This window comes from Meriones unguiculatus (genome assembly GCF_030254825.1).
Source record: "Meriones unguiculatus strain TT.TT164.6M chromosome 13 unlocalized genomic scaffold, Bangor_MerUng_6.1 Chr13_unordered_Scaffold_37, whole genome shotgun sequence".
Taxonomy (NCBI): Eukaryota; Metazoa; Chordata; class Mammalia; order Rodentia; family Muridae; genus Meriones; species Meriones unguiculatus.
Window position 1 is genome coordinate 3,731,011 of NW_026843647.1, and position 144,179 is coordinate 3,875,189.

A 144,179-nucleotide genomic window follows, 5' to 3' on the forward strand; every position below is an offset into this window, starting at 1 on the left:
ACAAGAGAGGAATAATATAAAGAAATACTTCAGGATAAGTACAGAATGGCTAGTAACAGTAACATACATTGTTTACTTGAAAAGTATTCTGTGTATATTTTTAAAATCTCAATAACCAAATGTAGTTTATGTGAAAGTGACATTAATTTATTTATATATTATTTTATTCTTTTATCATTTTTCCTTCCATTTTCACTCTCCAGAGTTTTGAGTAAACACTCTTTGATCTTTTGAAAATTCAAGCCACTTTTTCATAAACTATTTTTACACACTTAACATGTCAAAATTTGATTTATAATACATTATACTGTGTTACAATGCCAGGAATATGTAACAAAACCCTGGATTTTATCAAGGATATTTATTATATATAGTATTACAGGAAAAAGAAAACTGTGTAGAGATGAAATACTATTCTTCCTAGTTGTTTTTAAGAGATAGTTGCCTGAGTCCAGCCATCTCAGGAAAAAAAAATCATTTTTTCTTTTTTATTGATTATTACAATTTATTCACTTTGTTTTCTGGCTGTAAGCCTCTCCCTCATCTTTCCCCAGTTACAACCTATCTTCCTCTTCTCCCGCTATGCCCCTTTCTTAGTCCACTGATAGGGGAAGTCCTCCTTCCCTACTATCTTAGCCTAACCTATCTTACCAAGTCTTACCAAGAATGGCTGCACCAACTTCCTCTGTGACCTGACAAGGCTGCACACTCCAGGAGTAGGTGATCAAGGAGCCTGCCACTGAGTTCATGTCAGAGACAGCCACTGTTACCCTTAATAGGGAACTCAAATGGAAACTGAGATGCTTATGAGCTACATCTGAGCAGGTGTTCTTTATGCATGGTCCTTGGTTGGAATAGGACCCTCAGAGCCCATATTTTTTTGGCTCAATTGGCCTCCTTGTGGAGGGCCTCTCCTGTCCAGGTCTATCTATCTCCTGAATCTTCCATATTATTCCATGCTCTCTGCCCAAAGTTTGTCTATGAGTCTAACCATCTGCTTCAATAACCTGCTATGTAGATTCTTTCAGAGGCCCTCTGTGGTAGGTTCCTGCCCTGTTCCCTGTCTTCTCCCATTGCTGACGTCTATCCCATTTGCCCTTCTAAATGAGGATTAAGCATCTTCCCTAGGGTTCTTCCTGTTGTTTAGATCCTTTAGGACTATAGATTTTAGTATTTTAATCTTATATAACTAATATGCACATATAAGTGAGTATATAACATGAGTGTCTTTCTGCTTCTGGATATCTCACTCAGAGTGATCTTTTTTAGTTGCATCCATTTGCCTGCTGATTTCTTTGTTTTTAATTGCTGAATAGTATTGCATTGTATAAATATGCCACAATTTCTGTGTTCATTCCTCGGTTTTGGGACATCTAGGTTGTTTCCAGATTCTGGCTATTATCGATAAATCTGTTATGAATAAAGTTGAGCAAATGCCCTTGTTGTATGGTTGATAATCTTCTGAATATATGCCCAGGGTTGGTATAACTGAATATTCTAGTAGAACTATTCATAATTTTCTGAGAAAACACCAGATTGATTTCCAAAGTGGTTGTACAATTTTACATTCCCACCAGAAATGGAGAAGGGTTCCCTTTTCTCCACATCCAGTCCAGCTTGTGTTGCAGATGATGTGATAGTATACATGAATAACCCTAAAAATTCAACCAGGGAACTCCTACAGCTGATAAACTCCTTCAGCAAATTTGTTGGATACAAAATTAAATTTAAAAAAATATGAAGCCTTCGTTTATACAAAAGACAAATGGTCTCAGAAAGAAATTAGGGAACCAAAACCCCTTCACAAAAGCCACAAATAACATAAAGTACATTGGTGTGACTTTAATCAAGTAGGTGAATGACTTGTATTAAAAAAAAAAAAAACTTAAAGGAAGATATCAGAAAATTGCCCATGCTCCAGGATTGGTAGGATTAACATAGTAAAAATGGCCACTCTACCACAAGAAATCTAAAGATTCAATGCAATTCCAATCAAAATACCAGCACAACTCATTGCAGATCTTGAAAGAACAATACTGTTTCATATGGAAAAACAAAAAAAAAACATAATTGATTAAAAAATGCCTGTACAATAAAAGATTTTCTGGAGGTATCTTTATCCGTGAGCTCAAGTAGTACTATAGCACAACAGTAATAATAATAATAATAATAATAATAATAATAATAATAATAATAATAATAAAACGGCATGGTACTGGAACCTGTACTTTAAATCTTAAAGGGGTGTGCATCTACTCATAAATCATTTTTATTAAATCATATCAAGAAGCTGAGGGGAAAAACAAATATAGGGGAATCAACTGCTGTCTCAGTTTTAGACCCAGTTTGAGGGTGCCCAGACAGCCAATGCTACCTTGGGCTGTTGTTTTAGCTCATCAACTTTAAAACATCCATGGCTTTACTATTACTAGTGTACTTTTCTTAACATTAAATTGTTCTCTAAGATTTTTTACATCAGAGCCATTAGCAAAAACATCTTCCCTGTCCTTGTTAAACAATCTATTTTTCCAAATTGTTTCTAAGTATAATGGTCATTGCTAACAATCTACATCTATGGCTCCTTTCAAGGGCACTGGTTAATTCATTAATCTGCTCCAGGAAACATGTGAAAAGAGATCAAGCATTGTTAATTTTAAATGTCAGTGATATTGCCCAGTGACAAACTAGAAGCCTTCTTAGAGTTTTCATACAACTGATGTTATAAGGATTATGGACATCATAAGGGCAACAAGAAGAGTTATGCTACATAAGAACACAAAGTCCTCTGGAAAATCAGTTCTTGGGATTATGCTTCTCCAAGACAAACTCACCGTGACTATGCTAACAGGGGTGCCACATTCCATGAGTTCTATAGCTGTTTTTCTGTTGCTCCTGCATGGCTCTTGACAGGGGCCAGGTAGCCAAAATAGTTTACCTATAGATGGGTAATGGGGGTTGAGGTTAGCTCAGGCCTTGGGAAGGAGAATTCAGGGTATTGCATGGGCTGTGCTAGCCTGGAGGATCAGATAACATGGAAGGACTGAAGGATTGCTGGGAGAAAATGGCAGGTAGTTTTTATTTGATATGTTAACTACGAACCTCTGCTATTAGTTCCAGGTTCGAATCCTACTTCTATGGTAACATAAACTTCAGAGAGAGAAGCATGGTCTCCATTGGATAATGATTATCAAGTGAGCCCACAGGGAAGAAAGGTGGCAAAGACAAAGATTCTGTTTTTTTTTTTCTTTCTATATATCTTCTTTCTTCTCTTTGAGGGAGGGCAGTTATCAAAACTAGACTCAAATTTTTGCTTTTTTTTCCTTTTCTTACTATATTTTATTTTATTAATTGTTTTTATTTTTCACAATTTATTCATTATATATGCTGATTGAAGGTCACTCCCTCAACTCTTACTGGTCCCACCCTCTCTCCATCTTCCCCCATCCCCTTTCCCTAGACCACTCAAAAGAGGAGTTTCTCTCCTCTGCCATCTACCCATACATTATCAGAACAGTACTCAGTTATTAAAAACAGAGAAATAAAATTTCTGCTCTTATTTCTTTTCCATGAGCCACTGTACTCACCTCAGAAGATTTCATACCATGAAGCTTACCTGCAACCTTACCGTGAACTAAACACTAAATATAATTCATTTTAAAGAGTCCCATCCCCAGGCACTGTTTGATTGACCATTTCACATCCAGAAACATGTGAAATTTGAAATGCTATGAAGTGTGAAACATTTTATCACAGGCATTTCAGAGAATGTGATTTTCTTGCTGCCTGGAGGGCTGTTTCCCACCAGCCCAGGAAGGCATGAGGGGCAGAAGATGAAAACAGAAAAGAGAGGTTTATATCCCTTGGGGAGTGCCTGCAATGCTCCAAGTATATGTGTAAATAATTGTTTAATACTAGGCAATTCAAGGATGCTCGATTTGCATTAAACAGCACATTCCTAGTATATGAATAAGAAGAACAAGAACACAGAACCAAATTATCCTATATTTGAAGGGAGGGGAGAGTTATCAGGGATCTGTGTCAAAGGCCATCTATCAAAATTGATTGGTGGTGTCGATTGTCTAAAGACACTCTCCAGATGAAGTCAGGCAGAGAAAACTCACCCTTGACATGGTTACACATCTAGGCCAGCAGCAGGGTCATACATGGAAAAGAAAGCCTCATCCCTCATATCTCAAAATTCAGTGTGGGTTGTGATGTTTTTCAATAGTACCTCTGGAACAATACGTATGTGTACACAAAGAAACTTCTACAGGCTACCACCATTGTGATACTCTCAGAGATCTTCCTGGCTGGTGTTAGTTGACCATTCCCTACATATCCATCCACTGGACTAAAAGTTTCTTGTGTAAAGTGAGGCAATTGAAAACAGTAAATGTTGAAAATCAGGATTATCAATAAGTCTTCCGTAAACAGTATTATTATATAATACTGCTGAATGTAATTGATATTCACCATTTATTGTATTCTTTTTAAAAAATAAGTTTATTTACTTTAAATTCCAATTGTAATCACCCTCCCTTCTCTGCCCCATGACTACCCTCCATTCCTATTGCCCCTATTCCCTTTCTCCTCCAGAAAGGGGAGGTCATTTCCATTGAGCTAGTTTTACAGTTCTGTTGGATCTCAGTGGACCAAAGTGCACAAAGGCCTTTCCACATTGCTTATACTCAAAGAATTCCTCTCCAGTAAGGATACTTTTATGATGATGATGACTCTAGATTTGTGCAAGGCCTCACCATTTTAACACATTCATAAGTTCTCTTCAATATGAATCCTTTCATGATGATGAAAATTATACAAATATGGAATGGTTTCACCATGTAAAAAGCAGTCATAGGCTTTATGTCAATTAGGATTTCTTTCATGAGTGTTTAGATGATTCTGAAGTGCAAAAGTTTATTCACATTGGTTGCAGTCAGACAACTTCTTTCCAGTAGGTGTTCTTTTATGTATTAGGAGATGTTACGTGCAAAGGCTTTGCCACATAGTTATATTCATATGGTTTCCCTCCAGAATGTGTTCTTGTCTTAGGAGATGACTATTACATGCAAAGGTTTTATCACACTAATTACCCTCACGAGGCTTCTCTCCACTGTGTGTTTTTTCATGTTTTCGGAGACTACTCTGCTGTGCAAATGCTTTACCACACTCATTACATTCATAAGGTTTCTCTCCAGTGTGTGTTCTTTTATGCCGTATGAGATTACTGTTTTCTGCAAAGGCTTTACCACACTCGTTACATTCATAAGGTTTCTCTCCAGTGTGTGTTCTTTTATGGCATAAGAGAGTATTGTTTTCTGCAAGGGCTTTACCACACTGGTTACATTCATAAGGCTTCTCTCCAGTGTGTGTTCTTTTATGGCTTAAGAGATGATTGTTTTGTGCAAAGGCTTTACCACACTGGTTACATTCATAAGGTTTCTCTCCAGTGTGTGTTCTTTTATGCCGTGTGAGATTATTCTTTTTTGCAAAGGCTTTGCCACACTGGTTACATTCATAAAGTTTCTCTCCAGTATGTGTTTACACCGCATGAGATGACTGTTTTTTGCAAAGGCTTTACCACATTGATTGCATTTGTAAGACTTCTCTCCTGTGTGTGTTCTTTTATGCTGTATGAGAACAGTGATATAGGGGAAGGCTTTACCACATTTAAAGGGTTTCTCTCCAGTATGACTGCTTTCATGCCTGCAAAGAAAATTGGCACATGTGAAAGATTTACCACAGTCATTTCAGTACACTAATAAATATGTTTATCTATATGAATTAATTTCATAATTTGGTCTAATGGTAAAGAAGAATCAAATTTTAAAGTTTTATCACTTTATTTACATTCATGGTATTCCCCTTCATTATGGGTATTTTTGAAGATCCCTGTGATGGTAAGAGCATTGGTTATGTGGTGCACTTTTAGAGCACCATTTTTCTATAAGAGGTTTTCTCCTATATATGAAGAGTATTTAAGAATTCAGAGTTTTACCACAGCAATTCCATTTTCAAATTTTTGTACTCTATGAATGATACTTCATTTACAATGTAAATGACCAGGACCAGCAGAAGTTCCAAATTCCTAGTATTCATAGGTATTTTCAGCAGTATGAGTTTGCTGATGAATTCTCAGTGAAGATGAAAAACTAATTAACAGTATCCATTTATCACATTCAGAAAATTTACTAAAAGTGGGTGTACTACAAAATCAATTTTTCTTGGAGAAAGACAGGGACACTATTTCTTTCAATATCCCTATGCTCATGTGTCTTAGGAACATTTTCACATATGATATACCAGTTTAATTTACAAGAATAATAAAAGATTCCCACATTGAATTAATACAGTTTGTTTTCTGTTCATCATAAACATGTCATATAGGGATTAAGGTTTCTCCACAACAATATTCTTGATTCTCATAAGCTGCTCCTTTCAAAAAACTTTACAATGTTACTGCATGAAAATGAGTAACATTGGTTGTACTATGAAATTTTTGCTTATTAGAAGGTTTTGGACACATACTGATCACCAATTCAATGTGTATACCTCTTACAATATCTGAGTAGATAGAATGATACTAAACAGATTGGCAGTTCAAGTCAGTAGCTGTAATGTCCATATGATTCAAATGGTATTTTCTGTTACAACATTATTTTATTTTCTTCTATCTTAGGGGAGTGCCTTGCAAACACAAATCAGATACATGTCATTGAAGTACATGGAATTGTGAGATTTTAATGATCATCAGTACACTTAAAGCAGTGCTGTTTTTATGCTGTTGATTTTCTTTAAAACTTCCAGGACACAGCCAGGTGTGCTGGTACATGTCTTTAATCCCAGCACTTGTGGAAGCAGAAGCAGGCAGATCTGTGTGATTTTGAGGTCAGGCTGACCTAAAAAGCAAGTCTAAGTCAAGCCACAGCTACACAGAAAACAAAAAAAAAATATTTAAAAAAATGAAAATAAAAAACAGCCAACAAACAAACAGGCAAACTAACTTCCAGGACACATTAAAATTTCTTAAGATTCATATCTGTATCAGCATGCAAATAAAGTTACCTTTTATTACTTGTAAAACTTTGAAAATGTTCTTCAATATTATGGTCTTCCCAATTGTAACCTAAAATATAGTACCAGAAAATATATATTATTGGAAATATATTATGATTAAGGCAAAACATAAATCACTATCTTCTGTGACCCTTAGAAGCATGCCTTATTTATTCACTTCATTCCTCCTCAGTCTCAATTGGAATTACAGAAGAGAATCAATAACAAAGTAAGAGTTGTCTCCTTATTTTAAAAGTGAAAGAAAATTTGCAGCCTTACCTATAGCAGTGAGGTTTTTACAGGTCTCTAGCATCACATCTTTGTAGAGTTGCTTCTGGGAAGGTTCAAGCAAAGCCCACTCTTCTTGGCTGAATTTCACATGCACATCATTGAAGGTCACTGAATTCTAAAATATGCCATACATTTGTATGGCAGAAACAGTGGCAACAATATAAATTTATATTTCATTGGCAATATAATCATATAATTCTAGTGCTTCTTCCATTTATATTCTGACACAGAAGTGCTAGTGTTATACAGTCGAGTGCTGTGCATCAGGTGAAGGAGGAGAGAAGAAATAGCCTAAAGGTTAGATTGTAAGGGAAACCAAAGGCATGCTTTGAAAACCTGTGTTAAAGGAGTTTCATTAGTTTGTAAGACATGAATATGAATTAGCCATGAGCTGGGTTCTTGAGTGATCTATGAATTGTCTTCAGTTACTTGGGCGAGTAGGTCAGGACCCTGTCATGAGACAGGTGGAAGGAAAAAACACAGTCATGATATTTTATCTAGCAACAAATGAGATGTGGCTATCAGGAGACAGTGAAGAGATGGGTGGCGTCAGTCAAAAGACAACATGGCACTGAATATCATGTTCTAACCATGCCTCAGTGAAGTGGCATATCAGTATGTGAAAAGGGGGGGCTCATATATTTGTGGAAGGGAAAGTGGAGTACAGTAAATACATGGATAAAAATAATGTGAGGTGGCAAACAACAACAATCATAGCTGATAAGATCATATTTGTGAGTGACCAGATAAAAGACATAGAACCCATGATTTTTATTTGAAAATTGTTTTGTATATTCTCCTTTCCAACTCATGTATAGTCTATAGTTGAAAAATAAAGATTAAAGCTTTTATATTAAAAAGGAAGTGCTAATGTTATCCATAAGTAATTCTTAGAAGAAAACTGAATAACTGTGTCATATCTGAACTTTTATAATAGGATATAGCCTTGGAATAGACATGCCAATTAATGTGGACAAAGACAAACAGAGAGAAGAGAGTAAAATAAAAAGAGAAAGATAGAGACAGAGACACAGAGAGAAATGAATAGATGGACAGTACTGAGTACATATCAGAGAAATTCATGAACATTTGTTAACTACAAAAAAATGATGGACTAGCTGAGTGTATTCAGTTATGTCTCTCATTCCATCACTCAGGAGGCAGAGGCAGGTGAATCTCATTGAGTTGGATGCCAGCATAATCTATGCAAAGAGTTTCAGGACAGCCAGACCTATATTGTAAATGTCAATCAAACAAATATAATAGTTAGAAAAAACTCAGAGATATTTACTGAAGCTCCTATAAGGAATTATACATTCAATCCAAATCTTTATTAATCTTCCAGAAACCAGCAGTGCCACAGCTTAAACTATAACATTAATAAGATCTTACTAAAAGGGAATGCATGTTTAAACAGGTAAAAATAGAAAGAGAAAAATATTAGCAACATAAATGCTGATGATAAATAAGCAACATAGGCAGGAGAGATGGCTCAGCAGTGAGGAGCTCTTGCTGCTCTTGCAAATAATTGGGCTCAATTGTCAGTGTTTACATGTAACCCACTACTATTCATTGTTCTAGGTTCATGAGTTCTGATGCGATCTTCTGAATACTGAGGAGCAGGCAAACAAGAGTTGCATAGTCATGCATACAAGCAAAATACTCATATTCAGTAAAAATTAAAAAAAAAACAGATCCCAGATGGCAGAGCTGATTGCACACTGTGTATGATCAGCAGGGTAACAGAGAATGCACAGTGACCAATAGTTGGAACAGTAGGCCACAAAACACCACTGACTGTGTTTCCCAGGTGAAAGGAAACCCACTGGTGAGGGAAAAATTGGTTCCAACCTCTGATCATTGAGCTAATCCCTGGAAAAAGTTCCTGGGCTGTTGAAGCAGGAATGTGGTTTTCAAGCAAATGGACACAAGAAACAAGCAGGAATAGCGATTCTAATATCTAATAAAACAGACATTCACCCAAAATTAAATGAAAGGGATGAGGAAGGATACTTCAAACTCATAAAAGGAAAATTCCACCAAGATGGTGTCTCAATTCAGGGCAACTATGCCTCAAATTCAAGGGTACCCACATTCGTAAAAGAAACATTAATTAAGTTTAAAGAACATTTCAGTCTCCACACATTAATAGTGAGAGACAACCACAACTTAATATCATCAAAGAATAGAGAAGTGAAACAGAACCTAAAATGAGATATAATGACACTATGGATATCATTAACTAAATGGACCTACCAGATATCTAGAGAAATGTTCACCCAAACAGAAAAGAATATATCTTCTTTTCAGCACCTCACGGACCCTTCTCTAAAAATGACCATACAATAGGTCACAAACCAGGCCTCAACAGATACAAGATTGAAGTAATATCTTGTATCCTATCAGACCATGATGGAGCAAAGATGGATCTCGACAATAACAGAAATAGCAAAAAGCCTACACATACATGGAAACTGAACAACTCCCTACTCAATGAAATCTGGGTCAGGGAAGAAATAAAGAAATTTCTATAGTTCAATGAAAATGAAGGCACATCATACCCAAACTTATGGGATGCAATGAAATCAGTCTTAAGAAGAGCTTTAATAGCACTAAGTGCCTTCATAAGCTATTGGAGACTTCCCATACAAGCAACTAAATGGCACACCTGAAAACGCTAGGAACAAAGAAACAGACACACCCAACAGAAGTAGACCAATAGAAATAACTAAAGTTAGGGCTGAAATCAACAAATTAGAAACAAAGAGAACAATTCAAAGAATCAACAAAACCAGGAGCTAGTTCTTTGAGAAAATAAAAAAAAAAACATAGACAAATTCTTAGCCAAACTAAGAAAATGGCAGAAAGACACTATCCAAATCAACCAAGTCTGATAAAAAGAGAGATATCACAGACAATTAGAAAATCCAAACAAACATTAGCTCTTATGTCAAAATCCTATATGCAACAAAATTTGAAAATCAAAATGAAATATACAATTTTTGATTGTTTCCACTTACCAAAGTTTAATCAAGATCAGGTAAAGAAATTTAATAGTCTTACATCCCCTCAGTGAATAGAAGCAAACATCAAAAGACTCCCAACCAAGGGCCAAATGATTTCAGGGAAGAATTCTACCAGAGCTTCAAAGAAGAGAGAATATCTATATTCTTATAACTATTTTATAAAATATAAATGGAAGCAACCTTGATAAATCCTCAAAACCCAAAAAGAAAGAGAACTTCAGACCAATCACTCTTATGAACAATGATGCAAAAATACTCAATAAAATACAAACCAAATACAAGAACATATTAAAGATATCATCCACCATGACCACTATCATATAAATAAATATAAAAAAACAAGAACAACAACCACACAATCATTTCCAGAGATGCTGCAAAAGCATTTGACAATATCCAACACTTATTCTTGTTTAAAGTCCCAAAGGGACCAAGGATATAAGGCACATACCTAAAAGCAGTGAAGGCAATACACAGCAATCCTATAACTAACATCAAACTAAATGGAAAGAAAGTTAAATCAATTCCACTGAACTCAGGGACAAGGCAAGGCTACCCACTCTCTCCAAATCTCTTCAATACAGTATCTGAAGTCCTATCTAGAGCAATAAGACAACAAAGGAGTTTAAGGGGATACAAATTGAAAAGGAAGAAGTCAAAGTATCACTATTCACAAATGAAATGACAGTATAGATAAGTGTCCCCAAAAGTTCTACCAGGGAATGCCTACAATCGAAAAAACACTTCAGTGAAGTGGTTGGATACAAAAAAATCAGTAACACACCTGTGTACAAAAGTCAAACTGCCTGAGAAAGAATTAGGGAAACAACACGCCTCACAATAGCTAGAAAAAAACCATAAATATCCTTATGCTCATGGATCAGTAGGATCAACATAGTAAAAATTGCCACATTACCAAAAACAATCTACAGATTCAATGATATCCCCATCAAAATATCAACACAATCCCTTACAGACCTTGAAAGAACAATTCTCAGCTTCATGTGGAAAAAAAAAAACAGAATTGCTAAAACAATCCTGTAAAATAACAGATCTTCAGGAAGTTTCTCCATCCCTTATCTCAAAATATACTATAAAGCAACAGTAATAAAAGCAGCATGGTACAATTACAGAAACAGAATGGTGAATCAATGGAACTGAAGCGAAGGCTCATAAATAAACCGACAAACCTATGGACACTTGATTTTTCACAAAGAAGCCAAAACCATGCAATGGAAAAATGGCAACATCTTCAACAAATGTGCTGGTCTAACTGGAAATATACTTGTGGAAAAATGAAAATAGATCCATATTTATATTCCTGCACTAAACTAAAGTCCAAGTTGATCAAAGACTTCCAACATAAAGCCAGACACACTAAATCAGTTAGAAGAAAAAGTGGGAAAAAGCCTTGATCACATTGGCATAGAAGATAAAACTTCCTGAAAAGAACACCAAGAGCACTGGCTCTAAGATCAACAATTAATAAATAGAATCTCATGAAACTAAAACCTTCTGTGAATCAAAGAACTCTGTCAATAGAACAAATCAACAGCCTACAGCCTGAGAAAAGCTTTTCACCAACCCTACATACAGCAGAGAGGGCTAATAAACAAAATATATAAAGAGCTCAAGAAATTAAACTCCAACAAACCAAATAATCCACTTTAAAACTGAGGCACATAACTAAACAGAGAATTCTCCACAGTGGTATATCAAATGGTGGAAAAACATTTAAATAAATGCTAAATGTCAATAGTCATCATAGCAATGCAAATCAAAATGACTTTGATATTCCATCAGAATGGCTAAGATCAAAACCTGAAGAGAAAGCACATGCTAGTGAGGATGTGGAGAAAGGAAAACACTCCTCCATTGCTGGTGAGAGTGCAAACTTATATGACCACATTAGAAATCATTCTGATGCTTTCTCAGACAATTGGAAATAGTGCTACTTCAAGTCTCAATATATCATTCCTGGGCATATTTCCAAAAGATGCTCCACCATTCAATAAATACATTTGCTCACTTATGTTCACAGCATCTATACTCATAATAGCCAGAATCTGGAAACAACCTACATGTCTCTCAATGGAACAACAGTTATAGAAATTGTGGTACATTTACACAGTGGAATGCTACTCACATATTAAAAACAGGGAAATCATGAAATTTTCAGGGAAATGGATGGAACTAGACAAGATCATCCTGAGTGAGGTATCCCAGAACCAGAAAGTCATGCATGGTATATACTCATTTATAAATGGATAATAGCCATAATACAGGACAAGCATACTACAATTCACATACCTAAAGAAGCTAAATAAGAAGGAGGACCCTATGGAGGATGCTCAATTCTCATTAAAAAGTGCAAATAGAATTGATACCAGACATGACTGAAGAGAGGGAACAGGATGAGAGCCTAACATACATGTCCTCTGAAAGACTCAACCCAGTAGGGGATTGAAGCAGATGCTAAGACTCACAACCAAACTTTGAGCAGAGCACAGCGAGTCATAGGAAAGAGTGGGGGAATATAAAGTCTCAGAGCTGACAGGAGCTCCAAAAGAAGACCAACAAGGCCAACAAATCTGGGACTGTGGGGACATGCAGAGACTGATGCACCCACCAAAGCCATTCATGAAGAGGACCCATACCCCTGCTCAGATGTAGCTGAGAGGCAGCTCAGTCTCCATGTTGGATCCATAGTAAGGATAGTAGGGGCTGGCTCTGACATGGACTCTGTTGCCTGCTCTTTGATAATTTCCCCATGGTGGAGGAGGCATTGGTATACCACAAAGGAAGAGGATGTAGGCAGTCCTAGTGAGATTTGATAAGTTGGAGTCAGCTGGTAGGAGAGGAGGGCTCCTCCTATCTGACAAAATTGGAAAAAGGGGAAAGAGGAATGGAGGATGAGACAAGGAAGAGACAAGGGAGGAAGATACAATTGAGATGTTAAATTATTTTTAAATTTTATTTATTACAATTTATTCACTTTGTATACCCACTATAGCCCCCTCCGTCATCTAGTCCAAATCCCACCAACCCTCTTTCTTTTCTCCTATGCCCTTTCCCTAATCTGATAGGGAGGAACTCCTCCCCTTCTATCTGACACTAGCTTATCAGGTCTCATCAAGGATGGCTGCATCATCATTCTCTGTGGCCTTGCAAGGCTGGACCCACCAAGAGGAGTGATTAAAGAGCCAAGTTCATGTCAGAGAATAAATTATAAAAAACAATTTTAAATAAAAAATAAATTAAATGTGAAAAAATGCATGAATAAAGTTTTAAAAAACAAACACTACACCCCTGCAATTCAATGACTCAGAAAGCTCAGACAGTGTTAATGTCATGAATACATGCCCCCTAAAAAGTTAAATATACTCTCTGCCAAATTTCAAATACATGATGTGGATGAAGATCACCACAGAATCCTATGCTTACATAGACAAAACTAAACTAAACTAAATAAAAACCCAAAACCCCTACATTCCAGACTCACCAGCCAGTGATGATGATGTTGATGCCAGGTGTCTTGGCCTAAATTTTACCCCAACACTCAACAGGAGTCAAACCTGTAAGTGTAAAACCTGCCTGGTGTACATACTAACTCTGAGGACAGCCTGGGATACACAGAATCTTTTTCATTCAACGTCAAAACCAAAAACATCATCTTCTCTGGGAGCTTTTTTGATTTAAATCAAATAATTTATGACCAAATTCACTACTGACTTATGGCCATCCCATGATGAAAATGTAGTCTAACTTCAATGATCCTAAAATTTGGCAATAACTCATACACTGTTTAATTGTCCAGTCTCTTCTGACATATAAGAAAAATCTCTTCACCGCCACATCAGAAGTAAGTTACATCATTCCAACATAGATGCACAGAATACCTCTTCCCATTCCAGTAGATAGGAATGTATACATAGTGAGGGAAGACTATACCAAGGAAAGAAGACCAGCAAGGAAAACAGCAAATCCTGTTGCTGTTTCAAAAGGCTTAGAGGGTCCTATCTATGTAACGTCTCATACATTTCTCATATTGGTTACTTCCAATCCCTATAGGCAGCTCTTTATGACAGGTGTCTCATAACTTAGGTATCTCAACATCTTGTAGTGTCAAGATGCAACTCAGGCTTCACCCTCATGGCGCCATGCAATGAACATTTACAGTATCTTCACTGGTGATCTGACTCTGCCAAACACAGAAGGCTGACACAGTGCTGATTAGAAACCACAAAGAATCTATTATGCTAAATTTTACATATTTCTTGTTTCCAGAAAAATCACAACAGGGTGAGCCTGTTAATTTGGATTCAAAATTTGGATGGACTGTGCCACACTTGGTCCATTTGGAGCAGGCTTTATATGAAGTTCATTCCTGGTGCTAGGAATCACTTTGAGTCCTCCTTCCATTAACAGAAGAATTAGCAGGAAGGAATTTTCTCTAGGAATATCATTTTAGGCTTCAAATCTAGAGCTAGGATCTTTTCTTTGATGGTGATAATCTCCTTGAAAAATTCTGTCTCTGTTTCATCACATGACTGCCATCTGAAACTACCTAGTACTGTTTTTCTATACAAACCAAAGACTTTACAATTATTTCTACTCCACTTGTCTGTCTTTCACTGTGGTCCTGAATGTCTCTCTAATAATAACCATTCAACAGATTCAATATTCCATCTAAGAAATCCCATCCATTATTTTTTAAATTCTGCCTTACTAAATTTCAAGGCATGAGCAGAATAAGTATGATGTGCAGCTAAAATATCACACAAATGACCTCTAGCTTAATTTTCCATGGAATCTATTTTCCACTGAAATCCTATGGCCTGGACTTTCTCTGTCTGCATTACTCTCAACACTCTTTATCTTCTAGGTCCTACCAGAATAGCTGATGAAGCTGTGTATACAGATTTTTAATGTTTTTGCCATCTGAAATCATGATGATTTCCACATACCTTAAAAAGAGAACATTCCAAGATTCTGTGCCACAGCTAAATCACTCTTTGCATATGATTTTTGTTCGAATTTGCTTCTTTGTTACTGTGACTAAATCCCCTAACAAAAGTGTCTCAGGTCATGAATGGGTTTACTTGTTTAGTTTGGTACTGTCAGATCACAGTCCACCATTTTGGGAGCTTAGCATAGAATGTCAAGCTTGAAGAAAATTAGGGCAAAAGCGATGGGCAAATGTTTCCTGGGTTGGTCTCTTCCTTCATCACTGTCTCATGCTCAGGTAGTTATCTTATGCAGCCCAGGCCCACTTACTTAGGGATATTGCATCTCTCAGTGGAAGAGCCTCCCCACATCAAACATCTATCAACACAATCTCTCACAGATATAGCAAGCAGCTTTTCTGATGAGGGCATGCCATTTCTTGAGGTTCCCTCAGATTACTGTAGGCTTTGAAATGTTGACAACTGAAGCTAATTAGGACACAGAGACAACAATATATGAGAAAGTCTTAAAAACTCAAAACCAATGTGTTAACTCTATGAATCACTTAAGCAGAAAAATTTGAGACATTGATGATTGCAACAATTTGAAAACACATATATACTAAGAAATAAGGAGAGACAAGCCTTTATGATCAAGAAAAGAACAGTAAAATTATTTCTGTAAATCAAGTCTACAAATCAACAAAAACTCAAGGAAATATACCATAAATTTTTAAAAGGCAAAAATAGGTGAAGGTCTATCACTTTCAAGAGACACAATAGAGTTATGACTAATCAAACCACACAATATACATACACCCCTGTCAAAAGGAAATACAAAGACATGCCTATAAATATAACACAGTCCTATAAGCAAATACAATAGGATTAGAGTCAAAGAATTCCCTGGCCAGCACTGAACTTGTACATTCTGGTTCTTTCCTTTGCCAACAATAAAAATGAATTAGAGGTGGAGGGCTATTCCAATTGAAGAGATTCCATTAAAGCATACAAGTGTTTCAATATTAGAAAATATGATTTTGTCTACTAAAATTATCTCATACTCTTACAATAAAGAAAAATATATGTTAGAATCACTTGGAAACCATATTATTTTCTATGACTGATGGTTGGATATAGGTCTGCATCAGTGTAAAATGCAAACTTCTCAAGCCAAGTGGAAGAAATCAGAATTTTAAAGAAGCAGTGTGTTTGTACTATACGCTTAAACATCTCCTTTTGCACTAATTGCTTTAATTACCAATATCATCTTTGTGTATTTTGTTTTAAGATCTTTTTCTTGTGCTTTCAGCTATGTTTATATATTCAGGATGTGCTGTGGTATGTGGTATGAATAAGTTCCATAAAGAAATCCAGGCAAATAATAATCAAACAATTGGAGGAAACCAATAAATTCCTTAAATAAAACCATGAAACAACAAACATTTGAGGGATGTGAGGCTTTGCTGGATTAGGGTGAAGTCTGACACCTCTGGATAGCCACTTATTTATATTCAGTCTTTGATGGTGAACTCTGTTTTCTCAGTGAAGGGCCTAAAAATCTGCTTCCTGATCTATATGACCCTGAGTCATATAAAGAGCCTCACATACCCCTAGGGTAGATTATTAGGCAAACCCTTTCCTGTGAAGAAAACTGCTAGAACAAGCATCTGGGAATTCCTAGAAATAGATCACCCTGCTAAGGATCTTAATCTTCAGCAGGGGCTTTCAACTGTACTCAGAGATTTTTTCCCCCACATCTATAAGATAATTGAGTACTGTGTTCTCCTTCTTGTGATAGGACCATGCTACTGCATGGAAAATGAGTCATGGTAGCACTATATGTGAGCCAATTATCCTTGACCCCTAGACCCCAGCAAATCAGACATTTATCCTCAAAATCCTTCCCTCTGGCCAAGGTTTATAAATTCTGACCTCAAACTAACATGCTGGGAGTGCATGCGTGCTGGCTGGATGTATGCCACCTGATACAATCAGCCTTCCATCATGGCCTCTGAGATTCATCATTTATCCCCCTCTGGGCTTGCTCACTGGCCCACTTGGCCTAGGCCTCACTGGGTCTGTGTCTCACTAGGCCTATGTCTTGGTTGCAAGCTAACCAGGCATGGACTTTTACTTGAACCTCTGAGGTGAAAGTCCTCAGAGCAAGGCATAGCAGCTTATCCGAGAATGGTAACACTTTGGTATTTCCATAGGCTCTGGAATACCAGAATTTCCACTACCACTCATGATTTCATTCTAAAAGAGCTAGCTACCTGTAACAGTCAATAGAAAATTATTTCCATACCCCCACCTAGTGAACATGGGTGTTGCCCTAAAGTGTTTTAGCTGCCCCTGAGAGATATGGAACCACTGTTCTCCATCTGGAAGCTGAGCTCCAGGCCTCTGCTGAATGGAGAATGACAGAATGAAACACATTCTGGAAATATGTAAATATAATCAATAAAGAAAGCAAAAACAAGCTGACCATGGTGGTGCACACCTGTGATCTCAGCACTTGGGTAGGAAGAGGCAGAGTGGTGGAGACAAGCCCCGAGAAACTTCCGACCTTTTCTCACTCCCTCCCACCCTGCTGCACCTGGTTGCTTGACAGTTACAGAGATGTGTTAACTGTGCCTTGACTTCCTATAATAACTGCAAAGTGTTCCAGGACCCGGGGCAAGAAGATTCTGTAACTTCCACCCTGCCCCTTCCTGAGCTGAGAGGTTCTAAAGTAGGCCTTTCCAACCTGCCCTGAGTAAAAAGGATTCTGCACTACGCTCCTCCCTCGCCCCGCCCCTATCTAAGGTTGGCCTTAAAAGCCTACTTCGGTTCAATAAAATTTGACTCTTGACAAGTGTACATTTGCTTGAGTCCTTCCGTTCTCCCGCTCATCTTTTACAGGCTGCGACCCCCTTCGCCCCCACGAATAACTAGGTCCTGCGGGTCGGGGCAGCAGAGTGACTTTGAGGCTACCCTGGTCTACAAAGCAAGGCAAAGACAGCATATGCTACACAGAGAATCCCAGGCTCAAAAACCCAAAAGAGAGTTATTTTTTAAATGCAGAAATTCAGGGAATCCTGGAAATGAAAAATTTAAAGACTACAGCAAAGAAATACAGAGGCAAGGTTCACACAGAAAACAGAGATCAAGGAGATAAATTTATGCACTAAATACAAAATAGAGAAATTGAAGACAGGTGTGTTTACACATTACTTTAACACTAGAACTCAGGGAGGCAGAAATAGCTGGACTGTTGTGAGTTTGAGGCCAGCCTGGTCTACAAAGTTATTCCAGGACAGCAAAGGCTATAAAAAGCAATCCTGTCTGAAAATAAACAACAAAAACAACAACAACAACAAAAAACAGAAAAAAAAGCTGAACTAGATACACGTGTCAAAGAAAATGTTAAATCCAAAAGTTCCCTATCACAAAACATCCAAGAACTCTGAGACATTATGAAAAGACAAAACATGTTGATAATCAGATTAGCAGAAGGATGAGATCAAGGGTCCAGAAGATATTTTTAACAAAATCATACAAGAAAAATTTCTTCACCTAAAGAAGAAGATGTCTATCAAGGCACAAGAAGCATACAAAATACCAGAGACCAGACCAGAAAAGAAAGTCTTCTTAGCACGGAATAATCAAAACACTAAACAAGCAGAACAAAGAAAGAATATGAAAAGCTGCAACTGAAATCAATCAAACAAGCCAAACTAACCAACCAATCAGACAAACCCAAACAAAGAAAAACTAATCAAGAAACAAAAAAAGGCAGATCTATTGGAATTAATCCTGTACTCTCAATAAAAATGCTAGAAGTTGAAGGGCTTAGACAGTGTGCTTCTGACTCTAAAAATCTACAGAAGCCAACACAAATTACTAACTATGCCCAGAAACTTTCAATCACCAAATGGGGAAAATAAGATGTTCCATAAAAAGGTCAATTTTAAATAATATGTATCTATAAATACAGCTCCATTCAAGGTACTAAAACCACCACCACCACCAAAATAACAATCACTGTTCAATGATATCTCTTAATAACATTGACCCAAATTCACCAATAAAAAGACACAGACTCACAAAATGGATGATAAAATAGAATCCACCCTTCTTCTAAATACAACAAACACAGCTTCACATCAAGATACACATTATCTCAGGGTAAAGGTTTGGAAAAAGATATTCTAAATAAATGGACTAGAGTATCAAGCTTGTATAGCAATTTTAATATCTAATGAAACAGCTTTCAAAAAACTAATCAAAAGATGGCAAAGGACATGATGTATTAAAAAAATCCAGCAATAAAACATTTCAATACTTAACATCTATGCCCCCAACCTAAGAATACCCAAGTTATAAAAGAAACCCTTCTGCAGCTTGCATCACATCCTGGCCCTCATAAACTGATAGGGAAAGACTTCAATATATCACTCTCACCAATGGACAGGTCCTCCTGACCAAACTGAACAGAGAAATGCTCCAGCTAAGCTAACATCAAAAATCTAAATATACCCAAATAATATTTACAGAACATCCACCCAAGCACAAAAGATTGTTCCCTCTTCTCAGCAAATCATGTATTGCTCTACAAAATTGATGATATACTTGAACAGTGGAAGCCTCAAAAGTTATAAGAAATTTGCAATAACTACCTGCATCCTATCAGACCACTAAGGTTTAAAGCAGCACATCACCAATAACAAAAACAATAGAAAGCTTACAAACTCATAGAAATTCAATAACTCTCTACTGAATAAAAAATGGATCAAAACTGAAATAAAGAAATTAAAGACTTTCTAGAAGTCAATGAAATGAATACATAGCATATCAAAACTCATAGTACACAATGTAAATGTTGACCCAAAGACAGTTCATAGCACTAAGTACATTCAGAAAACATAATCAGAAAGATCTCTTAGTAGCAACTTAACATCACACCTAAATACTCTAGAACAAAAAGAAATAAACATAACTAAAAGGAGTAGACAGTGAGAAACTACTGAACTGTGTCTTCACTGGTAAAACCGAATGTTTCTACAGGAAAAGAAAGGTGGATCCTATCAAAATTGATAACGATTAGATTTGAATAGTAGAGATCTTCTGAATTAGCAGAGGTAACTGTTCATCAGAGAGCTTGGTCATTGAGTCCAAACAAACTTATAAAGACTAGTGATTTCTTCTTAAATAAAAAAGGATACTTTTGTTGTTTCATATTAAAAACAGTTAAGAGGTTTAAAATGTTTGAAGTAAATTCAAAGGTATAAACTTGTTTGAGTTGGAATAATTTGGAGTGAATATAACATACTTGAACAGTGTGGTGATAGACCATGCATTTAATCCCAGCAGAGACAAGCAGTTCTCTATTAATTAGTTGTTTTCTAAATTCAGGAGTTCCAATGGCAAGGTGTTGGTGGTTCATATCCCTAATCCCAGCATGTGGGAGGCACATGCCTTTTACATACCACCTGGGAGGCAGAGGCAGGCACATAGGATTTATAGTGATTTTATTTAAAAGCTGCTTGTAAAAGGCAGGCTGAAAATCAAAATGAATGCCCTTTATTATCTAGAAATAAATAGACTTTAAAGTATATTTGTAAACTTTCAAAGATTTTTTAACTTTAATTGAGATATTATACTTTTTCTATTTCCAAAAAAAAAAACAACTATTTTGCTCTATAAAAGATATAACATGCCCAAAATGGCACAACCCTCACCCCAGAATTAGGGATGGGCAAGGGTTTTAATTTAATCTTTTCAGGAGAATAAAATCATCCAACTAAAGAATATGGAGAACACTGGACACATGAAATTTCTGAAGAAAATGACAGATCACCAAAAGAAAATGTCAAAAGAGAAGGAATAAACTGGCCAACTGGTATCACTCACCTTCATGTTATCTCTTCCGCCTTCTACAGACATAAGTGCAAATTGTCTTTATGTGATTGCTAAAGAACAATTCAAAATCTCTATCTCATATAAGAAAAGCCACCTGGTAAGAAAAGGAGGAAAACAGAAAAATAAGGGATGATTCTATTGTCATGAATCTCATAATCTTCTGGCATGATGTGACTTCTGTACTTACCACAGACTTCAATAATCAAGAATGTGTACAGTGTTTGTAAAAGAAGGAGGGGGTGAGAGAAAAAGAAAAAAAATAAGCCTAAAATATAGCCAAGTTTACATGAAAAGATGTAAGTAAACTCTAGTATGAGAAATTTGCACTGGCCCTGAGATACCTTTGATTTTCTAATTAAAACAAATTAAATAAACACAGATTTCACAACTGCTACAAGACAAACACAAAGTGATACCTAAACTGTTATATTTCTGACCCTCCAGCTACTACTAACTTCCTTTACAGAGAGTCCTTTTGCTCTGGAAATCTCTTAGAAAATGGAGGTGATCATAAGCTGAGCTATGTCTTGCAGTCCCTCATGAACCCTCATGTGTGTTCAGGCACAGTCCAGCCCTTGCTGAAACTCACACACAAAAAATGTTGGAGAATAGTTTAGCATCTGTTCCCTGCTGCATGAATTATGTCACAAGATGTGGAATTTGCCCTATCCACTGATTTAAAACCAGGCACCCCTGACAAAATTCTGCATCTCAGAAATTTGTTTTGTACCCTGGAATTGAATTTCCCTAAACCACGCCATTGTGACTGGTGGAAGTTAAAAGGTTAAAAAAACGTACTCAAGTATTGCTGAAAGATGACGACCACCACCTCTTTTCTTCCAGTTTCAAAACTATTTGTAAAATTTGTTACACAAAGGTGTATGTGGAATACAACATTCATCATTTCTAGAAATGAGACCTTCAGTTTTCCAATCTGTCCACTGAAAAACCAATGCCTGATATTATAAGCACCACAAATTTCTACTGCCCAGGCCACAAAATCCTCACTTCTTTGGACAATCAACTCTCAGGAAGGGTCAGAGGCCATGGGTCTCTGACAAGATCACCACATGGAGACCAACAGAACTACAGCCTGAACCACAGTCCATCTCGTTCAAAGCAGATCAGGCTGTAATAGCTCAGCAGCCTGCTCTTCCTGGCCTGGGGACAATTGCCCCACACTCAGCATGACATGGTCTCGTCTCACTCACAGCTCTTTAGAGCTACATCAGAGGAAAATCCCAGAACAAACCCATAAATCAACTCCCACTATTGCTCCTGACTGCTAGGCCTGCCCAGAGTCCCTCATTAGCTTGAACAATAGATCTGAGTCTCAGGACAGTAGTAGCTCCTTTACCAGTGGATCAAAGATCAAATGATGCTAATAACAGAGGCATTCTAGCTTTGCCCTAACCCCTATGGGCACACAGAATCCTAGTGTTGTTATAAAAGAATGAAAATCCCAATTATACAATTTTAAAACGTGCTAGCTCAGAGAGGCAGAAAAAACACCCATCTGACCCTGCTACTCACCTCACCTCCAAGAGAAAAAAGCCCCAAAAGCTCACCAGCTCAGATGACAGCTCAGGGGGGTACCCAAGGCCAAAGACTTTCTAGCTCACAGCTCAAAAAGCCCCAAATCTACCAAGCTAAAACTTCCACTTTTACACTCTGTCTTAAATACATTTCAGCTGAAAGTTCCACTTACTCTTTAATCCCTGTCAGCTGGTTTCTTGCTTTGCCTCTTGACCTAGGGTTAACATTATTTAATCCTGTGCACAGAGAGCTTTTGAATTAAAGGCATGTTCTAGGGCTGGTGGATCCATACCGTAATCACCTGTTTACAATAAATTGTAAGTTCTTGGAATTAAGGTTTGTGTTAGGGCTCACCCACATCAAACAAAGCACGGGTCTTTACAGTTCACAATCTCGGGGATCACACTGGGATCAAATATCCTGCAACATCCTCATCTTGGAAATGTTTTAAAATAAAATCTTCCACTTTCACAGGGCACCTGCTCATCTTCCCAGATACAAGCCATTCATGTTGCACATTCCATTTCACACTCAGTGTCCAGTGCAGTCACCTCTACCTCATAGTTGGGAAGTCCTTCATTGAAACTTCAGTCAAAGTCAAAGAGTAATAACCATTAAAGAAACAAATGTCCATGAATTTGAAATAAAGGAGTAGTTAATGCGGGCTCAACAAAAATGAGATATAAACCAAAAAGGATATGGCTGTACCTAGGAATGTTGGGGTAGAAAGTTTATTATAGATAGATGAGAGAACATAGTCAGACACAGGGACATCTGGGACAGTCTAAAGTTGACCTGACCCTCAGCTATGTGAGATGAGAGGAGAGAGGAAAGTGGAGAGCCAGAACAAAAGGCCAGGAGGATAAATGATAAATGAAAAATACCAGGTAACCAAAATGTTTGGAATACATAAGGAAGGACAGCTGGGAGGAGGGCAGATCAACTCCTGGGCTAGAGAATTGTGATTGACACCCATACCTTGTAACAGGTAAGGACTGAGGGATGCTGGGAGAACCTGACAGCCAAATCTGCTGTGATTGTTAAGTAGCCACCTTAACAATTTATCCCATCATTTGAGACGTAAGAGTAGAGAGGAATGAGAAGGTTGAAATGATTTCATCATAATATTAAAAATTATTTTTAAAAGTTGAAAATGGCTTTATGGTCCAATATTCTTCAGGTACTTCAAGTATGTATTAGAGCACACAAAGTATTACTCACACCTTTTCTCTCAGGTTGTTCATTTTCAATGGGGGGGGGAGGAAACATGCCTGTTAGTCACTACCACAGCAGTTTATCCAGAACTTCTGTGTTGTTTGAACTCGTGCAACTATAGAAATTTGCTTCCCAAAAACAAGTTCAGCAACTAATCCATATTCTTGATTCCCTTTGTGTATGACTCCCCCCAAATGTACAGTTTTCACTTTTATTGACCATCTACCATTGATTACCTGACTCATTACTATCTTCCCTCCTCCCCTCCCTTTCTGTGTTGTGACTACACCAGCTTCAAAGTAGGTCAGTGAACTCAATTCTTACACAAGTCCCTCTTTATTTGTAATTGCTCACCTCCAAAAAAAAATATCAGAGTGCTCAGTGGACATTCATTCACTGGTCTCTTTTACTTCACACTCATCAGTCAGGGTCCACCTAAAAAGAGCTGCAGGACAATGTTCTAGGCACTGGGCACTAGGGATAGCATTCAGTGCTCAAAGAAAGTCTCAATTACATAAAATGTGAAAGGTTGATCTACAGGAGACATTGCTTTAAACAAAAACAAATATCAAACCACTAGAGACAAATGAATGAAATTCTTAATGACTGGGGATTATCAGAGAATATTAACTAATAAGAGACTAGAGCAGGGATGCATTAACAAAATAAATTTGAATAATACCAACAACTAACTTTCTAAAAAGTATATTTATTTATTATGTATACAATGTTCTGTGTGCATCTACACCTGCATTCCAGAAGAGGGCACCAGGTCTCATTATAGATGGTTGTGAGCCACCATGTGGTTGCTGGGAATTGAACTCTTGACACCTGGAAGTGTAGCCAGGGCTCTTAAACTCAGAGTTGAAAAAGCACATAGGCATATTTACTTTGAAAAATAATAGGCCATTCTGTGGTAGAGGGAAATCCATTAATAAGATACTGTTAGACCTTGTCCCTTTGTGCAATGTTAGCTGCTTAGACCTGTAACCTGACAGACACATATTTAGCTAATAGCCTTTGTCTCAATTTGAACTGACATAACAAAAGAGTGTCAATGAGGATTGTACATATGGGCATAGGACAGACTCTTAATTCGAAATTAAATATTCACTGGATCAAGCTACCTGACCCAAACTGTACACCCACCAATGTGGTCCATTTTCCTAAATACATGTTAGGAAATTACAGATAAAAAACCTCCCCCTGTCTCAATTTGGCCCTTCTTCATAATGCTTCCCCTTCCAGCTGACTCCCTTAAACTTTAGTTTGATCAAGCAGGGATTGGGGGTATGTACTTTAGTTCCAGCACTTTGGAGGCAAAAGTAGGTGGACTCCATGAGTTCCAGGCCAGTCTCGTCTACAAAGTGAATCCAGGATAGCCAGGACTACATAGAGAGATCCAGTGTCAAAAATAAATAAATAAATAAATAAATAAATAAATAAATAAATAAATAAATAAAACACCAACAACAAAACGCTTTAGTCTGTGATTTAGTCTATTGCCTATTCTGTTTCCCCCTGAAGTGTACATAATAGCTGTTCCTCCTATCTATTCTGGTCTGAACACAGAAGCCCCACTTGGAAATCCTTTTCCTGTTATGAAATGGAGAGTTCATTAAATGATCCATATGAGTAATTTAAAAATTGAGTTGTGGTACAGCCCTTTAACTAAAGACTTTAGAAAGTTTAATGATGAAGAAACATGGTCAATGCCTTGGGAAAAGACAAACTGGGATCAAGGTGACTTGAGTCAGCTTAGTTTGTCTCAGAAACATTTTTCTATGAGGCTGAAGATGCAGCTGTTCTATATGCTTTTCCAAGGAGAAATCATTGCACACACAATTAAAAGATTAAAAAAAATCCCTTTAATGACAGCTCACTTTCAGCTCTGGATAATGCTCAAACGGAGCCAGATGAGAACAGACTTTACATTCCACATATCCTGTTACCCTAAGTCACTTTCAGATTTAGGTCCCAGGTTGTGTTTTGAACAATTTAAATACGGCCTGGAGACTAAGTGGTCTCGCCACTAAGACAGTTGGGAGATTTGCACAGCAAAGATATTACCCCAAATTATTTCTTAAATAAAAACAACAGGTCACTCCTCAGTGAAAAGATCATAAATGGAATATCTCAGAGAATGAAAAAATTAGAAGGTCAAAAAGATAAAAGCTACAGTGGGAGGTCTGTTATTTTTTTTTTTTTTTACAACATCTCAAATCATTCAATTTTACCAATGAAGACCCTGGAGCCAGAGAGTGAGGTGAAAGCCTGCTAGCTCAGAGAGGCAGATAATCATGCCCTTGACATTCCCAGGCCTAGGTCCCAGAATTAATCCTGTTTCCCTAGGCCTTCTAAAATAACCTCCTCATTACTAAATTTTCTCCTAATTCCAGGGCCTCTCTCTATCCTTCCTCCCACTCCCACTTACTTTTTCTATTTTTCCTTAATAACCTATGTTCACTTCCTGTCACCTGGATTTTGCTCTGCAACTTGGCCTACCATTGACTTCATTTAATCCTGCTTACAATATTAAAACTGAAAGCTCTTGTATTAAGGTGTTTGCTATGGTTCAACCACACCACAACTTCCAGTAATTAACACAATCTTTGGGTTGAGAGTGTGAGCAAATATCCTGCATAGTCTTTTACAAGCTATGTCCCATGCCAAGTAATCTCATTAAGCAAAACAGCATATTGTATATTTTCAGGTGAAAAATACAACGGGGAAAAATGAATAAAATGGCTTCTATGAAGTCAACACAAACTATCACACAATGGGTTAAATTCAGGAGGCATCTAATAGAACAATGCTGTACAAAGGGAGCATAGGGCATCTCAATAAATTTATTGACCAAGCCTATAGTGGCCTTGGGACTGTCTACTATAGCTCTATGTGTTGGGAAGAGTGGGGTTGCCAGGTTCTAAAGCAATGCCTTCCCAAAGGCCTTGGACCCAGACCATTACCAGTTCTCAAAAGTAATACTTACTTTAGAGAAGGACCTCTGTTTTGCTCTCTATACATTGGGGCTAATGGAAAGCTCCCAAGTCCCTAGGCTGTTACTGGCTCTATCAAGCTTGTTGTTGGTTTTGGGAAGGAGCTATGCAATTCTCCATACATGAGAACCCCAGGAAAATCCTTGCTTGATCAGGCTAACCCTCAACAGAACAGAGTTTTTTCCTTTTCAAAGAATTGTCTCCCTGTGTATTCTTGCCCATGGGGCAGAACTATGTTTTTATCAAGTAGAAAATGGACCTTTATGACACACCAGGCCTTAATGTTGGTTGTGACCCTGTAATATCCCTTTGAGCAGATTGTTAGAGGCAAATCCTTTGATATGAATATGGACCTCATGGTTGGTTTTAAATCAGTTTCCCTTTTGCTTTTGTTTAGAGCCACGTTTCTGTATAATCCTGGTGAGGAAATGTGTATCCTGGAATCTTAATCACTAATAGGCCTGGTAGCATACTACTTATCTGTGAAGTGTTTTACAGGCAGTCTTCCCTCAGCTAAATTCTAACTGATGCCACTAGTTTTTCAGCAATGGTAAATCCTTTACATCATCAGTTCTACTCATCTATATCACAACTTAATACTGGAGTACTATCTGACACAGGACATACCATTTGCAACCCTCACAAAATCCAAATGGATCTTTTAAAATTGAGAGAACCAGACCTGACACCCCCAAAGGTCACCAGGAATTATGCCTAAAAAAGGTCACCTAAAGGTTACCCAGCTAGTGACTCTACCCCAAGGTCACCAGGAACTAGGCCATGGGTCAGCAATTCCAGAAACAAGGTTATAAGATTCCCTACCCAAGGAGCAGCTTGAGGATAACCACAAGAATGGGAAGGTATCTTATCTCAGGGTGGGGCATTTGTGCTGAGCAGCCCACTAACCTTGTAGTAGAACCATTTCATGACACAGAAATTACCCACCATTCTTGTGGCCTATATATAGCTCACTTTGAAGGGGTGTATCTGCAAAGGGAGTTTAACACCCAGTTTTCTGTGATCTCTTGATCTCAGAGGGGATGAATGTCCCCCTATCTGTAAAGGGCGGTAGAGAATCCAGTTTACTGTGATGTCTGGATCTTTGGATAAGGACAAGGCAGGTAGCTCCTGCTGCACAGATTCCCTGATGTCCAACTTACAGTTTTTTCACTGCATAAGTGGTGGGATCTGTTGTCTGGCTCTCTTTGTTTTTCTGCTGTGAAAGCAGTGGGATCTGGATGTTTGTGTATTTTTGTTTGACTGTCTTATCTGTTGCTGCCTGTTTTTTCTTACTGGGACTGACGAGGACATGGTACAGAATCCTTCTAACCTCCTACACTTGATTCTTTCCCATTTCAGTAAGGCTTGAGCCATGCTCCACAGGCTCTGTTGACAATGGCAAGGAGGTGCCAAAGGATGGATACAGTATGGGGAGCCCCATGCTTGGCACCTTTGTAACTGTTCTCTGGTCTCTCGGCTGGCATAGCTTAGCTGCTGCTCTGGCCTCTGGTCTGGTAGAGGTCATCAGGTATGTTGTTGCTCCAGTCTCTGGTCTAGTGGAACGAAAGGCTGACATTCAAATCTCTGGTGTAGTTGGGTGAAGACTGATTCTGGGGTAGGCCACCACTATTGGAACAGGATAGAGGGCCCATAGAGGGACACACAACTGTTCTGAGTTTTGGTATTTTTTTTCTTTTTCATTCTCTTTGTGCACATTGTGCCCAGTACCTTCTTTTATTGTGGTGTTCTTTTGTGGTTTTGTTTGCTTGTGATGGTCTCAGTGGGCCAGTGATCAAACAGCTTTGATCCATGGTGACTCCTCCTGCCCCATCCTCCCAGCACAACAATCTGGGACACCTCTGGTCACCAGTAGGAGCACACATTTCCACATGGTTGGCTGGGAAGGCTTGGTTAGAGAGGGGTCTGTGTGCAGAAAATCCTGCGGGGCTGGACCTCATTTTGCCTCCTTGCTTCCTCTCTGAGGAAAGTTGGTGACCTGAGGTTAGCTCTGGCTTGGAACAATGATCACCAAATATGCCCTTAGCCAAAATGTATTGTTGTTATTACTATTATTATTATTTGGTTAGGATCCCGTATAGCCCATCCTGGCCTGAAACTAAACAGCTATAGATGACCTTGAATTTCTGATCCTTCTGTTCCACCTCTTAACAACTGTGCTACACCCCCAATCCCTCAAACTCCTTGTTTTGATCCATAGGTGGTTTCAACAAGTAAGTGGACTGAACCCAAAAGGAGAAGGCTTGGCTCCACTGAGCTCCTGGGTCTGTCTAAGTGTACTAGCACCGTGCCAAGAATGCCCACCTGAGCACTTTGACACATGACTTAATAGCGTGAATGAACATATGAGATTGTTGCTTGAGAACAAAGCCAATTCTTCTTTAGGCGAAGTCTTAGACTAGCAAGTAGAAGAATTTTGTTAGAAAATCCTGGAGAGCACATGTATGATTATGGTTTGCATGGGTGGGGAACCTCTGTCAATGTGCTCTCCAAAATAAGCATGGGGGGATAGATGAGGAATTCATCATGTCTGGGCATCTTCACCTTCCCCCCAGAGAATACATTGCTTTACTTAATCACCACTGCATGAAAAAATAGCTAAAATGTATTTGTAGTTCAAGGTCTAGAAATGAGGCATCAGGGGTCCTTTAGGCAATGTTGTCACAGAATTATATCCAATCAAGTGCAATGTTTGTAAATTCACACTGACCAAGAAATAAAGGAAATGGAGGGAAGAGAAAGAAAGGACAGAGGGGGAGAGGTGGGGAGGGAGGGAAGGAAAATGTTCAAAATCTTCCTGGCAAGAAAAGAGAAAGGAAAAAAATCCTGCTTAATGAAGTTCCACATTTTGTGTGTGTGCCCAAAATTTCTTGCTGTGTTTATGTGGACATCCTTTCATCATATTTACATATATGTGTGTGTGTGTGTGTGTGTGTGTGTGTGTGTGTGTGTGTGTAAAGATATATATAAAAGCTTGCTGAATAATGGTGCTTCAATATCTTCCTCACATTTCAACTGAATTAATTTTGGGCCCTAAATCTAAAACTAATTCTTATCAATATTTGGAGGTTTTGCTTGTATTGAATGTGTGGTTTTATTTTCATAGTTAACAGTGTGTACACAGTCCCTTACACCAGAGTCATTATACTTGGGTCTCTAAAAAATGAATGAAAAACAATAAATAGTACTAATAATGTTAATTACTAAAATGAAAGTGAGTGCATTTTACAATGATCTCAGATGCTCACTTCAGACAGGACATTTTATGATGAAATATTTTTCATGAGGCACAAAATGCCTGTTAAGCTTAGGGCTTGTTTACAACATTCTCTTGAAAACAAGGCTCAAGATGCATCCTGAAGTCATAACATCAAATGATGTACAGAGAGGACACAATCAGCTTTGTTGAAATAATCTCCTTGGGATAAGTACGGCGGGATGCGAAGCCCAGGACATTTTCTGAGGATCTGATCTCTCATAAAACTTAACGAAAACATAGATGCTTTGCAGAAAATGAACATGTACATAAAACCAACTACATATAAAGCAGGTACAGATTGATTGTCAGAGAGGGACCAGGTTAAAAACTAACACCAAATAAGTAACACTATTGCTGTATCTGTAATTTCTATCTTATTTGGAAGGCAGAGACAGGATGACTGTTAACCCCTGTATTTAAGCAGAGCATCTGCATAAAGAAAAGTAATGCTTTGCTTCTCCTGTTCCTTTTCTTTCTTCTCCTCTTTCTCCTCCTTCTTTACCTTGTATATGTGAAGCAAATATTCTACCTCTGTGCTGTATTCCTAGCTCCTGTACAAAACAGGTAGATAGAGATAGTCTTTGCATATGATAAAGCCAGATGCTAAACCTCACTAAAGCTTAAAGGAAGTGATTTGCTCTTGGATAAATGCAAGAAAACACAGAGAAGGTAACAGGGATAGAGGAGGCTATCCTAGTAACAGCAGTAACAGAACAAGATAAAAAGACTTCAGGAGAAGTTTATTACAGATGGCACAATGGTTGGCCTTAACAAAATGCTACATATTCCCATGCTCTAGGTGGGAATTGTTTATTACTATCGGATTATGAAAACTTTCCTAAAGGCATTTACTGTTTAAAAGATTATTTGTCCTTCCACAGATAGTTCCTGTTTGTGAATTAGGTACCCAGTATTGTGCTAAGTCCTGAACACACAAAAAATGACTCATGCAAACACCATTCTTTCTCTACAAGCTTACAGTCTTGTGGGGTAATCCACCATAGACCATGCATAGAAATGTATACATCACTATAAAATCCACTATGAAACCTAAAGAAAAACAAGGGTGACCTAACACCCTAGAAGGGATAAAGAAAACATGTATTCAAGGGCCCAGAATTGAGAACATTTTAGTTCAGTAGGGGAAATGAAAGAAGGTGAATTTGTTTGGAATATAATAGGGAAGAAAATAATAATAATAATAATAATAATAATAATAATAATAATAATAATAATAATTAAAAAGGAAGCCAGAGGGGCTGAAGACATGGCTTAGTGATGAAAAATAATTTCTGTGGGGCTGGAGAGATGTCTCAGAGGTTAAGAGCACTGGCTGCTCTTCCAGAGGTCATGAGTTCAATTCCCAGGAACCACATGGTGGCTCACAACCGTCTATAATGTAATCTGGTACCCTCTTCTGTCATGCAGTTATACATGCAAACACAATATTGTATACATAATAAATAATAAATCTTAAAACAAAACATTCTCTCTTTTTTTCCTAGAGTTCCTAGCATGTACATGGTGGTTGACAATCTTCTGTAGCTCCTGTTTCAGGGAATTTGATGCCATATGACCTCCTGGGATATAAGCCACACATGTGGTACACTTACTTACATGCAAGTAAAATACTCTCATCACTCATCTACATAAAAGATAAAAATACCCCCTCAAAAAAAAAAAAAAAAAAACAGGTCAGTGGATGTAGTGGCACACAGTGGATCTCAGTGTGTTCAAGTCCATCCTGGTCAATAGAGTGAGTCCAGTCCAGGCAAAGCTATACAGGGAAACACTGTACTGAAAAACAAAACAACAGCAAAACAAAACAATATAAAAACAAACAAACCAAATCATAAAGCAAGTGTGGTGACACATGCCTGTAAATGGAGCATTAGGAAGTTCAGGAATGAAGGTTAATCTGGACTATATGAAACTCTGTCTCAAAAACAAAACAACAGCAACAACAACAAAACTGCACAAGAATCTGTGTGCCTGGGATGCTTTGGGACATTCAAGTTTTTATCTTAATTCTTGGCTCCATAGGAAGCTATTGAGGAGTGTAGTTGTTTGAATGAAAATGACCCCTATAGTCTCATATGTTTGAAAATATGGTACCCTGTTGTTGGAACTGTTTTGGAAAAATTAGGAACTGTGATCTTGTTGAAGAGGTGTTCCACTGTGGGTGGGCTTTGAAGTTTTAAAACCCCACACCATTCTCAGATAGCTCTTTCCGTCATACTTGTAGATCAGGATGTAGGCTCACAGCCACTGTTCTCTCTGGTTCTCTGCCTGCCATTCCTGTCTGCCACTATGCTCCCTGCCGTGATGCTCCTGGACTTACCCTCTGAAACTCTAGGTACCCAACCACCTCTTTCTTCTAAAAGCAGCCATGGTCATGGTATGTTAGCACAGTGATAGAAAAGTAACTAAGACAAGGGGTTTGAAAACAGGAGAGAAATGCTTGGATGTACACTTATCTCAAAGATCCCTTTGTCCTGTAAAATTAATAACAAGATTTCAGAAATTTCAGGCCGCACAGCGACCCGACCCAGAAATCCGAGCCCATTCGGGTGGGGCGGGGGAGTGGCTTGCGCGAGGCGGAGCGCAGGCACAGTGGGCGCAACCATTGTCAAGCATGACGTAAGCGCCGTTGCTATGGCTACAGACACTGAAGGGAAAACACAGAGCTCAACCCGGGCCTGGGGGGCTGCGGCGGCGAGGGTTGGCAACAGAAACCTCCTTCCTGGGCGTGGTGGCAGCAATCATGGCTCGGCTAGGTGAATATTTCGTCTTGGTAGACTAAGACCAAGAGAAGCCAGGTAAGGGTGTGGGGCGGGTGCCGCCACCGGGCTCTGCCTCCCTCTGCCCCCAGGCACCGCCTCCGACCCCGGGCTCCGCCTCTGCCCCACCAGGCTCCGCTTCCCTCTGACCCTGGGATCTGCCACCCCCCCTTTCCGGCTCCGGCTCCGCCCCCACTAGGCTCCGCCTCTGCTTCCCCAGACTCTGCCTCCCTCCTCCCCCGGGCTCCGCCTTCACCTCCCAGGGCTCCGCCTTCCTCCGCTTCCAGGCCCCTCCCCGTCCCCGCTCCGAGCTCTGCCCCCGCCTCCACTAGGCTCCGCCTCTGCTACTGCGGGCTCCACCTCCCTCCTCTTCCGGGCTCCTCCCTCTTCCCCGCCCCGGGCTCTGCCTCCGCCCCCTCGGGCTCTGTCCCTGCCCTGGGCTCCTCCCCCTCCTCCACCTCTGGGCTCTGCCTCCGCCCCTAGCAGCCATCCATTGGGCTAGGTGGTGCTTGGCCTGGCGTCCCGGCTGGGAGGCAGGAAGGAGAGAGGGTTGGGTCCCGTGGTGGAGGAGCAGCGGATCCACGGGTGTTGGCCTTCGCGGAGCGGCTGAACCTGGCTGGCTGTGGGCGTGTGTGAGGGACCCGCCGACTGCGGTCTCAGGGCAAGGCCGGGGCTGTGCAGCTGGGGGCTGGCGGGCTAGGCAGGTCGGGAGAGCCTGGCAGAATTCTGCCAAGAGCTTCTGTGGAGGCTGCTTGTACCCAGGACCGCGCCCTCGGGCGGCCGGGGTTGGGAGGGCGGGAGCACACTGTGCGGAGTTCCTAGGGATACACTTGTGTCCTGCATCCTGAGAAAGAGTGATGCTGGGGCCAGTCCCCCCGGAGAGGAAGTACAGAGAGTCCAGCGCTGCCTCCTGCCTGCCCTTGGGCTCGTGGGGTGGGGGAGTTTGGACATCTGGTTCGAAAGAAAGCAGGTACTTGGAAAGTCCACAGGATCCTTGAACATTTCTAGGAACATTGTATGAGGACCTATGTGCAGGCATTCCAGAATGAAGTGATTCTTCTTAAGTAAAGACAGCCACTGCAGGTGCTGCCTCTTACTTAGCTTTCACCTGATTTTATTGTTCTTTTTATTCATCTGAGAATTCTTCATAAGGAACAGTTTGGCAGATACATTGCTGTTTATGGACTTGCACAATCAGGAGTATGCAGGGTTCATGCAGGCTTATTTTTATTTCTTTGTGTTGTTATTTATAGATAAACAGGATGTAATAACAAGGTTACTGTAGAGCTGGGAAAGCTCTTTTATTTCGGGATAATTCCAGTTTTACACTTGCAAGGAATTTTAGCTACCAGCCCTCCAGCTCCTTGTCTCAGGAGGTACTGAGGTTATGTTTTGCTGATTGTTAGTTGTTGGTAGCACTAGGGTACCACTGTTCTAGTCTCTTTTTATTATTTACTCATCCCTAAGAATTTGTTTAAGAGAAGGGATCGTTCACATTTTTTTCTCACTACTGCCTAATTGAGGTCACTTAAGAGAATTGCTTGCAGGTCGGTGAGATGGCTCAGCAGATAAAGGCTCTTGCTGGGCAAGCCTGGAGAGCTGAGTTCGATCCCTGAATTTATGAAAAGGTGGAAGAAAAGAAGTGATTGCACAGAGTTGTCTTCTAACCTTCCTATGTGTTCCCTACTATGCATGCTTCACCGACATCATGAACACACACACACACACACACACACACACACACATGCTAAAAAAAGAAGACATTGTGCTGTATTTAGAGAGTCTTCTTGCTGCTCCAAAATGTCACGTCATTTCACTTGTCATAGTCTTGATGTAGTCTTCCCCAGACTGCTAGTGTGAAGAATCAGTTTTGTTTTAATCTTGTTCAGTTTTCAGTAACATTATTCTTCCCCCTACAACAATTTTATTTAGTTTTGCTTTTTTTTTTTTTTTCTTGAGACAAATTCCCTCTATAGAGCCCTGGCTGTCCTGGGATTCCCTATGTAGATGAGGCTGGCATTGAACCTACAGAGATCTCCCTTTCTCTGCCTCCAAAGTGCTGGGGTTAAAGACCATGCCCAGCTTCCCCCACAACAGTTTTGAAACAATAACAAACTTGATAAAAGTTTCAAGTATGTTACATAATTAATGCTGTTTTACTTTGGATATTTTGAGAGGAAGCTGCTGACCTTATGCCCTGTCACTCAGAATAGTTTAGTGTCAATTTTATACAAACAAGAATGTTGTCCTACATATTGACAGTGCAGTTATCACAACAGGAAATTCACACTGACACAGTGTTCCCTTTAATTTGGTTTTTTTCTCTATGTTATTATTCACATAAATGTCAAAAGAAGTTCGTACATTTAAGTGTTCCATTGTTTCTTTATCTCTTTAGTCTCTTTCAATATGGAACATTTTCCTAATCTTTTTCATGATCATGTCACTTTTGATGACTGTGGGTCAGTTATTTTTTTCTTCATTAATTTATCTATTTGTTCATTTTATATCCCACTTACAACCCCACTCCCTCCTCTCTTCCAAGTCCCACCTCCCTTTTTCCCTATAACACCCCACCACCAAACAACCTACCCTTGCACATAAAGTTACATCAGGATTAAGTATCTCGTCTTTCACTGAGGCAAGACAGGGCAGCCCTGCTAGGGAAATGGGATCCAGAAGGAGGCAACAGAGTACAAATCAGAGACAACCCCTGCTCTAGATGTTAGAGGACCCACTTGAGGACAAGCAGCCCATCATTTTCATATGTGTGGGGCCTAGGACTAGTCCAGGCATGTTCTTTTGTTGGTAGTTCACTCTCTATGAGGCGCCATGATTCCAGGTTAGCTAGTTATATAGATCTTCTTGTGGTGTCCTACCCCTTCAGCTTCCTCAATCCTTCCTCTAACTCTTCCACAAGACTCCCTGAGTTCTGCCTAATATTTGTTTGGCTGTGGGTCTCTGCAACTGTTTCCATTATCTGTTGGTTGAAGCCTCTCAGATGATAGTTATGCTAGTGTCCTATCTACAAGCATAGCAGAGTATTGTTAATAGTGTCAGAAGTTGGGGCTCTCCCATGGGTTGTGTCTCAAGTTAAGCCAGTCATTGGTGTCCATTTCCTCCATCTCTGTTCCATCTTTTATCTCTGCATATCTTGTAGGCAGAAAATTTGGGTTGAGGGTTTTGTGAGTTCATTGGTGTCCCCCTCCCTCCTCTGACTACAGGATGTGTCCACTTCAGTCTCAATATCCCTGCTGCTATGAGCCTCAGCCAAGCTCACCACCCCCATATCTTCCCAGGCACCTCCAAAACTTTAGTCTTCATCTTGTCTCAGAGATGCCCAACACCAATTTCCCTTCTCTCCCAGCCATCTCACCCTCATCCCCACTTTTACCACACCTGATCCCCCATCCTGTTTCTCTCTTCACTCCCTTCTCCCACCCACTTCTTCTCTCCCTCCACTTCCCATGTCTGTTATGTCTATTTTATTTTCTTTTTTAGTGGGAATCATGTATCCTGACTTGAACCCTCTATGTTACTTAGTTTATTTGAGTCTGTGGATTGTACCATGATTATAGTGTACTATATAGCTAATATCCCAGGTTAGTTATTTTTGTAGACTGTCCCTCAGCTGTCTGTGCTCTCATGGATCAATACATGCATTTGGGCAAGGGTATCACAACAAGTTACACACACTGTGTCTTGTTAGGTGGTACATACTTTTACTTTGATTACTTGTAATTAGTAGCTGCAAGGCTTTTCTACTACAGAGTTAATACACTGCACCCCCATGAGTATCTTGACACTCTGTGTTTTGGTCCTCATCAGAATGTTAAAGCATTTGCCATACATTTAGATCAATATGGATTCATGATTTATGTGCCTTTTGTAGTGGACTGTACTGTTCTTGTATGTTTTAGTCTGCTGGGGCTGTTGCAATAAATGATTTATAAAAAAAGGCCTTTCACGGTTACTTTTTACCTTTCACACTTGTAAACTCTGGAAAATCTAAAGTTAAAATATGAGGTCTAGTTGGGGGCATGCTTGTCTACAGTCCTGTTCTCATTTTGACCTCAGTGCCCTAAAGGGGCACATGATTTTATAGGATCTCTTTAATAAGGTTATGAACCTATTTATAAGGACTTCACCTCCAAGACCTGAGTACCTCCAAAAGACCTCATGCAGTTTGTTTGTTGGGGTCTTAGGACTTCAACATAGGAATTTTGGGAGGACCTAGATATTCAGATAATTTTGATGTTTAAATTATTTTGTCATTTGAGCAATGAGAACTCTGTGCCTTTTTTCTTTAAGAATGTATCTTATTTTTACAGTGTTCTGCCTGCATGTGTGCCTGCAGGCCAATAGAGGGTAACAGATCTCATTACACATGGTTTTTAGCTACCATGTGGTTGCTGGGAATTGAAGTCATGACCTTTGGAAGAGCAGCCAGTGCTCTTAATCTCTGAGCCATCTCTCCAGCCCCTTCTGAGTCTTTTTGGCATGTCCCATTTCTATCATTCTTTGAGCATCATTGTGTTTTGACCTAAGGTATTTCTGTCATACATGCACACCCATTTTTTCTCCTTTATGGCATTACACCTCTGATATGGGGCCACGTACACAATAAGCAAGCGTGGCCCTGTAATCAACTATTCTTCTAGGGATCCCTGCTTTCTCCCAGTGGAGGCTAATTTACACTTTCCCTTGTAGCTCAGGCTAACTTGAAATTTATGATATAGTCAAGGATGACCTTGATCTTGAAGTTATCATTTTTCTGCCTCTATCCCCAGTGCTATGATTATAGTTGTGGACCCTCATGCCCAATTTATATGGTCCTAGAAATGGAATCTTGGGCATTCTACATGGTAAGCAAGCACTCTTATCAATAGAGCTGCATCTCCAGCCTTAGCAATAACCTTTTTTTGTTTATATCGAGATGTAAAATACAATTTGTTCATTCATTCATCTGTTGGTGGATACTTATGTTTCCAGATTTTGGTTACTCAGAATAAAATAGATATTTGACAGGATCTTTGAATATTGGCATGTTTTTATTTTTCTTGGGTTAAAAACAGAAAAAAAATCTTATATCATGGGCAAATATCTGCTTAAGTTTATATGAAACTGTCAACAGGTTGTCCCTTCTCATCCAGGAAGCCTCGGAGTTGATGTTCTGGCTTCAGCTGCTCCTCCACTCACCAATTTTGGCATTTCAAATCCTGTGCACCTCAAATCTGGTGTGTGTTGATCACTACCATCTTGGATTACCATCCTCTGCACTTTCTTATGACGAATCTTATAATGAATCCATGGAGCATTCACTCTGAAATTCCTCAGGGAAAAAGAATAGGCCAAGAATCAATCTTCTCATATGTAAAGGCAAGCCAATAATCAAGCATTTTATTTGAACAGATTCTCACAATTTTCTTCCATATCTTGTTCTTTTTATTTTAGTCCTTAATTGAAATAATAAGCAATAACCATTACTTGTGTAAATTTGATGTCTTCATTTCCTGTGCAATAGTAATTGGTCTGTTACTTTTTAATTCATTCTTACACAATTTTTGAAGACAAGAACAGCATACAGTAGTTCTATAGCAACGTGATATGTATGACAGCTAGATAATCAATGTTCTTTCTGTGCAAACATGACAACATAAATTTGATTCTCATAACTTAAAGAAATGTGAAATATATGTGTTAAACAAGATGGCCTCTGCCTTCTACGTGTGGCTGTCATTGCCTTGTGCAAAGACACCATGAGGTTAATTACTTAAACAAGCTTAAGCATGTGTAAATGTACTGTATTATTTATTGTGCTTTCACACAGGAATGCGTCTAGAAGTGCACTAAACTAACAAGTTTAGTGATGTATGAAAACACCTTAAGCAAACTTTGCTAACTGCCTTCAGTTCATGTTATAAAGGAGTTTATTACCTTGTGCAGACACTCCATGTGATAAATTGCTTTAAAAAGCTGTGTGATGGTAAACTGAAATCTTAGGAATGGATTTTAAACATGTGGGATAGTGGTGAATGAATCCAGTACCTCTTGAATGAAGGGACTACAAGGTTTCCTTGAAGAAGGAGCCTGACAAATCCCCTAAAAGTTTTACTTTTAGCCTTTCTGCAGTCCTTGCCCAGAAGGACCCTACTACCTTTTACAAGAGTAATTTCATCCAAGGGTAAAGGAAAAATCAAACTTTCTTGTATCTATTATATGCTAGGTCTGAATTAATATGGATTCCTGGAGATACCAAGAAATATTGCAGCACTTCACATAAAGTAGGGGCCTTTGGAGGTCAGGTGTTTAATAGAGTTTTGGTCAACACCCAAATTACAATTGGTCCAGTGATCCAATGATATTACCCAGTCTGAGAAGGTATAATGGGGTAGTTTACATAAAAGGTAGCAGAATTTTCACATTGGCACCTGTACCTGTGGAGGTGTTATAGGTTCAGGAATAGCCACACACTAACCACTCAAACACCAAACTCAGACTGATGGAAGTTATTGAATGCTAAACAAAAATTGACCATTCAGGACCATAATCTGGAATCAGGAGCCAGAATATGATGCTGGTTTGTTTCTAAGTTAGGCTTTTTATTCATAAAAACATAACCAGGTAACCAGGTATATGAAAAAAGTTTGAGCCACAGACATGGGAAATCTTTCCAGTTCTTTTTTTTTTTTTCATAGACTTAAAGTTCTTGTCATACATGTCTTTCACTTGCTTGGTTAGAGTTACAGCAAGATATTTTATTTTATTTGTGACTATTGTGAAGGGTGTTGTTTATATAATTTCATTCTCAGCCTATTCTTTTGTATACAGGGGGACTACTGATTTTTTTAATTTAATTTTGTATCAATCACTTTGCTGAACATGTTCATCAGCTGTAGGAAGTCTATAGTAGAATTTTCAGGGGTCATTTTTTAAAATATCATATCATTTGTGATTAGTGATTGTTTTGACTTCCTACTTACCAATTTGTATCCCAATAATCTCCTTTAGTTATTTTATTGCTTTGGCTAATTTTGTCTATAGAGCTGCTTTGTACACATAAACTCTTTTAATAAGTTTTCTACCATAAAAGAAAACTCCTTCAATTTGGTACATGCCTTTGCTGACTAAAACATCTTGACTAACAATTACGATGTTTTGGGAGTTAGAGTATATCTTTTGATTTCCTTCTTATGTTAAAGTTAATGTCAAACAGTTTGGTATTATTCTAATAGGCTTGCAGCGTGAGTAAGTTACTTGATCTTTGTCAATGCACCTTTTAATAACAGTTTTTAAGATTTTGTGTTTCTAATGTTTTAACTATAATACATTGTTAAGGTTTGCAAGGCAATCCAGGAAACTGACCAGGAAGAATTATTCAAAGGAAAAGAAATAGGGGAGGGAGCCCAGTATTTCTTCTCTAGAATTAGAGACTGGCTACACAGCTGCTAAGGAGGAAAACTAAAACTGACCACTTCTTTTTCCCTTACTAAAAAACAAAACAAAACAAAAAACAAACCAAAAACAAAAACAAAAAAAAAAAACAGCATCTAGCCAAAAGTTCAAAGGGTTATAAAACAGGGGCCCTTTGTTCTGAGATTAGCTCCTGACATAATTAAAGGAGACCCAAGGACCCCTTCTCCAGCTACCAGGGACTGGGCATTTTAATGTAGTAACAGGAGCAATAAAAACAGCAGCCAAGCGTGTTAACTTATGGGACAGGGGGCGAGGAGTAGACGTCACAAAGCTCCTGCCCAATTGTGATGCCAGGGACAGTATGGTGTGAGAGAGAGATTTACAGACACCAGAACCAGGGGAAAGGCTGCGTAAGGTCTGAGGACAAAGATGTGCCACAGAAGCCTTCAGCACCTAGAAGATGCTTCCAGAACCTATTTCCAGGGTCCTAGCCAAGCCACCAGGTGAGAAGCTTAGGAACAAAGGCTTATGATGGTGGGGACAGCACGCAGGGGATTCTGGGATTTGTAGGCAACACCTGGGCCACAGTCCAGACAGCCGACAGGGAGAGACGCAGGCTCGCGACTACAAGCAATCCCAGGATGCATCGCGCCGCCTGGACGCCATTTTTGTAGTTCTCAGATACAATTCCAGAAGTCCTAGCTCCGAAGCCTTGTTTGTAGTTCTCAGGCAGGGGGTGGAGGGGGTCTCTGGCGTGAAGCATCTTGGGATCGTTGGGACTTACGTGACCAGCAAGAGCTCCGAAGTGAGAAACAAAGGGGTAAAGTTCTGTCTGTGACTAGAGGGTTTGCATTTACATCCCCGCGGCGGAGGCCAGGGAGATGGTAGGGCGGCCTCGATGCCTATGAGCCTGGAAGTCTGCGGGGCGGATACGGAAGCGAAGCCATAAGGGGCGGGACTTCCGCCAGAAATGCCCTGCTACCCGGAATGGTTTCCCCAGGTCAGCAATCGTCTTATCGCAAGCAGTTATGAATACATAGTCCTGCTCACACGTGGGGTGGGGGCAGGGAAGAAGGGGAGTAGGAGGGATTTGGGGTTCCCCACCTTCCTCTCTTGTCCACCCCTCGCCTTCCATCCATCCGCCTGGAGTTCCTGAGCGGCCACGCAGGCAGGGGCATGGCGGGAAGAGAAAAGGCACAGTCCTCTGCTCCCACCAGGCCTGCGTGCTTCCTGGGGGAGATGGTGCACCCAGCCCGGGGTGAGGCTGTGCACAACCTTGTATGTGTTGTTCTGGCGTCCTCTGATGATGAGGAAGAAGAGGAAGGAAAAAAAGAAAGAAAAAGAGAAAATAAAGGAAGAAAGAAAAAGACTCCCAACTAATTGAAACTTGGGTACTATTTGCTGAGTACCCAAGTTTCTGATGCCCTCTGCTGGGCCCGCGGGTGCACGAGCGAGGTGGGGGGGCTGGGGGTTGAGTAGGTAGGGTGCACTGGGCTTAGTTGATAGGGTGCTGGGGACTCAGTACAGAAGGATCTGGCCACCATCTGCTGGTCTAAAGGCATATACATATGGGCAAAGAGAAAAAGTAAGAGATGGAGGAGGAAGAAGAGGGAAGGAAGGAAGGAGAAGAGAGAGACAGAGAGAGGGAGGGAGGGAGGAAGAAAGAAAAAGAAAGAAAGAGAGAGAGAAAGGAAGAAAGAAAGAAAGATCTTTGTGGCTTTGCAGAAAAACAGCCAGCTAATTGAAACTTGGGTACTATTTGGTGTTGATTTGCTGAATTTGAACCAACATACACAGGTAAAAGTACTCACAGGTATTCTGTACTCACATAAGGAACTGAAGTTTTTCCACATGGTAAATAAATTATTTTCAACCAGAAGGAAGGTGTAGAACATGGCAAACCAACACATTTTATTTTGAGTCCCTATCAAATAGGAATGACTTGATGAACTTTTTCAGAGGAAGCTTCTCATATTTGAAAACAAGAGCTATCCCTGGCTTAATGAGCTATTTCTAGTCTTCTACAGCCTCCCAGTACCCAGGAGATTTTTACTTCCATAAATTCTGGATTGACAGGTTTGATTGCATCTCCTGCTTTTCTATGAGAAAATCATGACCCATGCCCAATTTCTATAGAGATTAAACCAGAAGAAAATGATGTGGTGACCCTTTCTGAGCCCAGCTATTCCATATGGAATGCAGTGTCCTGTGCCCTCCATAAAATGCTGTTGAACAAATTTGAAATGGGATCTAAAGCATACAGAAACATGGACCGGCTTTTTTCATGCCAGGTAAGCCTCACTGGTAAGCAAGGGTAGCATCATATATTATTGGTAAGTAATTCACTGTTATCAAGCCAATAAAACATTTTCACCTTATAGTTGAAAGTACAAATTAAAATGGAAAAAGGTTCTGTCAACGTGTATGTGTATATATCTGTATCTTAAATGATTTGGAGACTGAAAGCACTCATTTGAAGACATTTAATTTGAATGTCTTTCAACAAATGCTTTCCTAGTGTGAGATGAAATCCTGTAAGATATATGTGTAAATATGTAAAAATATGGCAAGTTAAATAACCAAAATTTTTATGATTTCATGGAATATGTCCAGTGCCATAAGATATATATATATACAAGAGGACTGTATCCAAAGCAACCATTTCAAATAAAATAGAATCTATATTTATGGCAAAAAAACATAAAAAAGATTCTTTTGTGGAAAATAAATAGCCTGTCTTAGAGTCAAAAAAAAATTCTGCTCAGTTCCCTCTCTTCATCCACTTCTGCTGTCTATTCCGTTTTCTATTCTGGGTGACATTCTGGCACCCTCCTGTGGACCCTCCTTGTTACTTAGCTTCTTTGGATCTGTGGATTGTAGTACAGTTATCTTGTATTATAGGTCTAATATCTGCTCATAAGTGAATATATACTATGTGTTTCTGTCTGTGTCTGTGCTACCTCACTCAGGATGATTTTTTCTAGTTCAATTCATTTGCCTGCAGTTTCCATGATTTCTTATTTTTAATAACTGATTAGTATTCCATTGTGTAAATATACCAGAAGTACTTTATCCATTCTTCTAGATTTGAGGGACACCTAGGTTGTTTCCAGTTTCTAGCTATTATGAATAAAAAGCTATAAACATAGTAGAACAAATGTTCTTGTTCTATAATGGAACATCTTTTAGATATATTCCCTGGAGTGGTATAGCTGGGTCTGGAGGTAGAACTATTTCCAATTTTCTGTGAATGCATTAGATTGATTTCCAGAGAAGTTGTACAAATTTGCACTCCCATCAGCAGTGGAGGAATGTTCCCTTTTTACCACATCCTCACCAGCATGTGTTGTCACTTGAGTTTTTTATCTTAGCCATTCAAGTGGTGTAAGATGGAATCCTGGAGTCATTTTGATTTCTGTTTGATGACTAAGGACTTTGATGATTTCCTTTAGTGCTTCTCAACCATTCGAGATTCCTCTGTGATGAATTCTCAGTTTAGCTCTGAACCCCACTTTTAAATTGGATTAGTTGATTTGTTGGTGTTTAATTTCTTAAGTTCTTTGTGTATTTTGGATTTTTAATGCTCTGTCTGATGTAGGGTTGGTGTTGCTATTTTCCAAATCTGTTGGCTGCTGTTTTGTTCTTTTGATAATGTCCTTTGACTTACAGAAGCTTTTCAGTTTCTTGAGATCCCATTCATTAATCGTTAATCTCAGAGCCTGCGCTGATTTGTTCTATTGTCTCCCATGTTACTGAGTTCCAAATATTTTTCTACCTTGTCTTCTAAATGATTTAGAGTCTCTGGTTTTATGTCAAGGTCTTTGATCCACTTGGACTTGAGTTTCTGCATGGTGATATACAAAAGGGTCTATTTGCATTTTCCTACAGGCAGACATCTAGTTAGACCACAACTATTTTTTGAAGATGCTGTCATTTTTCCATTGTATGGTTTTGTCTTGTTGAAAGTAAAGTTTTAGTAGGAGTGTGGGTTTATTTATGTGTCCTTATTCCAGTTGTACAGGATTTGTCTTCTCTCAAGGGTGTTTTTTGGTTCTCTGACCATTATTTCTTACCTTTTTCAGACCCATGAGACTTTGGGGATTTGTGGGCACTTCTTGCACAAACAGCCAATGTGAAGGTATTTGGGGGAAATCCTAATTAAAAAACCTATTGTTTTCCTGAGCATATCTTAAATGATAATATAGGAACCATATGCTGAAATTTGGTTGACCTCACTGTTTGTCCTTGTGAAATATTGAAGACTCTGGAAATCAAGGCAGGGCCAGCATGGCTCCTGTTATTATGCTTTGCCATACTTGATTCACTTTAAGACACCATCCTAGGGAATTTACTCTTTTCCATCTTCTCTGGAGAGGTGCACCAGCTTCGGTGACCCCATCAAAAAGGAATTCACCAATTCCATTTTGATAACTACGTTTGCTCAGGAGGAAACAAACAGCTGTTGGGTTATAACATTCATTTTGGTTTGAGAAGATATTAGGATTGTAAGAAAGGAACTTTGGGACCTAGAAAATCATAGCTACACTGAGAATTTGCTGTGATGAATGAGAGAGGAAAAAAAGCAACAATACCAAGTTACATTGATGCTTCCTGTTGTGTGTTTTGGAAGATGTCACATTATTTAAACCTTTTGTATGATCGTGGTGAAAGCCATGCAGTTACTAAATCCAGGATAATAACAGACATTTTCCTGGCTGGTTCAGTGATGTCAAGCACCCATCAGGAAGTGTTCATGTTCTTGGAACTGTTGGAGATGCTTCACTGTCATTTGGAGCTAGCTGGAAGGTAGGGGTGCTGATTGTATTCTGGGTTTAGGCTGAGCACAGTTTGGGAGAATGTGAAGATTGGCAGGAAGAGCTGAGCTTCATGTCTCTTTCTGTGGCTGGCTGCTGGGAGTGATGCTACCCTCACAAGCACAAGTCACCATCACTGACTCACCTGGACAGTCTACCATGCAGAGTGATTATTGGGTTAAAGACTATAATTTTATTTGAATTCCACTATAACACTGGTCAGTGGGCAGCCTCTCTGTGATGGTCTGTTTCATACTGGCCATTTTGGTAGATGATGATGGTCATTGTATCAAAGGTTCTTATACTTCATGAAAGGTGCATGTGTTCTGGGTGCTAGCTAGTGAGTTTTTGGCAGTGTAGGCTCTTCAGAAATTATGATTTTGTCAGACATGGGAAAAGAATAATGCTGGTTTTTTTTGAGTGTGTGAAAGTGGTGCATGTAGGGGAGGGAGAGTCATTTTAGAAAACCTTCCACATGTTCCTCAGAATATGAATTTTCACCAGAGATGAAATTGAGTAATAGGAATAACATCATCATTTGCTATTTAAAGTACACTAAATAATATGATAGTCTTTTAAGAGGCCATGACTGAAGGCATATGCATCCTCAGATATTCCTCAAGAAATGGAGATCAGTGGGAATTTGGTCTCATTTGATACCAATCAGGAGCCAGAACCAAATCCCTGGCCAAAGTTTTATCTGTATGTGGGCCATTAAAATGAAAATGAAACAAAACTTGTTCAAAACTACATCTGGACCTGGATCCCTTATTATTTGAGAAGGAATGAATGGGTACTCAAATGTGTGTGTGTGTTTGTCCATTTGCACATCCGGGAATGGCTTTTTTGGTCCTTATCCTTTGTATCAAAGTTGCTGCACCTTGCTCCTTTATGTACCTGGGTGGCTACACCTGATCACCCTATGTGTCATTACCTGTGGGATCATAACTGTCACAGCACTGCAGAAAACTCAGAAACACAAAACCAGCCCAAAGCACAGCCATGTTTTCCTCCAAGAGTGAAGTAGCGTCATGTACAGTATAAGCCTTTTGTGTATATGAGCAGAGGAGAGGAACTGAAATTGTTGTGCATGTATAATACAGGTCAATTGCTTGTTTGTATTAAAATTTGGAACAAATTCTCTCGGGCTTTTTTGTTTGCTAAATTAAGGGAAAACCTGTGTCCTCCATAGCCCGCAGCAACAACTTTTAGAGGTTGTATAGAGGTTGTATACAGGTGCAAGGGCCCAGGTAAATTAGTATCCCCCTCCCCTCCACTCCGTTGAGCTTAAGTCTGGCACAGGGTCCCTCCATGCTTAGGGCGGAATAAGGCCTTTTATCTTTCAGTGGTTCATCCAACGATGCCACAGGACTAGAGCATGTGGGCTCTCGAGACAGTTCTGTCTTTACTAAATTAAAATATATAGTATTAAAATTAACACATATATAAATCTAGCTATTAGGTGCAGGAGCGCTCTGTCTTCATGGACACGTGCGCATCACCGGAGGGAACCAGACATTCGTGCACCACCCTGTTGTCCCTGGGGATCCAACCTGGCACCTGGGAAAGAAATAGGGATTCTGTGTCCCTGTCTGTCCTGGAATTGCTTTCTGGAGCACGCTGGTCTGGAACACACTGAGACCCACCTGCCCCTGCCTCCTCAGTGCTGGGATCCTAGGTGTATGCCACTGGGTCGCCTTTTGTTGTTGTTGTTGTTTAATCTTTAAAAATATTTATCAGGGTGAGCGCATTTCTGCCTTCCCGAGAGAGCAGTGCTGCTTTGACTGGGAGGGCCGCAATTACAAAAAAAAAAATGGGGGCCGAGACCCCAGGATTCCTTTTCCATAGACCAGCTGGAAGGCCTCTGAGCAGGAAAATGCAAATTGCACATTCTTTCTCTACACAAGCGACTTCCAGGAGCTGGTGTTTACTTCCATTACCAGTGGGCGGGGCTATGCCGTCACAGAGATGCTCCTAGAAAGGTCTTGTTTCCTAAGACGGTGAGGGGCAAAGGGAGGGGACATTTACAGAACCTTTGGACTGGGGGAAACGCTGTGTGCCCTGGTCGGTTGGTGACTTCCCAGACAGGGGCCTCTGCAGTGGTGGAAAAGAGCTTCCAGGCGACTTCTGGTCCAGGCTACCCTACCAGTGAGGGAAAAACGACCCAAGATGGCTTGTGATGGCATAAACAGTGCCCACAGCATTCTGGGAATTGTATTTCTGCGCCCACACCACGTTACAGCTTGGCCATAAGCTGAGATGACTGCAAACAATTCCAGAAGTCTTTGCTCTGCAGCCCGCCATGTTTGTAGTTCTCATTGAGACATGCTTGTAGTTCTCACAGAAGCTTGCTGTGGGCACAATGCATTCTGGGATTGTTTGTAGTTCTCTGACTTTGGTGAGCTCTGTATTGATCAACGAAAGGAGTAAATGGCTCCTGTGCTTTGCAGGTTTGTGTTTACAGTTCAGAAACATGGTGGCCCGGGAGATAGTGGGGAGGCCACCGAGCCAATGTCCTAACTGCTGAGTCATCTTCCCAGCTTTTTGTTTATGTCTCAGGAATGCCACGGAGTGAATATGCTCATAGTTTAAAAACCATTGACAATGGAAATTGCATTACCTACCCAATTTCTCATCTGCACTCATTCAATTTAAAGCCGAACAGTACACACCATGAGCATTTAAAAATTCGCGTGTATCTATGCGGTGTCCTGTGACAATCAATTGTGTCTGCAGTGCTCCTGTTGTGCCAAATGCATTCTTCGGGAGTCTGAGGACACCTGCACTCATTTGCATAGACCCTTCTGGCCTCAAACTCATACATGCTGCCTGAGCTTCCCTCTTTGCTAGCTCTTCAGTCTTGCCATTTACAGTTCAGGGGAACATCTACTGACACTTGCGGGGAGACATTGACTAGAGAATGCATTAGCAGGGCTATGGGTCCCTGTGAGTCAGGATGGCAATTTCACCACTCATACTGATTTCCAGGGCAACAGAATTTCTTAATCTATAAACAGATTTGGGATTCACAGTGTGACTGTCTTAAGGTAGTGGTATACAAATAACACAGAATTTAGGCTCATTCTGGCCTTTTCAGTTTGTTTGTATTGAAGGAACTGAGGATGGCAGGGGTGGCGCCATTTAGTTTCTCAGACTCTATCTTAAGTTGACTGACCTTGGAATGATTTGGTCACCACCTTTGGGTTCCGAAAAGGGCCACATGGCCCTCCATCCTGCAGGTTTTGTGGAAACCACAAAATGTGTAAATAGATAATTATAACCAGACCTCCACCCCACATGTTATCATAAATGCCACAGAGTGTGTTAGTGGATCCTCCACTGCACCCAGCTGGCTATCATACAGATTGCTATCTGTTGGTTTGGCCAGGTGGCTTGGAACAATTAACCAAAAGGTCAGTTCGATTACTGAACCCCCTACCTAAAACTTATCCTTCTCTGTAACTCTAAGGCTTGGAATCCCCCACTTGTCGTTTTTTTTTTTTTTTTTTTCTTTAAAAAGTCTGCCTCCCTGAGATTCAGGGCCTCACTCTCTAACCTGCTATGTTGGGGAAGATTGGTGGCCTGAGATTTAGCTTGAATAAAATCCTCGTGTGATTTTCAATGGACTGGACTCCTAGTAGTCTTTTGGCATTTCTCAAATCAGGCACATCACACCTACCTTGTCCTCATAGAAAACTGGGTGCTCTCCCACCCTTTACAGATAGGGGCGCATCTGTCCCCTCCAAGATCCAAAGATCACAGAAAACTGGGTATTCTATCACCCTTTACATATAGGGGCACATCTTTGGTCACTCAAATGGGTAACTGTCTAGGAAAGAAATAGTCTGAGATAATCATTTTGGAAAATTTTGGTAAAGTCTGCCTCTGTAGCAAGAGGTAGGTGAGGTCTGCCTCCACAGCTAACAAAGAGGTCATTAACAAATTCCACTCCCAGCCTTTTGGATTGAATGCAGGTATTTGATCTAATGCACTGAGAAAGAGGCCTCTGCATGTTTAACATTCCTGGTTTCCCTAGTGATCTGTGGGTACAAGGACCTTTGTGGTTCAACATCTTGTTGTTCATTGAAGAGTGGAATTTTCCTGAAAGTAGGATAATTAGCATCAAACAAGGATGAGCTCCCTAATTTCTTTTCCAATACAATATGGTCAGTCCTGAAACCATATATACACAATCAACAGAAAGGGATTCAGCAAGTTTAATTCAAATATTTGAGCATGCTTATTCACCCATACTTAGCATGGAAGAAATCACCTGGGAAGAATAAGAAGGGATAGAGAAAGGACAAGAAATGGGTAAAGCAATGTAATATATTTTAATTAAAATATATAAAAATACATATTAAATTAGAACATGGCTATAGAGATAGTTTAGCAGTTAAGAACAATGGATATTGGTACAGAAGATAGAGGTTCCATCTCCAGAAATCACATGGTAGCTAGCCATTTGCTCTAATTCCAGTCAATGTCATCTCCTGCCATCTTCTGGCTTCTGTTGTTACTGAACATAGACACACACAGAAAAACACCCAGTATATAAAATAAAAATAAAGCTTAAAATTGTAGTAATCTCTACAGAGATATCACAGCAGTGAGACAGACAGCAGCCAGGGCTACTTAAAATGAACTCTTTCTACTCCTGTATGAAAGTAGCTGCATAATTCCTCTGAACCAGCCATCTCATAGGCAAAATCAGGCTCATTGTGAGGTTAGACTAGCTCAGCAAAGCTGTTTCTCTAAGAATAGTGTCCATGGTGCTGATTGGTGACTTCCTTGATATTTTCTGAATCTGTATTCTCTGTCTTTGTATGTGTGAGAAAATGGCCTTGATACTTCTATCTGTGAAATCATACAACATGATTGACAGGTAGCACTGGCCGCATGCAAACGATACCCAGTGTCCCTTATTTTCATCTAAGACCTTGTGGTACAAGATGAATATTCCAGAGGCATTTCTGTCCACTTTTATAATTTACGTATGTTTCTGCATGACTTTGAGTCAAGATGCATTTAAATATATCTCCTTATCTACTACCACCATGTTACGAAAAGGATTTAACTTAGCATGCTTAAACATAGGCAAACCTATAATTGAACTTTTCCAGATTCCCTAAGTAAAACATCAAAGCTTCCTTTGTTGAAGAAAATCATGCTTTGGAAAAGACTCCCATGCTCTCCTTTCCTGCCACAGGAAAAAAAAAATCTCAGCTCTTCTGTTTTCACTGTTATGATGGCTATTCTAGGCAGCCAAATTGACTCTGTGTCTGGAATTAACTAAAACCCAAACTGTTGGGAAGTAGAAAAATTCTTCAATCTAGATATAGATTTTTGATGTGATAAAACCCACCTTTAATCTCATCCACAGTCTCTGATGGTAAGATACATACATATATATACACACAAAATACATACATATAATATTGGAGATGGTAGCTCTTTTTCTTTGTCTGCTGGCCCTACCTCTGGCTAGCAAGCTCATTTTTTTAAAAACTGGCATTAAAGCTTATTTCTTAAGAATTATGGTATATACTGAAGACCATCTGAGACATCCAGTTACATTGGCTGAACCATTACTATATTTTTTTTTGTTTTTAAGCAAAATCCAAAACATTTGATGTCACCAATAAAGATGCTGGAGTCAGATGCCTGGGTGAAAACTTGCTATCTCAGGGAGGCAGCCTACCTTCCTACTCAGCCAAAGGCTCAGAAAACAAAACAAAACAAAAACTACTTCTCCTTCCATGCTTTTTAAAAATCCTCTCAAACTGAATGTCCCTACATTCCACTTCATGTGAATCTCTCCCAACTGGTTGCTTGCTTGGACTCATGACCTATGGTTGAGTTTATCCAAGCCTGTTTTAACAGAGAACTTGTGGATTAACGGTGTATGCTTACACTAAACCACTCCACAACTAGAGACAGATTTTTCCAGGATACCATCTCAGGGTTCACAGTATAACTAAATAATCCTGCAACATGGGTTCTTCAACTTTCCATTGGTAGATAGGTATTGTTGGACCAGTTGGAACACAGCCTGTGAGCCATTCTAATAAACACACTTTCTACATATGTACATTCATTCCATTTGTTGTGTTCAGCTAGAGAATCTTTACTAATACAGATGTTTTGTTTTGTTTACCTTCCCATTTGGGAAGCTATGGCTTCTAAAAACACTGCTCCATAAAGTTTGTCATCTGTTAACTGTTTTTCTCTCAGGATGTTCACAGGTACCAGGTGAAACGTAGGTGCAGTTATCTTAGCCCACTATGAAGCCACAAAACACAAATCTTGTCTCTTGAAATTTCTCTGATAGGGAAGGTCCTCCCCCCCTTTCATCTGACCCTAGCCTATCAGGTCTCATCAGGACTGGCTGTAATGTCTTCCTCTATGGCCTGCTCCCCATTCAGGAGGAGGTGATCAAAGAGCTAGCCACTGAGTCATGGTCAGAGACAGTCCCTGTTCCCGTTACTATGGATCCCACATGGATACTGAGCTACCATGGGCTCAGTTCTAGGTTATCTCCATGCATGGTCCTTGGTTGGAGAATCAGTCTCAGAAAAGAGAGATGGAGTGGGGCATGGATGGAAATGAGGGAAAAATGATGAGACTGGGAGGGATTGAGTGAGGAGGCTACAGCTGGGATACAAAGTGAATAAATTTTAATATAAAAAATTTAAAATATTCATAACATTAAGAAATGAAATATATAAGGAACACACAGTCCCAACCAAAATTCTGTTATCAGCTTTTATACTTTTTGCCTAGCATGCATTTTGCATTTATTACAAAACACAATTCATATTGTTTTCTGAGAAGAATATATAACTCCTGTGAGAGTCATTTATAAAATCTAATAAATTCCTTTGTGGTACTTGTAAATCACTATAAACTAGACATTCCACCAAAGATGAATGTGATTTAGCACAACTTAAGAATCCTGCAATCATTTTGTCAGAATTGTTTGATTGTACTGAATATGTTCTCTAGATATGTTAATCATCTAGGAATGGGTTTCTTGGAGTATGTGCTTCAAACGTTTTATATTTACATTATATATGTGTATATTACTGTTAAAACATTTAAACACCATGGTAATTTAATAGAGAAGTCACCTAAATTTGTATTTTGTTCTTTAATTATAAAAAGTATAAATAATTAAAAATTGTCTTGTTAATATTCTAGGATCCCTTTCATTTGTGGGACAGATGGGTAACTTCATTGCAGTTGAGTAATGGGCTATGGAAGCCTGATCCACCAGGAGGAAGAAGCAGAACTGCCTCCTGAGTGCTGCTGTGTGGGAGCTTAGGCATACCCTGAGATCTTAAGTTGGGGAGCCTAGGGTCCCCTCCCACAGAGGGGAGCAGCAAGTGGCTGAGTGGCCAGGGTGGGAGGGCTGGGCGATCTGGAGGCTGGGTGTGCAGGCAGACATAGGCTATCGGAGGACAGGCATTAGTGCTGCTGAAATGCGAATCTCCGCTGATCTGGAGAAGGCACAGCCCTGGACTGGAAGTCAGTGTCAGGGACTAAAGAGCTGTGCCCCTTCCGCACAGTCTAACCCTAAGGGAGACACCCTAGCCCTAAGGGAGGGGCTCCTGTCACTTAAGACTCTCTGGCCAATCAGGGTCTCTGAGCGGACCTGCCAGTCAAGAGAGGGGGCGTGTCCTTCCGGATGCCTTTCTGCTGATTCAGGTACCACTGCTGAGTAGGCTTGCGTGGTTCCCTTTGAAGTTCTCTGAGCGCTGCTGCCGCCGCTGCTTGGGTACTGTGAGAGAAACTGAGGCAAGCTCCGAAGTCGCAACATGGTGAGTTCAGGGAGGAGAAAGCGGCTGAGTGGCGGGAGCTGCTGTGTGGGGTCTCTTCTGGAACTGGCTGGTCAGCGGCGGCCACTGGGGAGGGAACTTGTGGTCCTGAGCGCTCCCTGGACCCAGCGGTTGTATCTGAGTCACTTCACTGAGGGGGCCGCATCCATGCAGAGCATTTGCAGCAGGGGTTTGTGAGCAAAATCATCCTCATGGTGGGACGCCAAACTCGGAGTACTTAATTTGTCTTTGGTGTTCCAGTTTTTCTTGCATCCTCTACAAGTTCTGCTCTTAGCATTTAATCTTTAAGTGTGAGATCCATTCGGAGGTAGTTTTGTGGGGGTTGTAAACGCCATCTCATGTGTTGGGTAGCACTCCAATATTAAGCTGTGATGAGGAAGAGTAGAATTGATGATGTAAAGGATAGCCAATACTTGGGAAATAATAGGTGTCACTAAATAGAATTTAGCCAGGGGGAGGACTGCTTCCAAATTACCCCACAGGTAAATAGTATGCTAACCAGGCCTGTTAGAGATTAGCATAATAGCATACACATGTTGACCAAGCTTGTCCAGAAATTTGGCCCCAACCGTAGCAAAGGAGAGAGAAAACTCTGATTTACAACCAGCTACCAGGCCGATCCTCATATCAAACAACAGGCCTCTACCAAACTGCTCAAGGCGATCCTACAGGGTCACTACCAACATTACAGCCTGTGGTGACATAAAGGTGTTAAAGTAACTTTTATTCCCCTGAAATAATTGTCCTCCAGGCGCTTAGTGCCTTCATCTGCTAACCTAGGCCTAGTCCTGCAAGCCTCTAGCCTCCATACAATGTAATCGAGAATGTTTTCATCCTTTGAGACTTAGTGCTGAATAAGCTCATCCTTTCTAGTTTTTTCCTGAATCTTGCTGGCCTGTTCAACTCAGCTGTTCTGACTCAGACTTCCCTCCAAGGTGACTGAATCAATTTGGCTTTTCTTAGTTTATGACTGAATTGTTCTGCTTGGCCTCATACTAACTTTGGCAATATGTTATAATCTTCTGGATGATTCTCATTCTCTGGCTCTGTCTGTCTTCAACTTGTGCCTAGTTTCTCTCTTCAACCTGTGTCTGTAAAAGCCCCCCAGTAAAACTTTTTCTGAATTCTGCAAACTCAAGTTGACTGCATTGCCTCTCAACTCACTGACTCAGCTGAACAGCCTGAGCAGAAATGGCTAGAACTCAATCATCTGCATCTCTCTGTTTCCTTAGGGCTATGATTAAAGGTTTGTACCACCACACCCCGACCTAAGCTTTTCCATATCTGAAGCTTGCTCTATACCTGACTGGCCTTGACTACAAAGATCTGCTTATCTCTTTCTCCTGGTATTAAAGGTGTGTCTAAATTCCAACTAGATCCTATACCTTTGGATGTGATCTCTTGCCAGAACAGCCATGTTCTGAATTAAAATTCATTTACCTAAAGGTCCAGTTTTCTTTTTGAGAAAAGAATAATTTTTCCACAGGGGCAAGTCTATACTGGTTGATAACTCTTTGAAAAGGGAAAAAACAAACAAACAAAACAAAACTTGTTTGTGTTCTTGGCTGACCTGATCAATGAAGGCGTTCCGTGAGGCCTTCATATGAGGGAAATGGCATAGTTCTTTCTCAAGCCCATTATCATTCTTATCATAGCCAGTAACAGACTGGGGCTGTGGCCTTGAGAGCTTTCACTAAGTTCTCCATGTATTGAGAATAAAATGGAGTTCCCTCTCAAAAGCCAGGAACATGTTTGGGAGTGTAATACTGTCCATTGTCGTTACAGTGAAAGGATTTGCATGTGGAGCATGGTTTCTGCCTTCTGTTCAGAACAGTAAGAACAATTCTTTATGTACAATTGCTGGGTGAAACAGGGTAGGCAATAGCTAGATCAAAAACTAAACTTTAAGGCAGTCAGCTGCAGGGATCAGGCTACGAAGAAGGATATGATCCCCACAGAGTTAGTGATTTTTCAATATCTAGCACACATTAACTCTTGCATGTGAGTGAAAACAGACCAGATTGGTGGGTATTCAATTTGGGCAGGTTAGGTTGAACCAGTGAATATTGAATTTCCAAGTAGGTCTATCCTATGCATTTATGTGCTGTCTTCATAGATAGGGCTATGTCTGCTCAGAAATTTGAGACTCAGCTATTTGCGGTAGCTTTGTATGTCACGTTACCAATCTCAGCATCTAACACTGCAGGTAGAATCAAGATCAATCAGTATCTGATTAATGCTATTAGCTCTACCAGAGAAGGGGCTGCTTTTGTTCAAACTCAGTAAATATACCTATGTAGTTTTTCAATTATATTTATCTTTCTAAAAAAGTCAATTGTTGGTATTAATTAGTAAGTTTTATTTTCTTTATGCATCACTGCTCTAATCTCTTATTTCTTTCTCTTCTCCAACATTTATCAGTCATTAAGGATTTCATTCCTGGGACTGGAGAGATGGCTCAGTGGTTAAGAGCACTGCCTCCTCTTCTAAAGGACCCAGATTCAATTCCTAGCACCCATGTAACAGCTCACAACTGTCTGTAATGCCAATTCCAAACAATCTGACACCTACACACTAATGCACAGAAAATAAAATTAAATATTTTTTAAAAAGAATTTCATTCTTAAATAAAAATGGATTTTTCATTAGTATCTGTTTAGAGCAATGTCTTACAAAACTCAGCCTTCATGCTATGTAGTTAAGACTTGCTTTGAACCACCTAATCCTGCCTTTGTGGCCCAGTGTCTTGCAACTCATTTCAGGCTGGACCTTAACCTGCTCAGTGAAATGGAAAAGGGACCAGTGAATGAGGTTCCTCAAACATCCCTGGCTTTCATAGAGTGGGTAATTACAAATAAAGAAGCACCAGTGTATGAATTGAGTTCAGTGACCAAATTTGAAGCTGGTGTAATCATAGCACAGAAAGGGATGGAGAAGAAGGATGGTGAGAGCTTTCGTGCTTGGACAGAAGTGTCAGTTATTCAATTTTAGATGATTAGGAAATGTCCAAACTGGCAATATTTAGAGTTCACAGACCAAGGCAATCAAGATTCTGGAAAAGCAACTAAACTTATTTCTAGAAACCAAATTTCTTTAGTTACACTGGTTCAACAAACACAGAAGAACTGGATAATCTGGTGTGGCCAAGCATAACTGGAATGTTATTATTCTAACAATGGCGCACCCCAAGAGAAAAGGAGTTTATAATTCTTGGTGTGCTCTGCTACGCATGTCTAGTCCCAGAAAACTATTGGAGCATGAAGCCTGTTTTAACTTTTTACAACAATTTTTGAGATTATAGTTTATTCATTTCAACCTCCTCATTCTTCCCTAATGTTAAGTCTCAAATGCTGGGACAAATGGCTGAGGTACCTATTTAACAAATCAAAGGAGGCCCAGCTCCTGGTTCTCCCAGCATCCCTGTGTTTCTCCCTGTGATAGGGTAATGGTTGGCATCCTCCGCCTTCTAGCCCAGGGGCTGAGTTCCACTTCCCCTGGATGGTCTTCCTTATGTAATTCAACCATTTTGTTTACCTGGTCTTTTTCATCTATCATTTACTATCCTGGCATCTTGGTCTGGCTTTCCCCTCTCCCCTCCTGCCTTTCCTCATAAGGCTCACAGTCATGTCCCCTCTGGACTCTCCCAGATGTCCCTGCATCTGGCTGTGCTGTCCCTTTTGTATGTAATAAACTTCCTACACTACCGTATCTAGATTCATCCATGTCCTTTCCTTTTTATTCCTTCTGTTTTTCATTCATTTCCCATTTACCACTCCTTACTTTCAAATTCATGGTGACTTTTTGCTTTAATTGTTGTTACTGTTTGGCTTTGACTTGTTTGACTTTGGGATTTCTCATCTATGTGGTAGAGATATCTGCACTGAATGTTGTTTGTGTATTGGAATGTGCACACAAAGGACCCTGTGACTTTGAAGAGGAACTGTCTCCTTGTGTCTTGGAGACTGGAAAATTGTACTAAAATACAGATTTCTTAGAGTAGGGCTCTGTCTGCCCCTAAGGTCGAAGGGTCCATCTGGGAAAAACTCAGATGTCTGAGTTGCTTGATCTGATACCCCAGTTAAGTAGCTGTTACTGTCCTGAAGGTCAGCTGGATGGCCAAATGAAATGAGGGACTCTGGGCAGATCTACAAATCAGCAGCACCAGCGTGAGGTAGCTCATTGTCTCTCTCCAAGATTCTTCTCTGATGCATCTGAAGAGAACTCTGAGGGGTGCCCCCATCAGCGGGGACTCAGTTATTGAAGGGTTTTGAGGGGGACCATACCTGAAGAGAAGACGGGCGAGTAAAAGGAGCGAGACCAAGACCTTTGTCAAAGTCTGCTTATTAGAGGAAGTGTTACATCTTATAATCACTGTTGTCAGGAAGTTGACAAACAGGGTGAGGGCACAGCTTATCTAAACTGGCCTGGTAAGAAATATTTTGCATTTTTTCTTAGAAAGTCCGAACCTATTCTTTGCTGCGGACAGATTCTTTTTTTTTTCCTAATACCATTGAAGAAAAAGCTTGTCATTTTATTTATTTTTTTTTCAATGCAGTTTATTCAGGAACCTTGAACAATCATCTGACCCTGGGGAAAGCCAGCCCACAGCTTAAATAGCCTCTGGGTAGCCAACCCCAGCGTGCCACGTGGGCAATGCAGATAGGTCCACATACATTGAAGCAAGCCAGATTCTCAGCCTTAGCCAAATGTGGAATTGTTCGTGACAGAGAGCACTCACCATCGGGAAGGTGGAAGGCGGAAACCAGCTACATCTTTAAGGCGCAGCGCGGCATTACGCAGCTCTCTACAGTTCCCCATTTTTGTTTAGACACATCAGGCAAGAGTAGAGGTCTGATCTCTGATATTAGAAATAAATTGGGATTTTGTACCGATGTTCATTTAGGTGTCATCCACCCAAAGAGCATCAGACCCGTCCGATACTTTTTTCTCAGAGGCGGAACCTGGGGCATCAACCCGCATGCAATCAGACATGCTCTTCTCTGGGTCTAAAGCGGCTGACCCTGAGTGCAGTGCTTAGCCTCGCATCCTGAGTGTAACATTTTATCTTTTTATGGTAGCCAACCATGCTTGGGGAGACTGTCCTGCTTCAATGGCTGTAAAGGCCTGGATGGTCATGGCTGCATTACATTGTTGTGAGACTCTAATCTTGCATATATACCACAGGCAAACCAAGGAGACCAACACCAGAAGGCCTGCTAACGCTCCCATGCCCGCCCATTCCTTCAGATGATTCATGGCTGCAGCAATCCATGATGATAATCCTGTGGCTAGTCCTGTGTCAACTCTGGTAGAATTTACCGTGACAATGGCCACTCTCAGCTGCTCCATCGTAGTATCAAATTCTCCAGTCCAATTACCTAAAATATAGCTAGACAATTGTTTAGACAGATTTGCAGCACAAGGAAAATTCTCATGTTGTATGCTAGTGACTCAAAGTCCAGCATACTTCCATTGACAGCCAAGTTGAGCGATTTCCCATAGGGTATCAATTTGCTCCTGCATGAGGTCAATCCTCTGATTGAACACCATCAAGCCTCCTTTTAGTTGAGCATTAATTCCTTTTTGTACATCTAAAGCATGAGCTACATTGGCTAAAAGATTATTTAGGGTCTGAGCAGTCTGCACAGTATGACTCAAGGCTAATGCCACAGTGGTAGCTCCAACAGCCGCCAATGAGATGGCAGTAAAAATGGCGGCTGTAGTTCCAAGATCCCTTTTCTGTCTGAAGAGAGTCATAGAGTGAGGGGCATCAATGGGCACAGGCACCCAGTAAGGCATGCGAGTAACCAGGGCATACCTAAATTCACTAGCATTCTAGCATTGGGCAAAAAAGCAAGTATCATTACCACAATTACTTGGCTCTATCTGGCTAATAATGAATAAAAATGGGGAATAAAAACAAACAGGTGTGGGCTTATAGGAAATATTATGAGAAGCCTTAACCCCCTCCCTGGAACATCCTGCATCAGTTCTAGAACTAGCAGTGGTGGTGTCCGAGGTCTGAGTAGATTCAGAAGACCATTGCCCCCGGGGCGAGACGTGCTCCATGTAAATTGACTAACTCCATGTTTTCCTCCACTTTTGAAAGTCATTTAAGGTTCTTAAATTATTTTCCCCTTTTTTTAATTTTTCATCCATTACACTTTATTCATTCTGCATCCCCCCATAAGCCCCTTCCTCCTCCCCTCCCAATCCCACCCTCCCTCCTCCCTCTGCATGCATGCCACTCCCCAAGTCTACTGATAGGGGAGGTTCTCCTCTCCTTTCTGATCTTAGTCCATCAGTTCACATCAAAAGTGGCTGCATTGTCCTCTACTATGGCCTGGTAAAGCTGCTCCCCCCCCAGGGGGAGGTGATCAAAGAGCAGGCCAATCAGATTATGTCAGAGGCAGTCCCTCTTCACATTACTATGTAAACCAATTGGACTCTGAACTGCCCTGGGCTACATTTGTGCAGGGGTTTTGGGTTATCTCTAAGAATAGACCTTGGTTGGAGTATGAGTCTTTGGGAGGTTCCCTGTGTTCAAATTTTCTTGTTCTGGGAAATAGTAAGAGCTGGAGAGGACAGGGTCTCCACAAGGAGAGCAACAGAACAAGAAAATTTGAACACAGTTGTAAAATTTATATGTGCATATTAGTGCATTTTCTGTGACCAAACACAATGTCTAAGGCAACTTCCAAATGTGTTTACTTTGCCTTATGATCCGAGAGGAAATAGGATCACTATAAACTGTGCAACACAAGTATCATACGTGGCAGCTAAAGTAGGAAGCTTAGAGCTCACAACCTCTACCTTCAGCATGAAGTAGAGAATGGGAATTACAGAAGGTATGAAGCTGAAAACTATCAAGCGTACCCCAAATAACATACTTTCTCCAGCAGGGATACATTTCTTAAAATTTCAAATATGATACCACCAACTGAGAACGATTCATTTCTCTGACTTTAAACCTACATGAAAGAATTCATGATGAAGAAAACATTTGTAGGTAAGCCTGTAGTTGCCTCAACACCTGAGTTCAGTAGTGAATGCTTATATAAGTAAAACATTCATGAGTAAACATATATTTGTTTAAGAATTTGTTTTATTTTCCATTATGTGATAACACTTTGTCTTTGTGTGTTTATGTGCCCCTCCATTCTAGTTTCCATGAAGACCAGACCTTCTCATCTGGTCTTCTTGAGATGAGATCTTCTCATACCAGGAATTATAGAAAGATGTCAAAACCTAGCCTAGGTCCTGGGAATGAAATTGTCTTAACTGCAAAGCCATGTCTCTAGTACTGTAAATATGTTAAATCTTTATATATCATTGTGATGTCAGGAAGTACAAAAGAATTCATAGAAGAAAAGAACCCTATTAATACAAAAGAATTGATTATTTTGGACATAATAAATATATTTATTTTCAAGAAAAGAAACTTTTTCGAATCTGTTTTATCATAGCCTTGCAGGAAGTAAATTATTTACCATGTTCCCTTAAATGTAATGGAGAAGAACACCAACTGTGATTGTGGTCTGAGTTTTGAAATATTGGAGTAGGGATTGAATTTGCTGGATGTGTAGCAAATCCTTTCACAGAAGTTTATTAGGTTGTTCTGATATTCTTTCTGTGGTGGTTATTCATGTTTTAATGCATTTCAACCTGGTAATAGGTATTTTTATGTGCAATATATAGAATGGGATCCCCATCATCTATGTGGTCCATTGCTTATTTATATCAGGCAGTGTGTGATCATAGTTTTCAAGGAAGGGTCTCTGAGAATGTGTGGTATTTTTCTTAATGTTTTCACAAATTCATTTAAGAAGTTTGTTTTTAGTCCTTGCTTGGATATCAGTATTTAATTAATGGTTAATAGTATGTGTGTGTATATATATGTATATATTGTTTAAAGTTCCATGCTTCTACATGTTCCCATATCTACTATATATAAACATATATTTGTTTAAGAATTTGTTTTAATTTCCATTATGTGATAACACTTAGTCTTTGTGTGTTTATGTGCCCATCATCTTCCTAGAGATTTATCTAGCTTTCTTAGAGATTTATCTAAGAGGTGCTAGTTAATGTAACAGAAATGAGATTTATTTCAAAACATGTTGTGTGTTTAGTGGACTATTCGTTCTTAGGCTATGACAGATATATGAAGACTGTGTGACACTTTGTGGGGTTTATTTTAGTCATGCTTATATGATCTTCAAGTTTATGTTGTCAGTTTTGCACAACACAAAGTCTTCCCACTAAGCTCATTGAGATTCATAAAACTTAGTTGAAACATTACATCAGTACAATATTGTATTTTATTCAAATTATGAATATATTGTCATCTGAGGATGGAAGAATATAAAATGATTTGAATAATAAATGCTACTTGCAAATGAAAATTATACACTCCTGTCTCATTTTGGTTCATGTTGGTTCTTTCTTAGGAGTAAAGATTTGTTCATAAGACTTTCTCAAAACTTCAAGTGAATGTCAGAGAATTGTCTCAGTGGGTAAATTATTAGTTATTGCTAAGCCTGATGATTTGAGCTCAATCTCTGAGTAGTCCATGTCACTGCTACAGATTTTTCTAATGTTTCTATAGTTGGGCTGCTGTATATGCAGATTCACACACTAGCAGATACGTAAATATATTTTCAGGCTAAATAAGGGCCAGTGTGGTCATTGGCCAAAAGACTCTTTGTGTTCCATGTCAAGAACTTATATATGGGATGTAGATAATAAATAGCAATAATTTGTACTCTCACTAGCACGTATACACAATAACATGTATGTATACACAAACACACTCCAGCATTTTTAAATTTATTTTTATTTTTATTGATTACAGTTCATTCACTTTGTATCTCTGATATAGACCCCTCCTCATCCCCTCCCATTGCTACCCTCTCTCCCTCTTCTATGCCCCTCTCCCAATCCACTGATAGGGGAGGTACTTCTCTCCTTCCATCTGAACCTAGTCTATCAGGTCTCATCTGGACTGTCTTCATTGTCTTTCTCTGTGGACTGGTAAGGCTGTTCCCCGCACAGGCAAAGGTGATCAAAGAGCCAGGCCCTGAGTTCAGGTCAGAGACAGTCTTTGTTCCCATTACTAGGGTACCCTGTTGGACACTGAGCTGCAATGGGTTAAATCTGTCAGGGGTACTATATTATCTCCATTTGTGGTCCTTGTTTGGAGTATGAGTCTCCAAAGATCCCTGTGCCCAGATTTTTTCCTTCTATTTCTCTCCTTGTGGAGCTCCTGTCCCCTCCAGTTCTTTCTATCTCCCCCTTCTTTCATAAGATTACCTGTACTCTGCCCAAAGGTTGGTTATGAGTCTCAGCATATGCTCTGATACCCTGATCGACACAGTCTTTCAGTGGCCCTGTGTGGTAGGTTCCTGTCCAGATCCCTGCTTTCTCTGTCTTCTGATGTCCATCCCGTTTTCCTTTCTGAATGAAGATTGAGCATCTTACCCAGGGTCCTCCTTGATTAGCTTCTTTAGCTGTACAGATTTTAGTATGATTATCCTATATTATATGTCTAATATCCAGTTATAAATGATGAAATTAGCAAAGCAATGCAGCCACTTATAGATGACAGAAATTATTTGTAGAATTTGAAGACTTATTGTTGTTCATTAAAAGGAAAATGGTTCCTCGGTACATCTTATTTTATCTTTAATTTCTTGATTCAAGGATAGACCACTTAAAAATCATAGCATGGCTCAGAAGTGCATCCCTGTCATCCTAAACCTAGGATTCAGTGGCAGTCTGATCTTTCTGAGACTGAGGGAAGATTGTTCCACAGTGTTCTCTTTGTTTGTTTTTGAGACACAATTTTCTTGTGTAGCTTTGGCTGTTCTGGAATCACTTCATATACCCAGCCATCCTCAAAATCACATAAATCTGTTTGCCTCTTCCTCCTTAAGTGCTGGGATTACAGGTGTGTGCCACCATGCCCAGCTCCATGGACACTTCTAAAACAGGCATGACTATGTAGGAATATCATGTGTCAAAATGATTTCAAAATGCAACCTATCTTTCAAGTTAGAGATTTTTTTCCTGAGGGATAGTGTACACACGGATGTTAGAAGTTTTCTGAAATTGTACTCTCTGTCCTTTCTGTGAGAACTGTAGTATTGTAACATCCCCCTCATAGATCAGACATTATTACCAGATGGCATTGCTCCCTGAGCAATCTACTTTCATGGCCTCATTTACTTCATTTTTAGCTAAGAATCTGTGGTCAAACATAAACATTCCAGAGGCATTTCTGTCCATAATTTTGAATTTTTTACATCTATTTCTGCATGACTTTGAGCCAAGAGTGCCTTTTTATCTCTTATTTTTACATTATTATCACATTCAGAATAAGACTTAATTCAGAATGTCTCTGAGTAGACAAACCCACATTTGAACTTATCCATATGCCATAAGTTAAATTCCGGTGCTTGCTTTCTTGAAGCAAACCATTGCTTTGGAAAGGACTCTTATGCTCTTCTTGCCTGTGCCAGGGAAAATCTCTTTCTCAGGTTTTGTGTCTTTGCTGGTGTAACAAAACACCAAAAACACAGGCTCTAAGAGCTACAATCAATAAATGGGACTTCATGAAACTGAAAAGCTTCTGTAAAGCAAAGGATACTGTCTACAGATTGGGAAAGGATGTTCACTAACTATATCTTACAGAGTGCCAATATCAAGAATATATAGAGAATTCAAGAAGTTAAAGAGCAATAAATCAAATAATCCAGTTTAAAAAAAATGGGGTACAGAGCTAAACAGAGATTTCTCAATAGAGGAATGGTAGAGAAACACTTAAATGTTCAATGTCCTTAATCATCAGGGAAATGCAAATCAAAACAACCCTCAGATTTCACCTTACACCCATCAGAAGAGCTAAGATCTAAAGCTCAAGTGACAATACATGATGAAGAGGATATCGAGAAAGAGGAACCCTCCTCCACTCCTGGTGGGAATGTAAACTTGTACATCACATTGGAAATCAATCTGGCACTTTCTCAGACAATTACGAATAGTGCTTCATCAAGATTCAGCTATACCACTCCTAAGCATATATCCAAAGGATGCTCAAGTCTACAACAAAGACATTTGTCCACCATGTTTGTAACAGCTTTATTTGTAATAGTCAGGAGTTGGAAACAACCCAGATGCCCCTAAACTGAGGAATACAAAAATTGTGTTACATCTACATAATGGAATATTACTCAGCAAAAAAAAAAAAAAGGAAATCATGAAAATTGCAGGCAACTGGTGGGAACTGGAAAAGATCATCCTGAGTGAGGTTTCCCAGAAGCAGAAAGACACACAAGGTATATACTCAGTCATAAGTGGATATTAAATATATAATATAGGATAAACATACTAAAATCTGTACAACTAGAGAAACTTATGAAGGAGGAGGACTCTGTCTAAGATGCTGAAACCTCATTCAGAAAGGCAAAGAGGATGGACATCAGAAGAGGGATAAAACAGGGAACAGGACAGGAGCCTACCACAGAGGGAATCTGAAAGGCTCTACCCTTCAGGGTATCAGAGAAGATGCTGAGACTTGTAGCCAAATTTTGGGCTGAGTGCAGAGCACTTCATGAAAGAAATAGGAAATAATAAAACCTGGAGAGGACAGGTGCTCCACAAGGAGAGCAAGAGAACCAAAATATCTGGGCACAGGGGACTTTTCTGAGACTGATACTCCAACCAAGGACCATTGATGGAGATAAACTAGAACCCAGCACAGATGTTGCCCATGGCAGTTCAGTGTCCAAGTGAGTTCCATCGTAATGGGTACAGGGACTGTCTCTGACATGAACTGATTGGCCTGCTCTTTGATCACCTCCCCCTGAGGGGAAAGCAACCTTACCAGACCACAGAGGAAGACAATGAAGCTATTCGTGATGAGCCCTGATAGACAATGATCAGAGGGAGGGAGAGGAGGACCTCCCCTATCAGTGGACTTGGGGAGGTGCATGTATGGAGAAGAATGACGGAGGATGGGATTGGGAGAGGAGGAGGGAGGGGGCACAGAGGGATTCAAAGTGAATAAAGTGTAATTAATAAAAAATATAAAAAATGGAAAGAAAAATAAAAAGACACAGAAGCCGGATATATAAGTTCTCATTGGTCCAATGACAAAACAATTTGAACATCAAAATGATCTGCATATCTATGTCCTCCCAAAATTCCTATGTAGAAGTCTTGAAACCCAAAGTAACAGAACTGCAGGAGATCTTTGGGAGGTACTCAGGTATGGGTGGTGAAGCCCTTATAAATAGGTTCATAACCTTATTGAAGAGATCCTATAAAATCATGTGGCCTTTTAGAACACTGAGTTTAAAGTGAGAACATGACTGTACACAAGCATGCACACAAGTACACCTTATAATTTAACTTTAGACTTTCCAGAGTTTACAATTGTGAAAAGTAAAGCCTTTGTTATTAATCATTTGTCACTTAACCCCAGCAGACTAAAACAAACAATAACAGTCTAGTCAGCTGCAGAAGGCACATAAATCATGAATCCATATTGATGTAAGTGTATGGCAAATGCATTAACATTCTGATGATGACCAAGACACAGAGTGTCAAGGTACTCATGGTGGTGCAGTTATTAACACTGTAGTAGAAAAGCCTGGAAAACACTGATTACAAGTAATCAAAGTGAAAGTACGTACCACCTGACAGGACACAGTGTGTTACACTTTTGTGATAACTTGGTCCCAGTTTATCTATTGATCCATGAGAACACAGAGAGCTTAGAGAGAGTCTACAAAAATAACAAACCTGGGATATTAGCCATACCTTACAGGATAACCATGGTATAATCCTAAATAAACTAAATAACATGGAGGGTAGAAGAGAGGATATTTGAATCCCCCTAAGAAGGGGACAGACATGGAAAGTGGAGGGAGAGAGGAAGTGGGTGGGAGAGGGGGTAAAAAGAGGAACATGAAGGGGGATCATATGTTGGAAAAGTGTGGATGGGGTGAGAGGGCTAGGAGAGAAGGGAAATTGGTGTTGCAGCATCTCTGAAATGAAGACCTGGAATTCTGGAGGTATGGAAAATATGGGGGTGTGAGCCTGGCTGAGATGCCTAGCAGCAGGGATATTGAGACTGAAGTGGACACATCTTGTAGCCAGTGGAGGGAGGGGGACACCAACCAACTGGCAAAACCCTTGACACAAATTTGTCGACTACAAGATAAACAGGAATAAAAGACAAAAGAGAAATTGAGGAAATGGCCAACCAAAGACTGGCACAACTTGAGACCCAACCCATGGGAGAGACCCTACTTCTGGCACTATTAATAATACTCTGGTATGCTTGTAGACAGAAGACTAACATAACTGCCATCTGAGAGGCTTCATCTGGCAGATAATGAAAGCAGATGCAAAGACCCACAGCCAAACAATTAGGCAGAACTCAGGGATTCTTGTGGAAGAGTTAGAGGAAGGATTAATGGATCTAGAGGGGTAGGACACTACAAGAAGACCTACATAGGCAGCTCACTTGGGAACATGGAGCCTCATAGAGCCTGATCCACCAACAAAAGTACATGCCTGGAATAGTCCTAGGACCCCTCCACATATGAAACTGATGGGCTGTTTGTCTGGAAGTAGTTCCCTTAACAACTAGAGCAGGGGCTGTCTCTGATTTCGGCTCCTATCTCTGTTGCCTCCCTCTGGATCACATTTTCCTAGCAGGGCTGCCTTGTCTTGCGTCAGTAAAAGAAGAGGTACTTAATACTGATGTAACTTGATATGCCGGGGGGGTTGGTTGGGGGGGTTATAGGGAAAGTGGTTGGGAGGGTGGAACTGGGACGATAGGAAGGAGTGAGGTTGTGAATCAGATGTAAAATGAACAAATAAATTAATGAATAAAAATGTAACTGACCTGTAGTCATCAAATGTGACAAGATCATGAAAAAGATGAGGGAACTGTTCCATATTGAAAGAGATTAAAGAGATAAAGAAACAATGCAACACTTAAATGTACCAACTTCTTTCAATATAATGTGAGTAATAACATAGTCAACAAAACTCAAATGCAATACTGTGTCAGCGTGAATTACCAATTTTGATAACTGCACTGTCATTAGGTAAGACAAAGTTCTTGTTTTTATAAAATCAACACTAAACCATTCTGAGTGACAGAGCATAAGGTAAGCAGCTTCCTCTCAAAATGTCCAAAGTAAAACCGCAATTATCTGTACATACTTGGAACTATCTTCAAGTTTGTTATTGTTTCAAAATTATTGTGAGGAAGCTGCACATGGTCTTTAACTCCAGCACTTGGGCAGCAGAGGAAGGCAGATCTTTGTAGGTTCAAGGCCAGCCTGGTCTACATAGGGAAGTCCAGGACAACCAGGTCTCTGTAGAGAGAATTTGTGTCAAAAAACCAAACTAAATAAATTGTTGTAAGGAGAAGGACAATGTAACTGAAAACTGAACAAGATTAAAAACAAAGCTGATTCTCCACACTGGCAGTCTGGGTAAGACTATGTCTGTAAGAGACTGAAAAGTGAAATGACATGACATTTTGGAGCAGCAAGAACATTCTTTAAATACAGCCCACAGTCTTCTTTTTTATTGTGTATGTGTGTGGGGGAGAGAGTGTTCATGATGTCAGTGAAGCATGCATACTAGGGAACACATAGGAAGGTTAGAAGACAACTCTGTGCAATCACTTCTTGCCTTCCACCTTTTCATAAATTCAGTGATTGAACTCAGTTCTCCAGGCTTGCCCAGCAAGAGCCTTTATCTGCTGAGCCATCTCACCGACCTGCAAGCGATTCTCTTAAGTGACCTCAATTAGGTAGTAGTGAGAAAAAAATGTGAACGATTCCTTCTCTTAAACAAATTTGTTTAAGGGACAAATAAACAATAAAAAGAGATGAGTAGAACAGCAGTACTCTAGTGCTACCAACGACCAACAATCAGCAAAACAACCTAAGTACCTCCTGAGACAAGGGGCTACAGGGCTGGTAGCTAAAATTCCTTTCAAGTGTAAAACTGGAATTACCATGAAATAAGAGCTTTCCCAGCTCTACAGTAACCTTGTTATTACATCCTGATTATCTACACATAGCAACCCAAAGAAATACAAATAGGAAAATAAGCCCGCATGAACCCTGTATACTCCTGGTTGAGCAAGTCCATCAAAGTATAAACAGCAGTGTATCTACCAAACTGTTCCTTATGAAGAATTATCTGATAAATAAAGGGAACAATCAAATCATGTGAAAGCTAAGTGAGAGAGAGCACCTGCAGTGGTTGGCTGGCTGTCTTTTATTTAAGAAGCATCATTTCATTCTGGAATGCCAGCACATACATCCTGAAACAATGTTTCTAGAAATGTGCACAGATCCTGTGTCCTTCCCAAGTACCTGGCTTTTGTTCAACTGGGATGTCCAAACTCCCCCACCCCACCCTCCCAAGGACAGGCTGAAGGCAGCACTGGACTCTCTGCAATTCCTTTCCAGAAGACTGGCCCCAGCATCACTCTTGTCTATCTCTAGGAACTCTGCACAGTGTGCTCCCACCCTCCCAATCCCTGCGGCCCGAGGGCGTGGTCCCAGGTACAAGGAGCCTCAACAGAAACTCTTGGACGAACTCCTGCAGGCTCTCCCGACCTGCCCAGCCCGCCAGTCCCAGGCTGCACCGCCATCCTGCGGGGTACTCACACACGCCAACAGCCAGCCAGACTTAACTGCTCTGTGATGGCAGACACCCATGGAACCGCTGCTCCTCCACCTCGGGACACAACCCTCTCTCCTCCCCGCCTCCCAGCCGCGATGTCCGGCCCAGCATCACCTAGCCCACTGGATGTATGCTGTATTGGGTACTGTGCTAAGTATTGGGAAGGACAAATAACCTTTCAAAGAGTAAATGCCATTAACAAAGTCTTCATAATCTGAAAGTAATAGAAAATCCCCACCTAGATGATGGGAGAACATAGCATTTTATTTGTTAATGCCATCCATTGTGCCATCTGTAAGAAACTTCTCCTGAAGTCTTTTTATCTTGTTTATTTACTGCTGTTAATAAGATGGCCTCTTCTATGCCTAATGCCTTCTCTGTGTTCTCTTTCATTTATCCTATAACAAGTTACTTCCTTCAAGCTTTAGTGAGGTTTAGCATCTGGCTTTATCATATGTATCTGCCTTTGTTGTACAGAAGCTAGGAATCAAGAACAGAGGTAGAACATTTGCTTCACATACATGAGGTAAAAAAGGAGGAGGAGGAGAAAGAAAAGGAACAGGAGAAGCAAAGCATTGCTTTTCTTCATGCAGATGCTCTGTATTAAATACAGGGGTTAATGGTCTTCTTGTCTCTGCTTTCCGAAGAAGATAGAAATTACAGATACAGCAACAGTGCTACTTATTTGGTGTTAGTTTTTAACCTGGTGCCTCTCCTAACATTCACTGCATACCTGCTTTATAAAGATTTGGTTTCATGTACATTTTCATTTTCTGGAAAGAAACTATATTTTCATTAAGTTTTATGAGATGTCATATCCTTAGAAAATCCTGGGTTTTGCATCCTGCCATACTTATCCCTAGGAGACCATATCTGCAAAGCTGATTATGTTCTCTCTGTACATCATTTGATGTTATGACTTCAGGATGCATCTTGAACCTTGTTTTTAAGAGAATGTTGTAAACAAGCACTAAGCTTAACAGACATTTTATTATACCTCATGAAAAAAAATTTCATGATAAAATGTCCTGTCTGAAAAGAGCATCTGAGATGATTGTACAATGCACTCAGTTACTTTCAATTTAGTAATTAAAGTTATTAGTACTATTTATTGTTATTACTTTTTTAGAGACCCTGGTGTAAGGGACTGTGTACACACTGTTAACTAAGAAAATAAATCCACACATTTCAAACAAGAAAAACCACCATGTATTGATAAGAATTAGGTTTAGATTTAGGGCCTAAAAATAATTCAGTTGAAATGTGAGGAAGACATTGAAACACCACTATTCAGCAAGCTTTTAGAGTATATATATGTATATATATATATATATATATATACTCTATATATATGTTTGTGTGTATATATATATATACACATATATATATATGTGTTTGTGTGTGTGTGTGTGTGTGTGAATATGATGAAAGGATATACACATAAACACAACTTAAGAATTCTTGGGCATACACACAAAAGGTGGAATTTCATTAACCAGGATATTTTTCCTTCTGTTTTCTTGCCAGGAAGATTTTCCCCTCCCTTTCTCTCTCTTTCTCTCCCCTTCCCTTCCCTCCCATTTCCTTTCTTCCTTGATCAGTATGAATTTACAAACATTGCACTTGAATGGATGCAATTCTGTGAAAGCATTGCCGAAAGGACCCCTTCTAGACCTTGAACCCAAAATGCATTCTAGCTATTTTTTCTTTCTCTGGTAAAGTGAAGCAACTCATTTTCTGGGTGGGGAGAGGTAGATACTGAGTATGGTGAATTCCTCATCTATCCCCCGCCCCTGCTTTTAAGGAGCACATTGGCAGAGGTTCTCCACCCATGCAAATCACAATCATACATGTGCTTTCTAACATTTTTCTAACAAAATTCTTCTGGTTGCCAGTCTGAGACCTCACCTAAAAAAGAATTGGTTTAGTTCTCTAGTGACAGTCTCTTAAGTACAGCCACGCTAATAAGTCATGTGCCAAGGTGTTCAGGTGGGTATTCTTGGCATAGTGCCAATACACTGGCACAGACCCAGGAACTCAGTGGAGCCAAGCCTTCTCCTCTTGGTTTTGGTTCAATTCCTTGTTGATGGCACCTATCATTCAAAACAAGGAGTTTGAGGGATTGGGAGTATAGCTCAGTTGATAAGAGGTGGATCAGAAGAATCAGAAATTCAAGGTCATCTTATAGTTAAAGGCCAGTCTGGGCTACAGGGGACCCTAACCAAATAATAATCACAATACGTTTCAGCTAAGATTATATTTGGTGGCTATTTTTCCAAGCCAGAGCTAACCACAGGTCACTGACTTTCCTCAGAGAGGAAGCAAGGAGGCAACAAGATCCAGCCCAGCAGGATTTTCTGCACATAGACCTCTCTCCAACTGAGCCTTCCCAGCCAACCATGTGGAAATGTATGCTCCCACTGGTGACCAGAGGTGCCCCAGCTTGTAGCACTGGGAGCATGGGGCAGGTAAAGTCACCATGGAGCACAGCTGTTTGGTCACCAGCCCACTGAGACCATCACAAGCAAACAAAACCACAAAAGAATGACACAAGAAAAGAATGGACCAGATACAGTGCGTGCAAAGAGAATGGAAGAAGAAAATAGCAAAACTCAGAACAGTGGCCTGCCTTTCTATTGGCCATCTGTTCTGTTCCATTAGTGGTGGCCTACCCCAAAATCAGGATCCACCCAACTCCACCAGAGTTTTGAACGGTGACCTGCATTCAGCCAGACCAGAGAATGGAGCAGCAACGTATCTGTTAATCTCTACCAGACAAGAGGCCAATGCACCAGCCAAACTCTGCCAGACCAGAGACCACACAGCTCTGCGAGATCAGAGTCCAGAGCAGGGGACATGCTCTGCCAAACTTGAGGCCAGAGTAGTGGCTAAGCTCTGCCAGACCAGAGAACATTGGCAGAGGTGCCAAGCCTGGGACTCCACATATTGTATCCATCCTTTGGCACCTCCTCGCCACTATCACTGGTGCTTGTGGAACATGGCTCAAGCTTTCCTGAAATGGGAAAGAATCAAATCTAGAGGGATAGAATGATTCTGTCCCATGTCCTTAGTCAGTCCCAGAGACAAAAAAATTGGCAGTGAGAATCAAAACAGATAAACAAGACAGAAACAGCTAGATCCCATTGCTTGTGCAGCAGAAAAATACATAGAGCCAGACAGCAGATTCCACCACTCCTGCAGTGGAAAAAAAATGAATGTAAGATATCAGTGAATCCCTGATGCAGAAGCTACCTGCATTGTCCTTGTTCAAAGATCCAGAGATCACAAAAAACTGGGTACTCTATCACCATTTACATATAGGGGCACATTCAACCTCTCCGAGGTCCAGAGATCACAGAAATCTCAGTGTTAAACTCCTTTTACAGATTTGCCCCTTCGAGGGGTATCTAGAAAGTCTTCCAGGCCCACTCTGGCCCACAGTTGTCCAGAGCATCAGCTCTAACCTTTCTGACCACACAGATTACACATTTTGTCCCAAGGCCCTAAAAAGGAAACTAGAGCAAAACAGAGAAAGACACAGACAGACACAGAGTGCTCACTTACTGGCTATTGCCCAGCAACATGTCCCTGGGTTGCTTGGGAGACTTGGGGATCCAATATGAGAACCCATATGTTATGGCCAGATCTTAGGGTCACGAAAGATCACCAGGAACCGGACCTCATATGCAAGAGCAAAGAGTTTTATTTGGGTTTAAGCTGGGTCTCTCCATCATCACCAACATAATGGATCAGAGAGGAGAGCCTTGAACAGCTGCATGGCAGGGTTTTGACTGGGGTTTTAGGAAGGACCAGGAAGTTCCAGTTTAACAGTTACAGGATTGGGTGACATTCAGCAAGGGCAAGCCTTTTACAAAGTGATTGGCTAGCTAACATAACTAACATTGAGCAAGCTATCTCTTGGTCTCAGGAATGTAAGATATTTTCTTGTCATTGAATGTTCTACTACAAGGTTGGTGGGCTCCTCAGGACAAATGCCCCACTTTGAGATAAGATACCTTCCCATCCTTCTGGTTATCCTCAGGCTGTTCCTTGGGTAGGGAATCTTATGACCTTGGTTTGGGAAATGGTGACTCATGGCCTAGTTCCTGCTGACCTATGGTAGAGTCACTATTCCGTGACCTTTAGCTGACCTTTATAGGCCTAGTTCCTGGTGACCTTTGGGGGTGTCAGGTAGGTTCTCTCTGTTTTAAACAATCCATTTGAATTTTGTGGGGGTTGTAAATGGTATGTCTTGTGTCAAAGAGCACTCCAATATTAAGCTGTGATATAGAAGAGTAGAACTGATGATGTAAAGGATTTCCTATTGCTGAGAAGCTAGTGGTCCCAATTAGAATGTAGCTGAGGGAAGACTGTCTGTAAAACACTCCACAGATAAGTAGTATGCTACCAGGCCTGTTAGAGATTAGGATCCCTGGATACACATGTTTGCTCACCAGGATTATCTAGAAATGTGGCAGGGTGAGGTTTTTTAATTTGTAACTTCCCAACATGTACTTATTAATTTATGATTGTGAGTGAAAACAGACCAGATTGGTGGGTGTTCAGTTTAGGTCAGGTAACTTGATCCAGTGAATATTGAATTTTGAATTAAGAGACTGTCCTATGCCCATATGTACAATCCTCATTGACACAGTTCTGTCAGTTCAAATTTGAGACACAGGCTATTGGCTAAATCTGTGTCTGTCAGGTTACAGGTCTAAGCAGATAACATTGTACACAGGGGCAACATCAAACAGTATCTTATTAATGGATTTCCCTCTAGCACAGAATGGCCTGTTCTTTTTCAAAGTCAGCATGCCTATGTGTTTTTTTTTTTTCAACTAAGAGGTTAAGAGCACTGGCTCCTCCTCCAGAGGTCATGAACTCTATTCTCACCAACCACATGGTGGTTCACAATAATCTATAATGAAATCTGTTGTTCTCTTCTGGCGTGCAAGTGTACATACATGCAGAACACTGTATACATAATAAATAAATAAATTAATAAGTCATTTGTTGGTATTATTAAATTTTATTTTGTTGATGCATCACTGCTCTAGTCTCTTATTAGTTAACATTCTCTGATAATCCCCAGTCATTATGAATTTCATTCATTTTCTCTAGTGGTTTGATATTTGTTTTTGTTTAAAGCAATGTCTCCTGTAGGTCAACCTTTCACATGTTATGTAACTGAGACTTTCTTTGCACACTGAATGCTGCCCCTACTGCCCAGTGCCTAGAACATAGTCCTGTAGCTCTTTTTAGGTGGGGCCTGACTGGTGAGTGTGAAGTAAAAGAGGCCAGTGAATGAATGTCCACTGAGCACTCTGATATTTTTTGGAGGTGGGCAATTACAAATAAAGAGGGACCTGTGTAAGAACTGAGTTCACTGACCTACTTTGAAGCTTGTGTAGTCACAACACAGAAAGGGAGGGGGAGAAGGGAAGATGGTAATGAGTCAGGTAATCAATGTTAGATGGTCAATAAAAGTGAAAACTGTACATTTGGGAGCAGTCATACACAAAGTGAATCAAGAATATGGATTAGTTGGTGAACTTGTTTCTGGGAATCAAATTTCTAGAGTTGCATGAGTTCAAATAACACAGACATTCTGGACAAACTGCTGTGGTAGTGACTAACAGGTATGTTTCCTCTCCCCCACCCCCATTTGAAAATGAACAACCTGAGAGAAAAGGTATGAGTAATACTTGGTGTGCTCTAATACATACTTGAAGTACCTGAGGAATATTGGACCATAAAGCCATTTTCAACTTTTAAAAATAATTTTTGAGATTATAATGAAATTGTTTCAAACTTCTCATTCCTCTCTACTCTTACGTCTCAAATGCTCAGATGAATGGTTATGGTGGCTACTTAAAAATCAAATAGACCTGACTGTCAGGTTCTCCCAGCATCCCTCAGTCCTTACCTGTTACAAGGTATGGGTGTCAAACACACATTTCTAGCCCAGGAGTTGAGCTGCCCTCCTCCCAGCTGTCCTTCCTTATGTATTCTAACCGTTTTGGTTACCTGGTCTTTTTCATTTATCATTTTTCCTCCTGGCTCTGTGTTCTGGCTCTCTCCTCTCATCTCACATAGCTCAGTGTCATGCCAACTTTAGACTGTCCCAGATTTCCCTGTGTCTGACTATGTTCTCTTGTCTATCTATAATAAACTTTCTACTCCAATATTCCTAGGTACAGCAATATCCTTTTTGTTTTATATCTCATTTTTGTTGAGCTCCCATTAACTACTCCTTTCTTTCAAATTCATGGACATTTGTTTCTTTAATGGTTGTTACTGTTTGGCTTTGACTGCGGTTTTGCTGAAGGACTTCCCAACTATGAGGAAGAGATGACTGCACTGGACACTGATCATGTAATGGAATGTGCAACATAAATGACCTGTATCTTGGAAGATGAGCAGGTGCCCTAGGAAAGGAGAAGATTGTATTTTAAAACATTTCCAAAATGAGGGTGTTACAGGATATTTGATCCCAGTGTGATCCCTTAGATTGTGAACTGTAAAAACCTGAGCTTTGTTTAGTGTGGTTGAGCCCTAACACAAACCTTAATTCCAAGAACTTTCTGTTTATTGTAAACAGGTGATTTTGGTGGGGTACAGTCAGCCCTAGAACATACCTTTAATTCAAAAGCTCTCTGCACACAGGATTTACTAATGTTAACCCTAGGTCAAGAGGCAAATCAAGAAACCAGAAGACAGGAATTAAAGAGTAAGAGAACCTTTCAGCTGAAATGTATTTAACGCAGAGTGTAATAGTGGAAGGAGTTTTAGCTTGGTAGATTTTGGGCTTTTTGAGCTTTGAGCTAGAAAGCCTTTGGAATTGGGTTCTTTTGGCCTATTCCCCCTCAGCTGTCATCTGAACTGGTGAGCTTTTGGAGCTTTTTACTCTTGGAGGTGAGGTGAGTAGCAGGGTCAGATGGGTGATTTCTCTGTCTCTCTGTGCTAGCAAGTTTTAAAATCAAATAATTGGGATTTTCATTCTTTTATAACAACGCTAGGGTTCTGTGTGCCCATAGGGTTTAGGGTAAAGCTAGAATGCCTCTGCTATCAGCATCATTTGATCTTTGATCCAATGGTAGAGGAGCTACTACTGTCCTAAGACTCAGCTGTGTTGTTCAAGCTAATGATGTACTCTGGGTAGGCCCAGCAGACAGGAGCAATAGTGGGAGGTAGTTTATGGGTTTGTTTTGGGATTTTCTTCTGATGTAGCTGTAAAGAGCTGTGAGTGAGACCAGAGGCCATATCATGCTGAGTGTGGGGCCATTGTCCCCAGGCCATGAAGAGCAGGCTGCTGAGGTATCATAGCCTGATATGCTTTGAATGAGATGGATTGTAGTTCAGACTGTGGTTCAGGCTGTGGTTCTGTTTGTCTCCATGTGGTGATCTTGTCAGAGACCCTTGGCCTCTGACCCTTCCTGAGAATTGATTGTCCAAAGAAGTGAGGATTTTGTGGCCTGGGCAGTAGAAATTTTTCTGCCTATAATATCAGGCATTGGTTTTGCAGTGGACAGATTGGAAAACTGAAGGTCTCATTTCTAGAAATCATGAATGCTATATTCCTCATACACCTTTGTGTAACAAATTTTACAAGTCGTTTTGAAACTGGAAGAAAATAGGTGGTGGTGGTCATCTTTCAGTAATACTTGATTATGTTTTTTAACCTTTCAACTTCCACCAGTCACAATGGCATGGTTTATGGACATTCAATTCCAGGGTACAAAAGGAATTTCTGAGATGCAGAATTTTGTCAGGGGTGCCTGGTGTTAAATAAGTGGATAGGTCAGATTCCACTTCTTGTGACATAATTCATGCAGCAGGAAACAGATACTAAATTATTCTCCAACATTTTTTTGTGTGTGAGTGTCCAAAAGGGCTGGGCTCTGTCTGAACCCACAAGGGGACATGAGGGACTGCAAGCCATAGCCCATCTTTATGATCACCTCCATTTTCCAAGTGACTTCCAGAGCAAAAGGACTCTCTGTAAAGGAGGTTAGTAGTAGCTGGAGGGTCAGAAATATAACAGTTTAGGTGTTACTTTGTGTTTGACTTATAACAGTTGGGAAATCTGTGTTTATTTAATTTGTATTAATTAGAAAATCAAAGGTATCTCTGGTCCAGTACACATTTTTCATGTTAGATTTTCCTTATGTCTTCTCATGTAAACTTGACTATATTTTAGGCTTATGTTTTTGGCTTTTTCTCCCACCCCCTCATTCTTTCACAAACACTGTACACATTCTTGATTATTGAAGTTTGTGGTAAGAACAGAAGTCACATCATGCCAGAAGATTATGAAATTCATGACAATAGACTCATCCCGTATTTTTCTGTTTTCCTCTGTTTCTTACCAGGTGGCTTTTCTTATATGAGATAGAGATTTTGGATTGTCCTTTAGCAATCACATAAAGACAATTTGCACTTATGTCTGTAGAAGGCAGAAGAGATAACATGAAGGTGAGTCTTTTGACATTTTCTTTTGGTGATCTCTCATTTTCTTCAGAAATTTCATGTGTCCAATGGTCTCCATATTCTTTAGTTGGATGATTTTATTCTCCTGAAAAGATTAAATCAAAACCCTGCCCCATCCCTAATTCTGGGGTGAGGGTTGTAGCTTTTTAGGCATGTTATATCTTTTATAGAGCAAAATGTTTTTTTCGAAATAGAAAAAGTCTAATATCTCAATTAAAGTTAAAAAAATCTTTGAAAGTTTACAAATATACCTTAAAGTGTATTTATTCTAGATAATAACGGGCATTCGCTTTGATTTTCAGCCTGCCTTTTACAAGCAGCTTTTAAATAAAATCACTGTAAATCCTATGTACCTGCCTCTGCCCCCCTGGTGGCATGTAAAAGGCATGTGGCTCCCAAATGCTGGGATTAGGGCTATGAACCACTAACACCCTGTCATTGTAACTCCTGAATTTAGAAAACAATTAATTAATAGAGAACTGCTTGTCTCTGCTGGGATTAAATGCATGGTCTATCACCATGATGCTCAAATTTCTTATTCACTCCAAGTTTTTCCATCTCAAACAAGTTTATATCTTTGAATTTACTTCAAACATTTTAAACCTCTTAACTGTTTTTAATATGAAACAACAAATGTATCTTTCTTTTATTTAAGAAGAAAACTTTGGTATTTATTAAGTTAGTTTGGACTTAATGACCACACTGTCTGATGAACAGTTACCTCTGCTTATTCAGGAGATCTCTACTATTCAAATCTAATCATGATCAATTTTGATAGGATCCACCTTTCTTTTCCTGTGGAAACATTTGGTTTTACCAGTGAAGAGACAGTTCAGTAGTTTCTCACTGTCTACTACTTTTAGTTATGTTTAGTTCTTTTTGTTCTAGAGTATTTAGGAGTGCTGTTAAGTTGCTACTAAGAGATATTTCTGATTATTTTTTCTGGATGTACTTAGTGCTATGAAGTGTCTTCTGGTCAACAATTCAGTTGTGTACTATGAGTTTTGATATGTTGTGTATTCATTTCATTGACTTCTAGAAATTCTTTAATTTCTTTCTTTACTTCAGTTTTGATCCATTTTTTAATTCAATAGAGTGTTGTTCAATTTGTATGAGTTTGTAAGCTTTCTATTGATTTTGTTATTGGTGATGTGCTGCTTTAAACCTTAGTGGTCTGATAAGATGCAGGTTATTGCAAGTTTCTCATATCTTTTGAGACTTCCACTGTTCAAATATATAATCAATTTTGGAGAATAATATATGAGTTGCTGAGAAGAGGGAATGATCTTTTGTGCTTAGGTGGATGTTCTGTAAACATCATTTGGGTAGTGTTTTGATGTTAGTTATCTGGACCATTTCTCTGTTCAGTTTGGTTAGGAGGACCTGTCCATTGGTGAGAGTGATATATTGAAGTCTTCCCCTATCAGTTTATGAGGGCCAGGATGTGATGCAATCTGCAGAATGGTTTCTTTTATAACTTTCGTTCTCTTATGTTTGGAGCATAAATGTTAAGTATTGAAATGTTATATTGCTGGATGTTTTTTTTAATATGTCAATCCTTTTCCATCTTTTGATTAATTATTTTTTGAAGTCTGTTTTGTTAGATATTACAATTGTTATATGAGCTTGATACTCTAGTCCATTTGTTTGGAATATCTTTTCCAACCCTTTACCTTGAGATAATGTCTATCTTGATGTGAAGCTGTGTTTGATGTATTCAGAAGAAGGGTGGATTCTGTTTTATCATCTGTTTTGTGAGCCTGTGTCTTTTTATTGGTGAATTTGGGTCAATGGTATTAAGAGAGATCATTGAACAGTGATTGTTATTTTTGTGGTGTTGGTGGTTTTAGCACCTTGAGTGGGGCTGTATTTATAGATACATATTATTTAAAATTGACTTTTTATGGAACATCTTATTTTCCCCATTTGGTGACTGAAAGTTTCTGGGCATAGTTAGTAATTTGTATTGGCTTCTGCAGTTTTTTAGAGTCAGAAGCACTCTGTCTAAGCCATTCAACTTCTAGCATTTTTACTGAGAATAGAGGATTAATTCCAATAGATCTGCCTTTTTTGATTTTTGGTTGGTTTTTGTTTGTTTTGGTTTGTCAGATTGGTTGGTTAGTTTGGTTTGTTTGTTTGTTTTCAGTTGCAGCTTTTCATATTCTTTCTTCATTCTGTATATTTAGAGTTTTGATTATTCTCTGTGAAGAGGACTTTCTTTTCTGGTCTACTGTCTTTGGTATTTTGTATGCTTCTTGTTCCTTGATAGACATCTTCCTCTTTAGGTTAAGAATTTTTTCTTGTATGATTTTGTTGAAAATATTTTCTGGACCTTTGATCTCATCCTTCTTCTTCTAATCTGATTATTGGCATGTTGTGTTGTCATAATGTCCCAGAGTTCCTGGATGTTTCCTGAATATTTGTATGTAGACCAGGCTGGTTTTGAACTTACAGCTCTAACTCCAGTCGAGTGTTGGGCTTAAATCTAGGCCAACATGCCTGTCATCAACATCACCATCATTGGCTGCTGAGCACGGAATATAGAGTTTTAGGTATTTATTTTCTTTTGTTTTATATATGTAAGCAAAGGTTATTGTGATCTTCATCAACATCTTGCATTTGAAATTTGGCAAGGAGTATATTTAATTTCTGAGGATGCCATTTATTCATGACACTAACACTATCTGAGCTTTCCAAGTCATTGAATTGTAGGTGTGTGACGCTCTTCTTACCTGTTGTATTTTTTTATTTTATTTGTTTGTTTTATTCACATTCAATTTATTTTTAATTTAAATTTGTTTTTGTTATTTATTCTCTGACATGAACTCGAGTCTTTGATCACCTCCTCCTGGGTGGTGCAGCCTTGCAAGGCCACAGAGGAAGATGATACAGCCATCCTTGATGAGACCTGATAAGCTAGAAGGGAAGGAGTTCCTCCTCAATTAGGAGACTAGAGAAAGGGCATAGGGGCAGAAGAAGGAGGGTGGGTGGGACTGGGAGGAGATGAGAGAGGGGGCTATGGCAAGGATACAAAGTGAACACATTGTAATAAATAAATTAATTAAATTAAAAAATAATTTATCCACTTAACATCCCAATTGTAATCTTCTCCCTTGACTCTTCCTTGTCTCACCCTCCATTCTTATTTCCCCTTACCCCATTTCCTATATCTCAGATACAGGGAGCCCTCCTATACTACCATGTGAACCCAGCCTGTCAAGTCTCAGTGGGACTGTCTGCATCCTCTTCCTCTGTGGCATAGCAATGCCCCCTCCGCCAAGGGGAAGTGAGCAAATAGCAGACAAGAGGGTCCATGTCAAAGACAGCACATTCTCCCCTTACTATGGATCGCACATGGAGACTGAGCTGCCTATCAGCTACATCTGAGCAGGGGTCTGGTTCCTCTTCATGAATGGTCTTTGGTGGGTGCATTAATCGCTCCAAGTCCCCATGGGCCCAGATTTGTTGTCCTTGTTGGTCTTGTTATGGAGGTCCTGCCAGCTCTGGGTCTTTCTATCCTCCCACTCTCTCCTATGATTCCCTGTGCTCTACCCAAAGTTTGGCTGTGAGTCTTAGCATTTGCTTTGATCCCCTGCTGGGTAGAGCCTTTCAGAGGACATTTATGTTAGGCTCTCATGTGGTTCCCTCTCCTCAGACACTTCTGATGTAGATTCTATTTGCCCTTTTGAATAAGAATTGACCATCCTCCATAGGGTCCTCTTTTTATTTACTTCCTTTAGGCCTGTGGATTGTAGTATGTTTATCCTGTATTATGGCTATTATTCACTTACCATGCATGTCTTTCTGGTTTTGGAATAAGTCACTTAGGATGATCATTTCTAGTTCCGTCCACTTGCCTGAAAATTTCATGGTTTCCTTTTTTTTTTAATACCTGAGTAGCATTCCATTGTCTAAATGTACCACAATTTCTGTAAAGCAATTGTTCAGTTGAGAGACATGTAGGTTGTTTCCTGATTCTGGCTATTATGAATATAGATGCTATGAACATAGTTGAGCAAATATCTTTGTTGAATGGTAGAGCATCTTTTTGATATATGCCCAGGAATGGTATAGCAGGGTCTTGAAGTAACACTATTTCCAATTGTCTGAGAAAGCATCAGATTGATTTCTAAAGTGGTTGTATAAGTTTGCACACCCACCAGCAATGGAGGAGTGTTCCTCTTCACATTCTCACTAGCACATGCTGTCACTTCAGGTTTTGATCTTAGCCATGATGGGTTTAAGATGGAATGTCAGAGTAGTTTTGATTTGCATTTCCATGATGACTATTGATATTTAGCATTTATTTAAATGTTTTCCACCATTTGATATTTCTCTGTAGAAAATTCTCTGTTTAGTTCTGTACCCCAGTTTGAAAGTGATTATTTGGTTTGTTGAAGTTTAATTTATAGAGCTCTTTATATATTTTGTTTGTTATTTATAGAGCTATTTATAGAGCTTTCTGTTTTTTGTAGGATTGGAGAAGGTCTTTCTCAGGCTGTAAGCTGTTATTCTGTTCTATTCACAAAGTTCTTTGCTTCATAGAATCTTTTCATTTCATGAGATCCTATTTATTAATTATTGATTTTAGAGCCAGTGCTCTTGGTATTCTGTTTGGGAAGTTATCTTCTATGACAATGAGATCAAGGCTCTTTCCCACTTTTTCTTCTAACAGATTTAGCGTATCTGGTTTTATGTTGGAAGTCTTTGATCAACTTGAACTTTAGTTTAGTGCAGGGTGATAAATACGGATCTATTTTTATTTTTCCACATGTGGACTTCCAGTTAGACCAGCACCATTTGTTGAAGATGCTGTCCTTTTTCCATTGCATGGTTTTGGATTCTTTGACAAAAATCAAATGTCCATCGGTGTGTGGGTTTTTTTATGGGCCTTCACTTTAATTCCATTTATCCACCAGTCTGTTTTTATTCCAGTACCATGCAGTTTTTATTACTATTGATTTATAGTAGAGCTTGAGAGCAGGGGTGGTGATACCTCCTGAAGAACTGCTATTGTACAGGATTATTTTAGCTATTCTGGGTTTTTTTATTTTTCCATATAAAGCTGAGAATTCTTTTTTCAATGTCCAGGGGGAATTGTGTTGATATTTTGATGGGAATTATCATTGAATCTGTAGATTGTTTTTTTGTAAGATGGCAATTTTGACTATGTTGATCCTACTGATCCATGAGCATGAGAGATATTTCTATCTTCTGGTATCTTTTTCAATTTCTTTCTCCAGAGTCTTGAAGTTGTTGTTGTGTTTTATATATATATATATATATATATAAACATATATATATATATATGTTTTTCACTGGCTTGCTGAGGATAACACCAAGATACGTCAGGTTTTTTTTCCTGCCTATTGTGAAGGGTTTTGTTTTCCTAATTCTTTCTCAGTCCATTTGTCTTTTGCATACAGGTGTGCAACTGATTTTTTTGAGTTAACTTTTTATCCAATCACTTTCAACTGTAGGAGCTCCGTACAGTAGAATTTTGGGGTCACTTTTGTTACCTGTCATATCATCTGTTAAGAGCCATACTTTGACTTCTTCCTTATCAATTTGTATCCCCTTGATCTCCTTTAGTTGTCTTATTGCCCTAGATAGGACTTTGAGTACTGTATTGAAGAGATTTGGAGAGAATGTGTGGCCTTGTCTTGTCCCCGAGTTCAGTGGAATTGATTTAACTTTCTTTCCATTTAGTTTGATGTTAGCTATAGGATTGCTGTACATTGTCTTTACTATTTTTATATCTGTGCCTTTGTCCCCAGTCTCTCCAAGACTTTAAACAAGAATAACTGTTGGATATTGTCAAATGCTTTTTTGGCTTCTAAGGAAATCATCTGGTGCTTTTTTTTCCAATTTGTTTATATGATGGATTAAGATTCCATATATTGAACCATCCCTGCATGCCTGGGATGAAGCCTACTTAGTCATGTTGGATGACATTTTTGGTATGTTCTTGGATTTGGTTTATCGTTAATTTATTGAGTATTTTTGCATCATTGTTCATAAAAGAGATTGGTCTGAAGATCTCTTTCTTTTTTGGGGTCTTTGAGGATTTATCAAGGTGACTGTGGTCTTACAAAAGGAATTTGGTCATGTTGCATCCATTTCTATTTTGTGGAATAATTAGAAGAATATCGGTTTTCACTCTTCATATAAGGTCTTGTAGAATTCTGCTCTGAAATCATCTTGCCCTTGGCTTTTTTGTTGTTGTTGTTGGTGGTGGTGGTGGTGGAAGGATTTTGATGGCTGCTTCTATTTATTTAGGCCATATAAGACTATTTAATATCTTTACCTGATTTTGATTCAACTCTGGTAAGTGGAATCTAACAAGAGAATTGTATATTTCATTTAGATTTTTCAAATTTTGTGGCATATAGGCTTTTGACATAAGAGCTAATGGTTCTTTGGATTTTCTCAGTGTCTGTTATCTCTCTCTCTTCCTTTCAGACTTTGTTGATTTGGATAGTGTCTTTCGGCCTTTTACTTAGTTTGGCTAAGAGTTTGTCTATATATTCGATTTTCTCAAAGAACTAGCCCTTGGTTTCATTGATTCTTTGAATTATTCTCTTTGTTTCTAATTTATTGATTTCAGCCCTGACTTTGGTTATTCCTAGTGGTCTACTCCTGTTGGGTGTGTCTGCTTTTTTTCTAGGGCTTTCAAGTGTGCCATTAAGTTGCTTGTATGGGATGTCTTCAATAGCTTATGAAGGCCTTTACTGCTATTAAAAGTCCTCTTAGGACTGCTTTCATTGCATTCCATGAGTTTGGGTATGATGTACCTTCATTTTCATTGAATTGTAGGAAGTTCTTTCTTTATTTCTTCCCTGACCTAGATTTCATTGAGTAGGGAGTTGTTCAGTTCCCACATGTGTGTAGGCTTTTTATTATTTCTGTTATTTTTGAGGTTTGTCTTTCGTCTATCATGGTCTGATAGGATATAAGATATTATTTCAATCTTGTTGTATCTGGTTTGTTACCTACTGTATGGTCAGTTTTGCAGAAGGGTCTGTGAGGTGCTGAAAGAAGATATATTCTTTTCTGTTTGGGTTAAAAAATTCTCTAGGTATCTCTTAGGTCCATTTGATTCATGACATCCATTAGTGTCATCATCTCTCAGTTTAAGTTCTTTTCCATTGCTCTGTCCCTTGATGATAGTGATTTGTTGACCTCTCCAATTATTAATGTATGGCAATTGATATGTTCTTTAAGCTTTATTAATGTTTATTTTACAAATGTGGTTGTCCTTTTATTTGGAGCATTGTTCAGAATACAGATGCGATATTGGTGGAATTTTCCTTTGATGAGTATGAAGTATCCTTCCTCATTTCTTTCTTATTTATTTTTTATTTAGGAGCAATAATTGATATCTCAATATTTCAAAGTTTGAAAATATGTGTAACAGCATAGTTTTTTTAAAAAAATCTTTCAAAATTTTATTGTTTTCTTTTAAAATTTTTATTGATAACAGTTTATTCACTTTGGATCCCTCCTGTACCTTCCTCCTTTCTCCCCTCCCAATCCTACCCTCCATCTTCCCCTCCCATGTCCCTTTCCCAGTCCACTGATAAGGTTGGTCCTCCTCCCCTTCAATCTGATCCTACTCTATCAGATCTCATTAGAAGTGGCTGCATTGTCTTCTGTGGCCTGGCAAGGCTGATTCCCCCTCAATGAGAGGTGATCAAAGAGCGGGCCAATGAGTTCCTGTCAGAGACAGTTCCCTGTCCCCATTACTATGAAGCCCATTTGCATACTGAACTGCCATAGGCTACCTTTTGTGCAGGGGTTTCAGGCCATCTCCATGAGTGGTCCTTGGCTGGCGTATCAGTTTCAAAAAAGACCCATGTGCCCAGAATTTTTGGAACTGTTGCTGTCCTTGTAGAGCTCCTGTCATCTCCAGGTTTACTATCTCCCAGTTCTTCCATAAGATTCCCTGCACTTTGCCCAAAGTTTGGCTCTGAGTCTCAGCATCTGCCTTGATACCCTGCAGGGTAGAGCCTTTCAAAGGCCTTCAGTGGTAGGCTCCTGTCCTGTCCCTGTATTCTCCCTCATCTGATGTCCATCCTCTTTGCCTTTCTGCATGGGGTTTGAGCATCTTAGCCAGCATACGCCTTCCTGATTAACTTCCTTAGTTGTACAGATTTTAGTATTTTTATCCTATATTTTATATCCTATATCCACTTGTGAGTGAGTATATATCCTGTGAGTCTTTCTGCTTCTGGGATATCTCATTCAGGATGATCTTTTCCACTTCCCACCATTTACCTGCAAATTTCATGTTTTCCTTATTTTTCATTGCTGAGTAATATTACATCGTATAGATATACCACAATTTCTATATCCATTCCTCAACTGAGGGCCATTTGTGCTGTTTCCAGCTTCTGGCTATTCCAAAAAAGCTACTACAAACATAGTTGAGCAGATGGCCTTGCTGCACACTTGAGTGCCCTTTGGATATATGCTTAGGATATATGCTTAGGATGAATCTTGAGGAGGCGCTATTCCTAATTGTCTGAGAAAATGCCAGGTTGATTTGCAAAGTGATTGTATAAGTTTACATTCCCACCAGCAATGAAGAAGGGTTCCCCTTTCTCCAAATCCTATCCAGCATGAGTTGTCACTTGAGTTATTTGTCTTAGTCATTTTGATGGGTGTAAGGTGAAATCTCAGGGTGGTTTTGATTTGCATTTCCATGATGACTGAGAATGTTGAACATTTTTTAAGTGTTTCTCTGCCATTCTATATTCCTCTATTGAGAATTCTCTGTTTAGCTCTGTACCCCATTTTTTAATTGGGTTACTTGATTTGTTGGTATTTAACTTCTTGTAATCTTTGTAAATACTGGACATTAACCCTCTGTCAGATATAGGGTTGGTGAAGATCCTTTCCCAATCTGCAGGCAGTCATTTTATTTTGACAACAGTTTCCTTTGACTTATAGAAGTTTTTCAGTTTCAGAAGGTCCACTTATTGATTGTTGCTCTTAGAGCCTGTACTGTTGAAATTCTGTTCAGGAAGTTGTCTCCTGTTCCAATGACTTCAAGGCTCTTCCTCACTTTTTCTTCTAACAGGGTTAGTATGTCTGGTTTTATACTGAAGTCTTTGATCCACCTGAACTTTAGTTCTGTGCAGAGTGATAAATATGGAACTATTTGCATTTTCCTACGTGTAGACATCCAGTTAGACCAGCACCATTTGTTGAAGATGCTATCTTTTTTCCACTGTATGGTTTTGGCATCTTTGTCAAAAATCAGGAGTCCATAGTGTGTGGGTATATTTCTGGGACTTCTATCTGATTCCGTTGATCCTCCAATTGGTTTCTATACCAGTACCATGTGGTTTTTATTACTGTTGCTCTATAGTAAAGCGTAAGAACAGTGATGGAGATACCTCCAGAAGATCTTTTATTATGGAGGATTGCTTTAGCAATTCTGGGTTTCTTGTTATTCCATATGAAGTTAAGCATTTTTCTTTCAAGGTCTGTAAAGAATTGTGTTGGTAATGTGAGAGGAATTGCATTAAATCTGTAGATTGCTTTTGGTAAGAGGACCATTTTTACTATGTTAATCCTTCCAAGCCATGAGCACGTGAGTACTTTCTATCTTCTGATATCTTTTTATAATTCTTTCTTTAGAGAATTTTTTTGAATTTTTTTCATACAAGTTTGTGCCTTCCTTGTTTTGGGTCCCACCAAGGTACTTTATGTCCTTTGCGACTATTGTGAAGGGTGTTGTTTACCTAATTTCTTTCTCAGCCCTTTTGTCTTTTGTATACAGGAGGGCTACTTTTTTTTAGTTGATTTTGTATACAGCCACTTTGCTAAAAGTGTTTGTCAGCTTTAGGAGTTCCCTGGTAGAATTTTGGGGGTCACTCAGGTATACTGGGCAGCCTTGTCTTGTTTCTGATTTCAGTGGGATTGATTTAAGTTTCTCTCAATTTAGTTTGATGTTGGCTACAGGTTTGCTGTATATTGCTTTTACTATATTTAGGTATGTGCCTTGTATCCCTGATATCTCCAATACTTTAAACATGAATGGATTCCGGATTTTGTCAAATGCATTTTCAGCATCTAAGGAGATTATCATATGGTTTTTTTCTTTCAGTTTGTTAATATGGTGGATCACATTGATGGATTTCTGTATATTGAACCACCCCTGCATGCCTGGAATGAAGCCTACATGGTCATAGTGAATGATATCTTTGATGTGTTCTTGTATTCGGTTTGCAAAGTATTTTGTTGAGTATTTTTGCATCAATGTTCATATGGGAGATTGGCCTGAAACATGCTTTTTTTTGTTGGGTCTTTGTGAGGTTTAGGTACCAAGGTGACTGTGGCTTCAATGAATAAGTTTGGTAGTGTTCCTTATGTTTCTATTTTGTGGAATAGATTGAAGAGAACTGGTGTTAGCTCTTCTTTGATGGTCTGGTAGAATTCTACACTGAAACCACCTGGCCCTGGGCTTTTCGTGAATCTGAGAATTTTGATGAATGCTTCTATTTCCTTAGGAGATATAGGACTATTTAGTTGATTTACCTGGTCTTGATTCAGCTTTGGTAAGTGGAATTGATCAAGAAAATTGTCCATTTTATTTAGATTTTCAAATTTTGTGGCATAGAGACTTTTGAAGTAAGTCCTAATTGTATGGATTTCCTCAGTGTCTATTGTTTTCTCCCCCTTTACTTTTCTGATTTTGTTAATTTGAATGGTGTCTCTCTGCCTTTTAATTAGTTTTGATAAGGGTTTGTCTATCTTCCTCATTTTCTCAAAGAACAAGCTCTTGGTTTCATTGATTCTTTTAATTGTTTTATTTGTTTCTAATTGATTGATTTCAGCCCTGAGTTTGATTATTTCCAGTCATCTATTCCTTTTTCGTGTGTCTGCTTCTTTTTTTTCCCCCTAGGGCTTTTAGGTAAGCCATTAAGTTTCTTAAATGAGATGTTTCAAATTTCTTCTTGAAGTCACTCAGTGCTATGAACTTTCCTTTTAGCACTGCTTTCATCGTGTCCCATAAGTTTGGGTATCTGGTGTCTTCATTTGCATTGAATTCTAGGAAGACTTTAATTTCTTTCTTTATTTCTTCCCTGACCCAGCTGTCATTTAGTAGTGAGTTGTTCAGTTTCCATGTTTGTATAGGCTTTCTGATATTTCTGTTGTTGTTAAGGTCCAGCTTTATTCCATGGTGATCAAATAGGATACAAGGGATTATTTCAATCTTCTTGTATCTGTTGAGGCTTGCTTTGTAATCAACTATATGGTCTGTTTTGGAGAAGGTTCCATGAGGTGCTGAGAAGAAGGTAAATTCTTTTGTGTTTGAGTGTAAGGTTCTGTAGATGTCTGTTAGGTCCATTTGATTCATGACCCCGTTAGAGATATTGTTTCTTTTTTTCTCTGTTTTGTCAACCTGTTCTTTTTTGAGAGTGGGATGTTGAAGTCTCCCACTATTAATGTATGGTGATCTATGTGTGGTTTAAGTTTTATTAATGTTTCTTTTATAAACATGGGTGCCTTTGTATTTGGGGCATGGATGTTCAGGATTGTGATATCTTCCTGGTGAAATTTTTCCCTTGATGTGTATGAAGTGTCCTTCCCCATTTCTTTTTTTATTAATTTTGTTTGAAAGTCTATTTTATCATATATTAGAATGGCTACTCCTGCTTGATTCTTGGTTCCATTTTTTTGGAAAAATGTCTACCAGAACTTTACCCTCAGGTAATATCTTGTGACTTAGGTGTGTTTCTTGTATGCAGCAGATTGTTGGGTCTTATTTAGGCATCCATTCTGTTAGTCTGCATCTTTTTTATTGGAGAATTGGGTCCATTGAGAGAGATTAATGACCAGTGGCTGTTAGATCCTTTGGTTTTGATATTGACTGTGATAGTAAGTTTGTGTGCTTGGCTCATTTTTGTTTTGCTGTAGTGAGATTAATTATTTCCTGTGTTTTCTTGAAAGTAGTTGGTTTCTTGGGTTGTATTTTTCCATCTAGTGTCTTCTGTAACACTGGATTTGTGTGTAGGTATTGTTGAAATTTGCTTTTGTCGTTGAAAATCTTGTTTTCTCACTCTATGAAGACTGAGAGTCTATGAGGGTATAGTAGCCTGGGCTAAAATCTATGTTCTCTTAGGGTCTGGATGATATCTGTCCAGGCCCTTTTAGCTTTCATAGTCTCTGTTGAGAAGTCAGGTGTGATTCTGATGGGTTTGCCATTATATGTTACTTGGCCTTTTTCCCTTGCAGCTTTTAGTATTTTTCTTTGTTCTGTATACTTACTGTTTTTATTATTATGTGGTGGGAGGATTTTCTTTTCTGGTCTATTTTATTGGGTGTTCTGTAGGCCTCTTGTGTTCTTATAGACCTCTTCCTTAAGTTGGGGATTTTTTCTTTTATGATTTTGCTGAAAATATTTTCTGGGCCTTGTAGGAGGGAATCTTTTTCCTCTATTCCTATTATTCTTAGGTTTTGTCTTTTCATGTTTTCTTGGATTTCTTGGATGGTCTGTGTCAAGAATTTTTTAGATTTAACATTTTCTTTGATGGATACATCGATTCCTTCTATTGTGTCTTTCACAGTTGAGATTCTTTCTTCCATCTCTTATAGTTATAACCATCTCAATAGGTTGTGCTTACCTCTGTAGTTCCTGTTTTCTTCCCTAAATTCTTTCTCTCCAGAATATCCTTCATTTGTGTTCTTTCATTTTTTTTCCAATTTTATCTTCAGATATTGAGCTGTTTTGTTGAATTACTTCACCTGTCTGACTGTATTTTCCTTCAATTCCTTCAGCTGTTTGTTTGAACAATCCTCTGTTTCTTTAATTTCTTTCAGTGATTTAAGTATTTCTTCTGTAAAGGCCACAAATTGTTTGGCTGGAACTTCCTGTATTTCTTTATGGATGGCCATAATCTCTTTGTCTTTATCTTCTTCCATTTCTTTGCAGATCTTGATAAACTGACTATCTTCCTCTCGTTCTTTACATAGTTTATTTGTTTCCTCTATTATTCTCTTCTTAAGCATAGATGTAAGGTTATCTTCTCGAATTTCACTTATGCTAGTGTGTCCAGGGCTACTTGCCCCAGGATAACTGGGTTCTGGAGATGCCATATTGCTGTATCTTTTGTTCTTTGAGATTTTACACTCTACCCATTTGGCTATCTTAGGTGTTGGGTGTTTGTTTCTGGTGCTTCCTAGAATCTTGTGGTGTGGAGAATCCCCTTGGCAGGAAGGTAATTTTTCCCAAAGGAGGCTTCCTCAGATTTTGGGGTACGGTCACTGAATGGCAGGTGTTTTTCAGGAATTGCCACAGACGTACAGACCTGAGTGGTAATTGTGGTCTATATTAGTCAAGGGGGCTCTCCTCTCACCCAGAGAAGTCCTGGAGACAGCTGTCTTGCTACTGGGTTTCTTGATGTAACTTTAGTGAGCTGCTTCTGTAACCTGGGTGCCCCGGGATTTGGTCAGTTTAGTTAGAGATAACTGGTTGTCCCTTGGGGAAGTATCTGGGGGTTGATCTCAGGGAACCCAGGCTTCTGGAGGTCTGAGTTTGGAGCTCTGTGCTCCTGTACCCAAGTGGTAATCAGTGACACATGAGCATTACTCTCATGTGTGCAGCAAGAGGCTAGAGTGTGGAGCCTGTGTATAACCAGAAACTTTTTTGGAGCTAGGTGTCCTGAGGTAGGGCCAGATATTTTCCCCACCTTTGGGTTTTCTCCCAATAGGAAGACTCAGTCTGTGGTGTTTGACGTGGTGTGTAGAATACGTAGGCACTTGCCAATGATGGCTCCAAGCTGGTGACTGGGAAAGAAGCTGAGAGCTTTTCCAAGAATGTTTCTGTGTGTGGTGGTGGTAGTGTGTGTGGGGGGAGTTGGCTGAGTGCTCTAAGCTGGGACCTTCTATTTCTCTGCCTGTGGAGTTTTCTCCAGACAGGGAAACCCAGCCTCTGTGTCCTGGGGCACACAGTTCTGTCTGTGATGGAGAGCAGGGAATGCAGGACTAGCGGCTGGAGGCCCACTCAGGCCTGGTGGCTGTGCATCCACCAGTCTGTAGGACCTTTCCAGTGATAGACTGGGTGACCTGAGGTCAGTCTTGCTTTCTTCTTCCTTATGTGTGTGTGTGTGTGTGTGTGTGTGTGTGTGTGTGTGTTTGACTGGCGCTCCCAGTCTCTGGTGCCGTGGAGCACACAGTTTGGCCTGGGAAGGTGATCAGGACACACAGGTGTATCCTGCACCTGGGATATTTTCAGGGTTCTCACTGAGTGACCTGAGAGAGGAATTGAGTGATTCCCATACCACGGAGTTTCCTCTCACCTTGGAAACACGATTGCTGTTGTTTTAGGGCCCAGAGTTCAGTCTTTTAGTTGCTGTACCGACATTGCTGTCCTGTTCCTGTCCTGGTCCTCCTGGCAATGCCATCTTGTATTCCCCCTTCCTCATCCCTTTCAATTAATTTTGGTTGAAATTCTGTATTATTAGATATTAGAATAGCTACTCTTGCTTGCTTCTTGGGTCCATTTGCTTGAAAACCTTATTCCTGCTGCAACATCCAAGGAATTTTCCCAGAGATTAGCTGGGTGCTCTGAGGTTGGACCCAATTGTTTCCCTCATCATTGGTTTTCTTCTTACCTTGGAAACACAGTCAGTGGTGTTTGGAGGCCCACACAACCAACTATTGATCACTGTGCGGTCTCTGCTACCCTGCTGATCAGACACAGTGTGCAATCATCCCAGCCATCTGGGATCTATTTTTAGTTTTTACTGAATGTAAGTATTTTGATTGTATGCATGAATAAGCACCTCTTGTGTGCCTAATCCTCACAGTAGTCTGAAGATGTCTTCAGAACTCATGAACGTATAGCAATTAAAAGTAGCGGGTCCTCAGTAAACACTAACAATTGAGCCCAATTATTTGCAAGAGCAGTAAGAGCTCCTCACTGCTGAGCTCTATCTTATGTTGATCATTTATGATCAGCATTTATACTGCTAATATTTTTGTCTTCTATTTTTACCTGTTTAAACATGCATTCCCTTTTAGTAAGATATCATTGAAGTTACAGTTTAAGCTGGGGCAGTACACATTTCTGGAAAATAAATATACAACAGGAGTGAATGTATAATTCCTTGTAGAGGCTTCAGTAAAGACCTCTGAGTTCTTTCAATATTTTGTGTTTGTTTGATTGACTTTTAGGGGAGGCTCTCTCTTAATATATAGGCCTGGCTATCCTAGAACTCTTTGAATAGATAATGCTGACATCCAGATCAATAAGATACACCTGCATCTGCCTCCTTAGTGATGGAATTGAAGGCATGACAGAATACACCCAGCTTGTCCACCATTTTTTGTAGTTAGTAACTGTTAATAAATTTCTCTGATCTGTACTTAGTATTGTTCATCTGTTAATTTCTCTCTCTGTGTGTCTCTGTCTCTATGTCTCTGTCTCTCTATTTCACACTCTTCTCTTTGTTTGTCTTTGTCCACATTAATTGCCATGTCTATTCCAAAGCTATATCCCCTTCAAAAAGTTCAGATATGATACAGTTAAAACTTGTTATTCTGTTTTCTTCTAAAATGACTTAGTGATAACATTAACATTTCTTTTTTTAATAGAAAAGTTTTAATCTTTATTTTTAATCTATAGACTACATTATTTAGTAAGGAGGATATACAAAACAATGATCAAAGAATAATCATGTGTTCTATTCCTTTTCTTTTGTCTGGTCACTCAGAAATATGATGTTATTGGCTATGATTGTTGTTGCTTGCCACTCACATTATTTTTATCTATGTATTCACTGTAGTCCACTTTCCCTTCCACAAATATATGAGCCCCCCTCTTCACATACTGATATGCCACATCCCTGAGCCCTGGTCAAAACATGATATTCAGTACCATGTTGTCTTTTGACTGATGTTACCCATCTGTTCAGTGTCCCCTGATCAACACATCTCATTTGTTGCTATATAAAATATCATGACTGTGTTTTGTCCTTCCACCTGTCTCATGACAGGGTCCTGACCTACTCACCCAAGTAACTGAAGATGATTCATAGATTGCTCAAGAACCCAACTAATGGCTACTTTATATTCATGTCTTACAAACTGATGAAACACAGGTTTTTGAAGCACGTCTTTGTTTTTTTTTTTTTTTCAATCTAACCTTTAGGCTTTTTCATCTCCCCTACTTCACATCATGCACAGCACCCAACTGTATAACATTCACACTTCTGTGTCAGAAAATAAATTGAAGAAGCAGTAGAATTATATGATTATATTGACAGTGAAGTATAAATTTATATTGTTGCCACTGTTTCTATTGTACAAATGTATGGCATATTATAGAATTCAGTGACCTACGATGATGTGTATGTGAAATTCAACCAAGAAGAGTGGGCCTTGCTGGAACCTTCCCAGAAGCAACTCTACAAAGATGTGATGCTAGAGACCTGTGAAAACCTCACTGCTATAGGTAAGACTGCAATTTTTCTTTCACTTTTAAAATAAAGAGACAACTTTTATTTTGTATTGATCCTCTTCTGTAATTCCAATTGATAATGAGGATGAATGAGGTAAATAAATCAGGCATGGTTCTAAGGGTCACAGAAGATAGTGATTTAAGTTTTCCCTTAATAATAACATATTTCCAATAATATATATTTTCTGGTACTATATTTTAGACTACAATTGGGATGACCATAATATTGAAGAACAGTTTCAAAGTTCTACAAGTAATCAAAGGTAACTTTATGTGCATGTTGATACAGATATAAATCTTAAATTTTAATGTGTCCTGGAAGTCTGGTGTTTTTTGTTTGTTTGTTTGTTTATTGGTTGCTTTTTATTTTCTGTTTTTGAAATAGATTTTTTTTCTGGGTATCTGTGACTTTCTTAGACTTGCTTGTTAGACCAGCCTGACCTCAAAATCACACAGATCTGCCTGCTTCTGCCTCCACAAGTGCTGGGATTGAAGGCATGTACCAGCACACATGGCTGTGTCCTGGAAGTTTTAAAGAAAAGCAACAGTGTAAAAACACCACTGCTTTAAGTGTACTGATGATGATTAAAATCTCATAATTCCATGTACTTCAATGTCAGGTATCTGATTTGTGTTTACAAGGCACTCCCCTAAGATAGAAGAAAATAAAATAATATTGTAACAAAAATACCATTTGAATCATATGGACATTATAGCTACTGACTTGAACTGCCAATCTGTTTAGTCTCATTCTATCTACTCAGATATTGTAAGAGGTATACACACTGAATTGGTGATCAGTATGTGTCCAAAACCTTCTAATAAGCAAAAATTACATAGTAGAACCAGTGTTACTAATTTTCGTACAGTAACATTGTAAAGTTTAGTGAAAGGAGCAGCTTATGAGAATCAAGAATATTGTTTGGAGAAACCTTAATCCCTGACATGTCTATGATGAACAAAAACAAACTGTGTTAATTCAATGTGGGAATCGTTAGTATTTTTGTAAATTAAACTGGTATATCATATGTCAAAATGATTCTAAGACACATGAGCATAGGAATATTGAAAGAAGCAGTGTACCTGTCTTTCTCCAAGAACAGTTGATTTTGTAGAAGTCCCCACTTTGAGTAGATTTCCTATATGTGATAAACGGTTACTGTTAATTGGTTTTTCAACTTCACTGAGACTTCTTCAGCAAACTCATACTGATGAAAATACCTATGAATACAAGGATTTTGGAACTTCTTCTGCTTGTACTAGCTCATTTTGTAAATGAAGTGTCATTCATACAGTACAAAACTTTATTGAATGGGATTGCTGGGGTAAAACTCTGAATCCTTGCAATACACTTTATATATAGGAGAAAACTTCTTATAGAAAAATGATGCTGTAAAAGAGAATCACATAACAAATGTTCTTATCATCACAGGGATCTTAAAAAATACCCATTATAAAGGGGAATATCATGAATATAAATAAAGTGATAAAAGTTAAAAATTTGATTCTTCTTTACCATCAGGCCAAATTATAAAATTAATTCATATAGAAAAACATATTTATTAGTGTAATGAAATGACTGTGGTAAATCTTTCACATGTGCTACTTATCTTTGCAGGCATGAAAGCAGTCATACTGGAGAGAAACCCTTTAAATGCACTCTATGTGGTAAAGCCTTCCCCTATACCACTGATCTCATAGGGCATAAAAGAACACACGCAGGAGAGAAGCCTTACAAATGCAATCAATGTGGTAAAGCCTTTGCAAAAAACAGTCATCTCATAAGCCATAGAAGAACACATACTGGAGAGAAACCTTACGACTGTAACCAGTGTGGTAAAGCCTTTGCACGAAACAGTCATCTCATAAGCCATAAAAGAACACACACTGGAGAGAAACCTTATGAATGTAATGAGTGTGGCAAAGCCTTTGCAGAAAACAGTCATCTCATAAGCCATAAAAGAACACACACTGGAGAGAAATTTTATGAATGTGACGAGTGTGGTAAAGCCTTTGCAGAAAACAGTAATCTCATACGGCATAAAAGAACACACAGTGGAGAGAAACCTTATGAATGTAACCAGTGTGGTAAAGCCTTTGCACAAAACAGTGCTCTCATAAGCCATAAAAGAATACACACTGGAGAGAAACCTTATGAATGTAACCAGTGTGGTAAAGCCTTTGCACAAAACAGTGCTCTCATAAGACATAAAAGAACACATACTGGAGAGAAACCTTATGAATGTAACCAGTGTGGTAAAGCCTTTGCACAAAACAGTGCTCTCATAAGACATAAAAGAACACATACTGGAAAGAAACCTTATGAATATACCCAATAAGATAAAGCCTTTTCACAGCAGAGTAGTCTCCGAAAACAGGAAAAGACACAGAGTGGAGAGAAGCCTGGTGAGGGTAATTAGTGTGATAAAGCCTTTGCATGTAACAATCATCTCCTAAGACAACAACACATTCTGGAGGGAAACCATATGAATGTAACTATGTGGCAAACCCTTTGCACATAAAATCTCCTAATACATAAAATAACACATACTGGAAAGATGTCTGACTGTAACCACTGTGAAAAAACTTTTGGACTTCAGAATCATCTTCACACTCATGAAAGAAATCCTAATGGATAGAAAGCCTGTGAGTGCTTTTAACATGGTGAAACCATTCCACATTTGTATAATCTTCATCATCTTGAAAGGATTCATAAAGGAGGAAAAACTCATGAATGTGTTAAAATGGTGAGGCCTTGCACAAATATAGAGTTATCATCATCATAAAAGTATCCTTACTGGTGAGGGATTCTGTGAGTATAAGCAATGTGGAAAGGTATTTGTGTTCTTTGGTCCACTGAGATCCAACAGAACTGGAAAACTAGCTCAATTGAAATGACCTCCCTTTTCTGAAGGGGAAAGGGAATAGGGGCAATAGGAATGGAGGGTAGTACAGGGGGGAGAGAAGGGAGGGGGACTACAATTGGAATGTAAAGTACATAAACTTATTTTTATATACAATGAATGTTAAATATCAATTACATGCAAAATTATTATATAATAAAGTGTTTTGGGAAGGCTTACTGATAATACTGGTTCTCAACATTTACTGTTTTCAGTTACTTCACTTTACACAAGAAACTTTTAGTCCAGTGGATGAATATGTAGGGAATGGTGAACTAACACCAGCCAGGAAGTTCTCTGAGAGTATCACAACAGTTGTAGCCTGTAGAAGTTTCTTTGTTTACACATACCTTTTGTTCCAAGGGGTTCTACTGAAAACCATCACAACCCAGACTGAATTTTGAGATGTGAGGGAGGAGGCTTTTTTCTTCCATGTATGACCCTGCTGCTGGCCTAGTTGTGTAATCATGGCAAGGGTGAGTTTTCCCTGCCTGACTTCATCTGGAGAATGCCTTTAGACATAGATGCCACCAACCAAATTTGATAGATGGCCTTTGACACAGATCCCTGATAACTCTTCCCTCCCTTCAAATATAGGATAATTAAGTTCCATGTTCTTGTTCATATGATAGGAATGTACTGTTTACTGCAAATCAAGCATCCTTGAAGTGCTCAGTTTTAAACAATTATCTACACCTATCCTTGCAGCATCCCAGTCACTCCCTAAGGGGTATATATACCCTCTGTTTTCTGGAATTAAATTTGAACTTACTTCCTGAGGTGGTTCCCAGAGTGTTCTGATCACTGTTATTCTTGTGGGTGTCTTCCAAGCTTTATACCTCATCTTCTGGCCCTCTTTCCTTCCTGGGCTTGTGGGAAACAGCCTCCAGGCAGCAAGAGAACCACGTTCTCTGAAATGCTTGTGAAAAAAATGTTTCACACTTCATAGCATTTAAAATTTCACATGTTTCTGGATGTGAGATGGTAAATCAAACACTGTCTTGGGAGTGGGACTCTTTAAAATGAGTTATACCTAGTGTTTATTTCACAGTAAGCTTGCAGGCAAGCTTCATAGTATGAAATCTTCTGAGGTGAGCACAGTGGCCTATGCAGAAGTAATAAGTGCAGAAATTTTATTTCCCTGTTTTTAATAGCTGAGTAGTGTTCTGATAATATGTGGATGGATGGCAGAGGAGGGGAACTCCTCTTTTGAGTGGACTATGGAAAAGGGTTTGGGGGAAGAGGGAAGGAGGGTGGGACCAGTAGGAGTTGAGAGAGTGGCCTTATATAGGGGTATACAATGAATAAATTGTGAAAAAATAAAAATAATTAATAAAATAAAAATGAATTAGAAAAACAAAACTTGACAGCAAAAATTTGAGTCCAGTCTGGGTACCCGCCCTCCTTCAAAGAAAAGAAAGAAGATATAAAGAAAGGAAAGAAAATTAGAATCTTTGTCTTTGCCATCTTTCTTCCTGGTGAGCTCATTTTTTAATCATTACCTAATGGAGACCATCCTGCTCTCTCTGAAGTTTATATTTCCATAGATGTAGGTTTCATACCTGGAACAAATGGCAGAGGTTCGTATTTAACGTATCAAAACAGACCTAGCTGCCAATTTTCTCCCAACAATCCTTCAGTTCTTCCATGTTATATGATCCTCAAGGCTGGCATAGCCCACCCAATTCCATGAATTCTCCTTCCCAGGGCCTGAGTTAACCTCATTCCTCCCTCCCCCATATATAGGCAAACTATTTTGGCTACCTGGTCCTGTTGAAAGCCATGCAGGAGCAACAGCAAAACATCTGTAGCACTCATGGAATTTGGCTCCCCTGTTAGCGTAGTCATGATGAGTTTGTATTGGAGAAGCATAATCCCAAGACCTGCTTATACTGAGGACTTTGGGCTGTTGTGGAACATAGCTCTGTTTGATGCCATTATGATGCCCATATTCCTCATAACATGAGTTGTATGAAAAGTCTAATGATGCTTCTAGCCCCCTCACTGGGCAATATCACTGGCATTTATTTTTAACAATGCTTGATCTCTTTTCATAGATCAAGCTGAGCAAATTAATGAATTAACCACTGCTCTTGAAAGGGACCATAGTTGTAGGTTTTTAGCAATGACCATTATACTTAGAAAGAATTTGGAAAAAGATTGTTTAACAAGGTTGGAGAAGATGTTTTTGCTAATGTCTGTGATGTACAAAACCTTAGAGAATAATTTAAAGTTAAGAAAAGTACACTCTTAATAGTAAATCCAGGGATGTTAAGGCTGACGAGCAGAAGCAATAGCCCAAGGTAGCATTGGCCGATTGTACACCCTCAAGCAGGGTCTGAAACTGAGACAGCAGGTGATTCCCCTATACATGTTTCCCCCCTCAGCTTATTGATATGATTTAAGAAAAAAAATATTAATGAGTAGATGCACACCCCTTTGAGATTTAAAGTATAGGTGCCAGTACCATGCCACTTTTTATTACTGTTGCTCTATAGTATTACTTGAGCTCTGGGATGAAGATACCTTCAGAAAATCTTTTATTGTACATACATGTTTTTATCAATTCTGGGTTTTTGTTTTGTTTTGTTTTACCATATGAAACTGAGAATTGTTCTTTCAAGGTCTGTGCAGAGTTGTGTTGCTATTTTGTTTGGGATTGCATTGAATCTGTAGATTTATTTTGGTAGAGTGGCCATTTTTACTATGTTAATCCTATCAATCCTGGAGTATGGGAAATCTTTCCATCCTCTGATATCTTCCTTGAAGTTTTTCTTTTTCATACAAGTCTCTCATTTGCACGATTAGAGTCACACCAAGGTACATTATGTTATTTGTCGCAATTGTAAAAGGGTGTTGTTTCCCTGATTTCTTTCTGAGCCTGTTTGTCTTTTATATACAGGAGGGCTTCATATTTTTAATTAATTTTGTATCCAGCCACATTGCTGAAGATGTTTATCATCTGTAGAGTTCCTTGGTTGAATTTTTAGGGTCATTCATGTGTACTATCACATCATCTGCAATACAAGCTGGACTGGATGTGGAGAAAAAGGAACCCTCTTCATTGCTGGTGGGAATGTAAACTTGTACAACCACTTTGGAAATTAATCTGGTGCTTTCTCAAAAAAAATTATGAACAGTGTTTCTTCAAGATTCAGCTATACAACCCCTGGGCATATATTTAGAAGATGCTCAACCATACAACAAGGACATTTGTGCAACTATACTCATAGCAGTTTTGTTCATAATAGCCAGAATCTGGAACCAACCTAGATGTCCCACAATTGAGGAATGGATTTAGAAATTGAGGTATATTTATGTTGGGCCTGATAAGACCTGCCTTATATACCTGAGCCTAGCTCACATTTGGAGACCTGCCTTTATCTTCTGATTTAAGAGGTGCCACTTCTGGACAAAAGTGATTCAGCATATCCACCTTAAAATTAACCCTGCCTGTTAACTGTTACATGGAGTTTTGTCACTGGCCTACCTCTCCTTGCACCACTTAACCTCACTCTCTACCTCACTTCCTTAATCCTGCACCTTGACCCAAACCTATAAAAAAGACCACTAAATTCAAAAAACCGAGTTCCTGGTTCTACAGATCTCCCAGCTCAGTGGTGTTTTATTCCCTGGGGCATCTGGGGAGATTCAGGCCATTGACATTCATCATCCACAGAGGGCATTTAGCTGGACTGGCCACCCTCCTCTCAGCTCTACCTGCCAGATATTGACCCAGCACATGGGGCCTCCTGTGATTATTTGCTCGAGGGAAGAATGCTGACAGGCCAACTGGTCTGCAGGTGAGTGTACCCACGTTGAATATGGGGCAGTCCTATGGAACCTTTACAAATTTTGCTTAAAAGTAGGGGTTTCAATCTGCTTTCTACTCAAGCACTTCAAGTACGGAAGTATGTTATAAAGGTTGCTCCATGGCTGCAGGATGAGGGCACCCTGTTTGATTGGACACCTGGGACAGAGTAGAAAGGCTGGTCAACAGAGCACAGGTTCAGGATGGGGATATCCCCCCTCTGGGAGTCATTCCCTAGTCACAGCCCTTAAGGTCTGGTTCCCTCTGAAACTGCCCAAAGAACATAAGGATAAGCGTTCAAGACAGGAAAGTGAACCTGAGGAGGAACTCTTCCCCCCCCAAAAAAGGAGGAAGGTGCTGGGGCCAAAAGCAGCATTAAGTCAGATGATTAACCCACTCCCCAGAGACAGAATATATATCCTTCTTTAGATCCATTTGAGAATAGTTCCTGGTCAGTCCCTACCCCTCTGGCTGTACCACTGAAACAGGGCTCACTTACTAACCCCTTCCCTGACTCCTCTATACCCCCTCCATATTTGGAGTGACCCATGGAACTTTTTCTTGTTACCACTGCTCCTGGGGTGGCTGGTCCCCCTGGCTGGGCTCCTTGGGGAGCTCTAGACCTCAAGGAACTGCATATGGCAGTGTCTGAGGATGGGGCCAATTCACCTTGGGCTGAGACCACCCTTGAGAGGCTGGTGTGAATCAGTCATGCACTACACGAACTGGATGGACCTTATCAAGGCTGTCCTTTTGGGGCTGTCCTTCCTTAAATGGTTGGCCTTTTACAAGGAGGAATGCATGGTCCAGGGGAAATGCAATCAATGAGTTAACTCCCAGGTGCCTATAAATTATGGAATGCTTTCAGGCACAGCTGACCAGTATTCCACAGGCCTCCAGCAGGCTGCTCTCTGAGACCCTTATCAGGAGCAGATTAGAGCAGCAGGCTTGGCAGCCTGGAGAAAGCTAAATGAGGGGCCTATAGAATCCCCTGTTTCAGGAATTATACAAAAGGCCTCAGAGGACCTCCCTTCCTTCATAGACTGGGTAGATAAAAGTCTGAGAAGAAAGTTTCCCCAGGGGAGCTTCATCATCAGTTTGTTAAGTCACTAGTGTGGGATGGCATGAATTCAGATCAAAAGCTTGCCTGTGTGAGGATGTGTAAAATGGGGATGGGTAAGTGGATTGTCACCACTAAAGATGTAGGCACCACCTCCTTTCAGGCCAGGGCAATGGCTACCACCGTGCAAACAGCCTGCCAGGAGGAAGTGACTGCCTTAGTCAACACCCTTCAGCAGGTCACTAGGACTCAGGGGCGGACATGCTTTGGCTGTGGACATAACAGCCATTTTAAATGAGAATGCCCCAACAGGTCTCAAAATGCTCCTGGTGCCAGCACAACAGGCACCTTACTGGGCAAGCCCTGTCCCAAGTACAAAAAGAGTTTTCACTGGGCCAAGGATTATAGATCCCAATTTAATCATAAAGGTAAACCTTTAAACTCCTCTTGGGGCCATCCTCAGCCCCGTTAAATAAGGGAAAGAGAGGGACCAAAGTTCATTGGACTGTCACCCTGGTCACTGGTATGAGACCTAAAATGATACTCACAATTGGGGACAGGAGCTTTCAGTTCCTAATTGATGTGGGGGCAGACTGTACTGTGAGAAGAAAGTAAGAGGCCCCTCTCTCCTGGCAGCTGGTCCCTGGCCCATCCCTAATGGGTGTGGGTGGACAATCAAGTCATAGGAGACTGCCAGCTGGTGGCCTTGGGTGGATCCTGATGACAAGCAAGGAGAAGTGCTCCCCCTATTGGTCCCTGGTCTTACTCCCAACCTTTTGGGACAGGATGTTCTTGGTGAAGCCGAGGCCTATATTACCACTGATCATAAGGCCCTCTACCAAGACATATTAGACAATGAGAAATATGAACAGCAATTTGAGCAGGGATGAAATGTCCATTCTAACTACCGGGATGATCCTTATTTTGAGCAATTAAAAAACAAACATTCTCTTGTTCACTCCCAATTCTAAAGGCCACTGCTTGCCCTTCTATCCCCAAAATTCGATGGACCCCTGGGGACCCAGTCTGGGTTGAGCAGTGGCCTCTACCTTTTGCTAAGCTAACGCAGTTAAAAATTTTGGTCCAACAGCAACTCGATGTGCGACATATAAGGCCCTCTGCTAGCCCTTGGAATTCACCTGTTTTTTTTTTATTAAAAAAAAAAGGCCAATGGCTCTTAGAGACTTTTCATGATCTAAGAAAGATTAATGGGAGGATGCTATCCTTTGGGACACCTCAAAGGGATTGCCCTGGATACCTGCCATCCCTTGTGTTCTCCATTTGACTGTAATTGATATTAAGGATTATTTTTTCTCTATCCCACTCGATCCCAGTAATACAGAAAAGTCTGCCTTTTCATTACCCTCAATAAATTTTCAGGGACCAGATCAGAGGTTTGAGTGGACAGTGTTGCCTCAGAGCATCGCCAATAGTCCTGCTATGTGCCAATATTATATGCTGCACCTTTTTAGTCCTTTAATAAATCAAACAGATGCCTTATTTTATATCTATATGGATGATATTATTTTGGGGAGTTCCAGCCTTGCCAGGTTGCAAGACTTGATGACTAAGTGACTTACTATCCTTAAAGACAGTAACTTTAAGGTGGACCCTGAAAAAATTCAGACACTGTCTCCCCTTTTAAGATCTTGGGATCCACATTGTTTCTTGAGGGGGTCTCACTGATGAAGCCACAGTTATATTTTCAAGATTCTTACTCAATTCCCTAATTCAATTCCAATAACTGAGAGATTAATTGGATGCAGACATGGATTCCCATTTCCACAGAGGACCTATCCACACTTTTTGACATTTTAAAGGGCTCTGATCTTACTACAAAATTTGTTTTATCCTCACGACATCAACAAATTTTGTGAAAGGTTCAATAAGCTATAGTTACAGCAACTTTAAAGAGGTTTGAGTCTGACATTCCTGTCACCCTGTATCTTTTTCTCAGTGACATGCTCTGCACTGCTTTATTAGCCCAAGATGAAAAAAACCATCAATTGGATTCATATTTCAGTTGGAGGGACCCCACAGGTTTATCCCATGACTCACCAAATAGCAGATTACATTATTAAAGGAAGAGATATTTCAGTAAGAGTGTTTGGCATGGAACCACACTCTGACAATTCCCTACAAAATAGGTGACTTTACATGGCTTCAGAGAAACAATCCTAGGATTGCCTTAGCCTTGGAAGGGTTGGGGGTAGGTATTATTAATTGTCACTATGGTCACCATAAGTGTATGAGCTCCTTTTCACGTTTATCCTGGAGACCACCAAGACTTTTTCACCCCCAACCAAATCCCAAATTTCTAACAATATTTATGGATGGTGGAAATAGGGGAGCCTCATTAGTGGTTTATTCACCCCACGGGCCCAATATTAAAATGACACCTGTCCAAGCCATTTCCCAGGAAGTTGAATGCTCGGCCCAGGTCAAGGAGCTTTATGTAGTTGTACTTGCCTTGGATAAGGTTAGGGAGCCCTTTAATTTGTTTTTAGATAGCCTTTATGTTGTAAATCTGCTACCTTCCTTAGCTGAGGCCCATATTAAATTAGATGCAAATCCCATAACTCCTCTTTTGATTCAGGCCCATTTTTTTTCTCCAACAGTGAGCTTACCCCCTATACCTACACCATCTCAGAGGACATCAAAACATTCCCAGATTCCTGTGAGAGGGAAATGAGCTAGCTGATAGTTTGGCATCTGGGACACAACTAAATACAGTGACTGAGGCTTCAGACTTCCATTATTGACTCATACTAATTGAAGAGGCCTCAAAGATAAATTCCCACAAGTCCCTGTTAAATATCTTAAAAAGATTATCAGAACTTGCAGGTCATGCCAACCCTTCCTTCAATTACCACCCCTGCAAAAGTCAGGTATCAATCATAGAGGATTGTGTCCCAATAATCTTTGGCAGATAGATGTGACTAACTATTCCCCATTTGGCAAAATAAAATACATTTTTCTTTCAGTGGATACATTCTCACATACATGTTGGGCCTCAGCTCATGCTGGAGAGAAGTACAATAATGCTATTAGTCATATGCTTCAGTGTTTTGCCACCTTGGGTCTACCTGACAATATTAAGAGAGACAATGGTCCATGCTTTATAAGCAAACCATTTCAGGAATTCTTACAGACATGGAAAATTTCTCATACTACTGGAATTCCTTATAATCCAAAGGGCCAAACCATAACAAAAAGAGTTAATCATACTTTAAAGATTCAATTATAAAAACAAAAGGGGGAATCATTACCCCCTCATGATCAATTGAAACATGCATTATTTACTTTAAATATTTTAAAATTTTCAAAAGATAATCAGTCACCATTTCAGAAACATTGGTCTATCTATATCTACTCCATATAGTTCCATAAGAGTCAGATTGAGAGATTCATTGACAGGAGCTTGGAGAAGACCCAACCCTCTTCTCACAGCAGGAAGAGGATTTGGATGTATATTCCCCAAAGATGAGAAGAGGCCCATGTGGGTTCCAGCCAGAAATATAAAATATTTGCCACCACTAAAAGATGAGGATGACAATGATGACCCCTCTAGGAGGCTATCTACCCCTGAGAAGCATTCTTTTATTCCCCCAGAAACCAATGAAAATGTGGAAGACGATCCTTTTCCTTGTGACCCTTATGATCAGTGAAGGGGGATTTGGAGACCTTGCCAAGGCCCAAGAGGTTATAGAAGAATGGGGCCTAGCTCAGTCTGCTTTGGCATGGAAGGACAGAGGGTCTGTTGGAACTATGAGGCCCCCATTGGCTATACAGACGGTGAGGGTGTTCAAGCCTTAATTACCATCCACTGGTTTTATTTTAATATTTAATATTAAATATTTTAAATTACTCCCCTGTTCCCTTTTCCATGACCTTTCCACAGGGGACTGCTTTCAGGTACTGCCTCATCCTGATAATGGCAGCATTGATGTTAGGAGTGTCCACCCCTCCCTCTGTCACTCTAACTCCTTCCTGGAGTTGCCTCCCTTTTTGCCTCCCCCTCCAACAGTGTTTTGTTGTGGGGAAGGAATGGCCTTTAGACTCCCTGCCAGAAGTAGTTCTTCAAAACAAAAAGGTTTTGGACCCACTAAATGCCAAAAAAGTTGGCATCTGCTTGTTTTTTCAGGAAAAAATGCTGCTTCTACACCAACAAATTGGGCATTGTCAGAGATCAAATCAAAATCCTCTAAGAAGACTTGGAGAGATGATGCCATGAACATCAAGAAAAATCCCTGTGGAATGGCTTTCATGGCCTCCTGACTTATAGTCTTCCTCTACTTGGACCCTTGCTTTTCCTCCTTCTCCTACTTACCCTTGGGCCATGCATTCTTAACAAGCTTGTGCAGTTTATCCAGCAGAGGTTAAGGGCAATTAAGCTGCATCAAGTAGAAATATATTATCATCCGTTAGTTACTCAGGAATCCAATTGCGCCTAGGCCCAGGCATCTTCCTAGAAAAGACCCCTCTGCTCTACATCTGACCAATAATGGGTAAGACCCAGATGTGCTAGGAAGACCTAAGACAGGTCCTGGAGGAGCTCCTGACAAGCTCCTGACATGGTACTCAATGAAAGGTAAGATCTCCATGTGGGGTACAACCTAAGATAGGGTCCGTGTCTGCTGTCAAATAAAAAAGGGGGAAATGTTGGGCCTCATAAGGCCTGCTGAATCTACCTGAGCCTGGCTCGAGTTTGGAGAACTGTCTTTAGCTTCTGATTTAAGAGTTGCCACTTCTGGGCAAAAGTGATTCAGCATATCTGCCTTAAAATTAACCCTGCCTGGTAACTGTTATGTGGAGTTTTGTCACTGGCCCATCTCTCCTTGCACTACCTAACCTTTCCCTCTATGTCATCTTACCTCACTTCCTTAATGCTGACCCTTGACCCAAACCTATAAAAAGCACTACTTTATTCAATAAACTGAGTTCCTGTTTCGACAGATCTCCCAGCTCGGTAGTGTTTTATTCCCTGAGGCATCCAGGGAGGTTCAGGCTTTTGACAATCATCATCTTGCTTAGCCACAGAGGGCGTCCAGCTGGACTGGCCATCCTCCTCTCAGCTCCACCTGCCAGATACTGACCTGGCACATGCCTAAAAATATATTCAAGTTCTAATGAAAATATTTAAGGAAACTATGGGAAGAAAAATGTGAATTTGACCTGTAACTTTTCATTTTATGTGCAAAAAATTAAATGAAGCAGACTTCACTGTTCCTACAGAAACAACTGAAAGTGATACCTTAACTGTTGTATTTCTAACCCTTCAGCTACTACTGATCTCTCTTCCAAACAGGGAGGCCCCATAGAAGACGTCTCTCTGGAACATGAAGGTTATCAAAAGATGGGCTATGGCTCTGCAACCTTTCATCCCCAATTGTGCATTCAGGCAAATCTAGTCCTACTGAAGCCCATATACATAACAAGGATGAAACATTATTTAACAACTTCTTCCTCCCACATGTACTGTGTCACAGAATGTGGAATCTGCAATATCCAACCTACTTAACACCATCTACACCTGAGAAACCTCTGCATCTCAGAAATTGCTTTAGTATCCTGAAATTGAATTTCCTTCAATTGTGCCATTGAAGCTGGTGGTACTAGAAAGGCAATAAAAAGTCTAATCAAGTATTACTGAAGCTTGATCCCCATAACCTTATGTCTACTACTTTCAAAACTATGTATAGAATTTCTCACACAAATTGGGATGTAGAAAGCAAGGTTCAAAACTTCTAGGAACCAGATATTCTGTTTTCTAATCTGTCTTTCTATTGTACAGCAGAAGCAATGACTGTGTGTGCATACTGACAGTACTAGTATAACAACCGCAACTTTCCACTGCCATGGCTGTAAAGCCTCCATGTCCCCAGGGAAACCACACACTAGAAGAATCAGACAACAAGGGCTTCTGCCCATCTCACCACGTAGACCAACAAAACCACAGTATGACCCAGGTCCATCTCATTCCCAATAGACTATTATATGTAGTTCAGTAGACTTGTTCATACTGGCCTGTGGAGAGCACACTTTACACACATAAAATAGTGTGATTTGTAGCCTCCCTCCTTCCCAGGTCCATGTCATTCCCAATAGACTCTTATATGTAGTTCAGTAGACTTGTTCATACTGGCCTGTGGAGAGCACACTTTACACACATAAAATAGTGTGGTTTGTAGCCTCCCTCCTCCCAATACCTGCATTAGAGGAGAATTTGGGAAAGAATTTGCACACTACCTCCTACTGGTGTTCCTGATTATTAGGGCTAGCCAGAGTCTCTTATTAACTTGGACAATCCAGCTGGACATCAGGACACTAGCAGTGAGCTCCTCTTCTTGGGAATCAGAGATCAAGTAACTCAGACAGCTGAGGCCTTCCCAGCTAAGGGCAGACAGGGTCCTAGTCTGAGAAATATTTTTTTCTGTATGATTTTCCATTCTCCAGGAGCTCTCCCTGTTCCTCTTAAAAGGCACATTCATTTCCACATTCAAGTCCAGTGTAGATCCCTACCTCATTGCTGAGAACTCTTGCTGCCAATTTTTAATCAAAGTCAAACAGTAACAACAATTAACAAAAACAGTCGTCATCGATTTAAAATTAATGAGCAGTAAATGAAACTTGCCTTCTGGCTTGACAGGCAAGTCTCCCTGGAGACACTGATTGGACAGAGTGTCGTGAGTGACATGAGCCCTTCCCTTAGGGTTAGTGCCTGATGAAGATATACAGCATAATAGTCCCAGTCCCAGTTAGCCATTCATGCCCATGCCTTTTCCAGACCTGCAGAGATGTGCATTTCAGTAGCAAATGTGTCTGTCTTCTATCTATCTTCCCACCTGCCCCACCAGGCAGGGACCATCATTTCAATCAGCCCTGCTCAGTGGCCTACTCCTACCATTTATGGGCAGTGACACTCCACTCACCATGCTGGGACTTTGGAACTTGCTTGAACTTTCCTCACAACACCTAGCAGCAGTGCTCAGAGCACTTCACATGGAATCATTTAAGCTGGTCAGCTACAGAACAAAACCTCCAGCATAACTCCCTGAAGAACCTGCCTCTTATCCTGACAGTCAAGTCTACCTCAAGGCCCTGATTGGCCAATTTGTCTTGAGTGATATGAACACTTTTGTTAGGGTTAGAATATTCTGAAGGTACATAGCCTATTGGTTCCTGATTCAGGTTATCCTTTACAGGGACAAAACGTTTCTAGGTATGCAGAGATTTGTAATTCAATAACATTTGGTGCCTTATCTAATAGCCTTCCTGTTTGTCTTTCCATCCAGTCCAGGGAGTACCCACTACTCTACCTAGTGATGCACACCATCCTGTGCCTCCCATCTGTGAACAATGACCCTCCTATCACCATTTGGGGCCTTTGGAATATCCTCGAGCTTGCCTCAAAATCTGTGGTGTCCACTCTCAAATCTCAGAACACTGGGGCTTTCAAGCCTGCTCAGAAACAGAGCAGAACCTAGAGTGCTGCCTCTAGAAGGGCCTGCCTTCTCTTCTGCATGGAGGCCCTGATTGGCCCTTTAATCTTGAGTGATATAAACACCTCTGTTAGGGTTAGAATGTGCTTAAGGTACATAGCATATTGGTTCTTGGTTCAGGCTTCCTATCCAAGGACAAAACTTTTCCAGGTCACCCACGAATACTTCCTTCCCCTTCTTCTTACTGTAATCAAGGTGGATAACTAGTATAATGAAATTGAAGTGGAGTTATCAGTCTGTCCCACAATTACAGAAAGAGAGTTTAGGAAACAAGGGTTTGAGTTTTTTCTTATGTTGGGTTCAGGTAAACTGCAGCTACTTTTTAAATGGTAGGCATGAGACAAACCTAACAGAATAGCAAGAAAGTAATGATAAACACTGAAGTTCATTATTGTTAGCCTGAACATCTTCTTCAGTGAGGAATGGAAAACGAAACAGATATACACATATATATCCTTCAACGTTCCATAGATGAACAGAACTCATAGAATAAATCTCTCTGTATATAGAAAGTTTATTCATTCAAATATCTCACAAGCTGTAGTCCAACTAGTCCAAACAATGGCTGACTATCAATGGAAAGTTGAAGAAGCAAATAGTTATTCAGTGCAGGTAGCTGAATATCTCAGATGGTCTTCAGTATATAACAGAATTCCAAGGAGTAGCAAAAAAAAAAAAAAATGAACTTGGTAGCCAGAGGTAGGGCAAGCAGAAAAAGAGAAAAAGCTAATACTTTCAATGTCCTTTACATAGACAGGATATAATCAGACTAGACACAGCTGTGGATGAGATTAAAGGTGAATTTTATCACCTTAAAACACTCAGATTAAAGAAGGATTTTTCCACTTCAAAAGATGTGAGTATGAAAAATTCCCCACAGTACCCAACTCTTTGTGTTTGCCGTAGGTCCAGATATAGTAAAAATGACTGCCTAGACTAGCCAACACACTAGGCAATGCAGAAGAACTGAGAAAGAGTTTTTTTGCTGGGGCAGGCAATAAGAGCATGTGAGCCATTTCCAAAGCAATGGTTTTCTTCAACAAAGCAAGCACTGGGATTTCACTTTGGGAATATGGATAGGACCAAATGTGGGTTCAACTACTCTGAGCCATGCTAAATAATATCTATGCTAAATTAAATCCTATTCTGAATGTAATCACAATGTAAAATCAGAGCTTTAAGGGCACTCTTTGCACAAAATCATTCTGAAATATATGCAATTTCAAAGAATGATGGACAGAAATGCCTTTGGAATTTTTATTTTGGACCACAATTTCTTACCTGAAAATCAAGTAAATGACTCCACTAAAGTAGATGCTCAGGAGGTAATGCCTTTTAGTAATCATGATTTCTGATCTATCAGATTGATGTTTTAATGCAACATTTCCCACTTATACAAAGGACAGAGAGCACCAGTTCAGAAAACTTCAATTCAAAAATACATCTGTCAGCACTGTGGACAGTATCCTTGAGGGGAAACAAACCTATAAATTGCAATACACTGTTTATTTTTTAAATCATTTTGATACATGATACTTCCACATAGCAATGAATATTTTAGAATTTGATCTGTGGATATTGGCATGGCGGCACACACCAATAATAACAGCACTCAGGAAGAATGAGGCCCAAATTTGCTGCCAACCCAGTCTACAAATTGAGAACAGGACAGCCAAGGCTACACAAGAAAATTCTGTCTGAAAAACAAACAAACAAGCAAACAAAAGAATTCACTCTGTGGACCAAGCTGACCACAATCTCAGAGAGATTAGCCTACCATGGACTCCCAGGTCTAGAATTACAGGGATGCACTTCTGAGCCAAGTGGAGATATGTTTATAAAATGACCTATCCTTGAATCAAGGAACAAAATTATAAAATAAGATGTACAAAGGAACCATTTTTCTTTTAATGAACAGTACTAAATCTTCAAATGCTACAATTATTTACACCTGAAAAACATTTCTGCCATCAATAAGTGTTTTTTTGCTTTAATATTATCTATTTAAAAATGTTTGTGTGTATACAACTATGCTACGGTATATATGTGCCAGTGAGAGGACAACTTGTTATTTATTATCTACATCCCATATGTGAGTTCTCAAAATGGAACCCAAAGAGTCTTAGCCGGTGACCAAAATGGCCCTCATTTAGGTTGAAAAAAATTATGTATGTGCTAGTGTGTGAGTTTGCATATACAGCAGCAAACTGTAAAATTTATAATTAAAAAGTATAAATTTTTTAATATTTATGCAAATATTAAAAAAATTGTAGGAGTGATAATTGCTACCCAGAGGTTGAGCTCAAATCATCAAGGTTAGCAACAACCAACTTTACCTACTAAGACAGTTCTCTGACATTCACTTATAGTTCTGAGAAAGTGTTAAGAACAAGTATTTACTCCTAAGAATGAAGTAACACATTTCAAACCAGGAAATCAGTAAATTATTTTCATTTGTTAAGAGCATTTATTATTCAAATAACATCATTTTCTTCCATCCTCAGATGACAATTTGTTTATAATCTGAATAGAAGATAATATTGTATGAATATACTGTTTCAACTAAGTTTGAGTACCAATGAGTTCAGGGGGAAAGTTTGTGGTATGTAAAACTGGCAAAGTAACCTTGAAGATCGTGTAACAATGACAAAAATAATCCCCAGTGTCACACACCCTTCATATATCTGCCATGACCTAAGATCCCTTACTTACATTACGGACACATAACATGCTTTTTTTGAAATAAATCTCGTTTCTGTTACATTATCTAATATCTCTAGATAATTCTCTTAGAAGGCAGTTCTTCAAGATGTGACATATAGTAAATATGGGAACATAAAGAAACATGGGACATCAAACAATATGTACATACATAAACACATACTATTGAACATTTTAACATTAATTAATTACTGACATTTAAGCAAGGCTGAAAGCAAAGGAATTTATGAAAACATTAAAAAAGTACCACGCTTTCTCAGAGACCCTTCCTTGAAAACTATGATCACACACTACCTGACAGAAATAAGCAATGGACCACATAGATGATGATGGAGATCCCATTCTATACATTCCAGCAGAAAAATACCTATCATGAAGTAAATGCATTAGAACATGAACAGCCGCCACAGAAAGAATACCAGAACAACCTAATAAACTTCTTCGAATGGATTTGCTACACATACAAAAAACTTTAATACCTACTCCAATGTCTCAAATTACTGACTATAACCACTGTTGGTGATATCCTCCATTACATTTAAGCGAACATGGTAAATCATTTACTTCCTCCAAGGCTATAGTAAAAACAAATTTAAAAGTTTATTTTCTCAAAATTGAATACATTTACTAAATCCAAAGTCATCAAATCTTATATACAAATAGGGTCGCTCTCTTCTATGAGTTCTTTTCTACTTCTCGATCTCAAGATATATAAAGATTTAAGATATTTACAGTACTAGAGACATGGATTGGCAGTGAAGTTCATTCCCAGAACCTAGGTCAGGTTTTTACAATGTTCTATAATTCCTGTTACAAGAAGTTCATAAGGTCTGTTCTTCATGGAAACCAGAATGGACAGGAACATAAACTCAAAAAGACATACTGAGATCACATAACAGAAATTAAAGCAAATTCTTAAACTAATATGTTTACTCATGAGTGTGTTGTGTAGGCATTCATTCCTGGAACTCAGGTGTTGAGGCATCTACCAGTTTCTACAGAGTTTTTCTTCATAAAGTCCTTCATGTAATAGAAATCAAACATGTAGTTTTGAAGTCAGAGAAATGAATCCTCATTGTTGGAATCATTTGTGAACAGGAAAAGCAGCCCTCTTGAAGAAGTATGTTACTTGGCGTGGGATTGATAGTTTCAACTGCATAGCATCTGTAATTCCCACTCTCTGCTACATGCTGCAGGTTGAGGATGTGAGCTCTGAGCTTTCTGCTTTAGCGACCATGTATGACACTTGTGATTCCCATTTCATAGAGATCCCATATCCCACTGGAACCGTAAGGCAAACCAACACATTTGGAAGTTGACATTGTGTTTTGTTACAGAAATAGCACTAATACACACACATAAATTTTATAACTGAATGATTTATTTCAAGTAATTGAAGAGAATTGAGAAATCTATGAAGGTTACCTTACGGTTTAAATTCCTAGGCCTTTTTTCCATATTGACTTTTAATTGGAAACAAAAGAAGGATGGAATGTCATAATGCATGAATACATTGTTGACACTTGTTAGAATTTTCCTCCCAAATAATCTCCTGTAATTGAATGCAAGTTAGTTGATCAAAGACCTTCACAAATCTTTTATCCTAACAGATTTTCTTGAGAATGAGTTCTTTCAGGTTCTCAAAGACTACTGTGATATGCAAAGGCTTTAAGAGGTTGCTCACACACCAAAACTTTTACTCTTCTATACTGGTACAATGAAGTGCAAAAGTGTACCATACTGACTACGTTCATAAGGTTTCTCTGGAGCATGACTTTTTCTTCTGATTTCAAAGACAACTCCATGAAAAGGATTTACCACATTGCTTATCCAGAGGGTCTTAGTGCAGTATGTGTTCTTCTATGTATGTGGAGATAATTGCATTAAGAAAAGGTTTTATCACATTGCTTACATGTGTAAGGTTTCTCTCTACTATCCCTTTATAGACTTTGACTTTCAAGTTGACTTTGACATGCAAAACATGCAAAATTAATTTGCATGTTGGAACATGGTAAAAAAATTAATACCTATTTATTGCTTTTTAGGTACCAGCCTCCACTAAATTTTAGAGTGACATTTTACATCAGGTGACACCTTCAATGACATAAACAAATCCCATATCCCTAAATCATGACTGATTAAAAAATTAGTTGTAAAACAGCACATATATTATGATTTTTAAGCTCAGAACCTCTATAACTTTCTGGTTCACTGGGTGGATATGTATCACAGATCAGTTCCCAAGAGTGCTATGTTACTAATCATTAAGTAGTTACTGGTGACAATAAATTTTTGTTATTTGCATTGAGCTAGTGTTTGAGTTATTTTGGATCCAGCAGACCAAAGTATACAAAGGCCTTACCATATTTCTTATATTTTGAGAATTTCTCTCCAGTATGAACTTATGATAATGAAGAATGTAGATATGTACAAAACCCTCATATTTAACACATTTATAATGTTTCTCTCGAGTAGGAATTCTTTCATGATGATGAAGAGTATACAAATGTGGAATAGCTTCACCATGTTAAATGCACTCATAGTCTTTCTGTCCAATATGAATTCTTTCATGAATTTCAAGATGATTTTGAAGAGCAAGTTTTACCACATTGGTTACATTTGTAAGGCTTCTTCCCAGTATGTGTTCTTTATCTTATAGGACAATAATATTACATCGAAAGGCTTTATCACATTGGTTTCTCTCCAGTGTGTACTCTCCAATGTACATGAATATTATTATGGCATTTAAAGGCTTGACACATTAGTTACATTAATAGGGTTTCACTGCATGAGGTGTTCTTGTTCAAGATGACTCTTACATGAAAAGCCTTTATGATATTGGTTAAATTCATAGAGATTTCCTGCAACATGCATTTTTTATACTTAAGAGATGACTGTGTTGTACAAAGGAGATGCCACACTGATTACATTAATAAAGTGTTTTTTTTTTTTTTCTCCAGGGTAAGTTATGTTTTCAGAAATTACTCTGAAATGCATACACATTATCACGTTAGGTAATTCAAAGGATTTCTCTCCAGTATGTGTTCTTTTATGGACTACCAGATGACTGTTCAGTGCAAAGGCTTTACCTCGTTGGTTACGTTCAAAAGGTTTCTTTCCAGTGTGGGTTCCTTTAGGTCTTAGGAGATCACTGTTACATGCAAAGGCTTTACCACATCATTTATGTTCATAAGTTTTATCTCCAGTATGGGTTCTTTTATGTACTAAGAGATGACTCTTACCTGCAAAGCCTTTACCACATTGGTTACATTCATAAGGTTTCTCTCTAGTGTGAGTTCTTTTATGTACTAGGAGATTACTGGTAGCTGCAAAGGCTTTACCACATTGGTTGCATTCATAGGGTTTTTCTCCAGTGTGAGTTCTGCTATGTAATAGGAGAGCACTCCTTCGTGCAAAGGCTTTCCCACACTGGTTACATTTATAAGGTTTCTCTCCAGTGTGAGTTCTTTTATGTATTAGAAGAACACTGTTATCTGCAAAGGCTTTACCACACTGGTTACATTCATAAGGTTTCTCTCCAGTGTGCGTTCTTTTATGTCTTAAGAGATGACTGTTATCTGCAAAGGCTTTACAACACTGGTTACATTCATAAGGTTTCTCTCCAGTGTGAGTTCTTTTATGAATTATGAAAACATTCTTGTATGCAAAGGCTTTACCACACTGGTTACATTCATAGGGTTTTTCTCCAGTGTGAGTTCTGTTATGTGAGAGGAGAGTACTCCTCTGTGCAAAGGCTTTACCACATTGGTCACATTCATGCGGTTTCTCTCCCGTGTGAGTTCTTTTATGTAGATGGAGATTACTGTTAGTTGAAAACGCTTTACCACATTCATTGCATTCATAAGATTTCTCTCCTGTGTGAGTTCTTTTGTGTATTTGAAGATTACTATTACATGCAAAGGCTTTTCCACATTGTATACATTCATAAGGTTTCTCTCCAGTGTGAGTTCTTTTATGTATTAAGAGATCACTACTATGTGCAAAGGCTTTACCACACTGGTTACATTCATGGGGTTTTTCTCCAGTGTGAGTTCTGTTATGTAATAGGAGAGCACTCCTCTGTGCAAAGGCTTTATCACACTGGTTACATTCATAAGGTTTCTCTCCAGTGTGAGTTCTTTTATGTCTTAGGAGATGACTGTTGTGTGCAAAGGCTTTACCACACTGGTTACATTTATGGGGTTTCTCCTCTATATGTGTCCTTTTATGTCTTAGGAGATAACTGTTATTTGCAAAAGCGTTACCATATTGTTTTGATTCATAGCGATCCGCACCAGTGTGCATACTTTCATATGTGTGGGAATTCCTGTGATGTGCAAAGACTTCATCATATTGAGTATCTTCAGGGGGGTTGTGTCCACTATGACTGTTTTCATACCTGCAAAGATAATTAGCACATATGAAAGCTTTACCACATTCATTACACTGATGAATCTAATTGTCCATGTCACATAATTTTACATTTTGGTTTAAAGGTAAATAGGAATTACATCTTGAGTTTTCATCATTATTTTTACTTTCATGGTGTTCTCCTTCTCTAGCGGTTGTTTTGCATATTTGAAAATACTTGTGATGGTAAAAATATTCACCTGGCTCACATTTATATCATACTTTTTTCTATAAGATATTTTTCCACAGATTTATAGAAAACTGCAAGACCTCAAAACTTTAACACAGTGGCTAGATTAATAAATTTCCCTATACTGTGCACCATGGTAAATTGGCAAAGATAAATGTGACAAGCAGAAGAATTTTATATTCTTAAAACTACATTTTCTGAAGTGTGATTTTGTGAGAATTCCTAATGAAGTTGAATGACTAGTTAATTGATGTTGGTGTATATTGTGTGAAAATGTGTCAGTGTGTGTGAGAGAATGCTGATTGTTGAGTCAGCAGAGAGCTAAGTGCTTACCAGATTGCAGAATTGCTCTTTTTATGGCTCATCACCTGCCCTATATTTTGTAGATATTTGTCCATCCTTACTTATCTTTTGTAAATAATAAAGAGCTGACAACTGATAGCAGGGCACAAAATGGAAACCAGAGCTTCTGAGAGAGGATTGCTGGGAAGAAGAAATCAAATGACAGGCGATTCACCAGCAGGGCACTGAGGGTAACAGATGGACATGGAATTGAACAAAGAGGTACAGCTGGACATGTATTGGGACACTGTGCTAGGTTCATTTGAGTTAGGGAAAAAAGGGTTCAGAATCTGACTAAATTGCCTAAGCTGTAAAGTATTAAAAAAGCCTCTGTGTCATTATTTGTACTGCTTGCATCTCTGAATACCCCATGTAAAGCATAATAGGTATCACCTTATAAACATCTACTCAAAATGGGGAATACTACATATTTTATTTGTTCTGGGTGGTACATTGTTTCTTTCAATAAACCTATACTAATATGACTTGTATTCAGTGTGATATATAATAGACCTATTAAAAGAAAATTAATAAATGACATGGTTTTATGTTGTATTTACACATTTGATTTTTGTTCATCATAGACATGTGCTATAGGGATTATGGTTTTTCCACAATATTCTTGACTCTAAAAAAAACTGCACTTCTCACAAAACTTAGCAACATTACTATAAGTACATGAGTAATCCCAGCTTTACTATGGACTAGTTTATGAGGATAATGTTTTGGACATACTTTCATCACCTATTTAATGTGAATACCTGTGGCAATATCTTAGTTATAGGAGATTAAACAAATTGCAGATTGTACCTTACAGTGCTAACAGGTCTATGATTTAAACATTGATCTTGCATAAGGTATGATTTCCTTGTATTCTTTGTTAGAGGAGTGCCTTGCAAACACACATCAAATACCTAACATGAAGGTACATGGTTTAGTAACAAGTTAGTAATCCTCAATAAATACACTTAAAGCAGCTCATTGACACTGTTCCTTCTTTGTCAAATATGTCTTCCAGGACATATTAAAATTTTCACAGAACCATATTCACATCAGCTTACAGATGAAAATTACCTTGAATGTCTTCTAGAACTTTGACAATGCTATTCAACATTATGACCTTCCCAATTATAACTTAAAATAGAGTAAAAGAAAATGTATGATTTATTATTGGAAATAAGGCTAAATTTAGGTCATGATATTGGTTCAATCAAAGAACCATTGACCTCCTTCTTCATCCCTCCTTTCTTCATTCAGAAGAAATTACAGAAGCGTACCAATAATGAATAAAGAGTTTCCCCATATATTAAAAAGTAAAGAAAATTCATTGTTCTACCTATAGCAGTGAGGTTCCTGTACGTCTCCAGCATCACATCTTTGTAGAGACTCCTTTGGGAAGGATCCAGCAAAGCCCACTCTTCTAGAGTGAAGTTCACATGCACATCATTGTAGGTCAATGTACTCTGAAATATCCATACATGTGTACAACAGAAAGCATGATACTTAGAATACTGAAAACATATACTTCATTTACAACATTTTCACAGAATCCTGTTGTTTCTTCTGCTTATTTTCTGACACACAGTTTCTAATGAAATACCTAGCTCCATTCAATAGGAAACTGTATAATGAGGTTCACCTCTCTAATTTCTGCATCCTTTAATAAGGATATATACTTTCAAGAAAAATGCCAATTAAGAAAGAGAGAGAGCATAAAGATTCAACAGTAGTAGGCCCACATAAGAGAAAGAGTATAAATGATTCCTGACTCTAAAAACAATGAACAAGCTGGGTGTATTTTCTGATGTCTTTAATCACAAAATCACTTAGGAGATAGAGGCAGGGTTATCTCATAAAGCTAGATGCTAGCCTGCTTTATGCAATAAGTTCCAGGACACTCAGAGGTACATAATAAGACCCTGAATATTATGCAAAAATTGATCAAACAAAAAAGAAAGAACTTAAAAATCTTTCTCAAGTTTCTACAAAGAGTTATACATTCTTTCCAGTTCAGAATATATGTCAAGAAACCTGAAGTGCCTCATTTTAAACTGTAACATTAGTATGATCTTGCTAAAATGAAATATATCTTTGAACACTTACAAAGGACAGATGAAAATTTTAGCAATGTAAATGTTGGTAATAATAAGCAACATGGGGGATGGAGGTATGGCTCGGTGATTAAGAACACTGCTCTTCCAGAGGACCCAGAGTAAATTCTCAGCACCCACATGACAGCTCATAGCTATTTGTAACACAAATATACTCAATAAAATACTAAAAAACCAAATCCAAGAATGCATTAAAGATATACATGATGAACCAATAGGCTTCATCTCAGGGATATAGGGATGATTCAACATTCATGGTTCCATCAATGTAATCCACCATATAAACAAACTGAAAGTATCAAAATAATATCATCTCATTAGATGAGAAAAAGCCTTTGCAAAAATCCAACATTCCTTCCTGTTAAAAGACTTGGAGAAATCAGACATACAAGGAATCAGGCACATACATAACATAACAAAGGCAGTAAAATGCAAGCTGATATTCAACATCAAATTATTTGAAGAGAAACTTTAAGAAACTCCACTCATATGAGGTACAGGACAAGGATGCATACCCTCTCTATATCTCTTTCATATATTCCTTAATTCCTAGTTAGAGCAATAAGACAACCGAAGGTTATCAAGGAGATGCAAAGCAGAAAGAAAGAAGTATCACTATTGAAAGATGATTTACTTTAAATACATAGGTGACCCAAGAAATTCTACCAGAGAATTCTTACTGTTGATATACACTTTCCACAAAGTGGATGAGAACACAATAAACTAAAATTTCACTAGCCCTTCTGTATACAAATGAAAAAAAAAAATGGACTGAGAATGAAATTTGGGAAACAACACCCTGAACAGTAGCCACAAACAGTATAAAATATTTTGTTGTAACTCTAACCAAGCAAGTGAAAGTCTTCTATGACTAGAATTTCAAGTATTTAAAGAAAGAAACTGAAGATATCAGAAGATGGTAAGATCTCCCAAAATCATGGATATATAGGATTAACATAGTAAAAGAGCATTCTTTAAAAAACTGCGGTCTACAGGTTCAATCCATTTCCCAAAAACATTCCAACATAATTCTTTACAGACCTTGAAAAAGCAAACCAACTTCATATGGAAAAATAAAATACCCTTGATAGCAGACCAATCCTGTAAAACTGGAATAAGGACACGGAAATAAACCCACATTCCTACTGGAACTTTACTTTCAACAAAGATAAAATCATACAATGGGAAAAAAAAGACAGCATCTTCAACAAATGGTGGTGGTACAACTATATGTCTACATGTAGAAAAATGAAAATAGACCCTTTGTATCACTCTGCAGAAACTCAAGTCCAAGGGGATCAAAGACCTTGACGTAAAACCAGAAACTCTAAATCATTTAGAAGACAAGGTGGAGAAAAATTTGGAACTCATTAACACAGGAGATAATAGAACAAGAACAGCACAAGATCTAAGATCAACAATTAATAAATGGGATCTCAAGAAACTGAAAAGCTTCTATAAGTCAAAGGACACTATCACTCAAACAAACAGCAGTCAACAGTTAGGGAAAATATCTACACCAACCCTACATCAGACAGAAAGGTAATATCAAATATATACAAAGAACTTAGGATATTAAACACCAACAAATCAAATAATCCAATTTAAAAATGGGGTTCAGAGCTAAACTGAGAAGCCACAAGAGAGGAATCTCAAAAGGCATAGAAGCACTTAAAAAATGATTGAAGTCCTTGGACATCACACAAATGGAAATCAAAATGACTCTAAGATTCCATCTTACACCACTCAAATGACTAAGATAAAAAACTCAAGTAACAACACATTCTGGTGAGGATGTGGAGAAAAGGGAACAAAAAAGGGAACTTTTCTCCACTGCTGATGGGAGTGTAAACTTGTACAACTTCTCTGAAATCAATCTGGTGTATTCTCAGAAAGCTGGGAGGAGTTCTACCTCAATACCCAGCTATACCACTCCAGGGAATATATTCAAAAGATGGCCCATTATAGAACAAGGACATTTGTTCTACTATGGTCAGACCTGTTTTATTGATAACAGTCAGAAACTAAGGAATGGATAAAGAAGTTCTAGTACATTTACACATGGAATACTACTCTGGTATTAAAAATAAGAAATCATGGAAATTGCAGGCAAATGGATTGAACTAGAAAAGATCATCCTGAGATAGTTAACCTAGACATAGAAACACATAGTTTATAAACTGATATTAGACCTATAGTACAGGATAACAATACTACAATCCATCCACCCGAAGAAGCTAAGAAACAAGAAGGGTCCATGGTAGGTTGCCAGAATGTCACTCAGAATAGAAAACAGAAGAGACAGCAGAAGGGGATAAAAAGAGAGAACTCGGCAGAAGTTGAAATGGGGAGGGAAACAAATGTGGGCATCAGATGTAGGGAGAATTGTAGTAGGAGGTGAGAGGGCTGAGAACAAGAAGGGAAACTGAGAGGGGCATCTCTTTGACAAGCTGGAGTCATTTGACAGGGAAGGTTCCTGAGAGGATATTGGTGTGACTCTCACTGAGACTCCTAATGGAGGGGCGGAGGAAAGAGACATGGAAACTGAAGTAACCACCTGCTAGCAGACAGGACTAGTGGAGAGAGGAAACAAAAACTGAATCACAAAAATCATGATCCAAAAATTACCCTGCCTACAAGAAGTTTAGGGTGGGGAGAAAGAAGGATGAGGGTGGGCTGAGAGGAGAGGAAGGAGGGATTACCCTATGGATGTGAAGTCAAAAAACAAAGTAATTTCTTAAAAAAATTAATACACTCAGAGAGGGACAGTGGGCTTGAGAGGGGATAAGGGAGGGGGCAATAGGTGGGATATAAAATGAAAGTAATAAATAAAAGAGAAAAAAATAATATTCATACATTCTCTGAAAAATGCAGTGAAAACTGGCAACATGAACTTGACCATCAAATTAGAATGTTCAAAATGAACCCCCAAAAGTGTCATCACGTCTTCATATATGTCACAGCCTAAGAAAAATATTACACACATACAACATGTTTTTTTTAATAAATTTCATTGTTGTTGCATTATCTAGAACCTGTAGAAAATTCTCTCACAAGGCAGACCTTCAGCATGATGTGCCATATAGTAACAAATGAGGACATAAAGACGCATGTAACTTCAAACCATACATGCATACATAAATTGTATTGAGCATTTTAATATTAACATTGGTAAAATATGCTGACAAAACAGAACACATTGGGGGTACATCTTCCATCCATGCACTTGTACTCAGAAAGCTGACACATGAGAATCAAGAATTCAAATGTAGCCTTGACTAATTATTAACATCCAAACCAGGTTTGAAAACAAACATCACCATCTAAGAAGTCAGTCCTGAATTTTTAATTCTACCTTACTTAATTTTTTAGATCATGAGCAGGATAAGAAATATCTGAGGCCAAATTACAACACAAATGACCTCTAGCTTAATTTTTCATGGAGCCTATTTTCCACTGAAATCCTATCACCTCCACTTCCTATGTATGTACATAGGCATAATTTTTTTTTCTCCTAACCTGCTACTGTGTTGCTGTGATTGAATACCCTAACCACCAACATCTCCAGTCATGAATGAGTTTACTTGTTTGGTCCTGTCAGACCACAGTCCATCATTTTGGAAACCTAGGATAGAAACTGAAGTTTCAAGAAAACTTAAGCAAAAACCATGGCAAATATTGTTTCCTGCATTGCTCTCTTGTTTCTTCATCGTCTCATGCTCAGCTAGCTTTCTTGTCAAGCTAAGGGCTGCCTGCTTAAGGATACTGCCACCCTCAATTGACTATCCTTCTATAAAAATCATGAGTCAACACAGTCTCTCACTTTCATAGAAACCAGCCATTTTCTCATTACTTTATTTATTTTTTCACTTTATATCCTTCTTATAGCTCCTAGTCCTCTTTTCCAGGTATCATCCTCCCACCCACTTCGCCTACTCCTCCTCCCCTTCTTCTCAGGCAAGGGAAGCCTCCCCACACCAACTCTACTCATCATGTCAAGTTGCATGCAAAATAAGTGCATCTTCTTCCACTGAGGCCAGACAACACAGCCCAACTAGGGCAAAGTGATTCATAAACAGACAACTGTGTCCATGTCACCCATAGTGCCCATTTCAAATGCTAGGTGACAGACATGAACACAAAGCTGCCCATCAGCTAAATATGTGTAGGGTGCCTAGGTCCAGTCCATGCATGCTCTTTGGATGCCATTTTATGATGGCATGCTGCCAACTGAATTTACCATGTGAAAAAAATTCAGAATTCTCAGCAGAATTATGAAGATGTAAATACAGAGACAAAATATGACTTCTGTACTTACTTTACAATGACAATAATGCAAATTGTGTACAATTTTGTGAAAGAATTAAGCAAAAATGACAAGAACATAAGCCCAAAAATACAGTCAAGATTTCATCAAGATACCTAAGGAAACTCAACCAAGAAAAAAATGTGAAGTAGGCCAATGTTACCTATGATTGTAAACACACAGAAATTAAATAAACAGAAACATCACCACTCCCACAAAATAACTCAAAGTGACCCCTACACTGTTCAAATTACCTTCTAGATACAACTGATTCTTTTTCAAAGAAAGTCCCCATGCTCTAGACCTCTCTCTGTAAATGGAGGTCACCATAAAGGTGGGCTATGGGGCTGTAGTTCATGGCCCCCTAGTGATTGAAGGTAAACCCAGTCCTACTGATTCCCATAAACAAAACAATGTGAAATAATAATTTTATGTCTCGTTCTTGCCACATGTATTCCAGCACAAGACATGAAATCTGTACTGTGTAACTGCATAACAGCATGTACATTTGAGACATCTAACACCATGTATACTTGAGACATCTCTGCAACTCAGAAACTCCTTTTAACCCTGGAATTGAGTTCCAGCACAAGACATGAAATCTATACTGTGTAACTGCGTAACAGCATGTACACTTGAGACATCTAACACCATGTATACTTGAGACATCTCTGCAACTCAGAAACTCCTTTTAACCCTGGAATTGAGTTCCTTAATTCACATCACTGTGGTTCCTCTTAGTAGAAAGAAAAAAGGATGATAATCAAATATTGCTGAAGTCTGATCCACATTTCTTCCTTGACACCATTTTGTACCCTATTTTTAAACTTGTAACATTTATCACAAAACAACTGAATAAGGAAACAAGGTTTAAAACTTCCAGAAACCTGACCTTCATTTTTTTCAAGCTGTCTTCCTACTGCACACACAATAGACAAATCATGATATGTCTCAAATGAGTAATTTTTAAAACTCTGCTGTGTATAGCCTTTAACTTGAGAATTTAGGAATTTTAAGCAAGAGGAAAGCAAAGCCATGCATCTGGAGAACAATAGATTGTGATCAATGTGACTTGAGCCAACCACACTCGTCTCAAATATTTTTCTAAAAGAATGAAGATGCAGCTATTCTAGAATTAATATTCACCACCAGGAAGAACATATGCCACACACAACTAAATGGTTAATTAAAAAAGTTTTCTTTAATAGTACCATGTATGTAGTTCTAGTTAATGCTATAAGAGAAGATAGCCTAAAACTGATTTTGTACTCCATACATGCAGTCCTCCTTAAGTCTCTACTATGCTCCAGGTTATATATGAAACAATTTCAATATAGATTGCAGAGTTCAAGTAGCCACTGAGCCACTTGGGAGATTTACACAACAAACATATTCCTAGAATGATTTATGTACTCCACTCTCCTAATACAGCAGGTCATTACTTGGTGACATGGTATAAATGAGAAGTCTCAGAGGTTTCAAATGTTCAGAAAAGTAGAAGGAAGAAAATGTAAAAGCTAGGATGGGAAAGTTTTGCATAAGCTATGTCTTATCCTAAGTAAGCTTCTTAATAAGAATAGCATATTGCACACTTCTTCTTGGGGAAAAGTGGAAGGAAATGAGAAATATCTATGAGTTGATCAGAAACGCTCATAACAATGGTATAAAACCATGAGGAATCTAATAAAACAAACTGCACAAGGGGAACACAGGATCTCAAGAACATTATTTACCAAGACCACAGTGACTTTGGAACTGATGAGGGTATCTCCATGTGTTGCATAGAGTTGGGTTCTTAGAATCAGAGGCAAGCCCTCCTCAAATGCCCTGACCCTGCTGGTTTTAGAAAAAAAAAAAAACACTGCTTTATTTTAAGTACCTCAGAATCTGGGGGCAATCTCCCAAAGCCTAGGCCACAGGTTGTACTGGCACTGCCAAGCGTATTTGAGGAGTTTGAGAAGAAGTTAGGTGATTCTACATACATGAGGGTCTTGGGGAAAGCTTTATTTAATAAGGGCATCCTTCAACACAATAGGGCTTTCCCTGTTCAATTGGTTTTCACTAAATGTCTTCCACATATGACAGAGCTATGCATTTTTTTCAAGAAAAAAACTGCAACTTCATGGTACACCAGTCTTTAATTGCCCCAGGCCGACCCAGTCGGGAGTCACTCACCCGCAAGAGAAGCAGGCGTTCAGGTATCAGGTTAGACATAGGTAGGCAAAATGACAGAGACCACACCAGGTAGTGTTGGTTTGGATCTACTTCGCTTTACGAAAGTCAAGCCAACACTTATATAGTGATTGCATAAAGAAGCACCTGAAGTTGACATATTTCCCGGAGCATTCAGACTTTTTACCAACAATACAAAGTTTACATTTTAACTGAAAGAATAACCTGGTAGAAGCAGTGTCTACAAAAAATCTTGGCCTAAAAGCTTTTAATCAAAGCAAATACAAAACCTTAAACTAGTGGTGTTTACGCAGTTTACTGCTACTAATTAGTGAGTGGAAGGCCAGGGGCTGTCATTGCTCTCCAAACCAAGTTGGCTAAAGATTTACAACACCCCTAGAGTTAAGCATTGAGGGGAATTCCTCCTGTTTGTCTGCTAAGGATTTACAATCTTTCCTTAGAGATAAGATGCTGGAGCAAGCCTATCCGCAAAACTCATAGTATAATATAAAACTCTCTGACATCCTATGTTTGCCTATCTTCTTTTTGCCTCATCATAAACACCTGTGTTTGGTAATGGTGTTGTAGTAGTTTTACTGCAGTGGGAATATCCAGAGCATTTATCCTAACACATCCTGATTAAACATTTTCTTTAGAAAGCCCTAAAACTCTTGTCCTTTTACTACCTACGTTTGGTTTTTCCAAGAGCAATTCCTGATGCTGAATCTGATTTATTACCTCTCCTAAAATTTTATTTTCCTTCTACTCTTATTTGCTAAAGCTTTCAGTAATCTAGTAGAAATGTTTTCTTGAATACATAATTGTCCTGTTCCAAGAATCATAGAGAAACAGCAAAAAGGCTCATCGATCCAATCTTGCAACAGCATAAGCGTGGGACTTCCAGAATACGTCTTTTTGGCTTAGATGGCCATGTTAGGGTTCTTGCTAGGGACCTCCAGGGGGCATATTTCCGAAGAAAAGTTATCTCCCGCCTAGTAGCACAATCTATTGATATGCTACACAGACGACACTGGAGAGGGTGTAGCATTTAATGTTGGCTGTGAGTATGTAGTGGCAATTAAACAAGTTGTTAGATGCTTTGACATGGAGATGGGCCAATGGTTGGTATGAATCAGGGCTGAATTCTCGATTATGGCTGGAGACAAATTTGTTGAGTATTCACTTGAGCAAATATGTGTTTTCTAGCATCCTAATCTCTAACAGGCCTGCTTGGCATAGTACTTATCTACTTAGCCCTTTGCTAAACTCTATGTGGTATGATTTCCTGTCACCTAAATATTGGCAAATCACTTACATCAACAATTCTACTCATTTACATCACAGCTTTATAATGAAGTGCTACTCAACACATGTTATTTACAACCTCCATAAAATTAACTCCAAAGGAATCTTATACCTGAATGTTAAATGCCAAGGTCAGAACTTGTAATAGATACTAGAATCTAGGCCTCTCTGAGTTTTCACACTACCAAGGACATTTCTATGATCAAGCCCCTGCTACAAATACTTTGTGAACATGCAACCCCATAGTGTGTAAGGAGGCAGCCTCCAGAGCCCCAGCCCTCTCCAAGCAGCTCTTCCATTTTACTAGCAAGATTAAACTAACTACACATTCCCAAGCTTGCAACGCCATCTCCCACTCAACCCCTTGAAACATTTTCCTAATTATCAGTTAAGTGGTAAAACTTGCTGTTCCCTTAACCAATGTGCCTAAATTGCAGAAATATATCACTTACAAAGCCCTGCCTTATTACGGACAGAGCACTCATGTCTTTGTTTCTTTATCACCTTGAGCTCCAGAACACATGTCAAGGGATATAAATGAAGGGCCTTGGAATCCAGACCAAATGTCTTGGAAAACAGTTAAAGACCTTGAGCCCAGTGACCTGGATCAACACAGCCTCCAACAGAAACTCCCTTGCCTAACCCACAATGTTAAAATTTGATTGGATGACCCCAGGACTCACCAAGGGGCCCTCCCCTTGTGGATTTAACTCTTTAAATATACAATAAAGCTTATTCTGGGTCACCATTCAGATCCTGAACTGGCTGCCTCCCTGAGCTCAGAAAATAAAGATTTCATTTTAACCTTCTGTTCCGGAAATGAGTTTTCTCTGCTCCCAACCAAAAGCCAATATAGTCAAGATATTCAGATGCTCTGCTCTGTTCAGGGCTAGGAAAAGGAACATCTCCCATGGCTGATTCTGGCTGCTGGTTCCCACCCAGCCTAATGAAAGACCCTACACAGCAGCTCCTGTTGTTCAGCCTCCTGCTCCACCAGGATGGGGGCACTGACCACAAACTCAACAGGTTGCATCTTTGGAAATTGTGTGAAATCCCCTCACAGCTGCGCTCATACCAGAGCACACCAGCCATTCAATCCAGCTCAGCTATAGAGAAAACATGCACCATGGCGCCAGAAAGAACCGGCCTTTTCCTCAAATGGAGCGATGGAAGATCCTGATTGGCCAGTGAGTCTTGAGTGACATGAGCACCTCCCTTAGGTTTAGACTGTACTGAAGAGACAAGGCTTAGTGATCTATGGCTCAGGCTTTCCTTTCAGTACCAAATCTTCAGATCTATAGAGATTTGCATTTCATCATCATTTGTGCCTGTCCTCCCCTAGCTTACCCTATGTCTTCCAGCACTCAGGATGCAATATCCCTCTTTCTGCTGGAATCAAGGTGGATATTGCACAACTGTTATTCAACCTGTAGCAGAATGAACAGTCTGTCCCACAGGTGGAAGGGTGCCAAGAGTATTAAGAATTAGAGAGAGATTTTAGAAAATGCAAGGAGATTTTTGTTCTGTGAATTCATGCTGGGGTTAGGTCAGAAATAGTCCCTGTACTCTTTACTAGAGAACACACTTGGATGCTAAGCTACCATGGGCTCCATCTGAGCAGGGGAACTGCAGCCACTTTTTTCCTGGAAGATAAGAGACAACACAGGAGAAAAAACAGCAGGAAAAACATGACACATTGGAGTACTAGTATCAGGTAAAAATTCTTCTTCAATGGGAAGATGAAGAAAACAGAAAGCTGTACTAGTGAAGGCTCTACACATAAAAAGAACTGACAGAATAAATTTCTCTGTGTATGTATACAGATATATATTACACATACACACACACATACACACACAGATATATATATATTATGATTTGATATTTTGAGACAGGGATTCTATTTTAGCCTTCGCTGTCTTGGACTAGATCTGTAGACTAGGCTGACCTTGAACTCCCAGAGACTGGCCAGCTTCTTCCTGCCAGAGGACTGGGATTCAAGGCCTGTGCCACCAAATACATCTCAGATTTTCTGTTTTATTTTTTTAAGACCGAGTTTCATTGTGTAGGCCTGTCTGTGTTGGACTCTCTTTGTCAACCAGGCCAACATTGAACCCACAGAGAAAAGCCTGTGTCTGCCTTTCATGTGCCTAGATTAAAGGCTTGTCCAAGCATGGCTGGCAAGACCTTAGGCTTTTAAGTATTTGTTTAAGGGAGGGTTTCTTATATAATTAACTTTTTGTGAGATTTCTGAGGGGATGGATGAGGGGACCTCTGATTATTATTATCTGTGTGTATCTGCATGCACAGTCATTAAATCAGACATTGTTGCCATCCTCACAGACCTTAGATCAGAGCTTTTATTCTTATGCTTAAGAAATTGTATTTTATTTTTTTAGAAAAACATCTTCCAAGGCAGTGAGTTCTGTGCTGAGCATCACTTGTACTGTGGGTCTGGTCCTCTGAGGACAAGGAATCATATGAAAAAAGAGAGAGTATGAGTATCACCTGGAGATTTGATTTGATCACAAGAAACAAATACATCTGGGCACAGGGTCTTTTATGAGACTGTATCTCCAATCAAGGACCATGTATGGATATAACCTAGAACCCCTGCTCAGATGGAGCCCATGGTAGCTTAGCATCCAAGTGTGTTTTCTAGTAAAGAGTACAGGGACTATTTCTGACATGAACTCAATGGCTGGCTCTTTGAACACCCCCCCTAAGGGAGGAGCAGCCTTGCTGGACCTCAAAGGTGGACATTGCAACCAGTCCTTAAGATATCTGATAAGCTAAGGTCAGATGGAAGGTGGATTTGGAAAGGTGCATGGAGGAGATGAGGGAGGGTGGGATTGGAAGGGAATGAGGGAGCAGGCTACAGTTGAGATAAAAAGTTGATAAACTGTAAATGATATTAAAAAAATAAAATAAAATAAATTAAAAAAAAACAGATTGCAGATCTCAACAGGAGAATCTCAGATGGCTGAGAAACACTGTTCAGGTTCAGCATCCTTAGCATTTAAGGAAATGCAAATGAAACTACTTTGAGCTTTAATTTTATACATCAGAATGGTGAAGTTTAACAGGACAAGAGACAGCTCACTCATACTGACAAGGGTGTTGGAGAAGGGGATCACTCCTCGCCTACTGGTTGGAGGGCAAACAAATATACCCAACATTGTATTTTCTCAGGCAACTGGGTTGTTGTCCCAGAAGGTCCGTATGGAGATGCCTAAAAGCCCAGGCTCATGTTAGGCAGAGCCTTGCTCTCTGAAAAATAACAGGGCCAACTGGGGAGGAGAGCTTACACACAGTGCTTTGAAGGTTGAGAGGTGGACCAAATGCAGGCTGAAAGACTTCTGCCTTATGTTTTATTCTCTTTGGGGTGACACAGTATTGTACAGGCTACAGAAAGAGAAACCTAGACATGAACCCAGGATAAAAACCCTTCCACCTAAAATCTGTACTGCTTGCAAGATGTAAAGGGGGCGCGGTGGCACAAAACTTGCTTGAGTGGTGGCAAGCATTTGTATGCATGTGTCAGCATCAGGTCCTCTGCTGAGATGTCATGGCTTTTAGCTCAGTACTTCTGTGGGACTCCTAACATTAGGAACAAGTGTAGCTTTGACTCTCTCACCTGCGCTTGAGATTCTTTTTCCCCTATTAGGTTCCATTTCCACCCTCAGTGTGAGGTCTGTTTGTCTTGTCTTTTTTGTATCTTGTTTGGTCTTGTTTGGCAGTCCTATCTTGGAAGCCTGTTCTTTTCTGAAAAGGATGCAGAGGTGAGGGAGTGGATCTGGGGAAGAAGGGAGGTATGCCGGAAGTGGGAGAAGTAGAGGGAGGGAAAACAGTGGTCAGAATATATTATATGAAGGAATAATCCTTTTCAATTAAAAAGCATTAAATCACTTTTCCTACCTAAAAATGCAAAGAAGAGAAGCAATCAAAGAGAAGTGAAATAGTGAAGACGAGGAAAACACAACCATGACATACAGTTATTGTTCTGTGTGCATAGAGGGAAAGCATCACTCAGGAATTTAACAAGCTTATTCTTTAGTCCAATCTAGATCTGTGAAATCAGAAATTTTGCTCTCACCAATGTGAAATATATATCATGAAGGTAAAAAAAAAGGTAATTTTCTGTTGTTATGTGGAATTACAAGGGTCTCTGCTCACTTAATTCCAAAAGAGAACTCTTTCATCTCTATAACAAAAACCAAAGATTGAAGATGGAGAGATAACTCGGCAGATAAGAACACTCTGTTCTTTCAGAGGTCCTGAGTTCAATTCTCAGCAACCACATTTATCACAACTATCTATACTGAGATCTGTTGCCCTCTTCTGGCATACAGGCACACATGCAGACAGAACATTAATTAAATCAATAAAATCTTTAAAAAAAACAAAAAAACAAAGTTTGTATAATATGCACAATAATAGAAATAAATACATAATGTTATACACTATACATTAACTATACAATACATTAAGTATATACAAACTGATATTTTAAAATACTAACTGAACATGTTTTCCCAATAAAAATAAAAGTGTTACCATCTAAGGCAGGGTAGCTAATCAGAACAAAACTATGAAAAGTGTCACTTGTCTAAGACTATTACATTTTTACTCAACTGTAATTTATTGTCATTATTTGAATCCAAACAAAACAAGTCTGTCTTTTTCTTAAAACTCATTTTCACTTCATGCAGCATGACTCATTGGCAGAAAGCTCTCATACCATCAAAATAAACCACCTGCTGCATTTTTATAGTATGCAATAAAAGCACATTTGCTTTTTATTCCTATAACAACTTTTTCTCTAAAAAGCCTGATACTTGATTTTCCTTCTCCACATACCAACTAAAAATATGTTTAAAAAATTCAGATAGGTTGTGTTGTTTCTGCCTTTCATTTTCTATTGTGAACTTTAAGGCAGACAAGATAACTGAAAGTCTCCTACCCAATGGACAAAAAGGAATGCAGCAAGAGTGAAATCAGAGAGAGAGAGAGAGAGAGAGAGAGAGAGAGAGAGGTTTGTTGATTTGACACTGCTTACGCTGTAATTATACACTGTTTCATGACCAATAATAGAGCACTGACTGTGAAAGTCTTTTATAAGTGTGTAATCCTTTAACCATTGATATGGTTTTCATTCATTTATCATACTGTCCTTCTGAGGCATCAAGCGTGACTTCAAAAATTAAGGAATTAGTTTATTTTAAAAGTTGTGCCACCACAAATATAAATGCAGTAAGCATGAGAATTCAGATAATTCCTTAAAACTAATAAAAGTACATGAAAAATTACTGAGAAGACTGTTGGGATCCATAGCAATTCTGTCGTTTTATGAGAGCGCCATGCAATGTAGGCACACATAAACATGGATACAATGAGAATGTGTGAAAACATGGTTTATTTTGTTGTTTTTGGTAATGAGAGGATGTGGGTGTAGGTATTATCTGCAAATGCATCAAATTACAAACACTAAATATTTGCAGTTTTACATGAAATATAACAACACAACTTAATGTTACCTAATTTTAGTTTGTATTTGTGGGAAATCCCAAATTCTTCTATCAAGAGATTATTTTGTATGCTAATACACGATCCCATATCACATTCAAATTTATTGTTCAATTCTGGACCATTTTTTATTTTCACTTTTTGTCTTCTCAAATTATACTTGGTGGGATAGCTTTCACGACCATAATAATGTATTTTGTGTCCGTAAACTCTATTCTGAAGTCTTCTTTCTATGGCTGTGTAAATTATTTCATATCACTTTCAATTTTATATACTAACCACAGTTTGCTAAAGAAATGGTCATGTAGGATATCATTTACCTTTTTATACTAAACAACACCAATGGAATGATGTATTTAAAAAAAACTAAGATGATGGCTATTTTCTATTTCAACATGAATTCAACAGAATCCAAAGAAAATTTCTATGAATTTCTAAGAGGAAAGCTGATTCCAAAGCTATGTGCAATGAAAAACAACACAGAATTCCAAATAGGATTATGAAATAAGAGTACACACATGGGCAGCTGTGACCTCAGAATGTATCTCAGAGCTACAACTATCAAGAATGTGTAAAACAGTTGTGACAAATTGGGAGATGAAGAGAAAAAGCCAAAATCGTAAGCCTAAAAAGATATTCAAATTTTCCTCAAAAGACCCAAGTAAACTCTGCCAGGAAAAATGTGTACTTGACCAAGGTTACCTATAGTTATATGTATATAGAAATTAAATAAACAGACTTCAAAATTCGTACAAAAGCAACTCAAACTGACCTCTAAAGTATAATTCTGACCCACCAGCTACTGTATATCAAGTTCCAAAAGGAGAGACCACATGCTCTATGCTCTGGAGTGCTCTGTGGAAATAAATTGATCAAAAAGTGAGCTATGATTCTACAGCCCCTAATGCTTTCTTGTGGTTTCAGGCAAATCCAGCCCTACTACTGAAAGCCACACACTAACCAATGTGTTGCGTGTTTTCCTGTTTGCTTACTTCCACATGGATTGTGCCACAAGATGTGGAAACTGCCTTATCTACTTACCCAACCCCATGCACACCTTAAAAACCTCTGCATCTCAGAAACCCCTTTTGTGTCCTGAAATTAAATTTTCCTGAATCACATCACTGTGGTTGAAAGTTGCGCAATTAAAGTTTCTAAACAAAAATGGCTGAAGAATGTACATCGCCCTCTTTCTACCAGCTTCAAAACTATTTATAAAAATTGCCACACAAACCTGAATGTGGAATGCAAGGTTCAGAACTTCTAGAGAGCAGACCATCAGTTTTCCAATCTGTCTTCCCACCACACACCAAAAGCAATGTGCATGTGGACACTGGACAGTGATATTTTAAGCATCACAGCTTTAAACTGCCAGGGCTACAGAGGAATTCTACCAGCCCACCACCAACCACCCCTAAGGAATCCACACTCAAGGGAGAATCAGCAACCAAGGACTGCTCCCCAAGCCACCACATAGATCAACAGAACGACAGTTGACCCTCGGTCTCAGCACCAACATATCAGACTCTGAGATCTTAGCAGACCTGTTCCTCCTGGTTTGGGGAGAGTGATTCACATACTCAGCATTGCATGCTTTGTGGTACCCCTCACAGTTCTCTTCAGATGCATCAGAGAAAAATCCTGGAAAGAAACTATGAGCTACCTCACACTGGTGCTGCTGATTGGCAGGTCTGCCCAGGGTCCCTCATTCCCTCATTTCCTTTGACCACCCAGCTGTGCTTAAGGACACTAGCAGCTACTCTACTGGGGGATCAGATCAAATGACTCAGGCAGCTGAGACCTTCCCAGCTGGGCCCACACCTTAGGCACACACAGAGCCCTACTCTAAGAAATCTGTATTTTAGTACAACGTTCTAGTCTCCAAGACACAAGGAGACAGTTCCTCATCCAAGTCACAGGGTCCTTTGTGTGCACATTCCAACACACAATCATGTTCAGTGCAGTAATCTCTACCTCATAGCTGAGAAGTCCTGAAGCCAAACCAAAGTAAAAGAGTAACAACAATTAAAGCAAAAAGTGACCATGAATTTGAAAGTGAGGAGTGGTAACAGGGAAATGTATGAAAAAAAAAAAAAAAAAGGAAAGGACATAGATGATTCTCGGTATGAGAGGGTAGAAAGTTTATTATACATAAAAGGGACAGAATAGCCAGAGGCAGGGACATCAGGGAGAGTCTAGAGGGTAAATGACTGTGAGCCTTATGAGGAAAGGGAGGAGGGGACAGGGTAAAGACAGACCAAGCGTCCAGGGTAGTAAATGATAGATGAAAAAGACCAGGTAACCAAAATGGCCTGTTAGGCTTGGCCACACCAGTTTGTCCAGAACTGTGTTTGTTGAACCAATGTAACTACGGAAATTTGGTTTCTAGAAATGAGTTTAGTTCCTCTTCCAGAATCTTGATTGACTTGGTCTGTGAACTCCAACTATTGCTAGTTTGAACTTTTCCTAATCATCTAAAATTGAATAATTGACACTTCCTGTCCAAGCAGGAAAGTTCTCAACATCCTTCTTCTCCATCCCTTTCTATGCTTTGATGACATCAACTTCAAAGTTGGTCAGTGAGCCCGATTCATACACAGATCCCTCTTTGTTTGTAATTGCCCACCCTAGGAAAGCCAGGGATGTTTGAGGAACCTCATTCACTGGTCTCTTTTCACTGACCAGGTTAAGGTCCAGCCTGAAATGAGTGGCAAGACATTGGGACACAGAGGCAAGATTAGGTGTTCAAAGAAAGTCTTAAATAAATACATTTCATGAAGAAAGGCTGAATTTTGGGAGACATTGCTCTAAACAGAAACTAATAAGAAATCCCTTTTGAAATAGGAAATAAACTATTTTTTAAAAAAAAAATATTTAATTTTATTTTCTGTACATTAGTGTGAATGTGTCAGATCCATTGGAATTGGCATTACAGACAGTTGTGATCTGCTACATGGGTGCTGGGAATTGAATTCTGAAGAGGAAACAGTGCTCTTAACCAGTGCTTCATCTCTCCAGTCCCAGAAATGAAATTCTTAACGACTGGGAAATGTTGGAGAAGAGAAAGAAATAAGAGATTAGAGCAGTGATGCATAAAGAAAATAAAACTTAGTAAATAATACCAACAATTGGCATTTTTAGAAAGATAAATATAATTGAAAAAATATATAGGTATACTGACTTTGAACAAAAGCAGACCCTGCTCTGGTAGAGCTAATGGCATTAATCAGACACTGTTTGACCTTGATTCTACCTGCAGTGTTAGCTGCTGAGATTGGTAACCTGACATATAAAGCTACTGCAAATAGCTGAGTCTCAAATTTCTGAGCAGCCATAGCCCTGTCTACGAAGACTATAAATAAATGTATAGGATAGACCTACTTGGAAATTCAATATTCACTAGCTCCATCTAATTGAACACTCACCAATCTGGTTTCACTCATATGCAATAGTTAATACATGCTAGAAATTTAAAAATCACCAAACCTGTGGGAATCATGTCCTTCTTCATAGGGTGACTCCTGCAGCTGACTGCCTTAAACTTTATTCTTTGGTTTTGCTATTGCCTACCCTGTTTCACCCAGCAATTGTACATAATTAACTGTTCTTCCTGTTCTGAACAGAAGGCAATAACCATGCTCCACACGCAAATCCTTTCACTGTAACTACAATGGACAGTATTACACTCCCAAATATGTTCCTGGCTTTTGAGAAGGAACTCTATTTTATTTTCAATACATGGATAACTTAGTGAAAGCTCTCAAGGCCTAGGCCTCAGTCTGTTAGTGGCTATGCCAAGAATGTTAATGGATTTGAGAAAGAACTATGTCATTCCCCTTATTCATAGGCTTCATGGAATGCCTTCATTATTCAGGTCAGACATGAACACAAGTTTTGTTTTGTTTTTCCTTTTCAAAGCATTGTAAACCAGTATAGACTTGACCCTGTGGGGAAAAAAAAAAAAAAAAAAACTATTCTTTAATCAAAAAGAAAAAATGGAACTTTAGGTAAATGAATTTTAATTCAGAACATGGCTGTTCTGGCAAGAGATCATATCCAAAGACTTTCTAGGTCTATATGATCTGGTTGGAATACAGACACACCTTTAATCCCAGGAGAAAAAGATAAACAGATCTTTGTGGTCAAAATCAGCCAGGTAGAGAGCAAGCTTCAGGAAAAGAAAAGCTTAGGTCAGGGTGTGGTGGTACAAACCTTTAACCTAGCCCTCAGGAAACAGAGAGATGCAGATGTTTGAGTTCTAGCCATTTCTAATCAGGCTGTTAAGCTGAGTCAGTGAGTTGAGAGGCAATGCAGTCAAGTTGAGTTTTCAGAATTCAGAAAAAGTTTTACTGGTAGCCTTTTACAGACACAAGTTGAAGAGAGAAACTAGACACAGGTGAAGACAGACAGAGCCAGAGAATGAGAAGCATCCACAAGATTATGACATATTGCCAAAGTCAGTATGAGGCCAAGTGGAGCAATTCAGTCACAAACTATGAAAAGCCAGATTGATTCAGTCACCTTGGAGGGGAGTCTGAGTCAGAACAGCTGAGTTGAACAGGCCAGCAAGAGTTCAGAAAGAACTAGAAAGGGTGAGCTTATTCAGCACTAAGTCTCAGAGGATGAAATCATTCTAGGCCTAGATTGGATTGTTTGGAGGCTAAAAGTATGCAGCACCAGGCCTAGGTTAGCAGATGAAGGCAGTAGGCTCCTGGAGGACAATTACATCAGGGGAATAAAAGTTACTTTAACACCTTTATGTCACCACAGGCTGTAATGTTGGTAGTGACCCTATAAGACCGCCTTGAGCACCTTGGTAGTGCCCTGTTCTTTGATATGAGGATCTGCCTGGTAGCTGGTTGTAAATCACAGTTGTCTCTCTCCTTTGCTAGGGTTGGGGCCAAATTTCTGGACAAGCCCGGTCAACATGTATATGCTAGTATGCTAATCTCTAACAGGCCTGGTTAGCATACTATTTACCTGTGGGGTGATTTAGAGTCAGCCCTCCCTTGGCTAAATTCTGTTTAGTGTCACCTACTATTTCCCACACACTGGAAATCCTTTACATCATCAATTCTACTCTTCCTCATCACAGCTTAATATTTGAGTGCTATTCAACACACGAGATGCCGTTTACAACCCCCACAAAACTACCTCCGAATGGATCTCACACCTAAAGGTTAAATGCTAAGAGCAAAACTTGTAGAAGACATGAGAGAAACTGGAATAGCGAAGACAAACTGATGTACTCCGACTTTTGCATCCAGCCACAAGGGTGATTCTGCCCACAAACCCCTGCTGCAAATGCTCTGCGCAGATGCGGCTCCTGCACTGGAGTGACTCAGTTGCAACCACTGGGTCCAGCGAGTATCGAGGACCACAAGGTCCCTCCCCAGGGGCCGCCATTGACCAACCAGTCTTGGAAGAGACCCCAAACACCAGCTCCCACCGATCAGCCACCTTCTCCTCCCCGAACTCACCATGCCGCGATTTCGGAGCTGATCCAGCAGAAAAGCTTTCTGGAAAGACACGCCCCATCTCATTACTGGGGGGTCCGGCCGGAGGCCCTGATTGGACAGAGAGACTTGAGTGACAGGAGCCCCTTCCTTATGGTTAGGATGTCTCCCTTAGGGTTAGAATGTGCAGAAGGTACACAGCCCAGTAGTCCCTGACCCCGGCTTCCAGTCCAGGACTGAGTCTTCGCCAGATCTGCAGATTCACATTTCAGCAGCGCTAATGCATGTCCTCCTATAGTCTACACATCTGCCTGCACACCCAGCCTCAGAACAGCCTTGGGACCGCCTAGCCTTCCCACCCTGGCCACTCAGCCACTACTTGCTCCCCTCTGTGGGAGGAAACCCTAGGCTCCCCAACTCAAGCTCTCAGGGCCTGCCTGAGCTCCCCCACAGCACTCAGTAGGGTGCTTCTGCTTCTTCCTCCTGGAGAATCAGGCTTCTATAGCCCATTACTCAACTGCAGTGGAGATACCCATCTGTCCGACAAATGGAAGGGGTCCTAGAATAATTAACAGGTAAGGAGAACGTTTTTAATTATTCATACATTTTATAATTAAGGAACAAAATACAAATCAAGGTGACTTCTCTATTAAATTGCCATGGTGTTTAAAAGCTTTGGCGGTAATATACATATATAATATATATATATATATATACATATATACATGTGTACATATATGATATACATATATACACATATATACCTATGTATATATTTATATATGTGTATATATATGTATATATGTATATTACTACCAAAGCTTTTAAACCTAAAATATAAAAGGTAGGAATCACATACTCCAAGAACCCCATTCTTGTGAGATGATTAACATATCTAGAGAACATATTCAGTACAATTAAAAAATTCTGACAAAATGATTGCAGTATTCTTAAGTTGTGCTAAATCATATTCATCTTTGGTGGAATGTCTAGTTTATAGTGATTTACAAGTACTACAAAGGAATTTATTAGATCTTATAAATGACTCTCACAGGAGTTATATAGTCTTCTCAGAGAACAATATGAATTGTGTTTTGTAATAAATGCAAAATGCACGCTTGGCAAAAAGTATAAAAGCTGATAGCAGAATTTTGGTTGGGACTGTGTGTTCCTTATATATTTCATTTCTTAATGTAAAGAATATATTTATTTTTTATATTAATTAAAGTTTATTCACTTAGTATCCCAGCTGTAACCCCCTCACTCAATCCCTCCCAGTCTCATCATCCTTCCCTCATTTCCATCCATGCCCCACTCCATCTGTCTTTTCTGAGACTGATTCTCCAACCAAGGACCGTGCATGGAGATAACCCAGAACTTCATCACAGATGTAGCCCATGGTAGCTCAGTATCCATGTGGGATCCATAGTAATGGGAACAGGGACTGTCTCTGACATGACTCAGTGGCTAGCTCTTTGATCACCTCCTCCTAAATGGGGAGCAGGCCATAGAGGAAGACAATACAGCCAGATCTGATGATAGGCTAGGGTCAGATGAAAGGGGAGGAGGACCTTCCCTATCAGAGAAATTTCAAGAAACAAGATTTGTGTTTTGTGGCTTCATACTGGGCTCAGATAACTGCACCTACATTTCACCTGGTACCTGTGAACACCCTGAGAGAAAAACAGTTAACAGATGACAAACTTTGTGGAGCAGGGTTTTTAGCAGCCATAGGCAAATGGGAAGGGAAACAAAACAAAACATCTGTATTAGTAAAGATTCTCTAGCTGAACAGAACAAATGGAATGAATGTACATATGTAGAAAGTGGGTTTTTTACAATGGCTCACAGGCTGTGTTCCAACTGGTCCAACAATGCCTGTATACCAATGGGAAGTTGAAGAACCCATGTTACAGGATTATTTAGTTATACTGTGAACCCTGAGATGGTATCCTGGAAAAATCTGTCTCTAGTTGTAGTGGTTTAGTGTAAGCATATACCTTTAATCCACAAGCTCTCTGTTGAAACAGGCTTAGATAAACTCAACCATAGGTCAACAGGCCAAGCAAGCATCCAGTTGGGAAAGATTCACATGAAATAGAATGTAGGGACATTCAGTTTGAGAGGATTTTTAAAAAGCATGGAAGGAGAAGTAGTTTTTGTTTTGTTTTGTTTTCTGAGCCTTTGGCTGAGTAGGAAGGTAGGCTGGGTACTTTCTCTGCCTCCCTGGGATAGTAAGTTTTCACCCAGGTATCTGACTCCAGCATCTTTATTGGTGACATCATGTTTTGGATTTTGCTTAAAAACAAAACAAAACAAAAATACAGTAATGGTTCAGCCAATGTAGCTGGATGTCTCAGATGGTCTTCAGTATATACCATAATTCTTAAGAAATAAGCTTTGAAGCCAGGTTTAAAAAAATGAGCTTGCTAGACAGAGGTAGGGCCAGGAGACAAAGAAAAAGAGCTGCCATCTCCAATATTATATGTATGTATTGTGAGTGTGTGTGTATATGTATGTATGTTACCATCAGAGACTGTGGATGAGATTAAAGGTGGGTTTTATCACATCAAAAATCTAGATCTAGATTGAAGAGTTTTTCCACTTCACAACAGTTTGGGTTTTAGTTAATTCCAGACATATAGTCAATTTGGCTGCCTAGAATAGCCATCATAACAGTGAAAACAGAAGAGCTGAGAAAGATTTTTTTTTTCCTGTGGCAGGAAAGGAGAGCATGGGAGTCTTTTCCAAAGCATGATTTTCTTTAATAAAGGAAGCTTTGATGTTTTACTTAGGGAATCTGGAAAAGTTCAATTATAGGTTTGCCTGTGTTAAAGCATGCTAAGTTAAATCATTTTCTTAACATGGTGGTAGTGTATAAGGAGATATATTTAAATGCATCTTAGCTCAAAGTCATGCAGAAACATATGTAAATTATAAAAGTGGACAGAAATGCCTCTGGAATATTCATCTTGTACCACAAGGTCTTAGATGAAAATAAGGGACAGTAGAAATCATTTGCATGAGGCCAGCGCTACCTGTCAATCATGTTGTATGATTTCACAGATAGAAGTATCAAGGCCATTTTCTCACACATACAAAGACAGAGAATACAGATTCAGAAAATATTAAGGAAGTCACCTATCAGCACCATGGACACTATTCTTAGAGGAGCAGCTTTGCTGAGCTAGTCTAACTTCACAATGAGCCTGTTTTTGCCTATGAGATGGCTGGTTCAGAGGAATGCTGCAGCTACTTTCATACAGAAGTAGAAAGAGTTCGTTTTAACTAGCCCTGGCTGCTGTCTGTCTCACTGCTGTGATATCTCTGTAGAGATTACTACAATTTTAAGTTTTATTTTTATTTTATATACATGGGTGTTTTTCTGTGTGTGTCTATGTTCAGTAACAACAGAAGCCAGAAGATGGCAGGAGATGACATTGACTGGAATTAGAGCAAATGGCTAGCTACCATGTGGTTTCTGGAGATGGAACCTCTATCTTCTGTACCAATATCCATTGTTCTTAACTGCTAGACTATCTCTATAGCCATGTTCTAATTTAAAATATATTTAATTAAAATATATTACATTGCTTTACCCATTTCTTGTCCTCTATCTATTCCTTATTCTTCCCAGGCTATTTCTTCCAAGCTAAGTATGGGTGAATAAGTCTGCTCAAATATTTGAATAAAACTTGCTGAGTCCCTTTCTGTTGATTGTTTATATATGGTTTCAGGACTGACCACATTGTATTGGAAAATCAATTAGGGAGCTCATCCTTGTTTGATGCTAATTATCCTACTTTCAGGAAAATTCCACTCTTCAATGAATAACAGGATGTTGAACCACAAAGGTCCTTGTACCCACAGATCACTAGGGAAACCAGGAATGTTAAACATGCAGAGGCCTCTTCTCAGTGCATTAGATCAAATACCTGCATTCAATCCAAAAGGCTGGGAGTGGAATTTGTTAATGACTTCTTTGCTAGCTGTGGGGGCAGACCTCACCTACCTCTTGCTACAGAGGCAGACTTTACCAAAATTTTCCAGAATGATGATTATCTCAGACTATTTCTTTCCTAGATAGTTACCCATCTGAGTGACCAAAGATGCACCCCTATCTGTAAAGGGTGGGAGAGCACCCAGTTTTTTATGAGGACAAGGTAGGTATGATGTGCCTGATTTGAGAAATGCCAAAAGACCACTAGGAGTCCAGTCCATTGAAAATCACACGAGGATCTTTATTCAAGCTAAATCTCTGGCCACCAATCTTCCCCAACATAGCAGGTTAGAGAGTGAGGCCCTTAATCTCAGGGAGGCAGACTTTTTAAAGGGAAAAAACGGCAAGCAGGGGATTCCTAGCCTTAGATTACAGAGGATAAGTTTTAGGTAGGGGATTCAGCAATCTGACCTTTTGGTTAATTGTTCCAAGCACCCTGGCCAAACCGACAGATAGTGTTATACCCAGTTCGCGGTTCGAGAGCCTCCAGAAGATCTCCAGGAATCGACTCTGTTGCAAAACACATGAGGGTCTTTTTTATTGTAAATTACAAGCTGCAGCTTAGGCCTACACAGCCCCACTGCCGAAACGGTGGGAGCTGAGCGCGACACACCCTTAGTTGGGTAATATAGATTCTGGTCCCTCCCAGCATGCCCAAGGCAGGGGCGCTTCCTGCCTGGCAAGCATCTATTGGTCAAGATGCTAAATTTTGAATCGATTGGCTATAGGAAGATTCCCAGACCATTAATGACCAGGTGTCCCTCCCTAGGGGGAGGGTCCAGTTTCCTAGCAACTGTATTTCTAGTGGGTGGGGAAAGAACGGAGCGAGGCGGTCCTTCCCCTCAGGGCATTACTAGACTTCTCCACCCACATAGTTCAGGCCTTAATAATAGCTGCTAATTTTTAATCTTTTTGGTCTCTCAATAGCAATCTGTATGATAGCCAGCTGGGTGAAGAGGAGGATCCACTAACACACTCTGTGGCATTTATGATAACATGTGGGGTGGAGGCCTGGTTATAATTATCTATTTACACATTTTGTGGTATCCACAAAACCTGCAGGATGGAGGGCCATGTGGCCCTTTTTGGAACCCAAAGGTGGTGACCAAATCATTCCAAGGTCAGTCAACTTAAGATAGAGTCTGAGAAACAAAATGGAGCCACCACTGCCATCCTCAGTTCCTTCAATACAAACAAACTGAAAAGGCCAGAATGAGCCTAAATTCGGTGTTATTTGTATACCACTAGCTTAAGACAGTCACACTGTGAATCCCAAATATGGCTATAGATTAAGAAATTCTGTTGCCCTGGAACTCAGTATGAGTGGTGAAATTGCCATCCTGATTCACAGGGACCCATAGCCCTGCTAATAAATTCTCTAGTCCATGTCTACTCGCAAGTGTCAGAAATTGCCATCCTGATTCACAGGGACCCATAGCCCTGCTAATAAATTCTCTAGTCCATGTCTACTCGCAAGTGTCAGTGGATGTTCCCCTGACCTGTAAATGGCAAGACTGAAGAGCTAGCAAAGAGGAAAGCTCAGGCAGCAGGTCTCTATTATGAGTATGAGGCCAGAAGGGTCTATGCAAATGAGTGCAGGTGTCCTCAGACTCCCGAAGAATGCATTTTGCACAACAGGAGCACTGCAGACACAATGGATTGTCACAGGACATCGCATAGATGCATGCGAATTTTTAAATGCTCATGGTGTGTACTGTTCGGCTTTAAATTGAATGAGTGCAGATGAGAAATTGGGTAGGTGATGCATTTTCCATTGTCAATGGTTTTTAAACTATGAGAATATTCACTCCGAGGCATTCCCGAGACATAAACAAAAAGCTGGGAAGATGACTCAGCAGTTAGGACATTGGCTCGGTGGCCTCCGAACTATCTCCCAGGCCACCATGTTTCTGAACTGTAAACAGAAACCTGCAAAGCACAGGAGCCATTTACCCCTTTCGTTGATCAATACAGAGCTCACCAAAGTCAGAGAACTACAAACAGTCCCAGAATGCATTGTGCCCACAGCAAGCTTCTGTGAGAACTATAAGCATGTCTCAATGAGAACTACAGACATGGCGGGCTGCAGAGCAAACATTTCTGGGATTGTTTGTAGTCATCTCCACTTATGGCCAAGCCATAACGTGGTGCAGGCGCAGAAACACAATTCCCAGAATGCTGCGGGCATTGTTTATGCCTTCACAAGGCAGCCTGGGTTGTTTTCCCTCCCTGGTAGGGTAGCCTGGACCAGAAGTCGCCCTGAAGCTGTTTTCCACTGCTGCAGAGGCCCTGGTCTGGGAAGTCACCGACCAACCAGTGCACACATCCTTTCCCCCGGTCCCACGGTTCTGTAAATGTCCCCTCCCTTTGCCCCTTGCCATCTTAGGAATCAAGACCTTTCTAGGAGCATCTCCGTGATGTCATCGCCCCGCCCCCTGGTAATGGAAGTAAACACCAGCTGCTGGAAGTAGCTTGTGTAGAGGAAGAATGTGCAGTTTGCATTCTTCTGCTCAGAGGTCGCCCACCTCGTCTATGGAAAAGGAATCCTGGGGTCTCGGCCCCCCTTTTTTGTAATTGCGGCC

The 144,179-nt window shown here is 39.4% G+C and overlaps 1 pseudogene; it reads right to left on the reverse strand.

The window, feature by feature from the left end:
• Positions 1–5,106: 5,106 nt before the first annotated feature.
• LOC132650950 (zinc finger protein 431-like) lies at positions 5,107–118,331 on the reverse strand (annotated as a pseudogene).
• Positions 118,332–144,179: the final 25,848 nt, after the last annotated feature.